The 143,140-nt window shown below is 44.5% G+C and overlaps 1 protein-coding gene across 1 annotated transcript; it reads left to right on the top strand.

Annotated features, from left to right (window-relative positions):
- The first annotated feature begins 43,701 nt into the window (after positions 1 to 43,701).
- On the top strand, positions 43,702 to 133,234 carry LOC117000306 (VWFA and cache domain-containing protein 1-like). The gene is made up of 27 exons (XM_033067849.2): positions 43,702 to 43,908; positions 72,328 to 72,390; positions 80,650 to 80,798; positions 90,591 to 90,697; positions 98,539 to 98,665; positions 100,637 to 100,781; positions 103,174 to 103,390; positions 106,722 to 106,871; positions 108,649 to 108,882; positions 110,507 to 110,656; positions 111,148 to 111,271; positions 111,765 to 111,882; positions 112,671 to 112,839; positions 116,114 to 116,256; positions 117,918 to 118,099; positions 119,250 to 119,360; positions 121,959 to 122,081; positions 123,910 to 124,009; positions 124,101 to 124,217; positions 125,317 to 125,477; positions 126,073 to 126,159; positions 126,324 to 126,440; positions 126,969 to 127,120; positions 128,155 to 128,316; positions 129,235 to 129,312; positions 130,117 to 130,218; positions 132,803 to 133,234. Exons 1-27 carry the CDS (start codon positions 43,702 to 43,704, stop codon positions 133,039 to 133,041), a joined length of 3,834 nt encoding a protein of 1,277 aa, XP_032923740.1. The 3' UTR covers positions 133,042 to 133,234.
- The last annotated feature ends 9,906 nt before the right edge of the window (positions 133,235 to 143,140 follow it).

Genomic DNA, 143,140 nt, shown 5'->3' with positions numbered 1-143,140 from the left:
GACAAGAGAGGGGAAAACCTGAAGAAAATGGTGAGGTAATGTGGAAAAGAAATGCTGCCAGAAATGAAGGAGTCTCTCCTCAGGTGGGAATGCAGACATGGGATGAAAGGTTTTGTGGCAAACAAAGGGAGAGGGAATATTCCAGATGCTAAATCATCATCCCTTCCCTCCTCAAGGAGAGAGCACAGCCAAGGCTGTTGGAAATGCAGCAGTCTTGGCTGGATGGAGAAACTCTGGAGGATTGGGAATAAAATTCTGGATAAACTGCATTTAGTGACCCTTCAGCCTGCACAATCTCATCCCCTCCAGGCTGCCTGTGCTGCTGTAAAAGAGAGCAAGAATTTGCTGATTTAAAGACCACTGAGGCAGAGCCTGAAATGGGGATTTGGATCCTTTTTTTTTCCCACAGAGGAGTGACTGGGCTGGAATTCTGCATTCTCTGGGTTGAGAGGAAAAGCTCAGAGCTGCCTGTGCAGAATGGGGGTGTAAAGCTCTGAACTCACCAGGATGTTTTATTCAGGAATTTCTTATTCCTGTATTTATTCAGGAATGGTCAGGAAGGAATCTGTGCCTTGCACAGAGGTTTTAAAGCAGAGCCAGCAAAAGGAGACATGTGAACACAGTTGCTCTAAAGGACATTTTTGTACAAAAAACACAGCATTTTTTCAAAACCACTAGAGAAAAAAAAAAATCAATTTTTCATTTGCAGGAAAACATGGCAGCATCTTTCTTGTGTGGTACAAGATTTTAACCAGTGTTTCTTTATGAATTCATGGTTCTGTGGGCAGGGGGTGGAAGGAGCAGCTGGTTCTGCTGCAGAACATCCATGGGGAAAAAAATAAAAAAGGAAAATTCCCTTTCCATGGGCCTGGAGCCTCTCAAAGATGTGATGTCTGTGGAATCCAAGCAGCAATTTTTATCTTGCTGTGGGCTCTCTTTTATAGGAGGAGAGAGAATATTGCCCCTGAGTTGGTCACTGTCCAGCCCATCGTATTTCTGCCTGTTTGATCTCCCCCAGATTAAAGTTCAGCCATTGCAGGACAGTTTATATTGCTGAGGTAATAGAAAATTATTAAAAACAGAGAGAGACACAATATTGGGGCTGCACATCAAAAGCTCCTAAAGACAAAGGAGGGAAAATTGACTCGAAACTGGAATTATTGGAAGCATCTGTGGTGTCTTTTATTTCCCATTTAACAGTGCAACACATTTGGGAATGGTGTTGGGCTGGTTCTGGGCCTTCATTTGCTGAGTTTTACCCTAAACCCTGAGGTTTTTCTGCTCCTGCAGAGGGAACAGCAGCTCTTGGTAAATTAATTTTGACCTTGAGACACAAAGGAAGATTCTGCAGTGCTGTCACCTTCAGCTGTGTGGAGAATTTGGGTTATTTTGATGGAATTTAAAAGCAGGAATCTCTGTTAGGTTTATAAGGAACACGTGGGTTTATGAACCATGAGCAGTGCTGGGAGCAGGATCTGCGTCTGTTGGAAATATCTGTGCAAGTCCAAAGGGTTTGTTGGGTATTTCCAGAGCTTCTCAAAAATCCAATCACATTTTGGAGCAGCCAAGATAATGATGCTTCCCAATCCCCCCCAATGAGGGGTCAGATCCAGGGAAACCAACTAGGGAGTGCAGGATAAATAAAAATAATAATGGTCTGGACACTGAATTATGATATAGCAGGAATCAATGGCAGAAATTGAATAATTTTTTCAGAATAGGGTGAAATAAACAATAACCTGAAAGAGGGGTATTTCCCCCAAATGCAGTTGGCATCAAATGGATGAGATATTGGATAAAAGTTAATTTTAACTTGTGTTGGGCAAAGTTATCTTCTGCTCACAACACCTCTGGTCCTAAGGAAACACTCCCTCAGCAGCCAGGCCGTGGGATTGCACAAGGAGCCATAAATCCAACATTTCCCAACCTCCCAATTCCTGAGAGCAGAAATGCTGCTCCTTCCCAGCTCTGCTGTGTGGCCAAGTCCTCAGGGACAGGATTTCTCTCTTTATTTCCTTATCTCCTCTGAGCCCTGAGAAGCCACAGATGGCTCAGCAGGGCAGGGTCAGCCCTGGGGGGCTCTGACCCTCCAAAAGCTGCTCTGGGGCAGGGCTGGCTCCCCCCAGGTTCTGCAGGGATTTGGGGAGAGCCTGCTGTGCTCCCCCTGAATGCAGACACGGGGACATGCAGGTGTTGGGCTGATCCTGCAGGGATTCCAAACACTCGGGTTGATGTTAACTCCAGGTGGAAATTATTAGGAGAGGCCAAATTGGCAAAAAAAATCAGGGAATTCCTGGGGTTGGAAAAGCCCTCCAGGGTCACTGAGTCCAGCTGCTCCCCCAGCACTGCCCAGTGTCCCCAAGTGCCACATCCACAGGGGTTTCAAATCCCTCCGGGGATTGGGATTGCTTTTCCATGAAGGAATTTCCCCAAATATCCACCCTGAGCCTCCCCAGCCCAGCCTGAGCTGTTCCCTCTCCTCCTGTCCCTGTTCCTGGAGCAGATCCCAAATCCCTCCTGTCAGGGAATTGTGCAGAACCCCCTCTGAGCTGGAACCTCAGAGAGGAATTTGTGAATTCCTGAAAAATCAAAGCAGAGAACGGGGCAGGAAAGAGCCATGGGAATAAGAAATCCTGGGAATAACAAATCTTGGGAATAAGAAATCCTGGGAATAACAAATCCTGGGAATAACAAATCCTGGGAATAACAAATCCTGGGAATAACCAATCCTGGCTGGTGCTGCTGTGTCTCCCTCCATGGGGCACCTTCCAGGTAGGATTTGCTCCATGTTCATTTTATCAGGGAATTTGTCACCAGCATTTGCTGAAATACAACAGGGAACTGCAGAGCTGTTGTTCCAACCTGGTTTGAAAAGTCCAAAAGTCTTGGATAAAGTGAGATAGGTTAACAGGTTAATTCTGCATAGAAAAATTGGAATTTATCTGGGAAACCAGGCAAACACCCCAGAGACAGAATGTTTGTTTAAAAATACAAGATATTCATAGCAAACAACCTCTGGTGCCTTCAGTGCCTGGTGACAAAGCTGATTTATCTCAGAGTTCCACTGGGGCTGATGTTTTCCCCTCATGCCATGGATCAGTTTGGGATTGACTTCCTCAGCAGCTCTGAGAAGCAGAAAAAAAAGAATATTTCATTTGTGACCAGGTGAGGAAACAGATGGAGATTTGTGTCTCTGAAAACACGAAGGTTTATTTTCTCTAGTGAATGTTAAAATCCCAACTCCTGAGCTGGGATGAGCAGGATCTGTGGCTGTGAATGTTAAAATCCCAACTCTGAGCTGGGATGAGCAGGATCTGTGGCTGTTGAGGAAATTTCCCCGTTCCCTCCTGCATCCCTGGCAGCTCCCAGGAGGGCAGGAGTGGCTGGGCTGGAGCTGTGGTCAGGATTCATTTGTAGATCCAGCAGGGAAGGGCTTGCTTTGATCCTTGGATTTCCACTCCATCCTCTCCTGCAGCTCACAGAGACCTTTAGGGCAGCTGATCATTTCATCATTTCACTTTTAAGTTTTCTGATCAGTCAGTCCTGATCAGGAGTGTGGGGATGAGTTTTAAGATGGGTGATGAAGTGTTTTATTTTTATTTTGCCACGTGGGTCTCTGTTATTTCCTGCTGGGTTTGGGGGGTTTTTAAGACAAATTAATCTGGATTTTTTTTTTTTTTGAGCAGTCTCAGCCTTTCTTTCTGTCCTCATTCCCACCACATGAAATGATCCCTCCATGTCTGCAGGATTTTCCCCAACAGCTTCATTTTAATGATGAGTGAAACAAATTGTGGAGCCTTGTGTCATTCCTGGCTCTTCCTGGGGAAATTAAAGGAGTGAGAAGATCATGGCCAGATCCAAATGAAGAGCTTGCTGTGATTATTGTGGGCAGAAAGCAGCACTTCAGAGTTGTGTAATTGTACTAATTAAGAATGAAATCAGGGCTTTGTGGAGCCTTGGGTGTTCTGGTTTCTCTAGGGGATGATTTCAAATACATTGGCAGAAAATACAGCAAATACACAGAGCAGAAAGGGGGGAAAAAACAACAAAACTTAATTTAGGGAAATGGTTTTGCAGTGTGTTTGAAAGAATCTGCACCAGGAGGTAACAACATCTCCTTTTAAATTGTTTATTTATTAATACAAATATTTTTAAATTATTTAAAATATTTTAAAGAAACAAAATCAACATGGATGGATGAATGGACGGATGGAGAGAAAGCAGGACACAACTCCCCTCACTTTGCTCAGCAGTGACAGCAGGAAGAGGGAAGCAGCAGGGATGGATCCCAGTTTTTTGGATCCCACAAAATATCTGGAGTCTGGTGATGTTGGGAGAGCCTGGAATGGTTTTCCCAAAAAATCTGGATCCATGGAAGTGTCCAAGGCCAGCTTGGAGCACCCTGGGAATGGGAGGTGTCCCCAGGGCAGGGATGGCACTGGGTGGGATTTAAAATCCCTCCCAACTTTTATGATTTTCTGAGAAAATTCAGTAATTTACCCAGGAGCTCTGACTCTGCCTTGGCCTGCAGAGAATATTTTTAATGTTTGTGTTTCCTACAGCTTTTATTTTTGCAGTGGGGGAAAACAATCCCTGGGTTTTTGGGATGCTCTGCTGGGAAAGGAGGAATTTGCAGCTGTGTGACAAAGTCAGCACAGCCCTCTGAGCAGGAGCTGGGTGAGAAATCCTTTAAAAGACCCTGAGGTGAGAAATCCTTTAAAAGACCCTGATTTCCATTGCAGGACTCCCTGGGATTGGGAAGGATGCTTTTTCTTCACTTTTTCTTCACCAGCCACTTGAAAGAACAAATCCCAACAAAATTTCTGCTCCCAGTGCCACCATTTCAGCCTAACTCCAGGAGCTTTGGGTCTGTGGACCAAGGAGAGCAATAATTTTCTTTTCCCTGCTAGTGAATATTCCCAATTATTTCGTTTCCTATGGAGATTTTTGGCAAGCAGTTCCCTCCCCTGCCCTGCCAGCAGCTCTTGTTCCTCAATGAAACAAGTTCTTGGTCTGGCAGGAGAAGCAAATTTCTCATTGTCAATATTTTAATTTGCCCCAATCAATGACATTTATTTCAGGCAATCCATATTCCATATTGTCATATTAATAAACAGGGTAAGCAGGGAATTCTCTCAGAGGAAAACAAAAACCTGGGTCATTTTTCTGGTGCATTTCTTTTTGTGTGTGTGGCTTCACTATGGAAATATTTTAAATTAACTTTCAAATGAGCAAACAGAGGCAGATTCCTTGTCCTGGTCCAGCTGCCTTTGGTCCCCTCTGGAATCTGGCAGTCCTTGGCCTGCTGACAATTTTCTTGAGGACAAGAAGTTCTCAGCCCTGGAAATCCAAGAGCAGTGGATTCCTAACCCAGACTATTTCCAGACTCAGAAAAGGGGATGTGGCTGAGATAAAAACCTGAGATAAAAACTGAGGATAAAACCCTGACCCTGCTGGAGTTAAATTCTAATTCCCACTGTTGAAATCAGGATTTTTGCCCAGGTAGAGAATCAGATTCCTTACAAACCCCCAATATCTGCAGTTTTTCCTCAAAACCTGGTTGCTCTGGTGTGGTTTTGATGCTCAGAGGTTTCATCACAAATTCCAAGTGTGGAAAGGAAGGAAGTGAAGGTCTGTGATGGAATTGTTTCCTTTCATGAGCACAGCTTTCATTTTACAAAAAGCAAAAGGCCTCTGGCAAACAGCTTGTGACATTTTGCAGGGCAGGGATGACAAGGCAGGTTGGGAGGATATCAAAGAGAACAAAATGTTGATCAGGGAGCTCAGGAGACCACGTTTGTTCTTCCTTTCTGAAGGATGGGACAGCAGTGGGATCACAGGGATTCCAGAACTCAGCCGGGGGGACTCAAGGATTTGTTATCTATAAAATAGAGCTGGCCCAAAATGTTTTGTTTTCACTTCAATCTGCCCCCCAGCCCAGGATTTTTCTGGGAATTGATGAGGAGGAGGCAGCAGAGCTCTGGCTGTCCCTGTGGAGATGAATCCCGTGGGACTTTGTGCTGGGGGTCAGCAAAGGCAAAATCCTGAATTTTCCTCCTTCCCACAAAAACCTCCTGCTGAAGGAATGTTCTGGATCCTGAGCTGTTCCAGAAATGTTCTCAGGTGGGATTGAGGAAGGTGGGGGGTCCAGCTGGGCTGAGATAATCCAGTGTGGCTCCTGTCAGAAAGGAGAATCCCAAAATTCCAGACTGGGACGGGTTGGGAGGATCCTTAAATCCCATCCAGTGCCACCCCTGCCATGGTGGGGACACTTCCACTGTCCCCAGAGTCCAACCCCAGAGTCCAGCCTGGGATCCAGGGGCAGCCACAGCAAACCTGGGAATTCCATCCCAGCCCCTCCCAGGGAACAATTCCTGCCCAAAATCCCATCCCAATCCCATCTCTCCATTTAAAACCATTCCCCCTTTTCCTGTCACTCTCTGCCTGTGTAAAAAAACATCTCCCCCCTTTCTGAATTCCTGCAAGGGGCTCTGAGATCTCCCTGGAACTTTCCCTTCCCCAGGGTTTTCCAGCCTGGAGAAGTTCTCAGCAGCAGCCCAAGCAAGGCTCCTTTATTATTTTATTTTATTTTATTTTATTTTATTTTATTTTATTTTATTTGTTTTTATTTTATTTGTTTTTATTTTATTTGTTTTTATTTTATTTGTTTTTATTTTATTTGTTTTTATTTTATTTGTTTTTATTTTGTTTGTTTTTATTTTGTTTGTTTTTATTTTGTTTTTATTTTATTTTTTTTATTTGCTTTTATTTTATTTTATTAGTTTTTATTTTATTTTATTTTATTTTATTTTTTATTTTTATTTTATTTTATTTTATTATTTTATTATTTTATTAATCTTTAATTTTTATTTTTTATTTTTAAATTTTTTTTTAATTTTTAAATTTTTTTAAATTTATTTTTATTTATTTTATTTTATTTTCTATTTTATTTATTTTTTTCTTTTTTTAATTTGGGTTTTTTTGGTTTTGGTTCCCTCAGTTCCCAGCAGGATCAGGTGGAGCTGGGAAGGATGGGAATGTGTGGATAAAACCAGGAGGGATGTGGGATCAGGAATTTCTTTACCCCAAGCTGTGTTTCCTCTCTTTTGGTTTAGTACAAGGTGACACAGGAATGGAGCAGATCCAAGGATCCAGGTGGGATGGGCTGAGCCACAAAGGAATCGAGGTGGAACAGAAACTTTTCTTCATTTATTTCCAAAGTTTGTGCAGCCACTTCCACAGCCAGGCAAAAAGCTCCTGCAAAAACACCAAATGGATCTCACAAAACTCGACCTCACGGCTAAAATATGTCATCCCTTGGCTCTGCTGGGCCTCATGAATGATTTTAAACAGAATTTTATTTTCCTTGGAGGAGGAGGGAAGGACAGAATATTAAAATAATCTTTGCTTGTGCTTTTCACAGCAGTAATGAACAGACAGAGCGAGTCCTTGTGGAAGTTCTTCCCCTTGGGCTCGGGGAGATTTGTGCTCTCTTTTCTTTCTGCCACCTTCCACCTCTTAATGATGTTCATATTTTATATTTCAATTATTTTTAATTAATATTCATATTTAAATTAAATATTAAATTAATACTACAATTAATATTTAATTTATTCAGGGGTTTAAATCACATTCATTGCTTGTTATCTATAGTGAAAATTACACAAGAGCTTGTGTTAAGAAATAAATTCTATAGTGGCCAGAAACTCCTCCCTCCAGCTGAGGATAAAGGTGAAAAAAATTTTTGAATTTTACTCCTGCAGCTTAGCAAGAGATAAAAAATAAGAAATCAGGGAATTTGCAAAGGCAGGAAGCTGCCTGGTGTCTCGGGGGGGCTGGAGTTTCCCTCCTCATTTTTTTTTGGAAATGTTAAAAAATTCCCTTTCCCTTCAGATCCCGTTTGTTTTCAGCACCAGTTGGGCAGGAAGGGACATTTCATTGACTCCCCAGGTAAAATTCAGGATATTTTTTTTTCCCTCTCCCAAGAAGCCCCCAGAACACAGAGCTAATTTCCCTTTAATTAAAAAATTTAAATTTAAATTTTTTCCTTTGTCTGATGCCTTTGGTGATGATTTCTCCGTGCATCCTTTGGGATGCTCCTTTTTGTGCCAGCAAAACCCGGACCTGCTTCCCCTGCCCTGGCAGGAATTATTTTCTCTGTCCCCTCTCAATCCACAAGAATCAGAGAGGAAATTGCGATTTTTCTGAATTTTGGAAGGTGCTGGGGAGCGGGAACATCCCGGTGCCACCTGGTGGCAGCAGCTCCTGGGATTTTGGAGCTTTTTGGGAAATTCCTGCTGGGGGATCAAAGGCGGGTCCGGGCACTCCCCAGCTTCAAACACCTTTATTTTTATTATTTTATTTTTATTTTTATTTTTATGTTTTATTTATTTTTTATTTTTATTTTTATTTTTTATTTTTATGTTTTTTTTTTATTTTTATTTTTATTTTTTATTTTTATTTTTATTTTTTAATTTTAATTTTTTTATTTTTATTTTTATTTTTATTTTTATTTTTATTTTTATTTTTTGTGTTGTTTTTGTTTCCTCAATTACAAACAGCTCCCAAAACTCTCTGGGCTTCAAAGCTCAGAACTCCTGGCACGGGATGAGAGAGCAGAGAGGCCAAAATTCCGCTGAAAAAGCAGCAATTTTCATTTCAGGGCTGCGAGGGGGTAAATGTTTTTACTCCAAACCTTTTCCTCGGGAAATAATCACCCTAAATTCCATTTCTGCAGGAACAGAGGTTTGAAATCTGTCCTGGTTTGGAGGGCAGGTGTCTGCTGAGAAAGGCAGGAATGAAATGGAGAATGCAAACCCCCTCCCTCCAAATTATTATAAATTTGAAATCAAGGGGCTTTCAGGCAAAGAGATGGGAATTAGGAATAACAGTTCTGTACTAGGGAAATTAAAATAGAAATATAGAATTACAAAAAAAACAAACCCCAAACACTTCATGTGTGAGTAACTGAACATGCTTCAATCCATCTAAAAAACTTTAATTCAATCTGATTTCTCTCTGAAAAATTCGGGGCTGGGATGGGATACTGGGGAGGAGCTGGAATAGAATTCCCAAAGATTTGGCTGCCCCTGGATTTTCCCTTTTTCCCCTGGGATCACCGGGATCCCCCTCCCTTCCCAGGTGGGATTTGTGGATTTTTGCGGGGTTTTATTCGGGTTTTTGTCGCATGTTCGAGGCTCTTTTGCCCTCTCGTGGCTGCCGAGGGAAGGGAGGGAGCGGCTCCATCCCGAGGATTCCCAGTTTTCCTCGGGGAAATTAAAAATCTAAAAGATTAAAAATCTTTTAATTAAAAATTAAAAATTCAAAACGTGGAATTCGCAGCAGCACCTTTGCCCTCCGCTGGAAAAATTTAATATTCCAGCAAGCAGGAAGATAAAAAATACCCTCAAAAACCCCCAGGCTCTGGAATTCCAGAATTTAAACTTTAAAATCATCCAGTGCCACCTCCCACTGTCCTGGGTTGTTCCAAGCCCCATCCAACCTCGGTTTGGAATTTCCAGCAGCATCAATCATATAAAATTATATCAATTATTATATCAAAGATATAAAATTGCCTGAAAGAAGTGTCTGCTACATGGATTTTATCCATCAAGCTGTTTTTTTTTTTACAGCTGCTGCCATTTTCCAGCACTGCCAGGGTTGGGAAATGGGAAAATCAGTTTTGTTATGAATCCATGTGCAGCTCCCCAACACGTTCCTGGTGCTCACAGGTTATTTTTTTACCTGTTCAGAAGGGTAAATGTGAACAATTTATGATTTTTTCTGCGGGGAGAATTGGCCTGCTCCAACCCAGGCACCACATCTTGGCTTGGCTGGGGTTGGTAACTTGGATTTTTTTCCTAATAACAAAAAAAAATCAAGATCAGCTAAAAAATGTAGAAGCTTTACCTAAACAGAAGTGATTTAAATGGAAGAATTGGGTTTTATATAAGTCAGAAGGTGATTTACACACTTTCATTATTTACTTTTGAATTTTGGAGAAGAAATAACAGATATAAAGTAATGCAGAGAAACTGTTGGGATACAACAGTTCCACATTGATTTCAAATATTTATTTCTTCAGGGGAGCTCTGTTAATGCTCCCCAAAATTCATCCTTGTCTCCTGAGAAGGGAATTCTGATATTCCTGGTGCCATTTCCTTTGATCCTTCTGTGAAGGATAAAATATAAACCCAAACAGCTCTGAATTGGTTTGTTTCAAATGATTCAATGTCTAAATCAGAGGGAGAAAATATTTTAAAAAGAGAATATTGGGAGTAGATTTTACTCTCAAGAGTCAGACCTGGAGGAGAATTGAACCCCAGCACAGTGAGGGGAAAATTTTGTCCTTTTTGTTGCCAGATCCAAGGAATCATCAGGAATTGGGATTTCTGAGGAGCCACTTGTGTGATCTCCTGAAAAAAAAAAAAGGGCTGCAAAGATGAAAAGTGAGAGATGCTGCCCAGGAAATCACTCCATGCCCTGGAACAGGAGCAGGAATTGGGGTGGCAGGAGAGGGAACCCACACCTGATTCCACCATCCCACCACTGCTCCTCTCCCTTAAAATCCTGATTTTCTCAGAGAACAGGTGACAGTGAAAAGGATTTTATCAATATCTTAAGGAGGAGATTGGATCTTTGAGGTCCCTACAGAGATCTCCCCAACCCCTTGGGCTGCTGTTTCATAACCTGAAGAATTTCAGCCACATGTGAAAAATATAAATTTCCTAAAGCCCTTTCTTTCCCCTCACTCTAGTACACAAAGCAGGAGTTTAGTGGTTTGGAGCATTGTGATTTTCTGACATTCAAGGTCCATGACATCACAAACTGGCTGCAAATTAGTCAGAAACCCCATTTAAAAATAACCCCCTTTTCTCAATAGATCTGGGCCTTGTTTGGATGGGAGCATCTGGGCTCCATTATCCCACAAAAACAAATTATGGCCCTGTTCACACAGCACAGCCCTGCAGCAAAGGGGGGCTGCTGACAGAATTGTTAATATTGATTCTGCTGGCAGGGAGATTTCACCTTTGTGCAGCACAGAAGGGTCAGAGCTCGACTTGGGGCAGAGGAATTTGGGAAAAGAGTTCAGGTTAATGGGCAGATTGGAGGCAGAGCTGTCAGACAGAAGAAAAATGGCTTTATTGCATTATTCTGCAACTTGTTAAATATTTCCCTGTTTATAGCCCATGTGAAGCTGTGTTTCATGGATGCAGTTTCATGGATTGGGACAGATTTGGGGCTGCATTTAAAATGAAAAAATGGTTTGGCTTGGTTTAGGATCATCCTCTGCCCTTTTTCCTGTTTTTTTCTCACTCACTGCTGATCTTCCTGGTTTCAAACCACCACTGGGATGTGCCTGAGATCTTCTTGGGAAGGCAAAGACCCCGTGAGGATCACTGTGGAAATGTTGCACAGTTTCTGAAGCAAGGCAGGAGCTCAGAATTTACCAATAAATTCACTTCCCTGAGAAAATTCCCACACTGGCCTTAGGAATATTGGAGGAGTTGTTACATTTTGTGTTTTCTCATCTCTGCTGGGATGGATTGGGTGAGGAGCAGGGGATGAGCTGAGCCTGGACACCTGGAAAAAAGAATGGACAGAGAAGAGTTAGGTCCCAACACCAGGATAAAGGAATGAACAGAGCAGGAGCCAGGTCCCAACACCTGGAAAAAGGAATGAGCAGAGCAGGAGTCAGGTCCAAACACCTGGAAAAAGGAATGAACAGAGCAGGAGCCAGCTCTGAGCTCTGCAGGAGGGAAGGAATCCTCAGATGGGGATCTCCAGGAAGAGTTCCCAACTGGGAATGCCAACAATCCTTGGCTGGGCTTTGTGCTCAGCCTGGAGCAGGTGAGATCCCTTTAATCCTTCCTATGGGAATCATCCCTGGCACCACCCCCTGCACCTTTTCCAGGGAAAATCCAGCTCCAGGATTTTCAGCTGCACAGAGGGAAGGGACACGGAGCTGAGGTTTAAATTCCATTTCTCTGAGCTCTTATCTGTGCCCTTTGCTCTGGGGAGCCCATCCCACCCCTGTCCCTGTGCTGGGAAGGGACACCTCTGTCCCACGGGGTGGCATTCAGGGACATCAGCCAACACCTGTGGAAACACCTCCAGCTGCAGCTTCCTCTGGAGCTGGCTCTGGGATTCCAGGAGAGAGCTGGAACCTCTCCAGGTGCTGCAGGTGCCACCAGGGCTGCCCAAGAATCAGAGAATTCCAACTCCTTCTCCTTCCTTTTCTTTCTCCTCCCTCTCCTCTAGATGGCCCTGTGACCCTGCCTGGGATGTGCTGCTGCTCCCAGCTGGAGGAATGGATGGATGATGGATGGATGGATGATGGATGGATGATGGATGGATGGATGGATGGATGGATGGATGATGGATGGATGGATGATGGATGGATGATGGATGGATGGATGGATGGATGATGGATGGATGATGGATGGATGGATGATGGATGGATGATGGATGGATGGATGATGGATGGATGGATGATGGATGGATGGATGGATGATGGATGGATGGATGGATGGATGATGGATGGATGGATGATGGATGATGGATGGATGGATGGATGATGGATGGATGATGGATGGATGATGGATGGATGGATGATGGATGGATGGATGGATGGATGGATGGATGGATGATGGATGGATGGATGGATGATGGATGGATGGATGGATGGATGGATGATGGATGGATGGATGGATGGATGGATGGATGATGGATGGATGGATGGATGGATGGATAGATGATGGATGGATGGATGATGGATGATGGATGATGGATGGATGGATGATGGATGGATGGATGGATGGATGATGGATGGATGATGGATGATGGATGGATGGATGGATGGATGATGGATGATGGATGGATGGATGATGGATGGATGGATGGATGATGGATGGATGATGGATGGATGGATGGGTGATGGATGGATGGATGGATGGATGGATGGATGGATGGATGGATGGATGGATGGATGGATGATGGATGGGTGATGGATGATGGATGATGGATGGATGGATTGATGGATGATGGATGATGGATGGATGGATGGATGATTGATGATGGACTCCCCCAGCACTACCCAGGCCACCCCTACCCCGTGTCCCCAAGTGTCACATCCACAGGGTTTTTAGACCCCTCCAGGGACTCCAGCTCTGCCCTGGGCTGTGCCAGCACTGGACAGCCCTGTCCATGACAAAATTTCCCCTAAAATCCAGTTTAAACCCTGATTAAAGCTCCCCTTAAGACATCTCCTGTGCTTTCCACCAGGTGATGTCTAGTGTCACCTGAGAAGAAGCCACATCAGAAGACAGCGACATTTCCCATGCAAGCCAGGCTGGAAATGCTTCAGAGGAGTTCATGAGGCAGAGGAGGCCTCGTTCCCAGGGAAACAGGCACCTGAGGTTTGTTACTCCTGGGAGCACAGAGTACCTGTAACCACAGCTGCTGCTCTGCTGTGTAACTCATTCACGAGATATTCACTCCTCACACATCCCTGCTTTTCCCAGCTCTGAGCATGACCTCTCCCAGAGCCTGCCCACCAGCTCAGGTGACTTCAAAGCGCTGCCTGAAAACCCAGGGGTGGCTCCTTTTCCCACCAGGGCTGTCCTGGGGCTCACATCCCACCGGGAGGGTGATCAAAGGGACCCAGCCAGCACCAACCTCCAGCAGGGCTGGGAGATCTCTTTTATCTCGGGCACGCTGTAAAATATGTTAATAATTCCGAGCATCCAAGGACAAAACGATAGCACTTGAAAGGGAGGTGAGACAAGGCAGGAGTTTTATGAGGGCTGTTTGCAGAGCAAGGAAATCAAACAAATCTTTCATTTGACTGAGCATAAGAAAGAGGTGTGAAGCAATTCTTAATGAGATTGAAGCCCAGGGCAAAGTGCTTTCTCTGGCTCTTTTGTGTTTGGCTTTTGGGGTTGTTTTTTTTTTTGGGAGGGGGTGTTGTTTTTTTGTTTTTTTTTTTAAAATACAAAGTTAAATACCCCAAAGGTTGGAAGGTTTGCCCTGAAGTGGAGCCTGGGCTGGATGGGCTCTGCCAGCACCACCGTGTGAAGGCAGAGCAGTTCCCCCTCAGTTTGGGATCTCCTGTGGCTCTGAGATAACCAGGAATTCTCCTTGGGTGCTCCACAGAACAGCTTATAAAGCCCCAGAATTTGGGGCACGACAGAGAAACACTCTGATGCTTTATTTTGTTTTCTTGAGATTAATTGTTCTCCTGACAGTAACAATTTACTGATATCCTCTATGGCACCCTGAATCAGTATTTTGGTCCCCCTCCCACCCCAAATACCTTCCTCAGGTGTGTCCCTTCTGCAGGAGATGCTCTGAGCCTTTAAACCTGGCCAGTTTGGCAGCTCTGAGCACAGAATGCAGAAGTACTTTGCTCTGCAGCGGTTGCTGTCCATGAAAATACCATTTTTTTGAGTGCTGGGTGAGTTCAGAGCAATTGCACAACTTTTTAAGCTTTTTATCTGTATTTAACCAGCCCCTGGGTGGGGATAATGTTGCGTTTTCAGAGTATTTGGGTGCAGTGTTTGAACAACCACACACTTCTCGTGGATAACAAAATAGGAGAGTCAGTAAATATTGTACAGACATTTTGTCCTGGAGTCAGGATAGTCCTGAGTGCCCTGGGGAGAGGGTGAGGAACCAACCCAAGCAGGGCAGAGGAGTCCCCCAGATCCCCTTGGAACCTTCCCAGCTCCTCTCCCAGCTTTGGTTTCCGTGTCCCTGCAGAGCCAGGGCAGCTGTGAGCTAAACCCACGCTGCAGGAATTGTTCAGTGTTCCATTGATGTGCCAGGAAATGTGCCTCAGTGCCACATCAAACCCCTGCTAATTCCTCACCATTAATTGCAGCAGGAATATCAAATGAATCCTGGGTTGGGCTCTCATTAGCACAACAGCTGGTGGTGGTTTGGGGAACTCTTCCCTTGTCATTCCTGGGCTAAAACTCCCTGCTGGATCATGAGCTGTGTTCCCAAAGGAGCAAATTCCCATTTTCCTGCTTGTGAGGAGGGGTTAAAGTTCAGAGGGGATGCAGGCTGGATAATTGTGCAGCATTTAATGTTGAGGATTGAGGAGTGAAACTGTCCTGGAAGCACAACCAGGATCCAACCACAGAGTCCTGGAATGGTTTGGGGTGGAAGGGAATCTAAAAATCATTCAGTGACACAGCAGGGACACTTTCCTCTGTCCCAGGGTGCTCCAACCTGGGATCCAGGAGCATCCTCAGCTGCTGCAGGATGGTCCTGAGTGCTGAGCTCACCTTTCCTTTGGTCTCCTCTTTCCTGTGGGGCCCAGCTGGGGATGTTCTAATGTGGAATTTGTGCTCACACCATTCCTGCCCTCTGGAATGAGGCACAACAGCCTCTCCTCCACTCACAGCCCAAGCCAAGCTTGGAGAAAGGTTTATTCCCCACCCAAAAGGCACCACCACCACTTTAATTTTGATTTGTAGCTCAATGCCAGCCTGAATTCCCCATTCCCAGCGCTCCTTGCCTGGCAGTCATTTCCTCTGGACACTTTTGGGATAACAAAAGGAATGGGATCTGTGGGGATTACCCAGCTCTGAGGGGCTGTGACCAATGGCAGTGACAGGGCAGAGCTGGATCCACTGCAGAGACAGAGGAGCACATTCCACAGCTGGGAGCCAGGGAGGAAAGGAAAAGAGAGAAAGAGGGAAAAAAAACACCCAGATCCCTCCACAGCCATTCCCATCCATCCCAGGAATTCCCCCAGTGCCAGGAGGAGCCAGGCTGGCAGAATGGCCATTGATTAATCAGGGAAATAAAAGGCAAAATGCAAATTTTGCCCTGAATCCAGCAAGGTTTGGTCTTGCCTGCCATTCTAAATTGATTTTAAGTGAAGTTTTATTAATTCCTGCAAGCCACAAATGAAAGGGAAATGTGGAATTTCCAATGGCAGCAAGCACTGGGCGCTTTGCTCTGGAAAATATCATCTCCAAATGAGGTGAGTTTATTTGTGGTGACTGGAAAAATAGAAACATTCCATAAATCCTGCAGGAATGGGCTGTGCCAGTGATGGTGCCAAAATTATCCTGGTAAAACACAAAAGGAGCCCTCAGGACACCAGAATTGCTTTTGGGGTAACAGAAAGTGGAGGGTGGGAGCTGCCAGGCTCCTAAAATGACAACAAATAAGATGTGGAGTAAACCAAGAGTAAACCAAGAGTAGAGACTGATCTGGGATGTTCCCCTTTCTCCAAGGAGTTCGTGTCTGGCAGGACAAAAGGAGCTCTGGAGCTGCTGCTGCCAGGAGGGGATCAGGGTTTAAAACCACCCAAAAATTCAATGTTATTCTAGGAGACAATGTCCTCACCTGCAGTGACAACAGAGGTGAAGGGAAATTCCAACAGAACCAATTTATCTGCTGGAAAATTCCATTCCAGCTTCACCCAGAGAGCTGGGAAATCTGCATTAAATGGGCTGAGAGCAGCCAGTTTGCTGCTCCAGGCTTGAGAGATTGCAGATAAATGGAATAAAATCCTCCTGCCCAGACCCTCCAGGGCTCTTGGTGGCAAATCCTCTCCACCCCACAGGTCCCACGTTTTTATTCCCCTTCTGCAGCCATCCAAGCCTGGCCTGGATGAAGTGTAAGGAAAATAATCCCCAAACTGACCTGAAACCCAAGGAGTGCCATGAATTTTAGAGTCAGAGGATGCTGGAAGGGAAGTGCTGGGGTTGGGGGAGGCTCTGGGAGCAGAGCTCAGGCTGACAAGAGAGACAAACCTGCTACCAACTCTGCTGCTCCCAGCACAAGTTGATTTTTATTAACCATTTAATTCCAAAATTTTGTTTCACCTTTAGCATTTAACTGTTTAATTCAGTGATTTCAGTGTACCTGGTTTTGATTTACCACGACAGATTAATTTGCTAAAGAAGTAAAGCTGAGTTTCCCTCCCTGTGTAAGGCTAAAAATGAGAAGGAAATCAAATATTTAAATTTTATCTTTTTGGTTTTTTTGCTGTGTGGTGATACTGAGAGCCAAACCCAGATTCTACCTCATGGTAGATATTTTAAAATGAATTTATGTTGCAGTAACTGGAGCCTAACCTGTGGTAATGCATCAGCTGATGGAGCAGTGCCAGCTCTGGGTCTGTTTTGGGAGATTCCCCTCTGGCTCTTGAGGACAACAGAATAAAATGGAATCCCAGGATGGGCTGGGCTGGAAGGGACCTTAAAGATCATTCAGCTCCACATCTCCCCATGCTCAGAAGTAAACAGAGCTTTTCTTCCTGCAATCAGCAGCTGAAGGAAACTGAAGTGAGAGGCAGATTGTGCCCAGATGTGGAGCTGGAATTGGAGCTGGGATTGGAGCAGGGATTGGAGCTGGAGCTGGAATTGGAGCTGGGATTGGAGCAGGGATAGGAGCTGGAATTGGGGTAGGGATTGGAGCAGGAGTTGGAGCAGGAGTTGGAGCAGGAGTTGGAGCAGGAGTTGGAGCAGGAGTTGGAGCTGGAATTGGAGCAGGTCTCCTCCTTCCCCTCCAGCAGGGCAGGGGGGCACCCCGGGAGCTGAACCCCAGGATTTTGGGGCAGCCACCCCTGGCTCCTGTGCAGCCCTTGGCTTTGTCCCCCAGCCTGGGGGATGCTCCATGGGGAAGGAGAGGCTCTGACTCCATCCAGCTCTGAGCTGTTTGTGCTGCCAGGGCTCTGCAGCTGCCTCGGTGCCTTTAATTGTCATTATCAGATGGGCTGGGAGGGACCTTAAATCCCAAATCCCATCCCAGGGACACCTTCCACTGTCCCAGGATGCTCCAAGCCCCATCCAGCCTGGCTTGGGCACTGCCAGGAACCAGGAGCTGCTCTGGGCAAGTCACAGCAAGCTGACAACTGCTGGGTGAAATTCAAACCTTTCACCCAGAGAATTATTTTGATTTCTTTGTATTCCTGCTTCTCACTCAGTGATTCTCTCCCAGCTTTGGGTGATGATTCCCTTCCTCTGGGTCCATCCCATCCCCAATTTTCACTGTCCAGGCTGCTCCCAGCCCCATCCAGCCTGGCCTTGGACACTTCCAGGGATCCAGGAGCAGCCACAGCAAATCTGGGAATTCCATCCCAGGCAGGAATTCCTCCCCAGTCCCCAATCCAAGCCTGCCCTGGGGCAGTTCCAATAAATATCGCTGGGTTTTGATGGAGTTTGCCTGGGTCTCTTGATTAAAGCCAGAGCTGCCACTGCCCCTCCCCAAGCAGGAATTTGGGAGCAATCAGGAGAATTCCCTGGTTTCCATCTGCCTGGGACCAAAGGAAACTTTTTGTCACAGTCCAGCGCCTGGCACTGCTCAGATCCCCCCGAGTTCTCCAGCTCCCATCACACACCTGGGAGTGTTTTGTGTCTGGGGAGGAGATTTAAAATCTGCTGTGAAAGCTGAGCTTTGGGTTGGCATCACAGAGATCCATGGGAAAATGCAATTTATCTTGTCCCAGCTAGGACTGGGTTTAACCAGGCTAATTGCAAAGCCACATTTAGAGAAATCTACATCCAATTTTATATATTTTCCTATGGTTTATTCTTAATTATTCATTAAAAAAATTAGAGATCTAATTTATTTTATTTAAAATATTTCATTTAAAGTAACTAAATTAATATATCGAGTTAAATTAGCTCATAAAAGGAGTTTAAAATTATCAATCCTGACACTGAAGCAGCTCTTTTGTAGCTGTGTCTTAGATATTACTGATTACACAGTGGATTTCTGTAAAGCAAACTGACTTCTGTGGGTTTTCTCAAATCCAAGTTTGTCATGATTAATAGTCAAATGTATTTTATATTATGAATATATAATAATAGATTTTATGTATTAATAGTCAAAAATAATTTGATAGCAACTAATGTAATGGTAAATTAGATTGTGGAATAATGGTTGGATCAAGTCAGGGTTAGCAGTTTGAGTTTTACTTTAGTTTAGTAGTTTTAATTTTACTGTTTTTAGCCTTTGCCCCAAGAGCAGCTATTCAAAATTTCATTAATTTTCAAAGTTTCCCTCTCTGTTCATTGCTATTCCTGAATGGATCTGTGTGGCAGGGAAATGAAGGATGTTTTGACTTTTTATTTGTCAAATAAATACAGAAATCCCCCCTTGGGGAAGCCCCTCCTGCGCTTGGGGGTGAGTTACTCAGACCCAGAGTTACCAAAACACCACCAGGAATATCTGAGGGCAGCTGGAGTTTTGTCCATGGATTCCTGCTGCCATTGTCTGTGTCAGGAATATCAGGGAAAAAAATGAAATTAAAAACTCTGATTATGCCTCTCATCTGGGAAGGAGTTTAAACAGATCATTCCAGGCTGAATATGTAATTTGGCATTAAAATCTCATAACAGGATTAGCCCATCACTCACAGGCCCTGCAAGAATCATTTTCGAGGAAGTTATTTATGTGGAGAAGCCAAGACACTTGTGCTTTTTACAGGCAGATAATGGGGGCTGCAGGATGATTGATGCCAAATGGAAGCAATTCCTCATAATTGCATCAAGTGCTTAATATTCCATCTCCGCCCCGTGAACAGGAAACTGTCTGGCTTTCAATCTCTGCTTAATTTGTAATAATCATCCCCTAAATCTATCATGTGCTCCTCTGCACTCTGGGATGAGATGAAGCCTTTTCCCCTGGGGGTCTCCTTCCCAAGCCTTGCTCTCAGCCCTGGCTGTCAGCAGCGTGATTTCCTCTCCTCACTTCCCCTAATCAGCCAGCAATGAAGCATTTCATTCAGCTGATTTAGGGAATAAAATCCTAAATAAAACCCTCTATCCCCATTTCCCCTAATCAGCCAGCAATGATGCATTTCATTCAGCTGATTTAGGGAATAAAATCCTAAATAAAATCATCTATCCCCATTTCCAGCAGATCGAGAATTCCTGGATATTCCACTTGCATCCCAGGAGGGGAAACACTGGGAATAGCAGCAGGGACAGAGCAGGGCAGGCTCACAGAATCTCACATAATCTCTGCCAGGGGGATTTTCTGGTTTTTTTTATTTTTTTCTTTTTTCTGGGGAGCAGGAGAGGCTGAACAGAAAGCACAAACTGCCTGGGGTGTCTCCCAGCCCTGCAAAGGTACAACCTGCCCAAAATCACTCGGGATTTCTGTATCCAGCACTGCTGGCAGAGGAATTTCCCCAGGAATTGGTTTAGGTTACAGTGGCATGTTCATTTTCTGAAGCTTAAGGATCTTGGCTTGGGCTCTGACTAAAATCCCACAAACTTGAATTTAGTGGGGACTGTGCCCTGGAGCAGCCCCTGACATCAACCAGCTTCCCCAACATTATAATTTCCACCTGAAATGCTGCCAGACAGGGCAAGGAGCTGATTTTGGAGGCTCTAGGAATGAAAATAGAAATAAATATCAGAGCTGGAAATGCACAGGTTGGGTTCTTCCTGAGGGGGGAAAATAAACCCCACAGGCTGGCAGTGAGGACTGTGAATTTATCCTGATTGTCACGAGTGGAGGAAGAAAACAAAAAGCAAAGATTCTTTCCATGAGAAGTGAGAATTCCAATCCTTGGGAGCTCTGCAGATGCTGAAACAATCCTGCTCTGACCCCAGGCTGCACATGTGGGATATCCCTGCAGCCTCCAGACAAAACCCTGGATGTTTATTCCAGGCAGAATGGAATTTTTTGACTTTTTCCCCCAAGTCTGGAAAAATCCACAGTGGATTTATCAGAACCCGAATCCCTCCCCGATTCCAGAGCGGGGCTGGCTCCCTGCACAAGGAGGATGAAAGGGTTAAAGGGGGAGAGAGGAGCAGGGCTGCTCTGGGGTGGATGGAGGGGTCAGGGGAAGGTCTGAGCAAACAAGAAATCCTTTGTTCATGGGCAGGAGAAACCCAAAGCTGCAGCAGGGCAGGTCGGGCTGCTCCCCTCTCCCCCAGCACCTGCGGATTATCCTGATGGGGTGATGATGATCCGTGGGCAGGAGTTGTGTTTTCCCCTTTTCACAGCTGCTGATAACATCCTGATCATTGGGAAGCCAAATAACCCAGCCACAGAGACTGAGGGATTTTTAAAAATCATTTTTCTTTTTTTTTTTTTTGTGAAGTTCTGCATAAATATCTATTTATGAATGATTCAACCAGAGCGTTCTGCTGCAAAGAGCAAATTTGTCAAGTCTCTGCTACACCTCGATTTTTCTAGGTCACAGAAACACAGCCTGGAATCTTAAAGGTCATTCCTGAATATCCATAGGAAGAGGCAGACAGAGAAAATGTGCTTGGCCACAGTCAGAGAAATGATTTGGATTTATCAGCGAGCTCTCTGAGTCCACAGATACCAAAAATGTCTGTATTATTTATAATCCCCGTGGAATCGAGCTAGGGTGAGGAATATTCTCCTGTCATCTTTTGATTCCTCCCCAGAAGACACTTCCCAGAGCCTTAAGCAGATTTTGAGATGACAGCCAGCTGCAATCCAGGAGTCACTGCTAATTTTGAGGCACTGCTTGATTTTAAAGAATATCTGAAGGAGCTGTTTAAAATCCAGGAAGTCTCCTTGCTTTCTCTTGCATTAATGAAATACCTGGGAAAATCCAGCACTGCAGCCCTGCCCTGTGGATTCCTGAAGCTTTCTCCAGGTTATTCCACAGCCAGCAGAGGAGCAGGATGTGTTTTATACTGGATTGCACTGGAATTAGCAAAGGGGAAAGAGCTGCAGCTGAATTATCTCCATTATTAGCTATGTCCACCTTGCAATTCCATTTGCAGGAATCTGGGAGGATCTTTCCCTCCAAGCAGAGATGCTGGAAGAGGATGGTTTGAGGAATAAAATCCCCAGCAGCTTCCTTTTATTCCTGAGCTCCTCTCCCACCCCCCAGGGCCAGGCCAGGGCTGGATCTGCAATATTGATTACCTGGGACTCGTTTGTAGAGCCTGGCTCCAGTAGGAATAAGCCAGGATTAATCAGAAGCTGCTCCTTTTCACTCTGGTGACTTTTCCAGCCTGCAGATCCCAGCTCCATCCATCTGCTAACACCATTTCCAGAGGCAGCCCTGGAAGGCTGTCCCTGCAAGGGGAGAGGCAGGATTCCAGCTGTTGTCAGCAGGCCACAGCTGTGATGGATGAAAATTTAACTTCTCCCAGATGTTCTGCCATCCTCCCCCATCTCCTGTGCTCCCCATCCATCAGCTCTTCCATCCTGTTCCTGGTGGAGGTGGTGCCCGTGGCCAGGAGAGCTCTGGCTCTCCGTGATGGATGTTGACAGGGAAGGGAAGAGCAAAGGGAGAGATCCAGCCCTCAGCCATGGCCAGAGCTGGAATTTTAATGGATCCAAGGCATCCAGACAGCCCCTGCACAAGGGGGAGCATCTGGAAGAAATAACAACCAAGAGGTTTAGGGGGCTGCTTGGCATCTGAGCAGGTTGGAGCAGTGGTGGGATGGGGAAATTGTCCTTTAATTTTGGGCTGTTCTTGGAGGTTTTTTGGTGGAACCTCGCTGGCCAAAGGTTCCCAAATCACTTGGGAAGCTGCTGTGGGGCTCAGCTCCTCGTGAGGGGGTAACAGGAAAGCTTGGAATGGCAGTCAATCCTATTATTTGTTGATTTATGTTTTTCCATAACATGTGCAGGAGCAGTTGCTACAACAAAGGGCTGTATTTATAAATTATGAAAATTGAATTATACAGGCACGCACATGTAGCTGCTCATGTAATACATCGGGTTTGGATTAATGGATTAGGGGATATTACAGGCCAGCATGTCTGTGGGTATTTCTAGGAAGGAATTCCTGGCTGGGAGGGTGGGGAGGCCCTGGCACGGGGTGCCCAGAGCAGCTGTGGGTGCTCCTGGATCCCTGGAAGTGTCCAAGGGCAGGCTGGACAGGGCTGGGAGCAGCCTGGTCTGTAACCAGTGACAGGATCCCAGGGAACAGCTGGAGCTGTGTCAGGAGGGGCTCAGGTTGGATTTTGGGATGTTTTCTTCCCCCAGAGGTTGCTGGGACTGCCCAGATCCCCAGGGAATGGTCCCAGCCCCGAGGCTGCCAGAGCAGCTCCAGGAGAGTTGGGACAGGGACACCCAGGGTGGGAATGTTGGGTGTCTGTGCAGGATCCGTGATCCTGGTGGATCCCTTCCCACTCAGCTCATCCTGTGATCCTAAAAGTGTTCCCTGAACCCCCCTGGTGATCCAGGTGCTGTCCTACCCCAGCAGAGCCTGTGTGGTCACAGCTCTGTCCCCTGGGAGAGGTTGGATCTCTCCACAGGCACTGCCTCACCTCGGAGCTGGGATCCTGGGCTGGAGCAAAACTTATTTCCATCCCATGGAGCAAAACTTGTTTCCATCTCCTGGAGCCATCCTCATTCCCTTTTCCTGGAGCAATCCTCATTCCCATTTTCTGGAGCAATCATCATTCCTATTTTCTGGAGCAATCCTCATTCCCATCTCCTGGAGCAATCCTCATTCCCATCTCCTGGAGCAATCCTCATTCCCATTTTCTGGAGCAATCCTTATATCAATCCCTTGAGGCCATCCTCATTCCCATTTTCTGGAGCAATCCTCATTCCCATCTCCTGGAGCAATCCTCATTCCCATTTTCTGGAGCAATCCTCATTCCTATCCCATGGAGCAATCCCTGTTCCCATTTTCTGGAGCAATCTTTATTCCCATTTTCTGGAGCAACCCTTATCTCAATCCCCTGGAACCATCCTCATTCCCATCTCCTGGAGCAATCCTCATTCCCATTTTCTGGAGCAATCCTGTTCCCCACAGGGAATCCTGGCTGCCCCCTGCTCTGCCCCAGCCCCACTCCCCAAGTGCAGCCATCCATCCCAGGGAGCTGTGTTGTGTTTTTTTTCCCTGCAGCTTTTCTGCAGACGCACCCAAACCCAAATGTGAGCTCCATTCTCTTTGTCATCCTCCCCGACAGTTGTGATTCATCATCCAGGGTTTTTTTCCTGCACATCATAACTCCTCTGGAGCAGAAAAACTCTTCAGCTGCACATCTGTCAGCAAAGCAGAGCTCCTCAGCCCAGCAAACAAAGGAGCTTCGCTTCTCCCTTCTAACAAAGACATTTCTGAAGGAGGCTGTGAATGTCCACAGTGGGTTCTGTCGCCCTGTGGGCTCCAAATATTCCTGTTGTGACCTGTGTTAGAGACTGGGCTGAAATGCCAGCTCAAAGTGTCATCAAAGTGTCACACAAGGGGCAAGCAAGAGCTCCCAAACTCTCAGTGGATGTAGAAAGTGATTCCTCTTAGCACAGTTTAAAATCCCAACAACTGCAGCTCGGCTGTGACTGCTGTGTATCTGCTTGGATAAATCATTTTAATGAGTGAAAAAATGACCTGAAACATCCCAGTGCATTGCCTGGGCTGTTTTATGGGGGCTGGAGTTTGTGAAGGTCTGGCTGGCCAAGCTCAGGTTGTTTCCAGGAGCTCCACATCCCTTTTCTCCATATCCTGAGTCCTGGGACAGGCTCAGCCACATCCCAGCTTTCCCCTTTTCCCTTTTTTAGCTCATCTTTGGGACAGGACATGGCACCCATGTGTTCTGGAAGATTTAATATTTGAGGACTGGGGGGAGAAAAACCCCAAAAGGTAATTGGGTTTAAATAGGGGGAGGAAAAAGCGTGAATATCCAAACCATGGGGAAGAAACAGGTTGAGAGTTTTCTTTTTAAGATGTTGAGGCTGGAATAATTTGGAGCAAAGCCAAGAAGGAGGCAGCAGTGAGGAAATGCTGGGCCAGGGGGGTTCTGTGTGGGTCACACCACTGACACCCCAGGGACATCAGTCTGGGAAATGAGATGTGGAGAGCAGAGTGGAATTTACTGTATGGCGTTTATAGAATTTGGGATTTTTTTTAACTTCACTTGGCCAAGTTGATAAATACACTTTCCAGTGGAAATTAGATTTTATACTTCTGTTGGATTACTAGGACAAGCAATTCAGCAAAACCTTTCATCCAATTTTAATTCTTAATCTTAAAAGCAAAATCAAAAATTTTGCTTTGAATTTCAATTGGAATGGGAAGGTTTTGTTAAGGAAACACTGCCTGGGAATTTCTTTCTTTTCCATGTCCATCCTTCTGTTGTGTTCTCCATCCCACACTGGTGGATTTTATGGGGGAGACTGGGGTATGTGCCAGCCTGACTAGAATTACCTTGTTTTTAATAAATACCTGACAGAAATCCCTCTTGCTGTGAATTGAACTGATTTTTTCTGCTTTTATTCTTCATGGACATGGATTTATGCAGAATAACCTGTGGGGATTGTTACTGTCTTTAATTAATCTTTCCAATTTTGTACACAGCAAAGCCAACACTTCCCAGCTTTCCTTGCTCTTATTTCAAGGATCTGTTTTTATTTCCCTGAACCTTTTTCCAGATTTCTGGTGTGGGTGCACAACAACCCCTGGACATTGCTCCAAGTGCTTGGCAGGCCAAGCTCTCCTGGAAAAGTTTCTTTGGGTGAATATTTGCACATCAGGAGCAGCCCAGCAGAGGGGGTGCAGATCACTTTCAAATCGGGTTAAGGGATGATTTGCATCGAAATGCAAATGAAATTTGCATTAATGGCTTGATTTTTTTTTTTTCTTTTTTTTTTTTTTTGTTCATTCACCTCCAAATTTTCACTTTCTAAACCAATGCTGGAGCTCTGCACGTCCCCAGGGGTTGGTGTCACCCTTGTGAGCATTGATTGAAGTTTTTGCCTTGCTGGTGCTGGGAACCAGAGGAGCAGAGGCTGCTCATCAATATTTAATATTTAATATTCCCTGTGACCTCGAGCCAGAGCTGCCAAGTGCAGCCTGATTTTGTGTCCCAGGCACTGCAGGGAGGGTTTGCATCCCCAGCCAGGCAATTCAGGAGATATTTCCATCTCCAAAAAGTGGATTTTTCCTTGCTGTTGGTCATGATTCCTCGTGGAATGGGCAGTTCAAGCTTTCTGCCAATTAGCAACAACATTCTGCATCTCTTATCAGATGATGTACAAAATTTTTTAAAACATTCAGGAATTACAACACAGCTGGCAGGGACACGAGGGGACAAAGCAGCAGCAGAATTCCCTGGCACTGGAACAGAGCCACGGTTTGGTCCCCAGGGAGGGAAGGAACAGAGGATGAGCAACAAAAATTCCTAAAGCTGGAGGTGAGAGCTGCATGGGATTGCCCCTCCCAAAATTCAGCTTTTGACCCAGCAGCCCTTCCCTTGTGGCTTTAGGAACAAACCCTGAACATCCAGGATTGGATTGCCTTGGCTTTGCAAAGCATTTCCCAAAGAAGGTGTTGGCCCAGCTGACAAAACCCCAAATCAGCAGCTGGGAGCTCCAAACCCAACCCCAAACACAGGCAGGGCAGAAATAAATAAATCCCATCTGCTCCCCCAGAAATAAATAAATCCCATCTGCTCCCCCAAAATCACAAACTGCTCCCAAAGCCACCCCAGGCCCAAAATTCTGCACAAAATCCTGCCCTGCATTGCCTTGGCGTGGTGTTTTTATTTGTGTGCATGGTTTTATTTCATTTTATTTGCATGTTTTTTTAAAATCTGTGTGATTTTTTTTAATGTGCATGATGTTATTTTATTTCTGTGTATGATTTAAAAATCTGTGATTTTTAACGAATTTGTATGATTTTATGTGTGTATAGTTTTTATATTTGTATGATTTTATTTTTTGTGTGTAATTTTTCACCTGTCGTTTTTTGTGTATGATTTTATTTATACGTGTAAGTTTTTATCTGTGTGATTTTTATGTGCATGATGTTATTTTATTTCTGTGTATGATTTTATCTGTGTGATTTTAAAAAAATTGTATGATTTTACTTTATGTGTGTATAATTTTTTTAATTGTATGATTTATTTGTGTGTGTAATTTTTCATCTGTCATTTTTTAATGTGCATGTTTTTATTTATACATGTACATTTTTATCTGCATGATTTTTCATGTGTATGATTTTATTTTATTTCTGTGTATGATTTAATCTGTGATTTTAAAAAAAATGCATGATTTTTATGTCTGTATTATTTATTTATTTGCATGATTTTATTTTTTGTGTGTGTAATTTTTATCTGTCATTTTTTGTGTATGATTTTATTTATATGTGTAAGTTTTTATCTGCATGATATTTAATGTGTATTATTTTATTTTCTTTCTGTGTATGATTTTGTGTGTGATTTTAAAAAAATTTGTATGATTTTATTTTATGCGTGTATAATTTTTTTATTTGTATGATTTTATTTTGTGTGTCTAATTTTTCATCTGTGTGATTTTTCAATGTGTTTGATTTTATTTGTAAGTTTTTATCTGTGTGATTTCTTATGTGTATGGTTTTATTTTATTTGTGTGTAGAATTTTTTTATTTGTATGATTTTATTTTATTTGTGTGTAGAATTTTTTCCTTGTGGTTTTTTGTGTGTGTGATTTTATTTATATGCATAATTTTTTACCAGTGTGATTTTTTTTGTGTATGATTTTATTTGTGTGTATAATATTTTCACCTGTGTGACTTTTTGGTATGATTCAATTTTATTTCTGTATCTAATTTTTCATCTGTGTGATCTTCTTTGTGTGTGTATGATTTTATTTTGTGTGTGTGATTTTTTAAAATTTTTATGAATAATTTTTATGTGTGATTTTTTGTGTTTATGATTTTCTGTTCTTTTGTGTTCTGTTCTTTGTGTGTGTAATTTTATTATATTTGTGCATTATTTTTTAAAATTTCTGTATATTTTTTTTTAATTTGTCCTACCATTTACTGCCAGGACCATGGAACCACAAGGACAAGGGGCTGAACCACAAGGGTTGAGATTCTCTCATGTTCTGGAAGGACCAGCTCATCCAGCTTTTCTCCAAAAGGGTAAATATTCCAAATATTCCAAATATTCCAATATATTCCAGACCCCCTGGCCCTGATGTCTTTGCCCAATTTTTCTGTGATTTTTGTGCCAGCCTTGTTCCCAAACACAAAAATTTCCTTGCTGCTCCCTCTCCCTTCCTGGGTCTCCTCCCTGTTTTTTTCTGCTTTCTCCCTGTATTTATTTTTCCAGGTAGAGCTGAGTGTTTTCAATGCATTTCCAGCACCTGCTCCAGATGTTTTGGGAATTTCTGTTTTTTTTTTTTTACCTGATCCTGATGGGAAGCACCATCTGCAGCTTTGCTGCCTTCCCATGGTTGCATCAGATTATTTCCATCATTTAAAGCTTTTTTTTTCCTAATTGAAAATGGAACAAATCAGTCTGAATATTGGGCAGATAAATTTAGAAGTGACAATTGTCACTGTCACCCTTGAAGCTTCAAGTGCAGAATTCATCTCAATTTTTGGTTTATTGAAATTATAGAATTTTCTGTGCCACATCCCTTTAAATGCTGGGATTAATTTTTTATGTATTTTTAAATTATTTTTTTCTCCCCTCCCATATTGGCTCCAGATGTCCAGAAATGTTGGTTGCAGGTTCTAAACATTTCAAAAACCTTCAAAAATCGAGGAATCAGTGCAAGGCAGCAGGCAGGAGAGCCCTGTGCCTGGAGCACCATCCCAGCTTTGCCATTTTGCATTTTGCCTTTTCCATCTGCATCAATATTCCTGATTTCCTCCAGATGGGCCACAGTGGTTTCCTATCTTCCTTCCTTTTTTTTTTTTTTAATCTTTTATTTTGATCCAAACAATTTCTCCCCCTCTTGCCAAGCTCTGTATTGTACCACATTCCTCACTGCTTCAGACACAATATCCTCCTTGAGCCAGCCTGGCACGTTTCCACCTGCCCTGTTGTGTCTGTTCCTCCCAAAATTCCTCCCAAAATTCCTCCAGAGGGATGGGATATCCTGCAGTGCATCATCCCAGTCAGACAAAGCATCCCTGGGATAAATTCCCCTTCCCTAAAGCTCTCCAGCTGCCCAGAAAGGCTGGATTTGGGGATTTTACCCCATTTTGGGGCTGGATTTGGGGATTTTACCCCACTCTGGGGATGTGGATTTGGGGATTTTACCCCATTTTGGGGCTGGATTTGGGGATTTTACCCCATTTTGGGGCTGGATTTGGGGATTTTACCCCGTTTTGGGGCTGGATTTGGGGATTTTACCCCATTTTGGGGCTGGATTTGGGGATTTTACCCCAATTTGGGGCTGGATTTGGGGATTTCACCCCAGTTTGGGGATGTGGATTTGGGGATTTTACCCCATTTTGGGGCTGGATTTGGGGATTTTACCCCACTTTGGGGCTGGATTTGGGGATTTTACCCCAGTTTGGGGCTGGATTTGGGGATTTCACCCCAGTCTGGGGCTGGATTTGGGGATTTTACCCCAATTTGGGAGATGTGGATTTGGGGATTTTACCCCACTTTGGGGCTGGATTTGGGGATTTCACCCAATTTTGGGGAACATGGATTTGGAGATTTCACCCCATTTGGGGAGATGTGGATTTGGGGATTTTGCCCCAAATTGGGGATGTGGATTTGGGGATTTCACCCCAATTTGGGAGATGTGGATTTGGGGATTTCACCCCAATTTGGGGCTGGATTTGGGGATCTCACCCCATTTTGAGGCTGGATTTGGGGATTTTACCCCACTCTGGGGATGTGGATTTGGGGATTTCACCCCACTTTGGGGACGTGGTTTTGGGAAGCATCCCTTCCAAGTGAATCATCTGTTTGCATGGCTGGCTCCTGTGCAGCTGCATGTGCCAAAAATCAAATTTTCAATTCCTAAATTGTTGCTGCTGAGCAAGTCAGGGCAGTGTTTAATGGTGTGGCTGCACCTCTGTCTCTCCTGACTGGCGCAAAAATTATTTCAATATTTGTGCCAGTTTGTATTTTCTCATCTTTAATGAGTGCAAAAACCCTACATTTTTAAGGCACTTTTGAGCATTTCTTTGCATTTCTTCAATTTTTTCCAAGGTCTTCTTTTTTGGGGTAAAACTAAGGGACAACCTGCTCATTTAAGGGTGAAAAATGTTCTTCTATAGAGCAAAAATTTTAGCTTGTGCAAAGTAAATGTATTTTTAATAATTGTATGAAAAAGAATAGTTTAAGTGTTTATCCTAAGGATTTGCCACAGAGATATCAAATTTCTTTTGCATTGGCCAAATATATATAAAATATATATATATATATACATATTTATTTATTTATTTATTTTACATTGGCCAAATTATACCTCTGATATTCTAATAAATCCACCAAAACATTAAAAAAAGAAACTGTTCTGCTAAGTTCAAGCTAATTTGACTCATAAGTCAAGGGTGATGGGAGCAAATCACAATTCTGGGGTGATTTAATCTAATTTAGAATAATTTCAAAGTGAGGCAAAGGTGCCTTGGAGCAGTTAATCTGATTGAGGGGTTTTTGAGATCAGTGATGTACAAGGAAGAAGATCCTGGCTCTATTTTTTATATACATATAAATATGAATGAGTTTCACTGGTATCATTTGGCCAACATAAAATAAATTTGGTATCTCTGTGGCAAATCCCTTAAGACAGAGATAAGCACTTAAACTATTCTTTTCCACACAATTATTTAAAATATATTTACTTTGCACAAGATAAATTTCTTCTCCTTTAGAAAACTTCTTTTTTTTGCCTGGGTTCATTGGGTCTGTTGAGAATTAAGGAAAATATTTTCACTTTGCTGTCTGAGCACCTTTGGCTCCAGGTTCTGTTTCACCAGCTGCTCTTCCCACAAGAGAAATGCAATCTCAATTTGCCTAATTGCTGAATAATTGATAAGAAAAATGAAAGAATGAATGCCCCCATGGGCCCAGGCTAAAGAAGAGGCAGCAGAAGTCCAGGCTGTGACCTGTGCCAAGGCTCTGATGGATCTGAGGCTGGGCTGCCTCTGCCCCATCTGAATTTGTCATTCCCACTGGAAAGCCACCAAAGGCTCTGCTGGGAGATTTTTCATTGCTGCTGTTCAAAAAAGGGAATTTTCCTTGCAAGCCATTTGTCTCTGCCTCGTTTCTGCCAGCAGGAGGGAGGGCTGGAAACTGGGGAGGACCATGGGGATGGGATGATCAAAGAGAAGCAAAATCCCTGAAAACCTCAGGTCCCAGGAGCTGCATCCATCCAGGACAGCACAGAGAGAATTCTGCTTTTCCCTCTTCTCAAATCCCACATCAGCACACAGAGAATTCTGCTTTTCCCTCTTCTCAAATCCCACATCAGCACACAGAGAATTCTGCTTTTCCCTCTTTCCAAATCCCACATCAGCAGACAGAGAATTCTGCTTTTCCCTCTTCTCAAATCCCACATCAGCACACAGAGAATTCTGCTTTTCCCTCTTTCCAAATCCCATGTCAGCACACAGAGAATTCTGCTTTTCCCTATTTCCAAATCCCATGTCAACACAGAGAATTCTGCTTTTCCCTCTTTTCACATCCCATTTCAGCAAAGAGAATTCTGCTTTTCCCTCTTTCCAAATCCCATGGCAGCACACAGAGAATTCTGCTTTTCCCTATTTCCAAATCCCACATCAGCACACAGAGAATTCTGCTTTTCCCTCTTCTCAAATCCCACATCAGCACACAGAGAATTCTGCTTTTCCCTCTTTCCAAATCCCATTTCAGCACACAGAGAATTCTGCTTTTCCTTCTTTCCAAATCCCATGGCAGCAAATAGAGAATTCTGCTTTTCCTTCTTTCCAAATCCCATGGCAGCACACAGAGAATTCTGCTTTCCCCTCTTTTCACATCCATTTCAGCACACAGAGAATTCTGCTTTTCCCTCTTTTCACATTCCATGTCAGCACACAGAGAATTCTGCTTTCCCCTCTTTTCACATCCCATTTCAGCACAGAGAGAATTCTGCTTTTCCCTCTTTCCAAATCCCACATCAGCACAGAGAGAATTCTGCTTTTCCCTCTTTCCAAATCCCACATCAGCACACAGAGAATTCTGCTTTTCCCTCTTTCCAAATCCCACATCAGCACAGAGAGAATTCTGCTTTTCCCTCTTTTCACATCCCATGTCAGCAAAGAGAATTCTGCTTTTCCCTCTTTCCAAATCCCACATCAGCACAGAGAGAATTCTGCTTTTCCCTCTTTTCACATCCCATCCTTTCTAATCAGGGCGATGGGTCCAGACAGACTCTGGCTGTTTGGGTGTTTCACTGATAAGGGTATCAGGAATGTTCCATCCACCCCACTTACTCCTCATTTCTTTGATGAATCATTAGCAGCCAATTTGCAGGAGGCTTTGGGGCAAGTCCTCACCAGTTCTCCCACTGCAGGAATATTTATTTGTTTTGTTTTGTTTTTTTTTTGGTAGGCAGAGGCAGGCCCTGGACGCTGCCCAAAGGCAGCAATCCCTATTTTTCTGTTTTGATTGGGATAAAAATCATCTCCAGGAAGGGATGGAGAGCACTGTGTCATTCAGCTCATCATTCCCAGCATGAAATCAGGGAATCTTCAGGTGGGGATTGAGACAAACCCTGGAACAGCTCTGGGGCTCCTCTGGAATCTCTGCAGCAGCTCCAGCTCCTCCCTGTGCTGAGGATCCCAGAACATGAGAATATTCCCAGGGAATCCTTCCCAGGAATGCTAGAGGTCCCCATACCCTGTGGATTTTGACCTCATTAGTCCATATTTATCCTTGTACAACTTCCCTTTAAACTTCCTGCTTCAACAAAGGCATGGAAAACTTTCAGGTGAGTTCAGTCAATTATTAATTCAGGATTCCTTAGAAAGGCTCAGTTTGTCCTTAATGCCATGGAGGATTCATCAGGGTTTTTTTTTTCTTTCCAACCTCCATGATGAATAACTAGGAAAAATTATTGACTGGGAAAAAGGAATGACTGGGATAAATAAATGGGAAAAAGGAATTACTGGGATGAATAACTGGGGGAAAAAATGAATTACTGGGATGAATAACTGGGAAAAATGAATTACTGGGATGAATAACTGGGAGAAAAAAAAGGAATGACTGGGATGAATAACTGGGAAAAGCTCTATTTCCATACCACATCCAGCTGTCTGTTAGGTGGTGGAGGAGAAATCTGTGATAAGAATCAGGAGGCAGAGCCAAACTGATAAATGCTGTAATCTTGCTGATGGAAAAGGAAAAGCAGCCGGGAGTTTTCTCTCTTTGTTTCTTTAATTAAGTCTAGACTGTACGTGCTGTGCTGCTCAGAAATAATCTGGAAATATTTACCAAATTGCATTTCTGATCATGATGTCAATAATCAAGTGAAATTTAGGAAAGAAATCTCTGATTTGCAGCTCATGGTGTTTAAACACAGAACTGTTCTTTGCTCCCAGTTCCTAAAATTTATTTTCACCAGCACTTGTGATGGCCATGGAACGAGGATTTCACATCCCAAACTCCAGAGAAGTGATGGGGATGAGGAGATTTCACTTTTTCCCCTTTTGGCTTCCTGTTTAAAATCCAGAACACCCATTGCAACCTTCCAAAGGATTTCTCCAGCAAATCTCAAGGAGTGCAGGTAAAAAAAAAGCAGCTGCAAAATTTTATGGTTTCTGTTCTGAGATTTAAGTCTTCATGGCTTGCACACAATTTCAGTTTATTCCTACAGATTTCCCCTTAAACTCTATCTTTAATAAAATAACTGAGGCTTCTCTTTACTCTTCTCTCTACTCCCTCATTAGCTGCAGTGCTTAAAACAACACCCAAATAATCAGGAATAATTTTGGAGGGGTGTGGCCATAGGTGCCATCAGCACTGACAGGGACGTTTGCTGTTTTTTCAGAGAAATCTTTGAAGAGCAGGGAAGGGACTGGATCCCCTGGGTTCATCCCAGACAATTTGGACTGTTATTAATCAGCCTGGAAATGAGCTGCTTAATTAGCAGGTAGGCCAAGCAATTTAGAATTGACAGTTATAGTTTGAGTACAGATGTAAAAACCACCTATGGCTGGATTTTTTTTTTTTTTTGCCAGTTCAGGGATATTTATTTGATCAGTCAAAAAAATGTTAAGTCTAAAGTGAGCATGTTGTTATCTCATATTTTCCATCAGACTGGAAAATCTCTTTTATTTACCTTTTAATATGACAAAAATCACTGATTCAGGTGCATCCCAACCTTTCCATTGGCAGATTTTGCTGTTATTGGTAATAAAATTAATAATTTTCCTTAAAAGTGGCCCTGATTCTATCGAGTTTGCAGTCCTGGCACAGGGTAATTGAGAGGGATAACACAGAACTAAAAGTTTGCAGGGAGAAATTAAACAAAGAAAAGTAGGTATCACATATAGACATAGAGTGGTGATGTTATAGGGAATAGTTTTTAGGGTTTACATGAGAGGAATACAAAAAAAATGCAGAAAATGCAGCAAAAGCTGTCACAAAACAAAAGAGCACTGTGGTCTTCAAAATAATGACCAAAAAAAGGACAAATATATTGATTTTTAAAAATTCTGGATACTTTTTTATAGCCTGGTTCATTCTGATAGCCTCCCCCAGAATAAGGCAAATCCTACATTTACACTCAGATCTTGCAAGACAGAGATATTCAAAACAATCTCTTTTTTTGGGTTTTATTTTATTTTCTTTACTTTTCTTGACTTCTGCAGGTCCTAATGAGTGGTGAAATTCCAAACCATGGAGCTGGATATATGGAAAAGCTAACTACCTGCAGATTGTGTCATTCAAGCATTTATTGAGGTGCACATTAAGCATTCTTAGAAAGGTCATAAAAGAAAATTCCCCTTCTTGGCTGCCTAATTTCAGAGGCCATAACCAGCTCAAGGTGTTCCCAGGCTCTGTGTGGATCCTGTTGCAGCCTGGCTGCTAAAGGAATTCCAGATGTGCTGGGAGAGGAGGAGGAGGAGGGTGGGGAGGAGGAAGAGGATGGGGAGGGTGTGATGCCAGCACAAAACTCTGGATTTTGGTCCTTAGTTTTTTTTGGGATTATATTTGAGGTGATATTCAATGGGAAATGCAGAGCTCAGTGTCCAGGTTGGAAATTTGACTGTCCACAGCCTGTGGACAAAGGTGTCTCCTGGGAAGATGATTGTTGGGACCCTGGGCACTGAGAATTTTAGATTTTCTGTGCTGCCAGGCACTGACCCCCAGGAGAACTCTGCATTTAACCTGAGGCTGTGGAGAAGCTTCCAAAATTGAGTGATAGAATTAGGATCACTGATGTGTAATCTGAATAGAAGTGTGTAATAGCACAGGGTGGAAAACTTGGAATTTGAGGTTTTAAAATATAGTAACAGGTATAAGATAAGATGGAGGTTTTAGGGCAGAGGTTTCTTTATTCTTCACCTTCTTCTTCTTCATGGGTCTGGGTGAGTTTTTTGTGGTTGGATGGAAAATGCTGCACTGCAGGTCATGGGTGTTTGGTTATTGGGTCAAAAGTAAAAATAATTCAGATGTTAGCTCTTAATTGGACAGTTTAGGTTTAAAAGACCTTGTAAAAAGTGAGATCACATGGTGGAAAATTTAGAATTTAAGGGTTTAGAATACAGTAATATACATAAAGCAAGATGGAAGTTTTAGGGTGGAGGTTTGTCCTTCTTCATGGGTCTAGGTAGTACTGAATGATTAGATAGAAAATTCCACTTTGTTCACCACAGGTGATTGTTTATTGGGTTAAAAGTAAAAATAATTTAGGTGTCATTTCTAAATTGGTCAGTTTATCCTTAAAAGGCCTTGCAGAGAGAGAGACACATCTTAATTTTTAATTTGTTAGCTTGAAGTGCCGTAGAACTCACTGTAACACAGATAAGGATTAATAAACATCTGAAATACAAGAAATGCATGCATTTAATCCTGAGCCTGGCAGAAAAGGAAGATAAAAGGTGATAGATGCTGAGGGGAGCTCCACCCTGCCATAACTTCAGGAAGGACTTCCCAGAACAGCAGGAGCCGGAGCCAGAGGTGGTGCTGAGCAGCCTGGAACTCTCCTGGCTCATCCCTCAGCCAGCCAGGCTGGTGGAACCTGTCAGACCACACAGCTCTCCCTGCTCCTGACAGCTCTTCCCAAGCTTTGTTTGTGTGCTGGAGCTGGCAGATTTGAGTTCCAAGTGCGTGGGGATGGCTCCCAGGGAACGCTGCCTCCTCCTCTGCCTAATTCCAGAGCTCTGCGAGACAAGGATGTGCCAGCCTCCTTCCAAGTGCTCCTCAAGCCATATCAGGAGGCCAGCAGGAGTTATTCCCTGTCCCCAGGGATATTTATAGCAGCAATATCGGGATTCAAGTGGCTGCTCAGCAAACAGGGACGTTGGGATGAGGGATCTCGAGGAATTCCCGTGCCAGGACAGCTGGGATGGATCCAGTTTCCCAGGAGAGGCATGGGTGGCTCTCACGTCCTCCCTGTCACCACAAATGCCTCCATCCAGCCTGTGCTGAGGTGACAGTGACCCTCGTGGTGCCCTCATGTCCTTACAAGGTTCTCACTGCTCTGTGTTCCATCCTCTGGCAGGACCTGGTCTCCCAACCAAGGAAAGGATAATTCCAGTTCATCCCAAACCCTGAGCCCAGGACAGCATGGAAAGCACACCAGGACATCATGGAGAACACACCATGCTTTACCCAAATCATAAAAATGAAGCTGTTCCAATTTCCAGCACGAAGTAAAAAGGAAAAAAAAATAAAAAAAAAAAATAAAAAAGGTGCCATGAATTCCAAGGCATCAACACAAAGATAAAAGCAGAGATGCAGCAGGAAGATAAAGAGATTAGAGTATCAGAATTATTACAAATCTTGCCCGTAGCAGTGCCTGTTCCCAAGGCTGCCTGCCATTTCCCAGTGATAAGATCCAGGTTTGTAGGCTGGGTAGTGTTTCTTTTCCCCCTGTTTGTGCTGGAAAGCTCCGAGCTATTTTTCACTTCAGGCTCCAAGATATTTGTGCTGAAAGGTTCAGCCCTTTCTCAACAAACAAAAAAACAAAGCTGTTTTGTTGAGGAAGGAGAGAAGCTGAGATTGGTTAAGTTTTGCCACACTGGCCAAGAATGTGTCCTTTGAAACACCTGTGAAAATCCAAATTTAGCCAAATTATGAGTCTCTGGAAAACTATTGCTCATCTATAACCACAGTTCATGTGTGGCTCTTGAGCATTGCTGCTGAGGGAAATGTCCTCAGCCCAGTGCAGGCTACAAAATGACACTGAAAGTGAAAACAAGTTTAAAAAGAGGGGAAAAATAAAGAGAAGGCATTTAATGCTCTTTTTAGAAACATTTCTTGGATTATCCTAAAATTTTAAAAGTAACCAGTGTTTTGATTTGAGCATTAATCTCACTGACAGCATCTTCCTAATCCTGTTTGCACTTTCCAGTACCTGGTTTTAGGTCTGTGTTTTTTATAAGTACCCATTATGTCTCCAAATGGGAAAAACTATGGAAGAATTAAGAAATCTAGAAATGGGAATTGGAAATTTGTATCCTTTGTTTCACCCATAACCAGGAAAAATGTTTAATAATCCATGTGGCCTTGATTGAGCACAGAACCAGGGGATTCAAAGAATTCCTTCAGCTTGTTTCAAGTGGACTTTGCTTCTCCTCCACAATTTTTTGGGGTCATTCCTGGTGAACCTCATCCATCTCTAGCAGAATTCCCACTAAACTGGGGCTGTGCTGCTCAAAGGGGTTATCCCAGGTATTTTATGGACAAGGGAGATGTGCTGAGCTAAGTGAAGAGATGGGATGAGATGGAATCCCAGTTTGGGGAAGCACAGCCCCAGCTCAGGTGTGGTGCAGTAAGAACAGGATGAACATTCTGAATGTGAACTGCTCACAGCCCAGCAGGCTCTCCCCCAGCTAATTATGGGATTACAGAAAGGTCATGACTCAGAAATTGCCAGGACTGCTGGACAGGTGGTTAAAAAATGCCATCTGCATTTCTGGTCATCAGAATCCCAAACTGCTGGGCTGCAGCTTTGGTGTGTGTTATGTGATTTTATCATTGTGCCATCCTATGGTTCTTTTTCCTCTACCATGAATTTTTGCTTTAATACCATGGTTAAACCACACTAAGTGATTTCTTTTTTTTTTTTTTTTTTCCCTAGGAGAAAGAGATGTTCTTGTGCCCAAATAACTGACAGGTAAGAAAATACCTGTAAAATCCTTCCTGGAATACCTGAAAGCTCCAAAGTTTCTGGTTTTGTTTTCCACTTTCTCTCTTTGGCACCTGCAGGAGCAGCAAACCAAGACCCTCAGGTCCTTCCATCAACTTCCAGCATCCACCCCAACCCCTTCACCTTCCTCCCTCTTCCTCATGGCCTCTGCTTCTCCCTGTGTTTTACACTCCCTTAAATATTTCAGCTCTGCAATGCTGAGAGTTTGAAGCCCCTGAGTTCGTTTTCTCCCTTCCATCATCCCTGGGATATTTAGGATAAAATGCAGTGTAAAATCAGAGCCCAGAGCAGCGATTCTGTGCTGCTCACATCAGGTTTTCCCAGTCCTGAGCTGTGCAGCTGGGCACAATGCTCACTTTGAAATCCCACACCACACACGTGATGGCTTTCATTAAATATATTAAATATATTATCTGGTGATGATGGTGCTGTGGAAAGAATGCTCTCACAGGCAAACTTGCTGCAGAGGGAGGAGACCAAGGAGTTTTTTCCATTTTCATTGCTGGTTGTAATCTGTAGGGGGATGACTGATTAAGTGGGCAGATGTTGCTCTAGGAGATAAAACTTGGATTTTTGAGTCCTGAAAGTCCCAGCACATGATACTTGTGCAAATGGGTGCAGACCTAAAAACAGAATTAATGAAACATATTCAAGGAACTGTTATTTCTGATGTATAACATGGTTTGTCATCCACACAGAAGAAAACAAGCTTCAGAGGAGCAGTTTCCAGATGCATAAATCAATTGCTACTCAAAAAAATTCCACCCTAAATCCAAGAATTAGAGTTGCTGCCCTCGGCTTAATCCAGTGTGCAACTTGTAACTCTCAGTGAGCAAAAATCAGCTTACTGGGGAAGCAAGAATTGCAGCCAAAACTAACACAAAACTGTAACTTCCAGAGGAAATATTTAGAGGCATAATGAGAGGGATGGGAAACTAAACATGAAAATCAACATGGGGAAAGGAAAGCCTCAGACTTGGCCAGTGTGCTGATGGCCACAATCAAATTAAGGCAAATTGAAAAGGGGTCAGATGAGAAAATAAAATAAAGCACATGAACTGGGAGATGATACAGGGCAAGAATGGTAGCAAAGCAAAAAGTAGCAGCCTCATGCAAACTTCCATTTTCTCTATTTTTATTCTGGATTTATACCAAAGGATTAAATTTAGCCTTTGCTTTGAGGTTAGAGATGAGAGCCACAAAGAGTTCCTCAGCTCCTTTCCTGGTGAGGAGCTGCTCCATCCCTGTGAGGGTTTTTGGATGTGCAGTTTGCACAAAACCAGTTAGGGAAAGGCCACAGACTGGGAGGAGGATTGGGTAGCAGCTATGAGGATTCCAAACTGTTTTATTATTCCAAACTATTTTATTATTCCAAACTATCTTATAACCACCTAATGACCTTCTGGAGTGTACATTGTGCTGCTTGCAGGCTTGAAGATGAGTGTCAGAAAAGAAGTGCCACTTTTAAGGGGATTTCCCAATGGTCAGACCACTTTTTTTACAACATGTGGTGCTCCCAGTTTGCTGGGAGAGCTCAGGGATGTGCCAGGGAGTGAAGGAAGCACAGCAGCCTGGGGAGAGGAGACCTCTGCATCCATGTGGATCTGCAGTTACAGTTACACCCCTGTTTTCAGAATAGAAATGAAATATTTATCTGCAGAGCAACTGGAGAAGATAGAGCAGCAATGGGCTGATCCCTGCAGAGGGGATGCACCACTCATAATCCAGGTTGAGTCATTCCCTACAGGAATAGTGTTTTCCTCCAGGGCCACTGCGTGCTCCAGCTATTCCAGAGCCATCCCACTTGCTCTGTTCCCTGACTGACCCCCTTGGCATCTGTCTGTGCTGCTGTCAGAGCGAGCTCACTCCCACCTTGGGGCTGGGATTTATATCTCACATGTGTTCCTCCCCTTCCCATACCCCAGCACTGACTCCAGCTCTCTTTCCATGCTCTCTAAAAGAGAAATGGATGGTTTTCAGTTTTGCAGATTTGAGTGGCTGCATTTTTGATGCTTTTAGCAGAGGAGAGCCTTCAGCTCTTCATCCTTTCCCTCTCCAGCCTGCAGCAGCACACACTGCAATTTTGGGATGCCACAAGCCAAGCAAGGGTGATCCTCCTCTTCTCCAGGGTTTATTCCAAAGCAAAATACCAGGACAAGAGGAAATGGCTTCATCTTGTAGCAGGGCAGGTTAGATTTGGTAGCAGCAGAAATTTCTTCATGGATAAGGCTTGGTCAGGGCAGTAGTGGAGTCACCATCTCTGGAGATGTCCAAAAACCATCTGGATGTGGCACTGGAGGACAAGGTTTAACGGTGAATGTGGAGGTGGTGCTGGACTTGGAGGTTTTCCCAAGCCTAACAATTCCCTGATTCTCTGATAGGAGGACACAGATTTAATCCACAGCCCTGAAAAACCAGGTTTGAGGAGGTGACAAACATCAGATTATCTGAATTGGCAGCTTTAACTCACATCCACAGATCACAGAATCTGAACTTTGGGATCTTTATCTCTTTTCATCTTGGCATTTTGCAGGGAGATTTTTCCTCTCTTTCCCTTTCATTGTCAGGTGACGCTGACTGAGCATGAGCCCAACTGATTTAGAAACTCCCCACTGGTGGATGGCTGGGTTGGAATTCCTGATTCCCACATCCTGGAACAACTCCTCTGTGCTGGAGGCAGAGAGGAGGCAGGAAAAGCACATGGCAGCCCCAGGAGGAGCCTGGGTTCACCCCCAGGGCTCTGCAGTCAATGAGTTTTGGTCCTACAGGAAAATGTGAAACCTGTTCAATCAGCTCCAGCAGCATCCCAGGGCTCTGGAAACCAAAGGACAATACCAATTCATTTCCTGGGGTTAGTTTATTAAAAAAAAATCTATTTGTAGTGTTAACCTTGTGCTGGGGTGCAGGAATGGGATGACTTGGAAATCCTTGGAGCTCCAAATGCAACTGGTACTGACTGAGCTGTGACCTTGATTTGATGATGAATTATGTAACAAAGTTCAGATATGAAGTTTTCAAGTATGCAGCTATATTAGAAATGAAATTTTAAAAATGTTTAAAAGTGTGGTTTAGCCAAGAGATTGAAAAACCACTCGGCTTCTCATGATAATTTAAAATATTTGTGTTTTACACTGGTGAATCTAATAATATAAAGTAAAATGTAATATGAAAATGATCACCACTAAGCGTGAATGTGGCTGAGTTTTGCCTCCCACTTGGGCCCAGGGAAGATTTTCCAAGATTTGTCCAGAAATCCAGAAACTTCAGCATGATGGAAAGAAAAAAATTCTTGAATTTCAGGTAGCAAAAGCTGCTTCAGCAATGGAAATCCAAGGGAACAATTAGGACAGCTTTGAGAGGCGTCCTTTGGATTTGAATTGCTTTGGCTAAACCAGTATAAACCAGTAAAAATACCTAAATATAAATATATAAATAATATTACAACAATTTTTTATGAACAAAAGCCAAGGATAAGCTAAGTGCAGATTTTTCATAGGAACAATTATATTTCATTTATTAAAACCAAATGAGAGTTTTGCTGATGTCCCTCAGAGATGCCAGCAGATGCTGCTGGGAGGAGCAAGTTCCAGCTCTGACCCAGCTCCCATCCTTGTCAAAGTGAGGAATTGCAGCTGGGAAAAGTCAAAAACTCAACCATTGAAGCAGATAGAAACCACATTTCAAGGAAATAGGGCATGATTATAGTAAATAATATGTTGTATGAATGCTTGGGTGGATTGTTAACTCCTGGAATTCACTGCTACAGGACACAAGTGGCTCTGGTAGGACTCTTAAAAATGTAGCTGTGGATGTGGGTAATTGAAGCCATTGTGTCTCTACAGGTCAGATTTATTAATTATCTACTCCTGCACAATTATAAAGGATTAATTAATGGAGAGTAAATCTAGAGGGTGTATGTTTAGTGTGGGCCTGGTGTTTGGCTTCTCGGGCTTGTTGATTGCTGGGCAGTGCCTGCAGGTGCTGGACAATGGAAGTTTGGCTTTCACTCCCAAAATTTAATTCTTGTTTTGAGTTTTCCTAATATGACCTGATGTTGTAGCTTGGTTTCTGATGGTCAGGAGGAAGGTGTAAGGAAGATCAGGAATCACCATCACTGGAAGTGTTCAAAAGGTTTGTAAAGGTGGCACCTGGGGACACGGATCAGTGCTTCTGGGTTGGATTTGATGGTCTTGGAGGTCTTTTCCAATTTACTGATTCTGTGATTCTAGGATTTCAGTGTGCTGCTACTGGATGCAGGGCTTGTGGCGTGCTTGGCACATGGCATTGTGAAAAACAAGGTTCACTTTCCTGTGAATTTTAAAAAGTTGAATAAAAAACAATAACAGACAAAAAATAAAGCAAAAAATTGTATCAGCCATTCAGCCAAGAAAACCTCTGCTGTTTTGGAGACCCATCATACATGTTCCAACTTTTCTACAATTTTCCATATTCCAAGAACTGTTTTACATGGCCACTCCATGAGTCTGCCTTTTTAGAGCATGGATTTTTCTTGGCTGTGGTTTTAATTCATTTTTCTTATCAGCCTTAATTTGGGCTGTGGTCTTCAATTCCTACAAACATGACTGGTAGCTGTGTATCAGCAGCAGGCGTCTTCACTGGGTGTTACCCAACCAAGCCGGCAGTTCACTTGTTACAAAGATACTTTATCAGTTCATGTTACTCATAAAGAAAACTGTATCTTAAAAACAATTTCAACCTGGTTTTGTTGAAAGTATGTACCCTAAGGTTTACGAAAAGCCAACACCACAATACGTATTTATAACAGCACCAACACAGCTTTTGGGCATAGTGATAGAACAAGGGGAAATGTCTTTAAACTGAAGGGGATTAGGTTTAGATTAGAAATTAGGAAGGGAGGGTGAACAGGGTGCCCAGAGAAGCTGTGGCTGCCCCTGCATCCCTGGAATGTCCAAGCCAGGCTGGACAGGGCTTGGAGCAGCTGGGACAGTGGAAGGTGTCCCTGCCATGGCACAGGCTGGATTTTAAGATCTTTAACCCACTGATAGTTTGATTTCCTGCCCACGGGGGGTGTTTATCGGGTATCTCATGTCCCAGCGCTGCTGCTCAGGGCTCGCAGCCGTGCCTGGGGTGGGCTCGGCTTTGCCCCCGTCCCTTCCATTCATTTATTTGCTCATTGCCCGTGTCGGTTGCACAAACATTTCCTCAAGGCTCGACACGAGGCCGTGCTGGGCGGCGCCGTGCCCGGGGACGGACGGCTCCGTGCTCGGGGTTGCGAAAGGAGACGTTGAACGCGGATTAAACAAAATAAATAAAATTAAGCGGGGGGAGTGGGGGAGAAACAAAAAGTTTTCAAACAGTTTACAAAGATTAAAAAAACAATAAAAGCAGGCAGAGCGGCCGCAGTTCGGGTGGGCCCAGCCGGGCCGGGCCGGGCTCCGGGGGCACCGCGGCCTGCGGGGCGGAGCTGGCGAGGGGGGCCCGGCCCGGCCCCCGCCCGCAGCGCGGCCGCCCCAGACGCCTCCCCCTGCCCGCGGCGCCTCCGCTCGGCCCCGCCGCTCCCGCTCCTCCTCCTCCGCGCCGCAGTTTGCGTCTCTCCATCTGTTCTCCAGCGCCGGGGCCCGCGGAGCGCCGTGAGCGGGGCAGCGCCCGCCGCCGTCCCCTGCATGGCGGGCGGCCCGCGGCGCTGAGGGGCCGGGCGCTGCCCGCGGCAGGCGCTGCCCGCGGCGCTGCCCCAGCATGGAGCGGGGCTCCGGGCGGCTGCAGCCCCCCGCTGCCGCTGCCGCTGCCCGGGGGGGCCGGGGGCCGCTCGGCCTCCTGTGCCTGGCGCTGCTGGGCGCGCTGGGCGCCGCCGAGGCGGAGTTCTCCATCCTGGACGAGGCGCAAGTGCTGGCCAGCCAGATGAGGAAACTCGCCACCGAGGAGCTGAGGGTCGTCACCATGCAGGTACGGCCCGGCCCGGCCGGCGCCTCGCCTGGTTTTCCCTCCTTCCTTCCCTCCCTCCCTCCTCCGCACGCTCTTCCCGATTCCTGCCTTGCCTTTTCTCTCTCTCCGTTCCTTTCTTTCTTGATTCCCTCTCCTTTCTTCGGTTCTTTTCTTCTTCGCAAACTTTCCCTACGCGGGCTGCCCGGCTTCCCCCAGCTCCGTTCAGCCCCCGCTCGCTCATCCCCGGCTCCGTTCGGCTCCTGCTTCCTTATCCCCGGCTCCCCTCATCCTCGGCTTCCCTCTGCCCCTGCTGCTTTCAGCCCCGGATTCCCTCCAGCTCCGTTCAACCCTGGCTCTCCCGGGTCCCGGCTCTCCCCAGCCCCGCTCATCCCCGGTTCTCCTCAGCCCCGCTCCCCCATTCCCGGTTCCCCCGGGCCCCGTTCATCCCCGGTTCCCCCCAGCCCCGCTCCCCCAGCCCCGGTTCTCCCCAGCCCCGTTCATCCCTGGTTCTCCCCAGCCCCGCTCCCCCATCCCCGGTTCTCGCCTGCCCCGTTCATCCCCGGTTCTCCCCAGCCCCATTCATCCCCGGTTCTCCCCGGCCCCGCTCCCCCATCTCCGGTTCTCCCCAGCCCCGCTCCCCGGTTCTCCCCAGCCCCGCTCATCCCCGGTTCTCCCCAGCCCCGCTTCCCCCGCAGTGCCGCCCGCCCGAAGGCGAGCGTGGCCGTAGCGGCGGGGCACGGGCAGTTTTTTGTTTTATTTGCCATTTACACAATAGGAGCAGCCCGAAGCGCCTCCCGCAGCCGCGGAGGGGCCGAGCCCGGCGCGGGGCTGAGCCCGCCGTGCCCCGGGGCAGCTCCGGGCTCGCTGCTGAGCCGCTCCCGGCCGAGCATCCCGCGGGCGATCGGGGGAAGCGATGCTTCCCGACTCCCGGAGGAGTTTATTCAGTGCTGGGGGGAAGGTTGTTCTCCTGGCCGGCAGTTCTGTGTGTCTGCGGGGTGTTGTGCCAGGGGCTGGTGGAAGCGCTGGTACCTGCGGTGCAGCCCGGAGCTGCCGGCCCTCCACGGGAGCGGGGGAAAAGTGAAATCGGATCCCAGGCGGCTTTCAGGGGAAGGTATGGTCAGTAGCAAATGCAGTTTTAAAAGCCTCCCAAATTGAAAAGGAGACACTTTCATAGGATCAGCGGGGGTCTCTACCCAAATGGCCTTTTATCTTCTCTAAACTGGCTGCATTCTCTCACCTCTGGACCATCATTGTGCTGGGCGGCCTCCTAGGGCTCGTTTTGTCCGGGCAAACACTGAGCTGTCTCTTGTCCTTGATGCTAAGGAGACGCGGATTTAAATGACTTCACTTAACAAGGTACATTATTGATGTACTGAATTCAAGGAAGTTCCTTTTTTTTTCCCCTTCTGCCGTGCATACGCATGTATGTATTTCCCCTCAAAAGACAGAAGCATAATCCTTTGCTTTGGTGGAGTCTCTGTTAATGCAAATTAAGTCGGTATTATTGCATTGCTAAATCCGTTTCTGGCGTTAAAAAAAAAAATTACAATGTGATCACCTCAACGTGTGTTGTATTTGAAAAAGTAGCTCATAAAAATATACATTGTTACAGGAATTAACCGGAGGATGGGCCAGGTTTTCTTTCCAAGAATTGTAGCGATGTTCCGAGCTCGGGAACAATCTGGATGCCAGTGCACGGAGATGCAAATCATGTTAAAATTCTGTTTACTATTAGTTGGATATTTAAGGCCCTGAAGTAATTTAATGTGGTGAAACTGGAAGTTAAACTGAAACCCTTTTCATACTGAGCTCTATTTTTATATGCTTCATATTCTGACTGTCTCAGCTCCCATCACGCTAATGCCCAGCCTGTCCTTTGCTCCCCCTTGGAACATTGTTACAGCTGTTTAAGATTAAAAACCGGTGGGAACAAACCTCCCCTGATTTTAGAAGCTTTTTTTGCTGACCTCCTACAGTAGAACGAAAAATGTTATGACATGTGTCACTGCAGCCCGTGCTTCTCACTTGATTTTTAGGGCTGAAGTTTCCAAAGCCTGCTCAGGCAGGGCTGGGTGTAGCTGGCACAGAATTCCCTTTTTTCTCTGCTTGTTCAGGGCTGGTGGTGAGCACCTGGCACCAGGTGAGGGCCAGCACAGTGGGGATGCTTGGGCTGATGCAAACAGGTTGTTGTCTGCAGAAAAGACAGAAAAGATTTTGTGGGATTTTGGAAGGAGAGCGACAACACTTCTGTGCTTAAGTGGATACAAATCCAAAGTGTTGTCCTGGTTTAGAGGGTGACAGTCCCCAAATCAGGACTGGTGGGGGGAAGCTGTGGTGGCAGGAGGAAGGGTTCAATCCCAGCCATTAGCGAGCTGCGGTTTTATTTCGCTTCATAAAGCAGAGAGGAGGAAGTGGCAGGATTTAATGCTTCCCTTGCGTGCTCTCCCCATGCTCTGGTCCTTGCCAGCTGTGGCTCCCACATCTGCACATCCTGCTAACAGGCAGGAGGTGGTGTCACCACGGGGCTCTGCAGGAAGGTGGGGAGGAAGCATCCAATGAGTGCAGGAGCAGGTGGGAATGCCTCAGAGGAGCGAAGGTGAGAGGTTGGTTGGGTGTGTTTTGAGGAAAGTGCAGACAGAGCCTCTGTAAGTGCAGGAAGGCAGGATGACGTGGAGTCTCCAGAGCAGACACCAGAGGAGCAAGTGGAAGAGGTAAGAGGAGAAGAATGGAATTTGTGAGCTTGAAATGCCTGTGGGGAGGGGCAGGGAGTGATGAACGGGGTAGCTGTGAGATATGAAATAAATCTGATTTTTGTGGGTGTGCTGACAGTGCTGTAACGAGCTCCTTCTCCTGTGTGCTGTCTCCTTCTTCTGGTACCTTCTCCTTCTACCTGTGCTTCATGCTCCAGCAGCAGTGAGGGCTGAGTGTTTCTCATAAAACCCTATTATTTTGCCTTGTGAGAGGAGTGAGGCTGGCAGAGAGGCTGAAGCTGCAGGCACACTGAGGATGAGAGACGTTTGACACTTGGTTTTGGCACTCACACCACTTCTATTTACAGAGCTTGCATGAGGGCAGTGGCTGACTGTTACCTTTGGGAAGGGCTTTGTTTCCTTGCCCATGCAAGTGCTCTGGTTTCATTTATAAATTTTTTTTTCCTTGAATGGCACTGCCTAGAGCAGCTGAGGATCATGTAGTGTAGGTGACAACTCGTGAGTTGCATCATTTGTTGAATGTGTTGAACAGCAGCTTAAGGGTTTCTTATTTAAATATTTCCAATTAGAATATACATATTTGTGCCAGATCAAGGATTCTCTCAGTGAGAACATGTGCTGGGCTCTGCAGTGTGTGGGGATTCCTGGGTGTCTGCTTCTGTGTTATTTCTCCAGGTGCAGTTAAATATTGAAAGTTCATCAATTGTCTGATTTCCTCTGTTGCTCTGATTAATTATTGTTCCCCCTCTGTTTGACAGTTCTGCCAAACCCCCAGTTAATGATGTTGCTGTGTCTTAATATTCTGTGTCTTCCCTTTCACATACTGGGGTGTGGGTGGTGTGTACACACACATCTTTACAGGGATTTCTGCCCTGAGCTGCAGAGGTGATCTGGTGATGTTCCTGCCCAGAGTGATTTCCACAAACAGCCTCATCTCAATCCCTTCCCTTTCCCTCCTGAGGGATGGAGGGTGCTGGAGAAGGAACCTGTAACTGTTCCCAGAGCACATTGACAGCATCCCTGTCATTGCAGGGAGCACTTCTGGCAGCAGCTGCATCCTTGGGAGGCAGTGTGCAATCCCAGCTCCTATTCCCTGTCATTGCAGGGAGCACTTCTGGCAGCAACTGCATCCTTGGGAGGCAGTGTCTAATCCCAGCTCCTATTCCCTGTCATTCCTCAGCAAATTGCATCCTAAATATCCCATGGCATCGCTGCCCAAGGGCTGCAGCTCGGTCAGTTAGTACTTGTGTGACAGTCCTGTAATGTATTCTCCTGGGCAGAGCTGACACTCAGCACTAATTCAAAGTTAAGAGCCTTTTTTTACTAAAATTAAAGCTAAATTGGTGGTTGTGGCATGACCTGATCTGTGGGTGGGGTTCACCATGGCTGTTACCTGGTTTGTCTGATCCCAGCTTCTCTGGCCTGGCTGAAATTACAGGGTGGCTTGGTGGTTGAAACAACTGAAATTCTTCAGTTGGGAGGTGAAGGCAGGAAAAGAATAAATCAGAACTTTTGTGAGTGGTTGGTTTGGTTTTGGCAAGGTTTAAACCTCTAAATCTGCTCTGGGTGAGGAATATTTTTTGATAGTGCGGGGCAAGGTAACATTTCCATCTCCAAAACAGGGATATAATACTTGCAGCCAGAGTTGAAAGGAGCAGAAATGCTTTGAAGATGAAAAGCATTAAATGCCTCTCTAACTCTCAAAATGCATGTTGATGTTTCCAGGCAGACAGTAACAAAAGTTGTAGGCCCAGAGGGCCTCGAATATTTGTGAAGGCAGCTCTGCCATCTTAATCCTGAACTCCTGCTCTGTGAAGGAAGCACAGCCCTTTCTCATGGTCTGTCACTGATCTTAGGGGCTGGAATTAAAAAATACATTTGGAATCCAAAAAAAAAAAAAAGGCAGTTTGCTGGTCACTTTTTTCTGGTTTATTTTTGATGCTAATACTGTGCAAGCAATAATATATTAATATATTAATCAGATGATGCAGTGATGTGTAAAATAACAGCTTTGCACAGGCATCTCCTGGTTGATTGGTGAGCATGTTATTTCTTTATTTATCTCCCTAATAGCTTGTCTGGCCATATGTTTTTCAAGAAGAACAGATTGTGCTCAGACAAGCACGACACAAGAGATGGAGACACGTCCAGGGGTTTATATGGGCTGAAAAATCCACATTCTTTGAGGATTTTTGAGTGATGGCAAAGAGTTGGAGTCACCACAACTGTCCATTTATTCAGTCCTTTTGAAAATGAGCACTGACAGAATGCAGCATTATTTATTTTTTTCTAATGGGATTGTCTTCTGGCTGATGGATTTACTACTTAGAAGAGATAACTCCCATTTTGAGCTGTCCTGCAGACCAGTTTAAATGCTAGAATGGTGCTTGTCCATCTCTGAAATCAGAGCTTTCTCACATTTCTCCACTTCTTTGGATGGATCTTTATAAATATCTCTGTGGTGTAAAACCCCACATCCTCCAGCTCTGAAACCTGGACCTTGCGCACCCTCAGCACAAAAAACTGCTTGCTTTTTTTTTTCCTTATTATTTTCAGCTTGTGAACCTGAAATACAAAAAAAAAAAAAGTATGGAAGGAAGGCTGTTAAGTGTTCAAATGTACCTTTTTGAGTTATTTAAATTTTATTTGGCAGTAGTGTGTGCTGTAGTAATAATTACAGAGTAGAAACCAGTGGAGCAAAACCTCATCTGTTTTCCATGATTATGCCTTAGTTTGAATCCAGCTACAGCAGCTTTATTCGAGGCCCTCTGACAGCCCAAGTTTTTTATCCTTTTCCACACACATTCCTTTTTTTTTTTTTCAAACATGAAACATTTCCAAAAGACAGCGAGAGGTCCTGGTGGAAGGGCAGAGTAAATCAGAATTTTTAATTAGGCTTTGAGTCCTCTCTTCAAAGGGTGGGGGCGTCCTTGGTGATGTGGCATCAACATTGCCCTTCAAACAGCGCCAACGCAGCTGGCCCGGCCAGATAAAAGTTGGGATGTGGAGCAGCAAGGTGGGCTGGCAGATAATGAGCTGTGCCCAAGGATCCTGCACTCCCTGGGACAGCAGCAATTCAAATATCCTGGGAAGGGATTGGCAATCTCTGCTGTGGCAGGGCTGATAATGCAAGGAAGGTTCACAAGGACGTGCGCTCATTTTTTTTTTTTTGGGTGGTTGGTGCTTGAGAAGCTGCTCTGCTGCTACAGCCTGGCCAGGCACTGGGGAGAAAAAAACTAATTTTTGTTGTCAAAAAACATAGAGAAAGTGTCTTCTTTCAGAGAGGCAAGATGTGTTTGAATTGAAAAAAAATGTTTTGTTGTGTGTGTGTGTGTTCTGTCTGTATATTAAAAGGGAGAACTAAGAATAAACAGATTTTTTTTTTGTTTGTTTGTCCAAAGTTCTTGGAGCTTTGTCAGTTCAGTACCCCCTGTGTGAGCTGGCCAGCTCTAAGGAAATTTTGTTTATTCCCATTATTAGGGCTCTCCATAGATGGAACTGGGATTTGGGGCCACCTGAGCCTGGAAATGGCAACGCTTCAAGGATCAGGGAACTTCACTAAGGGTTGGGTAATGGCCCAGGAATTTTTTTTTTTTTTTTTACAGTTGAATAGGAAAATGTTATTTTTTTTCTTTTTAATTTTTTTCAGTGGATGAATAATATAACTTAATAACTGCAATTTTAGTGCCTTATCTGATGCATTAATCTTTGTTTTGCATGTCAAAATTTTGCTGAGGTTTTGATTAATAGCTCTTGTATTGTAGGTTTAATGCAGAATAAAGTGTAAAAATGTAGAGAGCCTGCATTCCTCAATCATCATTTTCCTGTAGCTTGTTGTTGTTCAATACCATGCTGTGTTAATGAAATCTGAAAGGATATCCTTGTGTTCTCTTTTCCATGAAAAGAGTATAAAAACATCAGTGCTTATGCAATGTCTGTTGTGGAAATTTTCCTTTTCTGATATGAAACATAAGCCAAGTTATTGCTTGAATCCTGTGCTCTGCCTGTTCTTCCCCTGTGCAGAAATCTGGATGGAATTATGTGTCTGCTTTAGCAGTGAACATGTGAGCTGACTTTTGAAACAATCCTGGTGCCACAAATTAGGAACACTCATTCCCAATCCCAGGACAAGTGTTAATGGAGTCACTTTATCAACTGCCTCCATGCAGAGTCTCCCAAGTGATTTTGCAAAAGTATATTTGCACAATTACAATCATTAGTAAAAGCAAACCATTACATCTCCCTTCAGCAGCTCCCCAGCCAGGAGCAGCTGATAAAAACAGATTTTTGTGGTGCTCTTGGCCAATGAGCTCACAGATTTGAAGCCCCTTCCACCTTTTGGCTAAAAAACTGTAATTTTCCTTTCAGCATGTCTGCAGAACTGTCTAGTCAGTATTCCTGTCCAGTTCTGCCCTTCTTTTGCACATATCCCTGCGATGCTGTAGGAATTTCTGGCTGTACTTTGGGTTGTCACAGGTGGGAATGAGGCCAGGGGAACAAAACAACTTTAAAATAGACACATCTGGAAGTTGCCATAAAAGTTTGTAGGGGCTGGAACGCCTTAAGCAGGATTTCTGGTGTGTTCACCCTGGTAGGGTTATTTTTGTGCTGGTTTTTTGGGGAATTCACACCAATTCACACAGCTTGACAGAGATGATGGGGTGGTACCACACCAAAGGTGCTCCCATGACCTGCTCAGTCCCTGCTTCTCTCCCTTTCAGCAAAGGAAGGATTAGAAACGTTCTTTTTGGGCTGTGCTTTCACCTCAGGACTCAAACAAAACCTGGGGAGGTGTTTGTGGTGATGGGCTGAGGGAGAGGGGGCAGAATCCCAAAAATAGCTCTGGTGGGAGCCTGGAGCAGGAGCAGGCTCTGAGCCAAGGCTGGAAAGGCCACAGGGAGAGCCTGGAGATCCTTTTATTTGTTGGGAACTAAAGGAACCCCAAACTGTGTGGGGCACGAGTGTCAGAGCAGCATTTGGCCCTGCAGTGGATGGTGAGGTAGCACGAGGATTTATTTGGGGTTTATCCAAATCTCAGCCCTTTTTCCCAGAAGCTGTGTGAGCACAGGGATCAGCTGTGTGCTCCACCCTGCCAGTGATGATTCCCTGTCCTTCCCCTCTCCATGTGGCAGGGATGAGAAACTGGAAACTGCAGCATTACCTGAGCAGGAGAGCTGTGGGGGTGACAGCAGAACTGCTCCTGCCCAGGACCATTCCTGGAACTGTGGCAGGGGGGATTTAACAGTGAGAATCTGAGCTGACTTTTGAAAAAATCAAAAGGTGGGATTGCTCCAGCATGGGATGGCTCAGCTCCTGATGCTCCCCAAAGCCTGGGAACTGGGATCCCCAGTCCTCAGCACAAACTGGTTGTGTTTGACTTGCACTGGAAGAGAAAAATGCAGCTTTTTGGGCTGCTGAGGTGGTTGGATGTGCTGGAAGTCAGAGATTTTTGCAATGATTTCCTCAGTGTGCCTACAGAATTGTGCATTTTGTGGGAGCAGAAGTAAATTTTTTTAAAAGTAAGTTTTGTTTTCTGTTGTTGTCTGTCCATTGCAAAGCAGCGCAGGGGAGGTCACATCCAGGATATTTTTATTGCCTTGTTCGTGGTCAGTGGATTAGCAGATTTTTTTTCCTCTTTTCTCTAGTATTGAAATCATGTGGGATTTCTGACTTTTGACAAAGACTGTTGGGAGAACGAGAAAGAAACAGGATCTCCCATCATTGCAAGGAGTGTGAAATGAGGAGGAAAAGCCACTTCCACTCTGTGGATCCTAAATTGCAGTTCATATTTTGTTACTGGAAGCTGAACCTAAAAAAAAAAAAAAAAAAAAAAAAAAAAAAAAAAAAAAAAAAAAGCAAGCCATTTTTCCCCCCTCTTTTCCCCCTCTGTTTTATTTTCCAGTCTGGTCAAGCCCTCATGGACAGGTGTATTCCAGAGGGGCCAAGCCCACATTTTGGACACAAGATTTTTGTGTGGTATGGAAGGCATTGAAGGATAAAAATAGAAGTGTTTTTAATTTTAATTTGTTAAAACTTAGCAGTTTTAACAATGAAAGGATATTTAATATAAATAAGTACAGCTGTAGGTAGTTTGACTTCCTTGGGCACATTGTTTGCTCAAGGAATTGTCTGGAATATGAATTTCAGAATTGTCTTTCATTCCTGTTGCCAGTGGCTCTGCAGGACTGCCAGGTGTGATGTGGGATTTATTCCCTGGGTCTGTTTTGGGGGAGTTCAGCTGCATTTCCCAGGGAAAGCTGCAGGAATGAGCACTGAGGATGCTTGTTTGTCACATCAGGCAGCTGGTTTGAAACTTCTCAGTCTTTGATCTGTGTGATTAAAATTAGAAAATCTTATTCCTGGCTACACAGTCTCTGGTGTCCTCCTTGAAGGAGGTTCTGTTGAAGAAAAAGGAAGAAGTTAAAATTCACCTACATTGCAGGAGGAGGATGGAAATTGTGAACTTCTGAGAGTTAGATGAGCTTCAAATCCAAACCTAATGGCACTAAGTAGCTTCTCTTGTTGTTTACCACTCATTAGTGCAATTGGGGAAAGCAAGAAATCTTATTTTGAATTTTTTATTTTTGACTGAAGTGAAATTATAATTATAAATTACCATATTCTGGCTCTTCCTTTTGAATTCTGCTGCTGTTCCATTTTACAATCCCTAAATCATTTCAGTAGCTGCTTTGATGGATGTGCTTGATGGTCTTGAAGTTGTTGAATTCAGTTCAGTGATGATCCAGCTGTTCTTGGAACCTCTGCTGTGCTGAGCTCACCACTGGGAACACGGAATTTTGTTCCAAAAGTTGTGTTTGGTTTGTGAAATTTTAAATACTGACATACTCATGATGCTGTATTTCCATTAAAACTATTGGCTGCAAAGCCAAAATTAAAGCAACCCCAACATAGCCATGATAGGAGATAACTTGTTAAATAGAAATAGAAATGACCAGTTGTTTATTTTTATTTGGTGTGTAATTCAATCTCATGAATTTTAAAATATCGATTCACTGTGATGTCACATAAATAGAATTTTGCCTCCCCCTTCATATTTATGTATTTATTCAGCAAGTGGTTGGCTGAAAGTCTAGAAATACATTTAAAAAAAAAAAAAAAAAAAGTATGTTCTGGTAATTGCAACCTCAGACTTTGAAACACTGCTTTTTCCTACCTTTCCAAGAATAGAAGCTCTGCCTCCAAAAATAAATGAAACCCAACATCCATTGCCATGGTTTTCAGTGCTTGGGATGGTGGATTTCTCCTTGAGGAGCAAAGGTGCAGCAGCAATTTTGGGAAGGGAAGATGTGGGGATGAAATGAAAGCAGAGCTGCTCCTTGGAAATGTCAGGCTTGGTGTGTGTCATCCTGATGGCTTCACAGAGTCTGGAAAATCAGGATAAAGAGGAGGAAAAATAAGCAGCTCAAAGGGATAGCAGTGATTAAAATATCTGTAATTAAAATATTTGTAATATTGAATTGTAAAGAAAGCTGTTCTTGATGTACAGTGCAGGTGCTCACTGTGTAGATCAGGCTCATTCCAGGTTCTTCCTTGTTTTTTATTCATCCACATCTTCCTGCAACTTTGATACCAAAAATGTCCCTTCTTACCCAAGCCTTTGATCCCAACCCATGGCTCCTTGGGAAGTGCAGGGAGTTCCTGTGGAGTCTGTAAATCCAACTGCTGTGCAGGGGAGGGAGCAGAGCTGGATTCCTGCTGCCTTCCCGTGTCCCTGCACCCCTCCTGGCCTCTCTTGCTTTCCTTTCTGTCATTTTTGCCATTCCCTGGTTGCCATCCCCTGTTCCCTTGCTCCCCAGTGCCACTGGGTGAGCCCCTGGCCTCAGTCTGCACAGCTGAGCTGGCAGCTCTGCTCTGGCAGGGACCTCTCCAGTTGTATTCCAACAGGGAATAAATAACAGGATGGCAGCAGATCCCCTGGAGTTTTGGGATTGATGGAAAATATCCATGAGGGGTTTTTGGTGTGGGCATGGAGAGATAGGAGGAGGAGGAGGAATGGTTTGGAACTGAAACAGAGCAGGTTTAGATGGGATATTTGGTGGAAATTGTTCCTTGTGAGTCCTGGCACTGGACTGGATCCCTGGGAATGTCCAGGGCCAGGCTGGCCAGGGCTTGGAGCAGCCTGGGACAGTGGCAGGTGTCCCTGCCATGGCAGGGGTGGGATGAGTTATCTTGAAGGTTCCTCCCAACCCAAAGCAGTTTGGGGGTCTCTGTTCCAGCAGGGATGGGGTGGATGGAGCTCACAGCTGGTGCTGGTGTGCATGGCAAACCCAGCAGTTGTGCAGCCATCCCCTCTCCCTTGAGCAGCTGCACTGGAGCTGTGCTGCTGCTGCTGGCAGAGCACATTGCATTTTAATCCTGAAAATAGATTTTGGGATCCTTTTCGGGATCCTTGCTCAGAAATGAAGTTAGAGCCAGTGTCAGCATCGGGCCCTAAGTCTAAAAATATATTTAAAATATGGAAACCTTGCTCTAGCAAAGCTGTGGTTTGCACAGGCTGGAATGCAGAGCTGGCCCAAAGCCACACCCACACTGGGGAGGATTCTCAACTTCTGCCTTTGCTCTGATGATGCAGAAAGAAAAAAAAAATATTTTTTTTTGTTATTACTATTTTTTCAAAACAATTTTTTCCTTTTGGTGGACTGAAGATAACTTTCTCTCTCACAGAGCTGGCAGGAGTCTGTACCTACCTTAGTTATTCAAAATCTCAGATGATGCTGAGCCCCTGTGGGAAAAGGAAAGGGAGGCAAAATATGGATAAAGTGGCTGTTCACTGCTTTGGTGTGCAGCTCCCCAGTTCATCCTGACCCATGGTGTAACAGCAAGGTCTGATCTGTTATTTCTATTATTTTTATTTATTAACTTTCTATTTCCAACCTGCCAGAGCAGTGATTCCAGTGTCCTCAGAGCAGGATCACTGTTGGGGCTGAATCCTCTTTTCCATGCTTTCCTGAGCAGTGTGAGGTGCCTGAGTGTCACCAAATAAAGCAATGAAAGCCTGAAAACATAAAAAAAATCCACATTCAGCTGGGGTACCAGGCTCTGTGTGTTATCACAGGAGCTGTGCAGCATTCCCAGCTCCTCATTTCAAATCCCACTTTTCCAGTGATAGACTTAAAAATCTTATTGTGCAGTCGAGTTAGTGACTGAGCCTTCACTTTATAATCACTTTATAAAGCACATGCACATTAGCAGGACGTGTTTAATGGACACACGGCCCAGATGAAAGGGCTCTTTGTGGCAGGAGCCTTTTGTGCCTTCCTGGATCCCTCAGCAATTCCTGCCGAGCTTCCCAAGTCTGCCTGACACGGAGGGGCCGAGGAAAAGCCCTGGTGGCTTTCAGCTTGACTGGAGAATAATGGGGAGCAGGATGGGAGTGGGGGAGGGCTCTGAACTCTGCAGTTCCTGCTGCCCCAGCTGGGGCTTTGCATTCCCAATGACCTTCCCGGGATTGTGGCAGCAGTGGCCACACCTGGGGACGCTGGGACAGCTTTGCTCAATCCCTTCGTTTCCCAGGTTTGTCTGTGATGGCCACTTATCACAACAGCATTTGATTTATTTATCATTTTGGTATTTATTATTTTTGTAAGCAGATTTGGTGTTGTTTTTCATCTTCTCTTTAATCTCTCAGCTACATTTTGTTTCCTGTCTGTGGCTCTTAAAAAATCTTTTTTCTAACCTTACCTTTCATCCTCAAGGCTGCAAGGTCATGGATATGTTCAGCTTAACCTGGCAATAATCTTCATGAGAACAAAAATTTAGTGGACATATATTTAACTGTCCATTAACAAAAAGAGTGAAACTTCAGCAAAAAAAAGTGCTGGGTTGTCTGATAAAGATGTCTTCTTTTGTGTTGTTGCTAATTCATGTTGTGCTTTGTGGGGTCGTGAGCAGAGTGAGTTTCACTCCTGCAAAAACTTCAGGAAATCTATTCCAGTTTGGAAATTGCTGAGTAAAGATGAAGTGAGAGAAGATTGTTAACAAAAAAACCCAAACTCTGAGGGTGGGGGAGTGTACACAAGGAAATGCACATATTTAATTAAATCAGGAGTTGGATAGATGTGATGGGAATGGGGTTTCTAGTTTGGTCAGATCATTAAGGTTGGAAAAACCCTCCAGGAGCATCGAGTCCCAGCTGTGCCTGATCCCCACCTTGTCCCCAGCCCAGAGCACTCAGTGCCACCTCCAGCAATTCCTGGGACACCTGCAGGGATGGCCACTCCAAACCTCCCTGGGCACTTCCAATCCCTCCCTTTCTATGGTGAAATTCCTGCTGATGCCCAGCCCTGGTGGGAAGGGCTGGTGTGCAAACACTGCTCGTGCATTCCCAAGAGAACATCCCAGTGAGGGAGCTCTGGGGGTTCCTTGGGTGGCTCCAGGTGTGTGTAGATCCCAGCAGTGCCTGTGGGGAACCTCACCCTGCTCCTTGCCTTGGGCACCAGCTCCTGTCTCCATCTCATCCTTGGTTTTGCCCTTGGTTTTCCATGCTGGAGATTCCTGTCAGGAGATGGAATCCACTCCTGCCAGAGTTGTTCTGTCTGGCTGGAGTTGAACATCTCAGCTCCTCCAAGGGCAGAGCTGCTGGTTGTGTGCTGGCTGAGGTGGAACCAAGGGCTGGGCTGCACCAGGTGCCCCCAAAGGGCTTGGAAGGGAATTCAGCTGGAAAATGCCGCCGGGGGAACGCGCGTGGCCACGGCGAGTGGGAAGGGGGTGAAAGGCAGAGGGCTGGGCTCTGCTCTTGGAGGACATGAAAGCATTTCTTGTCTCAGCATCAGCCAGGCTGTTCTGCATTGATGTCACTGAGCTGAGGGAGAACTCATCTGAATAATTGGAAGCTTTAGGAGACGAAGCACTTGAGCTTTTTGAAGCACTCCAACGTCTGAAGAAGCTGCAGATGAAGCACTTGGCACTGTTTGCCGAGTGGACTTGTGGCATTTTCTGTACAAACCAAATGAGAACTTTCCCAGGTGTGCTCATACCTGCACGTGTGCCAGCTGTTCCTCAATCTCTCACCACAGAAAAACTCTCACAGAAATCAGATCCATGATTTCATTCCCCTCTCTGAGGGGTTTATTTGTGTTTCCCTGTTATCCCCTCACTTAACTCTGTGTTTAAGAAATCTGGGAATGTGTGTAAATTTATGGTATTTTTTTTTCTCTCCCTCTTTTTTTCATCAAAATAGAAGATAATCTGGCAAAGAACTGGGGTTTTCTTATTTCTTTTATTTTTAATTACTTCTATTTATAACTTAAGGCTTAACTATTTATAATCTTAAGGCTAAAAAGCTCCCTGGTTCATGAACTTTCCCTTTTTTTTTTTGTTTTAGTTTTCAGTACTGTCCTTAGCTCATTAGCTGGAATCTCCTATATAATTATCTATAATTATCTATCCCACTTGCACAGTGAAATATTTAGAGAAAAAAACACTCTGTGGTAGTACTGTGAGCTGGGCTTTTAATTTTAAATTCTTCATTAATTTCACTGCATATTTGCTGCAAGTTTTGTGTTCTGCACATGTGATCTTCAGGCTTTTTAAGACAGTGTTGAACATTGAATTGAAATCAGTTTCTTCTTTGTCAGGTGAAGATTTCTCATGAAAAATAATAAAATTAAATAATAAAAATAATAAAAATTTTCCTTTTCACACAACTACTGCTTTGCAGGCTGGCATAACAAATCCTCATTTTTTTTTTTTAATCAGCAAAAAAACCTTCTATTATTGTTATTTCAGTTTTATTTTTGGTGACTGAAAAACTGCAACAGGAAATGACCCCAGCCACAGTTTCCATGACACCCTCTCACTTGAATCCAGTTTTCAAGCAGATGAAAGGGCCAAGCAGCCTTTTGATAGTGAGCAGCTAATTGGGTGCCTGATAGAGGCAGGGTTTTTCTCTGGGAAAAAAAGAAAGGAGCCAAGAAGTGGAACAGCTGTGTTTTGGTACATGTGTGTAATCCCAGATAAAACTCTCCAAGGACAAGGAAATACAGTAATACCTCACTGAAAGGAAAATTAAGAATCTTTGAAAACCTAAATGTGGCTTTTTTGGGGGGGGGATAGCTCATATTTAAAATAAAAATTTGCTGGAAGGAATGTGGTAATAAAGTAGGGAGTTGTAAAATCTGAGACGTGGTGCTGGGTTTAGTTTCTGTCTGGGCAAGAAAATGACAATTTGGTTTTTCTTTTGTGTTTTTCCTTTGCTCAGTACATTTCTAGCCCAAAAAACGAGTGGCTGGAGGCTGTTTTCAGCTCTCCTGCTCTCAGATGAGCTCCATGGCTGTGGCTCCTCCTCTACCACTGTGTGCTAAAAATGCTAAAATTGGAGAAGGTAGAAATTCATCTTCTTGGTGGAGAAACTGAAATCTGAGCAGCCTCTTCTGGTGGCTGCTAACATCCATGGAACCTCTGTGGTGAACAAGGCGTGGCAAAGGGGATAAATAATTAAAATGGAAATAAAATCAGATTTTTCTGAGTTGGAAGGGACCCACAAGGATCATGGAGATTAATTTTTAAATGTGACTCATGCAGGGACCAAACCTTGGTGTAGCATTTTTTTTTTGATGAATGGTTTGAATCTCAGGGTTTTGACTGAAGGGATAAATCCTGATGGAATCCTGTGAGGTTGAGTTTCTCCTTGTTTTCTCCTCCTGGAGTTTCCATGCATCTTCTTACTACAAACTAAATGAAATAATCTGGTTTTATCTCCTGAATATCTTCCTGGTGGAAGCTGTCCCTGCCCATGGCATGGGGTGGAGCTGGATGAGCTTCAAGGTCTCTTCCACCCCAAACCAGTCTGGGATTCCATGAATATCAAAGAAAACTTTATTTATTTTTTTTTTTAATGCAGGGGTGTAAAATTAATATGAAATGAATCTTCAGAACAGGTGGAACAGCAGCTGATGAATAGGGAGGGTTTGTGTTTAATACAGCTTTTTTAAAACCAATATCTGTGTTTTCATTAGGGCTTGGTCAGCAGTTGAACCTGGCAGGTTGGGTGGTGTTGTTTTTGTGGGGGTTTGTTTTGGTTTTGTCTTTCAGGGCAGTTTTAATGCTTGATCAGGATATGCCAAACTCTCAAAACAAAACTAATTTTGCAACTTGTAAATTTAAAATGGCATTGACACTGTAGAAAGCACTTGTCTCGTTGTGTCCCCTCTCTCCACAAGGAACACATCTAAATTAATTCAGGAACTTTCTTTCCCCCAGTTTCTTCTACACTTTTTGTAGTTTTTGGCTTCATTGTGGAAGTCTCCTGCTCTTTTTTGATTATTTCAATGAGAGGATCCAATCACTTCAATAGAAATAGTAGCTTGTGGTTAATAATGGTGGAAATTGGATGCAAATACATGAAAAAAAATCCAATTAACTTAAGCAGTTAGTGATTGCTGTGTTTATCAATCAGAACACACTCCTAAACTGTCCTAAATTCTAGTAATTATCATTTATTAATCCCTGACTCAGTGTTTGGGGAGGATTTGGTTGGCCTTCCACATTTTTTAGGTTGCTGCACGGCTCACCTGCTCATAACTGAGCGTGTGGAGCAGAGTGAACCCAAACACACCGTGGGATAATTTCTATTTCCATCAGATAATGCTCAGAAAGGTTCTGTGGGTGAGAGTGGGAGGGAGCCAAGTCTGGACTGCAGAGCCAGGAAATGTGGAGGAGACTGGGAATTGGTGCTGGTGGTTACTTGGGATTTGGTGATGTTGTTACAATGGCCATGTTGTCATTTTTCCTTTAAATTTTGCCTGAATTCTTACCACTTTTACACAGTAAGATACAGGCAGCTGCTTCCTATTGCCACTTATTCTTCATTCATTTACAAGTGAGAACCAGAAGCACATCCCCTAATTTATAACCCTGATTTAATGTGCTGTGAGACACTGGAGAAAGGATTTGCCTCTGAGAATTTTCATAACTTACTAAGAAATTCAGTGTTTTTCAATTCATTCTGACCCTGATTTTGCACCCTTTCTTCATTTTCATCCTCTGTGTTTGAGGATGGACATCACTTTTTGGAATGTTTTGAACTTTTAGATTTTGTAGCCTTGTGTTTGTGTCCTTATTAGGAGTGAAAAACCAGAATAAAATTGCAGCTGGGGAGGTGAGGCAGGAGTTTTGAGCTGTTCCAGTCTCTGTCAGTTCCCAGAGCAAAAACTGCATTGTGAAAACACACATGGAGTCTGGAAATTAAAATACAGACTCCATGCTGAAACAGACCTAAGTTAATTCCTGGGTATCAGTGGTTTATTAAAATAGAAATTTATTCATTAATTTGTGAAGATAAATTATCACTATCAGCCTAATGAAAATTTTTCAGCCCATTAAGTCTTTTTTTTTTTTTTCTCCTCCTCCATTTCCTGACAGTGAGATCCTGCTGCCAGTGCAGGAGTAACTGTGAGACAACAGGAATATTCATTCCCTGAGCAGCATTAATCCACTTCCATTCCCATTCAAAGCAGTGCTAATGCCTTTATTTCTCCTTGGAGCCTGAACTCGCTAATCCCGATCCCAAAGTGGATTATGGTGTCGTTGCTGCGTGTTCAGACAGATGTGCAACACACAGATAATTGCACAGAAAGGCAAAAGAAAGGGAATTTCTTCACTTGCTGAGCTGGAGGTGGTCTCTAGCCAGCCTTAAATCCTTAATTCAATTTCAGGTTTGCCACTCAGTCCTGTTGGCCTCGTGCTCTGAACGATTTCTAATTGGAAAAGTGCTTGGCCTGATCCATATTTTATGTGCATTGAAGCATCCTCAGGAATTAAATATAAATGGATGTTAGGAAATGTTGAAATATTATGAAACATCTAATTTCAAGTGCAAATATCTGCCTAGGGATCCTTGATTATCTTTAATGAAGATGACATTACCCATGATCAACTCTCAAATAAGAGAGTTCATAGAAGGAAATCACAGCAGAGATTTGTTTGGAGTAAATGAGCTGCCTTTTCTCCAGAGATTCCAAAATATTTTTTATTTAGACAAAGTCAAACATGACTGGAGATTAAAAAAGAGGTCAAATCATCCTCTCCTGTTTTGAAAGAGAAATTGGTTTGTGTTCATTTAGCAGGAGCAGTGGATTTGCTTCATAGTTTGCAAACATTTTGTGAAAAAGCAGCTTGTGTGATAACATTTATAGAGGGAGTGAAAAATAATAACTGCCTCTGTCACTGCTTGAATTTTAACAATGTGTGTGCACTTGAGGCCTTTTTGATCTTTTTAATAGGTACAACCCAACTGGCAATGACATCACATCAGGAAAGGAATTAATGCTACCCCTGTCAACTTCCTGGATTGGTTTTTTTTTTCTGAAAAGCTGCTTCCCTCCAGTTTAAATCCCTTTTTACAGTAGAAATCTGCTCCCAAATTCTGTTGTCTGTCCAGAAATTACAAGACTGTGTGGATGGGCAGGGTCCCAGGACTGTGCTCACAGATTTGCAGCAAGACCTGGTGTGATTCAGGCTGCAAAACATGAATCTGATATCAATTTGAGATATTAATTCCATCCTCCACAGCTGGGATTGTGCAGTTCTCAGCCCAGGCTGTTCCTGGACTTGGAAGTTGGGGAGGTAAAAACAACTCAGAACAGAGGAAAAAACAAATCTTCCAAAAGAACCCAGGCTGTTTCTAAACATCCTGAGAGCTGGTTTCTTTTTTCTCTTTTCTCTTTGCTCTGCAGCTTTTTTGCATTGTGATTTTGGGGATTTCTCTCCCATGTTTTCCTCTGTGTTTGATCAGTAACACTCAGAAAAAGCCCTAAATGGGCAGTTTTTCCTCAAGCAGAGCTGAAGCTGCAGGTAGTGCATTTCTCCCTTGAAAAGCTGAGGATAAGCAGTGGGAAATCAGGGATAACCCAGCAAAACTCTCCTGCAGTGACTTCAGGGATGTGTGGCTTGGATTTGTGGGAGTCTGGAGCCAAGAAATAACTGCAAAAAGCTCCTCCCCTGGCTGAGGAGGAGATGCCTGAGAGGAAACAGAAAAAATCCTGTATAATAACAACCTGAGGGGTTGTGTTTGCAGTGAACCCCTTCAGGGGCATTTTTTGGGGGACAGTTCTTAAAAATTTCAGCTGCTAATTCGAGGCTCATTTCAGACACAGCAATAATTCAGGGTTGTTAATCACAGCTCCTCAGAAGAGGTTTTTTAAATTAGAGTTGAGTGCAACTTCTTGCTTTTAGTGTTTGAAAGGTAAATATATTTATAATCATTTCAGCACAGCTCCTTTTTAGAAGGCTGGGATCATTATTTAGGATAAACCATATTTGAAAAAACCTTCTCCATCCCTGCTGTGCTGGAACCATCCCATCCCCTGGGACCCAGACCTGGAACCCCCACCCTTGGCTGGTTTGGACAACAATGAGGAGGCAGGAATCAAATAAAATCCCTGCTTTGCACAACATCTGATGATTTTTTTGTTTCCCAAAGGGTGGATGTAGGAATTCCTGTGGGATGGCTTGGCAGGAGCACTGCAGAAAGCGAGTTCTGCTCCTCTGCAGCACCTTCCCTCATTAAATCTGGAGCTTTCTCTCCCTTTGCTGGATTGGAATCCACTCTGTGCTTGATTAACACTGGAGGTTTTGTTTGAGTTTTGTTTGTTGGGTCGTTTTTTGGTTTTTTTTACTCCCCCCTCTTTCATGTAAATGATGTCTTGCTATTTTGCTTGCTTTTTCCCTTTTTTAATTAGAAGAATAAATGCTTGCATTCATGCACAAATTGCTTTGAAGTGCTGTAAGAATTCAATTCATGAGCTTCCTCCAGTCTCAATCTTTAATTTTTTTTTTTTTTTTGGCAAACTGATAACATCTAATGGCTGTACTCTTTCCAGGAGATTACATTTATTTTCTGTGGGCTGCCCTGCCTCCTCCTGTGTCCCGAGATAACGAGTTCAACACGAGGGAGAAGTTCAGCAGCAGCTGCCAGCGAGATTCCCAAGGTTTTGGTTTTGTGCTGGGCCACAAGGAACTGAAAAAACGAGGGAAGAACAGTCCCAGGGACTGTGGGGACATGCTGTGGGACAGTTCAGCTCCTTGGAAAAGTGCTTGAGCACTTTCTTCCAGGAATTCTTTGCTGCTTTGCACCTGTGTGTTGTTTTTTGGGCTGCAGGATGCAGTTTGTTGGTGCTGTCAGTGTGTTTAGGGTGTTGGTGGTGATGCCTTTGGAATTTTTTTTTTGCTTTTCTATTTTTCATCTGTTTGTGATCCTGCAATCCTTTAGTGTAGAACTCTAAACTCCATACCCAGTGTGAGCTGCTGCTTCCCCATTTTGGTCAGACACAACAATTCCTCTCCAAGGGAATCAAGGACTCCTCACTGCCTCTGAGAAATGTAAATAAAAGTGAGTTTGGGCAGCAAACTTGGGGTAAATGGCTTCATTACCTGAAGCTGTGATTGCGAGTTTAACCCCCAATATGCAGATGGACCAAACTTATAAAAGTGTGAAAACTCGTGCCCCATTGTGCATTTTGGGTGGAGCCCCTTGGGGAGGCTTTGTGTGCCCAAAATGTCCCTGAAGGCCCCTCAATAAACAGAACCACTTTTTATTCTTGTAATTCTGTTGGCCTCTGTTTTTAGGTAAATCCAAAAGGCATCAGTGCTTCCAGGTGGAATTCTGGCTCATGGAATACCAAGCTGTCAGATCCATCACTGTGCTCAATGTCTGAGTTAATTTTACCCCTGGTTTGGGAGCAGAGGGGAAAATCCCCATTTCCAGCACTGGTGGATGAGTAATTCTCTTTTCATTAGCACTGGAGTGTGGCAAAATGGTGTTTCCTGAATCTCACAGAGCCTCCTCGGGGATTTCAAACCCTGAGGTCAGATGAGTGCAGCTTAAAGAGCCTCTGCTCTGCTTCTGGAAGAGTTTGGTGGCTGAATCCCCCCTTCAAATGTGGGGTCACAGCCCTGGGACTGCCCTGGTGTCCCCAGGGAGCTGTAGAACAGCTGGGTGGGACCTGCTGAGCTCCCCAGGCCCTGGTGTGTCTGGAGTCACTTGGGAATGTAACAGCTATTTGAAAATAACTTCACACCCACGGAGTGATTAATGTAATTAATGCAAAGTGTTTGTCTTGAGTTTTTAAAGTTCAAGTGAGAGACTCCACTTAAGAATTTAAAATTGCACAGATTTGCACCCCTTCCTTTCTGCTCAGGAAAGGAAGGATGGGGATCATATAAAATATAAATAATATACAAATCATCATATAAAAATGATGCAGATGCAGTATTTCAACAGGTGACCTTAAAATTTCTGTACTTATTAATTCATACTTATTAATACTTATTCATACTTAATTAATACTTATTAACAGTATAAATGAGAACAACCTTGTAGTTTTTATTTCAAACACTAACCCACAGGAAGGTAATTATGTCTTGCCAGTGTTTTTCAGGTTACTACTCAGCCAATATTTATCTCTTGACAAAATTGTGTTTTGGTGTGAGCACATGGACTGCAGTTTGTGTTAAAACTTTAAACGTGGGTGTCTCTCCAAGTGCAGGCACTGGGAGACAGCTCCTGTCCCAGAGAGGTTGTAGGGAAAGCTTTTGGGATATTTATCCTGAGGTTCCTGCTGAGAGATCCTGAAAAATTATACTCTTGGACATTTAAAGCAAACATTTCTGTAATTAGGTTGCCATCAGCCCATTCATTTCATGCACAGAAGTTCAGCACTGTGATTTATGATCTTTAAATCCTTGGGTTTAAGGTTGTCTGCTTGGTATTGTTTTCCTCTGATTCAAGTGAAGTTCCTGTGCTGCAGCATTTCTCCAAGCAAAACCCATCAGCCTCTGCCTTAATTATGTAAAACTGATCAGGGAACAATCACCTCTCTTGTGTCTCTGTCCCTTTGTGATTTGGGATTTTTTTTCATGACTTTACTGTAAAATCACACAGTCCTGGCTGGAATGTTTTTCTGCAGACTTGCTGTACATTGAATTCTTGAGCAAACTGGACAAGCACAGTAATTACACTAAAGTGGTAATTACACTTCTGCCTCTAGGATTACAACTATTTACCAATCTTGGGCTGCTGCTTAAATTTTTCCCAATTTTTGGTCATTTTGACACGAGTTTGAAAGCAAACCAGAAAACTGAAACCCAGAGTTCTCCCAACAGATTGAAGGCTCTGGTCAATTTTGCTCCTTTTAAATGCTCAATTTTAGATTCTCTTAAAAATAAAAGGACCAACAAAATGCAGTGAAAACAGTTCACTAATAAAAATGTTCTCAACCTGAAAAGAACATAGAAATATTGGAAGTTTTACATCCTAGAGGCTGGAATGAGGAATAAGTGTAGGGAGAAGAAATCCAATGCCATTGAGGAGCCCATCTGCTTTGTATTTTAAGGGCTGGGTAGCATGACTTTTCTTTTTTTCTGCCATACACATTGTCAGGAGAATAACCTTGGTCAAGTTACATTGGCTAAATGAATAATCTCTTGAACATGTGGAACTCATTTTCTTGGGGTATTTTCCCCTCTCACTCTTTTTCCCTTCCTCTTCTCTGGTCCCTTGAAAAAGAAGACAAAAAAACCTGCTGGTTCCTGATTGCATTTTTTGGCACTTACTCAGGTTTCCAGAGTTTTCTCTCCTTGCAAATGCAGGAGTTTTCCAAGAAAACAAATTTATAAAAATTGTGCTCTGCTTTGCTCCTTTCCAGTGTTGTGCCTATTCCCCATCTCCCCTCTGAGGCTGAAATGATCCCTGGGGATTTTACCTCCCACATTTGATATATAAATGGTAACTGAGATGCTTTTGACCATCAAAATTTAGATCAAATTTGAATCCCAGTTGTCCTGTGTTGCCTGGAGTATATTCCAGTGCTGCAGAAATGTGATGGGCACCTGGTGGAAGCTTGAATCTTAAATAGGGACTTGGTGAGCAATCTTCATGAAAAGAAAAAATGGAACCTTAAATATTGGGGAATGTGTTCACCCAAAAGGTGTGTTATGAACCTGCAATGTTAATTGGTTCTCACTTACATAATTCTCTTTATTAATTAGTATTCTTTCCTCTGCTGGTTATTGATTTCTCAGTTCTCATGCTAATTAATCCAAATTTTTCAGTCTTTTTCCCAGCACATGCTGATTGTCTTTGTGAGGCTCTTCTTTCTGTAGCATTCCCTTGGAGGGGTAGAAAATCTGCATTTTAGGTGTCCAGTTTTCAGCCCCACTGAAGTTCACAAGGGTTAGTTCAGCAAAACTTGAAATTTCAGCCATTATCCAATCAAACTCCAATAATATCAGTCTGAGAAGAAAGGTAAATCACACTGCTTATGATTAATTTAAACAATTGATTTAAAAAGTGAATTAGAGGCATTAATAGAAAACTGAATTAAGAAAATCCCAATTTTCAAGAGCCTGTGAAGGCACTGGCTGAGCTGAGCTCAGCATCACTTTTCTCTCTGATTCAGGTGTCTGTGGCTGCTCCCCAAATAAAGAGCATTAATTAGTTAAATTCCTTCTGAAAACATGTTTTTTTTTCCAAACCCACAGGAGGAGAAAGGCATTTGTAGGGTGGTGTTGGGATATTCCTTTCAGATGTGTGGTGCTGCCCTCAGGGCTCCCATCCCACTGGATTTGCCTTTCCCTGTTTTTAACTCCCAATTCACTTCAGCTTCTTCCATGTCTGACTGGAAACTCTGGGAGGAAAACACAGAGCATGTCCCTGATCTCCTGGGAAGTCTCTATTTAATGTTCCTTGGGTTTAGAAAATGGTAACAAAACAGAACACGAGATGGCTTCAGACACTGCAAAAACAAACTGCAGGCAGAAGCCGCAGGTTTCCCTGAAAACAACCTCCCTGGGTGAGTTCCACCACAAAAAGCATTTCTTGGATATTTGTTTGCTCACCACTTTTTAAAACATTAACCTTTCATGTAGGAACCAGCCCCTGGTTAGGGGCTGCTTGAAGTTTAAAAAGTATCACAGCCCTGCTGAGCTAATTCTGCTTGTGTTTTACACACCTACATTTTATTATTCTGTGTAACTTTGTTAATATTGCTGATTTTTGTCATTGAGTCCTTACCCAGTGTGACAGTTAACAGCAGTCCATGCCCTAAACCTGCTGAAAGATGGGTGGTTTTTTTCTTTTTTAAATGGCTTGTATGGATGGTGAGGCAGCTTCAATATATTTACAGCTCAGTGGCTATTTTACTAATCCTGTGTTTGTTTTCCCTCATTCTCTTTGTCTCAAAAAAATGTTATTTTTGTCGTCAGGGAGATGGATTCGAGTCTTGTCTGGCAGATAAAGTGATGTGCAAATGGTTGAGTGCTCTGAGAGCAGTTGGTGCTTGTGTTTGGTTGGGGACCTTGGAGATTTGGGGGTGGTGGCTTTTTCTGTTTGTTTTGATGCTGTGCTGACAGTCAGACTGGAGTTTTAGAAGTGTTTTCCTCTCTGCAGTGCATTTTAATCCTGAGGAACTGAGGGAATGAGCCAGTTAATATTTTACTTTTTGTGCTGTGCTTGTTTTAGAGTCTTCTCCCAGATTTAAAACTGAATTGCCTTCAGTTTAAGATAAATAAAAGTTTCTCAAGTGGAATTTTTGGGACACCACAAGCTAAACTCGAGCTTATCTCTGGCTTGGTGGGAAACCTGACTCCATCCTACCCTGAGATGTGCTTTGGGTGCTGGGCCATCCATCACTGTCAGACCCCACCTGTGCTGGTGGCCCAAATCTTCCCTGTCCCAGGCCCCTGCTCCTGAATCCTCTCCTTGCTTCCTGATTTCTCTCTCTTATCAAATATTTGTCCTGTTGTCCAAAGCTAAAAGCCAGGTAGTTAAAGGATATGGCATTAAAGGTTATATGGAGGTGCCACAGGAGAATTTCCTAGGAAGCTGCAAGGGCTTTGACCTGCCAGGTACTTGAAGAGCTTAGGAAAGCAAGGGTCTGATACTTTGGGAATGTGTGTTTGGAAAACAAACCTCAGCTTCCCCAGGACTCCATCCAGGGCATCCCCTCCTGGCTGTGCTGAGGAGCTGCTGTGGATCCCTGCAGGTTCCAGGGTTTTCTCACCTGGGCTTGTGTTTGTGCAGCCAAACTGGAGGGCTGGGGAGGGTGAGGAGCAGGAATGATGTGCCCAGGATTTGGGTGTTGCCAGGGATGGTTCTGGGCTTTGTACTCAGCCCCTGGCAGCAGCACTGAGCCTAAACCTGAGCTGAGATCTGCAGCCACAGCCAGGCAAGTGCTGCTGCTCTCCAGTGTCTGAATAACTCCAAAAGAATCCTTAGAAATATTATAATAAGCTTTGAAATGGTAGAATTAGAGAATGATCAGGGTTGGAAGGGACCTTTAACATCAAGTGCAGCTTGATGGCTCCCCACTGGAACCATTAAACCACATCTCCCAGCTCCAGGTCCAGAGCACCTCCAGGGATGGGGGCTCCACCATCTCCCTGAGCAACCTAACCCCAAAAACAGTGAAAAAAATTTCTAATATCTGACCCTAATCTCCTGTCTCAGCTTAAGGCTGTTTCTACTTGTCCTCTTGCTGCTGTGGAAAGTGTCAGGATAAATCAAACTCTCCAACATTATTTTTTTTGGTATTGGAAAGTAGACATTGCTTCAGTCACAGCACTGGCATAGCTCCACCTGGATGTAAAAACAAAGGGGTTTTCCCCAGTTCAGTGCTGCATACAAAGGCAAAGGAAGAAAAATAAAATAAAGGTGGCATTTGAGGGCTTGATGAGGATATGTGTGCTGAGATGTTGGGAGTGGTGGTGGGGATGGAGATATTCCATGTATGCTGGAGGAGCAGCTCAAGGGAAGAGGCTGAACCAGGAGAAGGGATGGATCCAGAGGAAAGGCTGGATGCTGATCCCAAGGAAGGGATGGATGCTGATCCCAGGGAAAGGCTGGATGCTGATCCCAGGGAAAGGCTGAATGGTGAGCCCAAGCAAAGGTTGGGTCCTGATCCCAAGGATGGGCTGGATGCTGATCCAGAGGAAAGGCTGGATGCTGATCCCAAGGATGGGGCTGGATGCTGATCCAGAGGAAAGGCTGGATGCTGATCCCAAGGAAAGGCTGGATCCTGATCCAGAGGAAAGGCTGGATGCTGATCCCAGGGAAAGGCTGAATCCTGATCCCAAGGATGGGCTGGATGCTGATCCCAGGGAAAGGCTGGATGCTGATCCCAAGGAAAGGCTGGATCCTGATCCAGAGGAAAGGCTGGATGCTGATCCCAGGGAAAGGCTGAATCCTGATCCCAGGGAAAGGCTGGATGCTGATCCCAAGGAAAGGCTGGATGCTGATCCCAGGGAAAGGCTGGATGCTGATCCCAGGGAAAGGCTGGATGCTGATCCCAGGGAAAGGCTGGATGCTGATCCCAGGGAAAGGCTGGATGCTGATCCCAAGGAAAGGCTGGATGCTGATCCCAAGGAAAGGCTGGATGCTGATCCAGCACAGCCTCCCCAGTTGGGAGGGCGAGTGGTGCTGGGCTGTGGCAAAGAACGCCGGGCAAGCATCGCATTCAACACGTGTGGGATTGTTCTGTGAGGGAGCTGAGCCTGCTGCCATCTGCTCCACAGAGCCAATTTAACAAGAGGGGTGGGAAGAATGAAGTACAGATGCTAATGGGCTGTGTAAACTGCAGGGCAAGTCCTCCTAAATATTTAGACTGTTTTCCTGAAGTTGTGTGTGGGGCTGATTTTCTCTCCCATGAAGTTCCCTCAATTTTATTTGAGGTTGCCACTTAGCTCTGATTTTCTGCTTAAAGTTAGGGCACTTTTAAGTCAGTGAAATTAGCTTAAATATTTTTTTTTATTATTTCCTGGGGTGGAATTGTGCCCAGGAATTCTTGAGTAGGGAGCAGATATCCCGAGCAGGGACTGGATCCAGGCAGGGGCTGAGCAGTTCATGTGTAGCCTCAGGGTTGGATTCTCAATCCTTACTCGATTTTTACTGTTGGTTTACTCATTATTTGTGCTCAGTTTGAGTAAGAAATCCCTGCTCCCCCCTCTCTGCCATGCACAGTGCTTTTAATTAAAACAACAGAATATACCAGAGCATTTTAAAGAAATCAGTTAATTCAAAATAGGTTAAAAGCCAAGCCAAATAAATTCCTGCTGTCATTGTGACTCTTACATAACCATGGATGATGTTCTCTGGCATTATTTTGCAAGTTCATAAACGGGCTACATGTGAAAAGGGTGGAAGAAGGGTCAGCTTTGTGCTAGGGACAGAAAGCTCCATTCTCAGGGGCTGACAGTCGATTTCCTCCACATTCCTTTTGATGTCTGCACACTAAACGCTGCATGGACAGAAAAATTCAATTCATTTAAAACATTTTGCATCAAAATGACATGCTTTAATGTATCTCCTTCTGATGTTTAAGTTATCTTTTCATCTCCTGAGGGAGGAAAAAAAAAAAAAGCCAATGTGTTTGTAGTTAAAGTACCCAAGCAGAACTTTAAACAAAGGTCTTGATGAAGAGGAAGTCTCCATGTACAGGCAGCTTTTAAGAGTAGATACCTTTCTTTTTTTCTCCCCTGCCCCCCCTTCTTGGATCTCTGAGCCTTGTAAGCCAAGGAGATTTATTGCTGCCCTTCCAAATGCTTCTTCAGAATGAAGAGTTCACATTTTTGAAATTCCTCAAGCCCTCAGCAGGGAGAGGGATGAGGGGAAGTGATGATGGTGAGCGCACCAAAGGATTTTCCAGGCTGGTTTTGCCAGTCCTGGCTGCCTGTAGCTGTGCTGGGAGGGAATCAGCTGAACCTGCATCAAAAAAACTCCTGGAGCTGTGGACTCCAGGAGTTGTCAGGGAGATGAATTTGGATGAAATTTAAACTTTTTGGTGATTGCAGTTGTTATTGCTGATAATACAACCCAGGGTGTTTGGGAATTCCTGTCCTTCGCCAGATGCAGTGTCACTGATAGGAGTGGGATCCATTCCCTCAGTGAAATCCCAAAATAGCCCCCATTTATTGCTCTTACAGCTCTTACTGTTGTTAAGAGACCTAAGGAGTATTTTAGGGATTTTGTGCATTTTCTAGTGGGGGTGGCCCCACTGTGCCCAGGGGGAAAGCTGCCCTTGGAAGTGAGGAATCAGGCAAGAGAAGCTTAAGTGATCAGGTAGACTTTTTAGGAGTGTTGTTGGTGTAACCCCAAATCTTTCCAGTCTTATTTTTCAGACTGGAAGCAGAATATAACAAATTGTTGAGTGTTTTTCCTTCTGTCTGTGAACAGGGATGGCAGCATGACTGTCACTGTCCCCCTGGGAACTGAGCTTCCCACAGGAGCACAGAGCTCTCACTTCCATCTTCTGATACATCTTTTTTATTTTTTTATTTTGGCTATTAATGAGATTGATCTGCTTGTCTCAAATTGGGTCTCACTTGTCTCTTTCCACATATTAAATTTATCTAAATTTGGCTCCCAGCCTCTCATGTTTTAGTTGGAAACAAATGCTTTTAAAAGTAGTTATACTGGGTTAAATGTTTAGCAAAAGAGGGGTCATAGTTTGCACGTGGAACTATTTTTAGCACATTGTGTCAGTTTGGTAAATAAACAGATGTTTGGGAAAAAAAGCCCTGTTCTTCTTTGCCTTCCAAATCAGCCTCTCCATGCAGATCCCACATGGAGACATGATTCCCTTTGGGAAGCCTGGCACTGGGAGAGCCCAGGTCCTGCTCTGACCCCATTCCCTCACCCATCCACCTTGGGAGCTGCTCTGCTGTGACATTTATGACAAAAAAACCTCTCACACATCCTTTCTGGTTTCTCTTGCAGAGGATATTCAACTCTTTCGTGTACACGGAGAAAATATCGAATGGAGAAAGCGAAGTTCAACAGGTGAGTCCCAAAATTCCCACCTCCACTGGCACAGTGAGCTCAGGGAATTCTTCCTGCCTGGGTTTGTGGCTCCTTTCAAACCTCAGTGGAATAGGATACAAATGGGGATGGGCTGCCTGTGCTGATGATGCTTTTGAGAATTTTGCATTTCCATCTGCTTGGTTTGGGGCTGCCCTTTGGGAACAAAAGAACCCTCATGAAGTGGCTCCCATTAATTTTCAGGCTTTCATGTTGGAACTGTCTCTTTTTCAATTTCAAATTCAAAGTAAACCCATTCATATTATTATGATGTGGAAATGGTGTTTTGTGGAAATCACAGGTGTGGTTGAGAGGTGCTTGTAATTTTGTGGGGTTTTACAGGAACACATTTCAACATTTAACTCTTCAATTTAACATTGAGATAATACATGGGCAGTTTGCATTTTAATACATGTGTGTAGATTTTTAAAATTCATTTTGGATCAGTTTTCAAACAGATCAAGTAGGTCATGTTTTATTCTGTCAGAAATTAAATACCAGTTATGTTTGTGGTAAAGGTTTTGGTTGAAGAAATGGAACAAAGAACCAGCTTTTCTTCCCAATTTAATCAAGAATCTTCAGGAGTAACCTGACCTTTCTAGACCCCTATCAAACCAGTTCTAATGTTCAGAAGCTCCTCAGAGTGGGGCTTTCCCTGGGGAAGGGAGAGCTGCTGCTCAGCCCCATTGTGGTTCCCAGAGCAGTCAGTGCATGGCATGTTTGTGTGGATTCAGAGTGCTCATGGAATTCAGAAACAATTACACTGCAAGTTGTGCTTCCTGGAAATGGTGACATTTCCAGTCTTCTTTGTTTTTTTTTTTTTTTTTTTACTGAGGAAGAAGTCAAAGCAGAGCTGGTTCAAATGGGATTGTAAGGAACTTTTTGGTTGGAAAAGACTTTTAAGACTATTGAGTGCAGCAGTGCCAAGGCCACCTGGTGTCCCCAAGTGCCACATCCACAGGGCTTTTAAATCCCTCCAGGGATGGGGACTCCTGGGCAGCTGTGCCAGGGCTGGAAAACCCAAATAATCCAATCTAAACCTCCCTTGGCAGAGCTTGGGGCTGTTCCCTCTGCTCCTGTCCCTGGTCCCAGATCCCAAACCCCCCGGTGTCCCCTCCTGGCAGGGACTTGTGCAGAGCCAGAAATTCCCCCTGAGCCTCCTTTTCTCCAGGCTGAGCCCCCCCAGCTCCCTCAGGGATTCTCCAGCCCCTTCCCAGCTCCCTCAGGGATTCTCCAGCCCCTTCCCCTTCCCCTCAGGGATTCTCCAGCCCCTTCCCAGCTCCCTCAGGGATTCTCCAGCCCCTTCCCAGCTCCCTCAGGGATTCTCCAGCCCCTTTCCAGCTCCCTCAGCCCCTCCTGATGCTCCAAATCCTTCCCAGCCCTTTGGAGGTTTTGGCTCCCCTGTAGCCATGCCCAGGTGGGTGCTTACAAGCATGGGAATATAATTGTCACCTGATTTTAACAGCTGAAATCCCAAAGCATCCCCACATCCCTCAGATGGGTTCTCTGGCTCTGTGCTGTGGAGGGCAGCATTTCCAGGAGTGTTTCTGGGTGGTCTGTGCTCCACAGAAGGGCCATGTGGGCTGGATCAGATGTATCAGATGGCTTTTGAAAGGCAAAAGTGTTTTTGGGAAACCAAGAAACTGGATTAAAACTTCTTTGAAGTCCTGACTATGGATTCTCCACTGAGGAAAAGACAGTCCTTATTTCCAGGGCAGATGTCTGTGTTCATCCCAAGTGGATTTAAAGAGCTGTCCAAACACTGGAGGTGGGGTGATGGATTGGGAGCTGTCAGGGGAGCACACAGGGCTCTGTAAAGTGTAATTACTGTGGTTAAAAGCTCTACAGTGAAGTGGAAGGAAGAATAATTGAGCACTTCTGGTTCATTAATAACCAGATCTTTTAGCCCTAATGAATCCCCAGCAACAGAACCTGAATTTTATAAGAGTGGGACATTGAATGGGATCATCTTGAGCAAAGGCAAACAAATGTAAGCAAATGAAATCCCCTGCCAGAGAAATCTCATTTCTGCTTTGGTCATTCATTAACATTTTTGTAGCAACTGATATCCAAAGGCAATTAATGACAGTTTTATGTCAGGAATTTTTTTTTTATTTTGGCAGAGTGCTGGATTGTTGTGGGGGTGGTGGGTTTTTTATACCAAACCATGTAAATAATGACTCTCAGTTTATTGAAAGAGTGAAAGATTCCAGCTGTTGGCCTTCAGGCCTAACTGTTCAATACCTTTGGCTTTCTTTGTGCCACACAAGGAGCAGTTTTAGCTCTCAGCATTGGACTGGTTGCACTTTGAAGGTCTGCAGCTATAGAATTACTGTTGTACCTCACAGACAAAACCTTTTCTGCTTTGAATAGGTTATTAAAAATGGCATGGCAATGGCCAAAAATAACTTGGATTCCTTCCCTGAGAGTCATTTCAGTATCACAGAACTCTCTTATGATATGAGAATGCAGTGGTGTGAGTTAGTGGTGTAAATAAAGTGGGAGAGGAGGAGTTTTATGAGGGGAAAATCAATATTAGCTGATTTCAAGGAAGTCAGTGTGTGTTCAGTGTCCTGCCAGACATCTGCTTTCTGTGATGTGGAGAGAGATCTCCACACAGGAGAGGGGGTGAAATGGTCTCCAGCAGGAGTAGATTTACCAGCTTTGAGGAGAAAAGGCTTGAAAAGCTCAGACCATGCTGCTGGTGGGTTGGATTTTTAGTTTGGTTGGTTTTGGACTGGGCAGAGAGGTCTTTGGGGAGGAAGTAGATCTGAAATGTGCTGAAAAAATTACATTTAGCTGTGGAGCACATCATGTTCCCTGGCTGTGAAAAGTGGTGTGTTCACACACACTTTAATGAATTGTGAGCCTCACAATAAAAGGCAATTATTGTGTGTTTAATGTACTTCCAGAATGATTCAGGCATTGTGGCCCTCTCTCTAGGTTTTGCTGTGCATCCTGTTTAACATCTTCCTTGGAATAAATCTTGGGAAGCTTTGCCAGAGGTACTGGCCAGTAGAAAACCTCAAATGAGTGCTGGTTTCCGTGACAAAATGCACATTGGGAAGTGGTTTCCTGCATCCTGGTTGCAATAATGGAATATATTTTCAGTGGCATCCAGAGAAGCAGGAACTGGGACTTTCCACGAGGGAGAATGGACTTTAGTTGAAGGAGGGGAGCTTTAAATGGGATTTTAGGGAGAAATTCTTCCAGGTGAGGGTGGGGAGGCCACAGAAGCCCTGGAAATGTCCAAGGCCAGGCTGGAGCACCATGGAAAGTGTCCCTGCCCATGGTGGGGTGGAACAAAATGATCCTTAAGGTGCCTCCCAACCCAAACCATTCCAGGATTCCATGAGTGGTTAGAATCCATTAGAACAGAGGTGTGGGATGAAGCTGGAGGTGATTCTGTGATCCTTCCCTGAGCCACACAGATGAAAAATAAACAGCATTAAAAGTTTCCTGGATGAGGAATCCATGGATGCACAGTTGGGATAGAGCAGCAGGATGAATGCCTGGTGGATGTTGGAGAGAGATGCTTTTTTCCAGATTTTTCTGGTTTATAGAGGGAATTTAAACCTCAGAATTCTAACTCAGCTCTTCCATGTGTAAGCAATCCTCTGCAAGGAACTTGACAGTGTTAAATCCCTGCCTGTGAGTCCGTCCTGGCATCCCTGCCTGTCAACTCCACTGATGCATATTTTATATACAGGCTTGGAAACATGAAAAATACCTTGGCTTTCAAGCTGCAGCCAGAAATAAAACCTCACCTTGGAGCTCTGCTTTCCCTCAGAGCTCCCTGCAAAGAGAAGACTTCAGAGCTGTGGAGCTTTGAGGGGGAAGAAGCTTTATAAAAAAAGCTCGAGGGAACGATGCAAATGAGGGAAATGTCTCTGGGAAAATTAGAGGAGCTCAGTGATGTTGTGATGAAAGGTTGTCAGTGGAGATGGTGACAATTGAAGTGCAGTACCCAGGGGTGCTGCAGTAATAGAAACAGGTGTTACAGTCCAACCTGTCTGCAAACCCAAGGGCTTTGGCTGCGTGTCAGCTGCCAGAGGAAATCCAGGGAAAGCAGAGCTAATGGCTGCATTGTTCCAGAGAGCACTCACTGCTTATTGTGCTGTTTATTAACATTGAGGGGAAAACACAGAAATCTGAAAAATGCCCAAGGAGGCTTCCCCTTGCTGTTGTTTTTGAGATGAGGCAAAAAGTGCTTTGTGTAGGATAATAATATTTTATGTCAATCCCAAGGTATCCAGATTCATTTCAGTCTCCATTAAAATGGGTGAATTGAAGCATTTCTGTGGGAGCAGGAAGTGTCTGTCACACTTGGTGTGACAGGTGTGGGACACCCCTGCCCCTTTTCTGTGCCTGACTGAGGGCACAATTTTCCATTTTGCCTTAAAAATGCTTCAACAGCTTTGTAAGCATGGTTTCATATTCAGGGTTCTGTCCTTTCATTATTTGTTATCTCTCTTTCTCTACTTTGGAGGTTTTGGAGCCAGTGTGGGTCTGGCATCCATCAGCATCCAGCAGCTCCTCAGCTCCAGGCAGGTTAAAAAAAGCAGGGTATGTGTTGGATAAAAACTTCAGGTTTTTATTTAGAAAGAGGAGAAGGTGATTTAAGCCTGCAGCTTTTACTGTGACAGCAGCTGAGTGCATCACCCTGAAAAGGGAATAAAGTTTGGGAGGGAGGTGAAGCCCAGCTATGGAATTAAAGTTTGTTTTATTAGGCTTCATCTGGGTGATACTTCTCGATTTGATGAATTAGAATATTTAATTCTCAGTTAAATTATCATGGTTTCTTATCACAGTTTATTCATTTGAAGAAATTTTCAATTATTTTTGGATCATCTTGCCCTTGGTGGCTTTATTGAGTTCGCTGGTTTTGAAGTGATTTGGATCATTGGGAGCTTTGTTATCAGAGGCAATATTTTTAGAGTTCTTTAGATCAGACAAAGTCAGTTCTTGCAGCCATGAGCAGGGAATGGTGTCTGGAGCTCTGGGAGGTTTCAGATCCCTCCTTGCTGACACGCACTTGACTCCTGCCCCGACCCAGGCGCTGGATCCCATTTCAGAAAAATAACGGGATGGCTTTGAGCCATCCAGAGGTTTTTCCATGGGAGACACAGATTGGGAACAAAGCATTTGCTTTTTGTCAGCTTCTGAAGTACAGGATCTTCTGAAAAACAGATTTGTCAGATCTTTAGTCTCAGCACAGCAGGGTGAAATTCAAAGGCTGTGGGGTGCTTTTATCGTTCAACCTAGAAGGTGAAAACTCATCAGCACCAAACCCTCAGCTAGAGCAGCATTCATTTATCAGAGAGCAGCTCTGATTCCAAACCAGAGGCCTTTTGTTCTGCAGCCCTGTGATGGTTTTGTGGCTGCTAATGATGCTCTGCAAACTTCAGCTCTCTCCCCTCTTCCTGATTCCAAGTAAAGAGGAATCTCAGATTCAGATATCTGGTTTACCTTGGCATTTCGTTTGCCCAGACTGAGAGGAGAACTTTGTACCCACCAAATCTAAGTGCTTTGATTTAGGAAACTTGGCTTGTGTTTGTTTGAGACCCTCCAGGAGAATCCACTTTTAAAGAGCACATTTGAAGGGTACAGCCAGACAAAAAGAAAGTTTACTGGAAACCAGAGAAGGATCTCCCCAACAGCTTATTATCTTAACAACTGGGAGCAATTTAATAGTGCTGGATGTGGAACATGGAGGAGCCCATTAGCAGGCCTCTGGTGCCTGGGCAATAAATCATTCCACAGAACTAATTAGGTGTAATTCTGCAAGTCATTTGAGCAGGGTCCTATTAAACCTGTGCTCCTTGGAGACCTGTCACGGAGCTGCAGCATTCCCTGGGAGCAGGGGAGGCAGAGCAGTGCTGTTATCAGCTCCTTCCCCACAGAACCGAGTAAATCATGACAAAATGGGCTGTTGGTAAGAGTTAGCACAGACATTTGTTAGTGCAGGGGATCTGGAAAATCCAGGGCTGTTCCCCAGCACACAAAAGCAGCAGCACTGTTAAATCATCCCTGTAGGGTTTGGGGTGTGCAGGGAGCAGGGGTGCTATGGGTTGAGGGGCTGATTTAGCTCTGGGGAAGTTTGCAGAAATGCAAAATAGTATTTCTGATTATTCAACACCTCTGTCTGTTGCTTAGAGATGATTCTTTCATTTGGGATGCGTGTGGCTGATTATTAAATATATAATTGGTTGGTGTGATAGGGATGCAGAATATGCAGAAGAAAAAAAAAAATAAAAGCCAGATCCATTTCATCAATTCCTGCCTTTGATGAAAGACCAGGAGTGAAAGTCTCAGGAAATATTCCTTGTAAAACCTGCTGCCTCCTGGTAACTGTGTTTACTGTCCTGTTTGCTCCAGGAGCAGCCACAGATCTTTCCTTTGCCTTTTCCCTGGCACTCATTAGCCAGGCTCGTTGTGAGGTGCCTAATGAGGGGACACAAAGGAGCTCTGATGTGACAGCACAGTCACTCCAGCCTGGGACATGTCCCAGCAGGCTCAGCCCTTCCCAGAGCCTGGAATCTGCCTGGCATGGAGAGGCAGAGCTGCCACCAGCCCTCAGGTCACACCAGCCTGCAAGTATTTGCTGGCAAAAAAATCATTAATTTTACTTCTATTTAATTTTTTCCCCAGAAGCATTTAAAAAAGAAGGGTTGAAGTACCCAATTTGCTATTTCCAAAGTGAGGCACCCTAATTATTTTTAATGGTCTGAGAATTGCATGGGAGGGGCCACAAGCTGTTTGTTTTCACTTTGTGAAGAGAGCAAAACTGGCTCTAACAAATCACAGTGTAACCTCTAAACCTTGTCCTGATTTATCAGGAGTCCCCTCGGACAACAAAAGGCTTCAGGAGGAATTTCACCGGTGTGACTTTTGTCATTATTTTCTTGCTGCTGTATTACATCATCAATTAGAGGTTTTACAGTTTGTATTGAAGCTGTGGATTGTGAGGAGGCACAGTGAGCTTTGGATCAATGAGGAAAATTATTGCAGTTTTTGTTTTGTTTTGGTTTGGTTTTTGTTTTTTTTTTTTTTGCTAGAGTTGGGATTATAAGCCTGAGAGACAGTATTTCTTGTTTGGATTCACGTATTTATTTTCAGGTATTTATTAATTCTTACTTACATTACAGTGAGTTCTACAGCACTTCTAGCTAGCAAGCTAAAAATGGTGATGGGTATTATTTTCTACAAGATCTTTTAAGGGCCAATCTGTCCAATTAAGAAATGCCACCTAAATTATTTTTACTTTTAACCTAGTAACTAATCACCCATGACCTGCAATGCAGATTTTTCTGTCCAATGACAAAAATACCACCCAGACTCATGAAGAAGAAGGTGAAGAAACCTCTGCCCTAAAACTTTCATCTTGCCCTCTATATATTACTTATTCTAAAACCTCAAATTCCAAGTTTTCCACCATGTGATATTACACATTTTTGTTGAAACTACACACCATGATCCCAGTTCTGTCATTCAATTTTGGAAGCTTTCTCCACAGCCTCAGGTCAAATTCAGAGTTCTCCTGGGGGTCAGTGCCTGTCAGCACAGAAAGTTTAAAATTCCCAGTTTCCAGGGATCCAACAGAAAACCACCCAGGCACTGCTCAGCCTCCCAGGAAGGCAGCAGGGAATGCAGCAGTAAAACAACATCTGGCATGGCTTATTTTGCCCAAATCTCCATGAAAGAAGTGCTGAAATATTTCTGCACAGATAGACCTGATGGGGAGGGTGCTGAGGAGCAGAGGAAGATTCATGGCTGGATTTGGGTTATTTGGGTTCCTGAGGTTGCTCCCATCAGCAGGAGATTTGCTGCTGGCTCTTTGCATTTCATTATTTGAGCTTTCCTGAGGTGTCCATGTATAGAACTTCAATAAATTGACTTGTGGCCTGTTTTATTCTCCATCACATCCTTGGAGCCAGCACCTCAATGTCACATCCAGCTGTCAGTTCTCAGTGCAAGTTTATCTAATGGAAATCACACTTTTCACACATGCTGAGCTCAGTTAAAGCACCCATTGGTGGCTGGTAAATGTGTTTTATTTTCTTGTATTTCCTTGCTGCAGCCCCAATGAATTACTTAACTTCTTGCTTCAGCCACAAAAATAAAAACACAACGAGCAAATCAGAAAACAGTTGTCTTTAACACAGGTTTTAATTGCTTGTTAAGGAATGGAGTAATACAGAGAAACTGGATTGATTTTAAACTTCCTGATTTTTTTTTCAGTTGGCAAAGAAAATCCGTGAGAAGTTCAACCGGTACTTGGACGTTGTGAATCGGAACAAGCAGGTGGTGGAAGCTTCCTACACTGCTCACCTCACCTCCCCCCTGACTGCCATCCAGGACTGCTGCACCATCCCACCATCCATGATGGAGTGAGTAGGAAATTCTGGGATCTGGGAAGAAAACAAGGGTTTCTTTGTGAAATAACCTGAGTTTTCTGCTCCTTTGGATAAAAACAGAGAAAGCACAGCTCCTTATCTTGTCCTCAGCTTCTTTTACATTTCTGCCACACCAGTGTTTAATGATGGGCTTTAAAGAAGAGCTGGGAATCAGCTGGAAGCAATAAAAGGAAGCAAGTTTGTTCATAGTGTTCTATACAAAAAGAGTCTGTCTAGGTCCAAGGCACTGTTTTTGCACTGAGACACTGCTTGCCCTCAATAACTCTCCTCAGGCTGGTCATGGGACTTCTGTGTCCTTTGAAGTAGCCAAAATCACGAGTTGGTCAGTGCATCACATGCTAACAGCACTGTGTTCCAGTTTAATCAGGCTGACATGCTGCTGTTTGATAGCAGAGGTTTAAGGAAATCGAGTCCATTGCTTGGAAACTGGATTTGTTCATGTCCCATCTGGTTTGGTTTTAAATGCAGGAGTTTTGAGCAGTAAATCCAGGCACTTGGTTGTCTTTAATAATTTCTGTTATCATTTCTTGAACCATTTCTGTTGTGCTGCATATTTGCAGAGATTTATTTGGGTTTTCTAACTGTAGGGATGTGTGATAGAAGCTCTGATTTTTCCAATAAAAGAGGAGTGATTTTCTTGAAATGCTGAACATATGAAACATTTACTTCCATGTGGGCTTGAAAAGAACAAGAGTAACTTTCTGTTTGTGCAAGCCTTGATTACAGGCTGATTTTTATTGTTTATATCTCAGTCTGATTTAAAAACATTTGAGAGGGAGGAAGGTAATTTGGGTCATCAGGTGACTCCAAGGTCACAGATTTGGAATTCTCTGAGCAGTTCCTGCTGGACAAGGTGGAAAATGCTGGCACATCCAGGCTGTTGGCAGTGTGGACAAAAGGGTCAGGAATTCTTGGAGGATGAAAACCTTTCAGCCCTCTGATCACAAAATCCATGCAGGAATCACCAGGCAGCAGGAACACCTTCCAAACCAGGGCTGAGGGGAAGGAGAAATGAGATTTAGCACCCCCTTGTCAGTGTGGCCTCATTTCTCATTAAAAAGAGAAATCTGCTTTTAGTCTGGAAATTCAGTGAATTCCTTTTCACTTTGTCCTCCCAAATTGCATAGCTTGGAAGTCCTGTAAAATTTCTTTACCTGTGGTGAACTTGCATAAGGATCATTGCCAGGATCATTTCAAACACAAACACTCTTTAAAGCAAAGCAGAGGGGTGAATTTGTTGTTTGCACTGCTCCTCATTCAGGCTGTACAATGAGATTCTCATTATTCAGTTACTTGGATCAATAATTAAGTGGTTCCCAGATCAGTTTATCAGCTGCAGGATGTTCTGGACCTTGGCAAGAGCTGCTTGAGGCTTATCTGACCATTGGGACCCAGTGCTGTCTGTAGGAATCATCTGCAAGGCAAAAAAAAAAAAAAAAGTAAAAATGTATTTTGTTTGAAAATTCCAAGTTTTTGTTAATTGCCTGATTTGTCTAAATGTTTCTGCCATAATTTCAGTTTTTCTCCCCTTTCTGCCTGTCCCATCTGCTGCTCTTCCCTTCCTTTTCCTTCCCTGTGGATCACCTTTCTGGGAGATTCCCCATTTTGGTTAAAATAGCAGGAAAGAAGCTGATTCACCTGGAGAGTGTGATTGTATTTTGAATTCTTCCATGTTTAATTGATGGACTAATTGGGCCTGCACTTGCAGGAAGTTAAATTGGGTGTGCTGCTGCTGGTAACAGCTTATCCTTGGTGTTAAAAATGTTCAATGTTGGTGTTAAAGCAACAATAATTATAATTTTCTAGTTAAAGTATTTATTAACTGTTGCTGCAGAAGAGGTCACCTGGAAAAAGAGCCAGATTTGTCTGTGAAAATTGCTTTTTCCATGAGATCCTTTGCCTTAGGTTGTGCCTTGGCCTTGGCTGAGTCCTGTGGTTTTTGTTCTGTGAAATGTTTGTGTCACAACTCCTGAACTCTGTGTGCTCTTTATCTGGATGTTTCCTTGTGTGGCCTCTTTATTTGAGCAAATATTTGGGGCAAGAACAGTGCCAGAGGTGCATTATCTTCTATTTTTGAGTAATTTGAAAGTTTCCCCACAGTGTTTAAAGCTGTTCATCATGTGGTGTTCAACCTCTTATTGTCCAACTTAGTGACCTTGAATTGGGAATGCAGCAAGTTTGGATTGGTTTGGGGAAAATTAACTTGGAAAGGATTTTTAAATTATTATTATTATTCATTTTTTTTTTTAATAGATTGCTGACTTCAGTTTGTATCTGTTGTTACCATTAACAAAATTTTCCAGGAGTTTGCTCGTATTGCTCCTGAAAATCCAAGCGTTAGTTTGTCATGTTGCTTGGGATAAACTGTGAGATTTCCACACCTGGTGACTATAAATAAATGATAGAAAACAGGACCTAACAAAGCACAAACTGGGCTAGAAAATGAGGCTGGCATTTAAATTGGCTGTTTAATGAGTAGTGAGATATGACAGGGAAAGCAATATTTATTTTATTGCCATTACATGGTGTTGGGTTAGATGAGAGAGTTTCTGTGTGATTCCAGTCTGGATTAAAATTCCCAGCCTGACTGTGCTTTCTGTATATTTGTATCATATTCTGGTTTCAGTGGTGTAAGACCAGCAGTTGTGTTTGTGCCCCCTCCAAGGCAGGGTTGTGCAATGGAACCACCTTGGTTTGGAAAGTGGTGGAAATAAATAAATTGGAATTTGCAAACCCAGCTGGATGAGGCAGCACAGTTGGTGGCTATCGAGTGGTTTTGGCAAGGCCTTAATTCAACAAATATTTCCTGATAAAATTACACTCAGCTGCTTTACCAAAGGCTCTGAATGTGCTTGGGCTCAGGGAAATAATCCCACACCTAAATCCATGTGCAGGGACTGCTGAGGAGGGGTGAGCAGGGCAGGGGTTTGGGTTCCCCTTTGGGTTTTGCTGATTGATCCTTGCTCCAGATATCTCTGTTGGCATTTTCAGCTCTACCTCACCAAGCTTTGGGAATGGCACAGGGGCAGGGCAGGGAGCAGAGCTTTCCATGGGGTGGGAATTGGTGCCTGCCCAACCCTCCAGCTGTGTTTGTGTCCCTGGGGTCAGACCCTGGGCACCAGGGACCAGCTCCTTGGGAAGAGGCTGCTCCAGGCAGATTTAATGTGGATAAAGTGCTCCAGGCTCTTAGCAAACTGATGGGAGATAAGGAAAATGGATGTCAAGTGAGATGCATCTTCTAATCCTGGAAGAAATCCCTGCTGGAAAAACAAACCTTTGTGTTTCCTCACCAGCACAGGCTGCTGAATAAGCCATGAGGAATGGATTTCATGCTGTCTCAGACATTCCCTGTCATGATGGAACTGGGTGGTGATTTACCAGACAATGTTTTAATTCAAGTGTCTTTCTCCTGGAGAGGTTAAATACCTTTGTGTACAAGTTGGAGTCTCCTGGTTTTGGTGCCTGAAAGCTCTCAGGAGGTGTTGAGGAAATCTTGGGTCTGGAATGGGCTGGTAGAGCAGCAAAAATAAAGAGAATTTGTTTATCAGGAGTGGGAACTCCTGAGATATGTGTCAGTTGTGAGAAGTGTCTACATAGGGGTTTAAGAAATTTTTGGGAAGCATTAGGGGGTTGGCTTGGGAGTGATGACTGGAATAACTTCATTCATAGAGATGTTACTGGTCTGGATGGCAGCAGGCAGATAAAGAGGTGGTTTATATTGAATATTGGCAGATGAAAAGAGAATAAACTCCTTCCACTCTAAGAATAAGTTGGATATGTGGGCAATGTTTCAGTATTTGTCTTTTGCCCATTACACAAAATGCCTTTTTCTGGAGAAGTTGTGATTGATGCTCTCTTGTGGGAGATTTCCAGAAGTGGATTTCTGTGGTTCCAGATTTCTGTGGTTCCAGTTTGCCAGGGAAGTTGGTTGTGTTAGGGGCCAGTGCTTTCTCAACACAGCAATCACTGCAGTAGGATCACCTTCCAGGAAAAAAAATAAATTATTCAGATGCATTGGTGAGGAAATGGAGCTGCTCCTGCAGCTTTTCCAACAAAATCTAGATGATGCTTTTAAAGTCTTCCCTGAACTAACCTTGATCCTCCTCTCTGCCCAGTTTTAGGACCCATCACTCTGATGTGCTTCAGCATTCCGTGTCCTGGGGCGTGGCAGGGAAGGGAAATGCAGTTCCTTGGGATGTGAGCAGGGAGAGGGTGCCCCTCACTGCCCCTCCTCCTTGGAGCTGCTGGAATCACCCCCCTTCTCCCCTGGAGCCCACAGATGAATTTCACTGCTGCCTTTCCATGGGAAGTTGCCCCAGGTCTCCAAAATCCATCTGTTCAGGGGCACTGGCATTCATTACTGCTCCCACTCTGGCTGCCTTGCAAGGCAGCTGGAAATCTGTTTTTGCTCTTTATTTAACTATGCTGATAAGAGCTTAGGGAATGCATTAATCCAAATTTGTGGAAGGAGCTGGAATGGAGAAATATTTGTTGGTAAAACACCCTACTTGGCAGTGGTGCATTGCAAACATTAATGGAGCTGTTTGAATAAGGGAGTTTACAAACCTCTATTTGAAAATCATTTACTCCCTGACTGTGATACTGCCTTCAGAAGTGGTCTGGTTTTTCCTTTTTTTTTTTTTTTTTTTTTTTTTTTAACAGATGGTTAAATATTTGCTAATGCAGTTCAATTTTATCACAGCTCTTTCTGTGTTTATCTTTCCTCTCTGGAGCAGTTAAGTGGAGATAACTGAATCCCATTCAGTTCCTTGGCTGCTGCAATATCTGAAGAGCTGCACTTCCAGAGCAGGAGTGGGGGGCCACAATAAATGAAATTTAAGATGTATTTGCTGTTCTGACAGAGTTTCAGGCTGCAGTTAAGCCCAGGATGTTTTAGGAAATGGAGAGACTCTGCACAGTCCTGCCCTTGGCAGCTTTTGTCCATCAAGTGTATTTAGGAAATTTCTCTCCTGGGCTCTTGTTTTTACTTCTAATGTGGGCAAATTCCTCATGAAAAAATGGGATTTGGAATAGAAATTCCTCATGAAAAAATGGGATTTGGAATAGAATTCCTCATGAAAACATGGGATTTGGAATAGAAATTCCTCATGAAAAAATGGAATTTGGAATAGAAATTCCTCATGAAAACATGGGATTTGGAATAGAATTCCTCATGAAAAAATGGGATTTGGAATAGAATTCCTCATGAAAACATGGGATTTGAAATAGAATTTCTCATTAAAAAAGTGAGACTGGGAATAATTTCTGTTCCTGGGTTGAATCCTCCTTCATGATACATTCTCCTTAAATCTGAGAGCAGCTATACACTTGGATTTTTCAAGAATACTTGAAATAATGGGAGCAACTTTGCTGCCTTGCCAGAAGAAATTGTGTAACTGAACCATCAGTAGCTTTTTTTTTTGGGTTGAATTTATTCACAAAAACATTGTTTTCCAGCATTCTGTTTAGATGCAGTGGGAACCCTATATTTAAGTATTTATGTAAAATACGAGTTAAAATCTTGCCTTGCAATCAAACCAACAAGGCCTAGTCGGGAATTTCAAAGGAAACACTGAATTTTGAGTGAACTTATGTAATTTCATTTGCATATTAATGTCAGCTTGAATTTGTATAAACTCAGAGAAAAGGCAAAAAAAAAGAGAATTAAAACAATACGAAGCCCTGAGCAGCTGCTCAAGTGCCATTTTTATCCACAGCTCCCTCATTTTCCCCTTAAACTCCAAACACACAAAAGAAGTTGATTTACACTGTAAATTCAGGCCGAGCAAAATCCAATTGGAGCTCACTCGAGCAGCGTTTTGATGTCGGATTCAAAGCTCCTGCAAATTCATTTTATCTCCTCCGCTCGCCCATCTCCCGCTCGTAAATCCTGTTGAAGGAGAATAAAAATGAGCGTGGCCTGATGGGAATTTGGTGTGTGAAGTTCAAAGCAGTTTGCACATCAGAGCCCACGTCAGTCAGGGGGAGGTGTGGGGAAGGCAGCAGGGACGTGGAGCTCCGTGGGGAGCGGATCAAAGTGGGCTCTGGTCGCTCCCAAGGGATGCAGCTTCCATCCCTTCTTCATTAAAGGGGATCCAGGAGGAGCACAGGGGGGGATGGGGTGCAGCAAAATGGCTTGGAAGTGAATCCAAATCTATTTTTTTATTTTATTGGCTTTAAATCTGTTTTTAAAAAAAATTAAAATTATATCTTGGCGTGAGGGTTCTGGATTTTCTGAGCATTGTCGCCTGGAATGTTTTGGGTGAAATGTCGAGAGAAGTTTTTGTGGTCGTGCTCAAAAAGTGGGAGGTGTGGTGAAAATCAAGGAGGCACTGGTAAAAATTAAGGGAGATAGTGGTAAGGATTTAGGGAGACACAGGGAAAAATTGAGGGAAACTTGGGTTAAAAGTGAGGGAGACACAGGTAAGAATTTAGGCACACATTGGTAAAAATTAAAGGAGATAGTGGTAAGGATTTAGGGAGACACTGGTAAGAATTAAGGGAGACACAGTAAAAAATTAAGAGAGACACTTGTAAATATTTAGGGAGTCAGTGGTAAAAATTAAGGGACACAGGTAAAAATAAAAAAAAAAAAAGAGGTAAGAATTTAGGAAGACACTGGTAAAAATTAAGGGAGACACTGGTAAAAATTAAGGGAAACTTGGGTTAAAACTGAGAGAGACACAGGTAAGAATTTAGGGGGACACTGAAAAATTGAGGGAGATACTGGTAAAGATTAAGGGACAGACACAGGAAAAAAATTGAAAAAAAATTAAGAGAGAAACAGGTAAAAATTTAGGAAGACACTGGTAAAAATTAAAGGAGATAGTGGTAAGGATTTAGGGAGACACAGGGAAAAAATGAGGGAAACTTGGGTTAAAACTGAGGGAGACACAGTAAAAAATTAAGGGAGACACTGGTAAAAATTTAGGGAGGCACTGGTAAAAATTAAGGGAAACTTTGGCTAAAGCTGAGGGAGACACAGGTAAGAATTTAGGGGGACATTGAAAAATTAAGGGGGATGCTGGTAAAAGTTAAGGGACACAGGTAAAAAAAAAATTTAAAAGAGACACAGGTAAGAATTTAGGGAAACACTGTGAAAAATTAAGGGAAATATTGGTAAAAATTAAGGAAGATGCTGGTAAAAATTAAGGGACACAGGTAAAAAAAATTTAAAAATTTGAGAGGTAAGAATTTAGGAAGACACTGGTAAAAATTAAGGGAGGCACTGGTAATAAAGGGACACACAGGTAAGAATTTAGAGAGACACTGGTAATAATTGTCTCCTGTCAGAGAAAAGGTGCTGATCAATGCTTGTGTTCAAATATTAAAATGCAATTTTTTTTTTTTGTGTTCTAACTTCTTCCAAAGTGAGTGATGGGAAGGTCTGTGCAGTTTGAAACTTGAGGAATGAACATGGTAGGAAAGATAAAACCAGTATTTACAGCTAAGGATACAAACATGGGTTGGAAAGTGCTGGGGCTTTGGTTTTAATTGTGCCTTTAATGGGGAAGATGTTTAAATATATTAATAATGCATTCTGAATTAAACTTAGAAGCACCTGGGAAATTCTGCAGTGTCATTGAAATGGTGACAAATATTGTAATGCAGGTTTGACACAGGGCTGCCTGTTCCTCATCCTGATTTTCAGTTCTCCAGGCCCTTGTGCCATGGAACCAAAACCACTCCATTGCAAGATGCAAAAAGTCAATTTTAAGGCAGACAGCACCTGGAAGGAGATTTGAGTCAGACATCCCACCTAGCCCAGTCTGGGGCAACCCTTGCTCAAGGCTGGCAGGTCTGGTCTTTAATTTGTGAGATTTCAAACAATTCTTCATCTTTTATTTATAATTTTTTCCCCATTAACTGTATTTCCTTTTTGCTGTGAGAAGGAGGGATGGGATTGGGCTGCAGGATTTTTTTTTGCTCCCTTCTCCAGCTCTGCTGCAGATAATTTAAACATCCACAAATTCATCTTCCTGTGGGTTACTAACAGTGGCTTCCTGAGAAGAGCTGAGGCCTTGGATGATTTTTGGAGCACGTTGAAGCATTTTAATGCAATAAATGAATAATGTTGGTTGCTAACAAGGCATCCTGTTGCCATCACTAATAGATTTTGATGGGAGCTCTGGGACAATCCGTTTACATCCTGAAAAGTCATTATTTTTCACTGTGGGGTTGTTCTTCAGCCTTGCACGGAAATATTTCTTTAGGATGGAGATGTTTCATGTGCAGTTTTTTGGGTTTGCCCCAAGACAAACACGATTTCTGTAGAACCCATGCGTTATCAATCAATCTTGGGCTGCAGATTCTCCAGCCAACAAAAAATCAACAGCAGTTTTGCTCTCTTGGAAAGAGCTGGGATTTTTTGAAGTGGTTGCATTGGAAGGGTGATAAGAAAAGCCACAGCCTTCATCCAAGAGCTGCATTCCTGGGAAGTGTCTTTTCCTCCATGGAGAGGCTTGGGAAGTTCTCTGGGAGGAGGATGCCAATAACTCAGCAAACAGCTCCAGCAGAGGGGATGAGCCCGTGCAGGGCTCAGCTTTGGCTGCTTTGGGTGGGGTTACCCCGGTGCTCTGCATGCACCCTTCATGCTGGGTTATCTCTAAATTATTGCAGTTGTTAAAAAGGTTATTTATTGTAAAAGTGCATCAGTCTCCAAAGGCACAGTCACAGACATTAAAGTCCAGGCTATTTTGGTATAAAGTCCCAAATAGAAGCAGGAGCTGTCCCCAAGGGTACCAGAGAGGCTGGTGACACTGCTGGAGCTCCGATCTTCTGCTGGGGTGATGGAGATGCTGCAGGCACAGCAAAGGGATAGGAAAAGCAATGGCAAAAAGCAATGGCAAAAGCAAAAAGCAAGAAACAATAGCAAAAGCAAAAAGTAAAAACACCAACTCTTCCCAATACATAATCTTATATAGAATTTTCCCAACAAGCTAACACCTAAATTCAAACCACTATTTCTCAACTTGTGAGAATTCTAATTTCTTATCATGCTAGGATACATATGAACCACGTGTACATCTGTCTTGTTCTATGTGAAAAATGTCAGCAATATTCTCACTGAAGTTCTGTTTTGTCTAAGTGGTGTCTAACAAGGAGCTCCTGGAGCCTCTCCTGAAAACATCAGTGTGCTTGATAACCTTCACTAGAACTTGTTCTTCTACTCTGGTGTCTGCACCTTTTATTTACTAAAACACTGCAGCTCTCACTGAAACTTACTGACTGACTGACTTATTTATCCTGAAACTCAAACTTACATCTAAATTTACACTCAAACTGATGCTTATTCTTTTACCTAAACTCCATTCTGTGTGTGGGTGATTTAACATGTCTCAGTCCATCCAAGGGCTTTAATTCAATCCCTGCACTCTGGCTTCTGCCTGAAGGATTGTCTCACTGACTGCAGCACTCTGAAACAAGCTGTGTTTCCATTGTAAATGCAGTTTTAATAAATAATGTTTAATTGATTGACCTCTTGTTGCTGTCCTTCCATATTGGATGGGAATTTCAACTCTGTGTTATAAACAATTATTTATATTGAAACATTAAAAAGCTGTGTTTTCATTGTAAATGCAGGTTTAATAAATAATGTTTGATTACTTATCCTATTGTTGTCTTTCCAGATTTGATGGGAATTTCAACACCAGTCTCATACTATTAATAATTATTTACACTGAAACATTAAAAAGCTGTGTTTCCACTGTAAATTCAGCTTTAATAAATAATGTTTGATTGCTAATCCTGTTGTTGCCTTTCCAGATTTGATGGGAATTTCAACACCAACGTTTCCAGAACCATCAGCTGTGACAGACTCTCCACCACTGTCAACAGCAGAGCCTTCAATCCTGGACGTGACTTAAATTCTGGTGAGCAGCACAGTTCTACTTTCCTCCTGTTGTAGGGTTTTTTTCCCATTAGACTCAAACATTTCCTTGGCACTGAGAATTTGCATTGATTGCCATAGCAACAAGCTTTTATTTCTCCTTGCAAGTGTCACACTGCTCTTAATTTGAGATTTCATGATTGAAAGCTGATAGCTAAAGTAATGCCCTTAGTCTAAGTACTTTATAAAAATGTCATGAAGATTTTATTCCAGCCTACCATGGATAATTCTGTTGTGGTTTCTGCACTTTTTATTTCTTCCTTTTAATTTTTTTTTCCCAAGGTTTTCTCCTTCCTAGGCCTGTCTGCTTTGGCATCAGCAGTGTCAGCTGCTGCAGGGGCCACACAGGGAAGTTTCTCTGATCTCCTCAGCTGAGCTCAGCTCATGTGAGGCTCCCTTTGCAGTCATATGCAAAAACCACCAAATATGAGGGCATCTTCAAATATCTCCTTTCTTTGTCTTGTCAGGCCATTTTCTTGACACATTTAAGGACTTAGAAATGTGCTTAGAACCAAAATACACACGGCTTATCCCTGAAAAATTCAGCTTTTGGGCTTCTGGTGCAGCAAGGTTTTTTTTTCTCTTTTTTGCATCCTAATCAGTGTGGATTAATACAGGAATTTCAGTTGGGTTTAGACAGACTTTGGTCCAACTGTGCCATCTGACTTTTCAACTTTTTGTGTTGTAAATCAGAGAACATGAATAGATTTTGGTTGTGGATTTCATTTTGGGGAGGTGTTGTTTGTTCATTCTTTTGGGGTATAATTTATTTTATTTTATTTTCATTTTCAGAGGTCTTTTGGAACAAAATGCTGATTTATTTTATTAACTTGACTGATGCAGTGACAGCTCTGCCATTCCACCCTCCCCATCTTGCAACAAACAGGGGGAGAGAGCCCCACATTTTTATAAACTCCTTTACTGCTTCTCTTCCTACAACTTTGCTTTCTGGATTCCTAATGAAATGTAAAAATGAGCAATCCCCACAGATCCTTTTCCATCCATTGTGTCCCACATCTTGGATGCAGGTGCTGGCCAGGCTGATTTCCTGACATGCCATGATTTGTGTGGTGTTTCCCATCCTAAAGCCAGGCACTCTTTGTTCACTCACTGTGATTTGCTGGGCTTTGTTTTACTCATCTCTTTATTAAAAAAACCAAACCCAAACAACTCATTAAAATAATGTTTCAATCACATGCAGTTGTTAATTAATCAGAATAATTTTGAAGGCAAGTTTAGAGTCACTGTTGTAAGAGCAAAGCATAGAATTAATCACTTCAAGGTTTTTAATTAAATTAAGTAAAAATATTTTTCTGCTGCAGAAGTTGGAGGTTAAATAAGTATTCTAGGAATATTTATTCCTTGTTTTTGAGTGATGAAAAGCAAATAAATTGTAGTTTCTTGTGCACATAATTTAAATTTCTGGTTTGAATTCTCAGAGAAGTGAAGTGAGTGGGTGTTCAGGGTTCCTGCTGCCCTGGCTCAGCACTGAGGCTCAAGTGCCTCCTCTTCCCTTGCCTCTGGCCTGAAAGATTCCTGATGAAAGGAGAACCTTCAAAACACAGCACTGGCAGGAAAGGGCAGCAGGGGAGCAGAGGGAATGAGGGAGAGTAAGAACAGGGATTTATTGACAGCAGACTCTGCTCTGGCTCTGCTGGTACAGAAACAGCCTTGGGGGGAGGTTCTGATTAGGGAGGAAATGTCTGGGAGAGAGAAATGGGATGGACAGAGTGCATTGAGGCAGGAAAACAGCATGAGAGTGGTTAATTTGAGAAACAGAAGTTGGTAGTGGGTGAAGAGAGGAGTTTTGTGTAGGTGAGGTCCAGGGAATATCCTTGGTTTGTGTTTGGGGGTCTGAGAGATCAGTCACAGGTGGGGTTGGCTTGGAAGGACCTGGGAGCCCATCCAGTCCCACCCTGCCCTGGCAGGGACAGCTCCCACTGTGCCAGGGCTGGAGAGGCTGCCTGGGACAGAGACTGGGCAGGAATAAAGCAGGGATTTATTAAAAACCCTTCCAAGGATTCACCTTGGGCAGTGCAAGAGCTGTGGCTACACCCAAGGCGGACCCAAGTCAGGAGTTTCACACTTTTATCAGTTCTGTTCCATTTCCATTTTGGGGTTCATTGTCCAATCCCAGCTCCAGGCTCTCAGTCCCACCCTCCCAGATTCTCTCCTCAATTCCCTGGTTGCATTTTTGGGGCTGGAGCTGCAGGGTGTCCTTGGTTCTGGGCTGGGAAAGGATTGTTCTGTGTGCCTGGGCTGGGAGGAGAGCCTGGAACACTTTATATGAAATGCAGAGTCACATATTAACACAGAACAGAATCTAAAAAACATGAAATGTAAAACTGAAGGCATCAGCAGGGTGCTCCAAGCCCTGTCCAGCCTGGCCTTGGACACTTCCAGGGGTGACACAGGCCCAGAAAATCCCAAAGGAGCTCAGAACTCATGGGCTGGGATTAGAATAGCCCAGAAAATCCCAAAGGAAATCATGGGCCATGGGGTAGGAAGGGAGTGGGAAGCAGTTTTGGTTAGAGGGATGGAATGCTCTCAGTGCTCAGCATCCTCCCAGCTGGGGAGATGCTCTCACCCTGTAAATGGGGTTTGAAAGTGCTAATTAGTGTATCTGTCTTAAAACTCTTTAATTTGAACTTCCTGTGGGACCACTTACCTTTGAGGGTACACTCAGGGCAGAGCCCTTGGTGTGCACAGGAGTCAGTTCTCAATAAATCCATCAACACTCACATTAAACTAAAACCACCTCTGAAAGAAGACAGTGATCAAATAAAAAAAAATTCCTCTAATCTCATAATTTTCCTTCTCTCATAAGTGTCCTCATGCAGAGCTGGGGAGGAATATCTGTGACACTTTGGGTTTAGGCTCTACCTCTGCCTCACTTATTTTTATGCTTTAAAAACTGTGGGTACATCTGGGTCTTCTTGCTGTGTCTTCCTGAATGAGTTTTTCATTTCATTCTGAGCATAAAAAGCAAAATTCCCATGAGTATCCCCCCTTTTCCCACGTGAGTTCTGCAGTTTAAATAATCCTGCCTATAAAAAGCTCCTGGCAAAACATAAATTTCAGCTCAGCTCTGCTCTGCTCGACCTCGAGCTCAGCTCTGGAAATGTTAATCTTGGCCCAGAGTAAAAAGTGGGATTGGAGTGGTGAGGTTGGAGGTGTTGGAGGGAGCGGAATTTGCACCGCAGGCTCTGGCAAAGCCACAGGAGCAGAGCCTGGGAGAGCCCTCAGGGACAGCATCCCCAAATTCCACCCTGAGCAGGGTGTTAAGAAGGGTGATGCAGCTCATGAAACTTTCAGATCTGTTTTTTTTTCCAGTATTTTTGGATTTTTTTTTGTTAAAATAAACGTTTAATCTTAGGGGAGGGAGAAAGAAATAGATGTGTCTCCTCTCAGCTTTAAAAAAAAATCACTTTTTCTACTGTTTTTTCTTGATAGTAGGTGGCTTTTTAAAATGTTTTTGAATGTCTTGAAAAGACTTTGTTTTATCTTGGTTGGAGTTTTGCATCTGGATTACTTTTAGCCATTAGTACAAAACAGATAAGGAGAAAGTCTTTATTCTCCAGATGGAGACACAGGCTTTGGGCAGTTAGATGAAGAGATCTGTCCTCACCACTCTGAATAGTCCTTTATTTATTAAATCTTCCCCAGAGCCAGTGCATTATGTTATCAGATTCCTTTGGAGGTTTTTTTGCCTTTTGAATAAACAGGGAACCAGTAAATCTTTCTCCTTCTCATCCTTCAAAGTGCTGAAATGTCTGTTCCAGGGCAGGCAGCTTTGGCAGAGTGCTCCTCCCCAGAAATATGCAGTGGTGGCACCAAATTGCCCAATAAATTTTGTCACTTTTATTGCAGGTGTTGATCATTTAAAATCTTAGAATCATAAAATATCTGGAGTTGGAAGGGATCATCGAGTCCAGGATGTGGAATGTTCCTTAAACCTCTGTATTTTAAACTGATTTTTGGCTGGGTTAAAATGGTTGGGAGTTATTTGAGCAGAAGAGTTCATACCCCTCTTTCCAAATCCTTTAAATGGAGGAATCTGCTCCCTTTCCTTAAAATGAAAGTTTTTTTACTTCTTTTCCCTTCAGAGTGCTAAGAATTGAGCAGGGCTCTGTCCTGGCTGATGCCACCAGCAGAATGTTAATTGTGGCTGAGCTGCAGAGCTTTTATTCCTGATGACAGCACAGGAGCTGGAATTGGGCTTGACTTGGAAAATCCTGCATCAGATCTGTCTGGAGAGTTAGAGGATGTCTTCACTCTACAATAAACACATTTCTTTGTGCTGTTTCTTCACCATGAGGGTTTGTCTTGGAGGGACTTGTCAGCAGAGAACTGAAAATTAAACTTGCCTGGTTTTTGTGGCATGAGATCCAGGGTCAGCAGCCCAGCAAATGTAATGCTAAAGAGGAGGGCTGGAAGAAACCCTTTTATAAGGAGCAATTATGTTCAGTAGTTCCTTTTTTTTCCCCCTGACTGTTTGTGCTGTTCTTTGAAGATTAATTAGTTAATGATTTGGCTGTGCTTTGAAGATGTAAAGTGGTATCTAGAAGTGCTAAGTGTTATCATCTTGCATTCCCTTTGAAGTTTTATAAACTCTATCACACAGGGCTTTCTTCCTAAAAGTCCTTTTTGCCTTGTGAGATATTTATAATGAGAGAGAATGAGCATTTCAAATGCTGTCATGTTAATTCTTCCCAACTTTTCCAGTCTGCAGCAGGATTTGGGGTCAGAGATTCCTGCAGGGGACAGAGGTTTTGGGATGGGATTTTGCAATGGCACCTCCTGGGAAGCTGGCCACTTTTATTCCCAGTCTGTGTCTAGAATTAAGCTTTTGATGGAATAACCTGTCCAGGGGCTGGTTTTCCTGGGAGGAGGAGGTGGGAATAAAATACAGGCACTACAAGAAAGTTTGGGGTAAGTGAGGTTTAGGTTAAAAAAAAAATCATCTACTGTGTGTCCTGGCAAGGAGCAAGAATTGAGGAAATATCTGCAGGGCATTCTTACAGCTTGAGTGGATGGAAAATTAAGAATGTGTTTAAAAAGTCTGGATTTTTCAGCCATGGCTTATCTGCAGGGAGATTGTCTGCTGTGGTCATAGGAAAAAGAAAAAAAATGGGGGGAAAAGCAGAGTTAGGATAAAATTGGTGGTCCCTGGAGAGGCTTTATTGAACTAACACTTGCTGGGGAAACATGAGCACAACTGTGTCAAAAGGAAGAACAGCAGAGCTTGAGTTTCAAAACCAATTGTTTTATGGGGAAAATGAACACTTTTAAATCCACATACTCTCTTGGGGAAATAAATACAGCTCATGGCCTTGCAGGAATGAGAAGTTTATCTTTAATACAGCAAGGATTAAAAAAAGCCAAAGCCTTTAAATTATAAACTCCTTTATTACTGTAATATTGTTGGTAAAATGAGACTGGACAGTTTATTTCATCCAGGCTTTTACTGAGTGTTCACATGTCAACTTTGAAATTACAGTTTTCAAGTTCTGTAACTCAAAACAAAAACTCCAACACCAGAAATTCAACCTCTTTATACAAAACAACTTCACCCCAGAACGATGAAATCCTGGTGGCTGGGCATGAAAAGAAGGATTTAAATGTTTTATAATCTCATGGCCCTTCTGCCTGCAGGAGAAAGCAGCACTTCAGAGAAAAACTTGATTTTGGGGAGGGGAGTGAGGATTCTCTGGTAGTCCTTGGTCCATCCAGGCAGTGAATTTTCTCATGTGAAGCTGCATTTTTGGACAGAACTCAGCAATCCCAGCCCAGGATCCCAGTGGGAGTTGTAGGCACTGTGGGAAGTGTAAAACACTGTGGCAGAGAGGAGTGGGGAAAGGCCAGGACAGCGGTTTTTGCAAGGTAATTACACTGAGCTGGATGTGGAGAGAACATCGTGGCCACAGCCAGTCTGGGAAACTTGAGTAAGTGCTAAAGTGTGGAGGATGTGGAGCTCACACTCCCCTCAGTGTGGGTATTTGGGTCTAGAGTGTCTGGCTGAGGGTTGAACGTGCCCTGCAGTCCTTTCCAACCCAAATATTGGCATATTTGATAATGGAGGAGATGCAGGAGATGAAACTGGCCTAATTTCAGTCCTGAGGGAATGCTGAGCTAAAGGTGAAGCACTGGAAATCAGAGCCCCCCTCTGCCAGTTCTTTGAGTTCTGCAATCAAAGAACATGAAAGGAGAAATGGAAGATAAATATTTTTTTTTCACACATTTTTAAGCTGGTGTGATCCACTTTATTTGCTAGGTAAAAACCAAAGGTTTCAAATATCCAGATTTTATTTTCAGGCTGCTGCAAGCAGAGAGGATGCTCTGCCCTGAGTGGAAAATAATCCTGTTCCTGAGGGGTTTGTGCCTCCCATGCTCATGATTTCCCATTCTGTCTCTTCTGGGAGCATTTTCCTTTTGTTTTAAAGGAAAAGAGCTGCCTGAGATCAGTGGTGTGGCAAATTGGTGATTCCATGGATGAACATCAATCCTTAGTCAATCCAGGTTCATGGGACATTCCCAATGCACTACGAGGCAGAAATCTCAATTTCCATGGGATTTGTTCCTTTCCCAATGCCAGTGGGATCTGTTCCCATCACAATGTCCATAGGATTTGTTCCCACTTTCCATAGGATTTGTTCCCATCACAGTGTCCATGAGATCTGTTCCTTCCTGATGTCCATGGGATCTGTTCCTTCCCAATGCCCATAGGATTTGTTCCCATCCCAAAGTCCATAGGATCTGTTCCCATAACAATGCCAATGGGATCTGTTCCTTCTCAGTGCCCATGGGATCTGTTCCTTTCCCAGTGTCAATGGGATCTGTTTCTTCTCAATGGCCATGGGATTTATTCCTTCCTAATGCCCTTGGGATCTGTCCTTCTCAATGTCCATAGGATCTGTTCACATCCCAATGCCAATGAGATCTGTTCCCATCACAATACCAATGGGATCTGTTCCTTCTCAGTGCCCATGGGATTTGTTCCCTTCTCAATGTCCATGGGATTTGTTCCTTCCCAATGTCCTTGGGATTTGTTCCTTCCCAATGCCAATGGGATCTGTTCCCATCACAATGCCAATGGGATTTGTTCCTTCCCAATGCCAATGGGATCTGTTCCCTTCTCAGTGTCCATGGGATTTGTTCCTTCCCAATGCCAATGGGATCTGTTCCTTCTCATTACCAATGGAATCTGTTCCCAATGTCCATAGGATCTGTTCCCTTCCCAATACCTGTAGGATCTATTCCCTTCCCAATGACAATGGAATCTCTTCCCAATGTCCATAGGATCTGTTCCTTTCTCAATGTCCATGGGATCTGTTCCCTCCCCAGTGCCAATGGGATCTGTTGCTTTCCCTACCACCCAAACCTGTTTAATATTTTGGAGTTATTCCACCAAAAAGAACAAGATTTTTTTACATGAGGGCTTTTTCCTCTATGGGAAGGATGTTGACAATGTATTTATTTTCCATGGAGATGTAGGGGTGTATATATTTTGTATATAATTGCCTTAATCTCTTCCTTCCTCACTCTGGCCTTCCCGGGACCTGGGTGTGCTTCAGAGATTCAGGAACTGTCATCACGTACTAAACAAAATCTGTCAAATCCAGTGTTGACTTTCCAAAAGGCTTGAACTGTTTGCAAATCAGTGAAGTTTTACCAGTGAGTTTTACCCATCCCAAGCAGAGCAGTTTGTGTTTCATGTTGGGCCCAGGTTGTTCTCCAGGCACCACCAGAGAGGCCCTGAGTAACAAAACCTCTGAGTCTGGGCTGCCTTTGTAACTCTGCTTCATTTTCCCTTTCCACCTGCAGTCCTTGCTGATAACCTGAAGTCTAACCCAGGAATTAAGTGGCAATATTTCAGCTCAGAAGAAGGGATTTTCACCGTGTTCCCAGCCCACAAGTTCCGCTGCAAAGGCAGCTACGAGCACCGCAGCAGGTAGGATTTGCCTCCTTCCAATTTCCTGGGAAAAGCATTAATATTGGATTCCTCAAGCCCTGATTTCATTCAGTGTTGTCCTTTGCCAAGCTGCCAACATTCATGAGGAACTTCTAATGGAGTCCCTTGGGTTTTTTTAGGGTTGTTTTTGAAAGCACTGCTCTTCACTTCTAAGAAACTAAAATCCCAAACAGGTTCCTCACCTCTCCCAAATTAAATCAGCTGTAAACAGCAGTGGCTTGGAAGTCACAGGTCAGCCTGCAGGCAAAATCTGACCTCTATTTGACTCATACTTGACCCCTGTTAATAAAGCAGTAACACACATTCTGCTGATGTGGCAGGTGCATCACTTTGGGGAGGGAGGGGAAGGATGAGGGATTGGGAGGGGCACATAGGTAGGAGCATTTTTCCCCAGGTTCAGACGGCACATCATGGATGGTAGGGAAACAGCAGTGAAAATTCCCTTCCACTCAAATAAAAAAGTAAAAATAAAGCATCAGCTGGTGGCAGGGTTTCCTGCACAGGGGTTTCTGTTCTCTAGACATGAAGCCAAGAATTGAGGTCCAGTATTTTTTCCTGCTTTTTGTGTCAGTACCATGGGATTGATGAAGGCTCAAGTGGCTTTAATATCTCTGGTCACACATTAATTACTGCACCAGTTAATCAGTCTGTACAGCACATCCAGGAGCCTTTTGGGGACACTAAAGAAGGTCTGGTTTCCTGTCAGGGTTGAGCAATCAAAAGTTCACTGATGGTATCTTCAGTGTGTCATCAAAGCACAAAGTTCTGAACTTGACTGAGTTTTCTGGGCCTTGGAAAGGTGTGGTCTGAAGAGGTGAGAGCTGGGGGTGCCCCAGTCCTGCTCACAACTTGGACACTAAAACCATCAGTGATTTTATCCAAATCACTTAGTCTGGGTCATAGTTCCTCCATGACTAAATAAGGGGTATCTTTTTGCTAATATTGACTTCAGAGGGTATTTTGGGTGAATTAATTAGTGAATGCTTCAGTGCTTTGAAGATCAAAGGCCCTGTTTCAGTTGCAGGTATTAAACCAGGGCAGAGCTGCAGGCTCTGATTTGTGCCAGTTGTTTACTGCAGTGCCTTGTCTCAAATCTTCTGCATTTCCTTTCCTCTTAATAAGATTTCTGTGTCTGCCTTTGATATAATAAAATTCAGATCCCAAAACTCTCACTTGGCTGTAACTAGTTTTGTGTCTGGACTAAAGAGGAAAGAGAAACTTGCCATTTTATTTTAATTCCTCTGTGCTGAGGATCTTCCTAATTTATTCCAGGTTGAACCCTTGGCGTGAGAGCTTGTGAACTCTTTCACACTTCTCTCAATATTGAGCTGGATCAGAAAACACTTCCATGAAAACAAGGGTTCTGGTGTTAGCACAGACACATGGCAGCACTGAGAGTCCTCACTGGGGATGTAAAACTGGGCACATCCAAGGCTTGTGGAGCATGACCTCAGTGAGAGTCATCCCAGGGCACCCTGCCTTGGCCAGGAGCCTTCTGACAGCAGCCCAAACAGCCTGGGCTGATCAGCTCCCTGCAGCCTCACAGGTTTTTACTTGCCATGGCCCCAGCACATCCCCATTATTGCACTCAGTTCACGTGTGGGTGAAGTTCCCAGCAGCCAGCATGTACCAGGAGGCTTTTCTTGCTTCATTCAAACCTTGGTGTGAACTGCAGTGATCCCAAATACTGCTGCTGTGTAAGCAACAGGGTTTATTCCTGAAGGCTCCTGCTGTGACAGAGAGAGAGAAGAATCTGGTTTAGGTTAAAAAATTCAGGAAGTGAGGGGCATTTCTGCACGTTCAGATTCTCAACTGGTACAAGTTTTCATAAGGGGAAAAAAATCCTGCTATAATTCATTGTTTCTTCCTGGTTGTTTGGATTGCTGCCTTTTCCCACTTTGTGAGCATTTCAGGGTTTGGTGATGGTGATTTGGCTTTGTCCCTCCTCAGGCCCGTCTACGTCTCGACCGTTCGCCCCCAGTCCAAGCACATCGTGGTCATCGTGGACCACGGGGCCTCTGTCACTGAGACACAGCTCCAGATTGCCAAGGATGCTGCCCAGGTCATCCTCAGCTCCATAGATGAGCACGACAAGGTGAGCTCTCTCCAGGCAAGGGGCAGCTTTAGCTTTCCCTGGGTTTTTGGTTCTCACCCAAAGTGGTGTTTGGGAGCTGCCTCCGAGGGGCGGCAGAGCATTGAGCTCACCCTTGGAACTTCTCTGCTGCAGGGGAAACATTTGGGAATCAATCTGCAGGCTGGGAAAAAATGGGAAATCCCACTGATCTGAGGCAAAATCTTGTACCTGAGATTTTTGTACCTAAAGATTTTTAAAGGCTCCTCAATCACAGCAGATATTTCAGTGTTGGTTTTCATATGTTCAGAAGAACCATGCTCCAAACATGTTCCTCCTCACATCCTAGACTGCTTTGAGCAGCTCATTTCACCTCTGAGCCTCTCTTTTTGTTTGTGAAAGTGGAAATTATTTATTCTCCTGCAGTTCTGGTGTGAGCTGAAGCATAATTAGTGTTTGGAAGATTCACAGATAATTGTGGTGCCAGCAAAGGGCTGAGGAATCTGGATTTGATTTCTTGCTCTGTCATTCATTTGACAGGGAGAAAGTCACTTAACCTGTAATACTTTTTCAGTACAGACAACCAGGGACCCATAAGATGCTTCTTTAAGAAGTGTCCAGTTTGGTCTTTACTTTTAGGAACTCTCTACTGGTGAGACCTTGATCAGTCTCCCTGCTTGGGTTTTATTTTGTGAGTAGCAAGAGTTTCAGTTAAATCAAATTGAAGAAAACTGATGATAATCTTTTCCTTAAGTCTTCTCATGAATAATGTGGGAAAACCACTTGGTGCTTTTAGAGAGATTTAATATGGTAAAGTAATCTTACAGTTCAGCAGGATTAATAGCACTTAAATGTAAATGTCAGAAGGGTTTGTGGTAATGCAGAGAATACATTTAGGACTCAGTCCTTGGTCAGTAGCTCAGTGGTTACAGAACCTGTTTCACAGGTATCTCATTACTGCTTCATTCTGTGCCTGTCTTGGCTCAGCCATGCTCCCTGATGAAGTTTGTCACTCACTTAATGAGCCTGGTGTGTTAGATGTCATTAAGGCACAGTGGTAACATTTGCATTAGCTTATTTACAGGAAAAGCTGCTGTCAGAGTCACCTTGCTTTGACTGAAATGTTGAAACAACAAAATGCTTAGCTGGGAGCAGTCCTTAGAGGGGTTGTTTGGGTCTTTTTTCATTTCTCTGTGCACTCCACTTTTCTCTGGGCTCTCCAGGCTTTCCTGAAAATGCTCTCTGCTGATTTCCTGTCAGCTCTCCCTGGCTCACCCAGGCTCTGCCCAGAGCAGTGCATTGACCTTTGTGAGGCAGCAGAGTGACAGAGGCGAAAATCTCTTTTCTTTGAACTCCCCATAATCCTTCTGAAATCTGATGGATTTATGCCTCAAGCATTTCTTTTCCAGCAATCCAATTTCGAACCCACAGAATCTCTTCAACTGGCTTCTCCCTGTGTTGTGTGTCTGGGTGTGTAGAGTTCCTTCCAGAGGAGGGGATCCCATGGAATCTCTTAAATTTGCTTCTCTCTGTATTGTGTGTGTCTGGGTTTTTGAAGTTCCAGGGGAGGTGGTCCCATGGAATCTCTTAAATTGGCTTTTCCCTGTGTTGTGTGTGTGTGGGTTTGTGAAGTTCCAGAGGAGCTGATCCCATGAATCTCTTCAGGTGCCTTTTCCCTGTGTTGTGTGTCTGGGAGTGTAGAGTCCTTCCAGAGGAGGAGATCCCATGGAATCTCTTAAATTGGCTTCTCTCTGTATTGTGTGTGTCTGGGTTTTTGAAGTTCCAGGGGAGGTGATCCCATGGAATCTCTTCAGGTGCCTTTTCCCTGTGTTGTGTGTCTGGGAGTGTAGAGTTCCTTCCAGAGGAGGGGATCCCATGGAATCTCTTCAATTGGCTTTTCCCTGTGTTATGTGTATCTGGGTTTGTGAAGTTCCAGAGGAGCTGATCCCATGGAATCTCTTCAATTGGCTTCTCTCTGTATTGTGTGTGTCTGGGTTTGTGAAGTTCCAGAGGAACTGATCCCATGGAATCTCCTCAGGTGCCTTTTCCCTGTGTTGTGTGTGTGTGGGTGTGTGAAGATCCCTTCAGGGGAGCTGATCCCATGGAATCTCTTCAGGCACCTTTTCCCTGTGTTGTGTGAGTGTGTAGAGTTCCTTCCAGAGGAGCAGATCCCATGGAATCTCTTCAATTGACTTCTCTCTATATTGTGTGTGTCTGGGTTTGTGAAGTTCCAGGGGAGCTGATCCCATGGAATCTCTTCAATTGGCTTCTCTCTATATTGTGTGTGTCTGGGTTTGTGAAGTTCCAGGGGAGCTGATCCCATGGAATCTCTTCAATTGGCTTCTCTCTGTATTGTGTGTGTCTGGGTTTGTGAAGTTGCAGAGGAGCTGATCCCATGGAATCTCTCCCCCGGCAGATCTCGGTGCTGACGGTGGCGGACGCGGTGCGGACGTGCTCCCTGGACCAGTGCTACAAAACCTTCCTGTCCCCTGCCACCAGTGAGACCAAGAGGAAGATGTCCAGCTTTGTGAGCAGCATCAAGGCATCTGACAGCTCCACACAGCACGCCCTGGGCTTCCAGAAGGCTTTCCAGCTCCTCCGGAACACCAACAACGGCACCCGGCTCCAAGGAAGTAAGGCAGCCTCTTGTGCAAGCCTGATGACTTCAGGGCCTTGCCAATGTTTTCTTCTTTCACATTCTCACTTTGGCAGAAGCCAAGGGAGTGGAGTGTGTTGAATGTTAACAGAAATGTGCTCCATTCCCTGTTTTTATTTATTTTCTTGGGCTACAGGCCACATGAGGGACTGTTGGATGTGTCCGTTCCCTTCTCGTTTGTGTCACTTGCTGCCTTGCCTTTCTTTTGAATTTATATAGGAAAATGATGTGTGTGATAGCTGAGTTATTTCCCCAGTCTGTATGGGGGGTGGGGCAGGAGGCCTTTCCAGGAAAATTGCAGCTTCTGCAGGTTCATTTAATGATTGCTGGCACATTTGCATATGGATGCTGTGCCTTACTGGAATCCTGGGGAAGTGGCCCTTGCTTCCCAGGGAAATGGGTTTTTGAGAATACCAATTATGGGTGATATTTTGTGGAACACAAAGCTGTCCTGGCTAAAATTTCCTTCATCTCAGAATACCCTCCCTGAACTCTGCATACTCATTGGGAGCTTTATCCTTCCCGAGATTGGGGCTTTTCTGCAAGGAGGATGTGGTGAAAGACATGGAAAAGATGGATGTGAAGCTGAGTGGCAGATTTGCTTGCCAGGAAGCTGTGGAAGGCAAATTCTGTGCTCTGAGTGTTCCTTGGATTTGAGGAACACTGGAACAGCCCATCTCCATCAGGATACTCAGATTATGTAACACAATTCCCACAGCCTGGCCCTGTGCCTGCTCTGTCAGAGCTGATCCTTCAGTGTCCCAAAGGACACCAGCCCAGAGGCTGTGCAGAAGCAGAGAGGGAGGAAAAGTCCAGGAATTGAAGTGCTTTGGAAAGAATGAGGAAATAGCCTCACATTCCTCACACTGCTTTTATGGAATGGTGCTTTTGGTACCCAAGGTTCAGCCAATTCCTGAGCTCCAGGCCACTGGCACAGTGTGACTTTGTGTGGCTGCCCATGGCAGGGGTGAGATGAGATGGGCTTTAAGGTTCCTCCCAACCCAATCCATTCCAGGATTCTATGATTTTATGTTTGGCCTTGTTTTATATCAGGATTAGAAGTTTTGGCATATTCATGCTTCACTAGGTTTCATATCAAACAACTATTTTGGGGCACAAGCACAGAAAGTTAAAATGCAAATGCTTTGGATTTAGGTTTTTTTCTACATGTGGATGATTGTGAAGATCTAAAGTGTTTATAACAAATTTCAGAGTTCCTGGGGTGAGACACAATAGGTTTGAGAAGAGGATGTTTATAAAACATGTCTCATTTTCTTGTAAATAATCTTTTCATCTTTTTAAAAAAGAAAAACAAACCCACCAAAAAAAAATCCATCATTTCACTGTTGATTTTCTAGCATCCTGTTGCAGAGAACAATGTGTGGGTGTGTCAGGGAAGCTGCTGAGATTCAGCCTCAATCCCAAATTCACACTGGCAAAGCCAGAAGTGAGCTGTTGGTGTGAGGTGGGAGAGCTGTGCTGTTAAACACATCTGGATTTTCTGCTTCAGTTCCTACTGCAGTTTGGGTGACAAATTCCCCAAAAGCTGCTTGCTCTGGTCCCTCCTGCAGATTTAGGACTGGCTCTTGTTGCTCCATTTAGGCTGCAGCACCATGCCTGGCTGCAGACAGAATATCTCTGCTGTAGCCTAGGAAACACAGCCACAATTTTCCTTAAACTCCACCCAAAGCTGCTTTAATACCTGCCTTTGCTTTTTTTCTCTACTTTTAGACCATACTAGGTCTAAAAAACTAGAGGTAGAAATTCCCCCAAATTAACAGCACCTCCTGTTTGTGTCAAAATCTGGTTCTGGCTGAAATTCTGGTCAAGTAAGGAGGACAAAATGTGCAAGTCAAAGCCCTGATATTTAATATCCCAGTACAGCAAATCAATTATACACAACACAAACCACTCTCAATACTGAGATAAATGTGATGGAACAGCTTGCACAGGGCTGTGAATTGTTGTGTTCAAAGGCTTTGGGGCAGGACTTTGGCCAGGAGCATCCTGAGCCTGAAAAACGTGTCCAAGGTAAGTGTGAGGGGCCAGGTCACACAGCCAGGCTTGGTGCTGTGCCCTGCTCCATCCTGTGCAGCTCATGCCTGAGGGTTGCAGGATGGAAGGAGAACACAGGAGATGGAAAGTGCAGGGTTTTACCTTGTGGGGCCTTTTCCATGGAATTGGAGCAGCTGCTCTGTTGGGTTTTGATCCAGAGATGGGGTAACTGAGAGGCATTTTAAAAAACCTTTTATTCTATATTCAGTCTCATATGAAGGGTGAGACAATACAGATGTTATAATTCACACCATTACAATCAGAAGCCAACTATTTCTTAATTACAATTCATTCTAAGTGTTTCTTGGCCTGTCAGCTTTTGTCACATCCTGCTGTAAAATGCCTTAAAGCCAATCATCTAAAATCACCCCTCATAACTTCTATTACAATGCATCTTTCACAATTCTGTTTCTCCAAAATATCTGGTCTGATTTCCAAGGCCATCCTTTGAAACTTTTTCCTAGCTCCATTTCTCTCTCTTAACAATATCTGTCCTATTCCATAGCATTTCTAAATCAGCATTTTTTATCTCCAAGTTTGCACCCAGATGCACACAGTGTGAGGCCCTGAGAACTCTACAGTTCCATTTCCCACATGCTCCAGGTGCTGGATCTGTGTGCTCCTGCCTGGAGGCAGCCAAGCTCCTCAGCCTGGGGAGGAAAAGGATCCAGGGAGACCTTGGTGCCTAAAGGGGCTCCAGGAGAGCTGAGAGGAGCTGGGGACAAGGGATGGAGGGACAGGACACAGGGAATGGCTTTCACATCCCAGGGATGGATGGGATTTGGGGATGGATTTGTTCCCTGGGAGGATGGGGAGGCCCTGGAATAGAATTCCCAGAGAATTGGGAATCCAGGATCCCTGGCAGTGCCCAAGACCAGGCTGGAGATTGGGGCTTGGAGCAACGTGGGACAGTGGAAGGTGTCCCTGCCATGGCACAGGGTGGCACTGGGTGGGATTTAAGGTCCCTTCCAATCCAAACCATTCCATGACTCCAAAGCCAGAAGGTGCCTGTGGGGTTTGCTCAGGCCCCAGAGCTCCTGGGTGGTCGATAAGGCTCCAAACCAAACAGAAGCCAGGAGCAAAACTTGAACAGCAAAGGCTGGAATCCACGTGGCTGCAGTGTGTTTATCCCCTGGAAATGCTCTGGATCCCTGGGTGAAGCTGCTGTGAGCAGATTGCAGGGCTCTCAGCACGAGGCTCACCCAAACTGAAAACCTGATGCACTTTGTGCTGTGTCTGTGATTGTGTTTTAGCTACTGACATGGTCATCATTTATCTCTCGGCTGGGATCACATCAAAAGATTCCTCAGAAGATGATAAAAAAGCCACTCTGCGTGTCATCAACGAAGAAAACAGCTTCCTCAATAACTCAGTGATGATCCTCACTTATGCCCTCATGAATGGTGAGAATGCCTGGGATTCCCAGGCCAGAAAATTCCCCTTCCTGGCACAACACAGCTCATTTATTAATCTCCTTCAGAGGTAATTCCAGGCCTTACTGGGAGCAGTTTGTTCATGGATTGTGGCACATTTAATCCAGAAGCTGCATCCAGATGTTGTTACTTTGGTGTTTATAACTGTGCCATTCTACCCCTGTGCATCCCAGTGCAGCTGCAGGGATGTAAAATATTGTGGCCTGGATTATCCAGACTGAGTTAAATTTGTTAATTATTGCAATGCAAACCTTCCTGGTTGCTTCCAGGGGCAGCAAACTGGGACTGGGTGTGATTTCATCAGCAGGGAGGGTGAATGGGAGATCAAACCAGGTCTGAAGTGCTTTGATAACCTGAGAACCAACCTGAGAGTGGAGTTAAACACGATCACCCACCCATTTTCCAAAACAGCATTTTCAGCATGAAGGCAGCTTGTTGTATTACTGGAAATAGCCAAGGAAATTGGTGCTTTACCTAATGTATGATTTGGCTGTAAATTTTAATGCTCATTTGAGACTGGGGCATGCTAAAGGTTTTGATTTGTGTGCAGGGGTTGAGCATGGGACTTGAGTGAAGTGTGAGACTGGAATGATTCAGCTGCAGAACAAAGACTGTTATCTCCCAGGGAGGAGATTCCTCCTGGTCCTGCCTGTGGGCGAGCCACGGAGGAGAACAAAGAGCTGTCCTGTGGATTGATGGGGCACACAACTCTTTGTTCCAAGGGCTTTGTTTAAAGTGGGGATGTGAACAGCATGGTGAATTTTTGCACTGTGCAGCACTAGGAGAGAGGCAGTCTCATTAAATTTGGTTTTAGGTAATTAATTTTCCCTCAAACCGATCTTGAAGCACTTGAATAAGAATACAGAATTTTCAGTGCTGCAATACAGAGTGAGGATTTGACAGGAAGGTCTCACAGGTATATATGTATTACAGAAAGATCTTGGAATGTAGAATCTGAAGAAGGAATAGAAATTATAGCAAGTTTTGATATAGAGGAAATGAATTGCTGAGCCTGGGTAGCCAAGAAGGCAAAGAGCAAGTGAGTTCAAAGGGGCTTTTATGACTCTGAGCAAAGGATAAATCCACCTCAAACAAAAGATGTTTTTACCAAGCAAAAGGATTTTCACAGACAAACAAGAAAGCCAATATTGCAAGTAGAGAAAAGATCTCAGAATTTTCCACTGCAAGAAAACTGAAAAACAACTTCTAGCTTAAACTGTGACACACTGACTTTTAGTGATTGGAAAATAGTAACAGGAATATGGTAATGTTGGTAGTTGTGATGGGCTGTAGGTAATAGCAAAGGGATTGATTGGCTGTCATGAATTAAGATGATCTACTATGAAAAGTAAATAATGAATTGTAACCAGAACTAGAGGAAGCTTTCAGGCAAACCCAGAGCTGAGGCTGTCAAGCTGTGGGCTGACATAATAATAATAATAATAATCAGCATTTAAATAATAAATAAATTGCTGCATCATTTGGATACAATAAACACAATTTAAATAATAAATAAATTCCTGCATGTTTGGATACAACAAACAGCATTTAAATAATAAATAAATTGCTGCATGTTGGGATACAACAAACACCATTTAAATAATAAAGAAGTTGCTGCATGTTTGGATACAATAAACAGCATTTAAATAATAAATTAAAAAAAAAAATTACAATGGACCATTCCTTTGGAGCAGGCTGCAGAAGGCTGGGTGGGAGTGAAGCTCTCTTGGCTGTTTGTGTTTTGCAGAGGGGGTGACAGGGCTGAAGGAGCTGGCCTTCCTGCGGGACCTGGCCGAGCAGAACTCAGCCAAGTACGGCGTGCCCGACCGCAGCGCCCTGCCCGTCACCAAGGGCAGCATGATGGTCCTCAACCAGCTCAGCAACCTGGAGACCACCGTGGGCAGGTTCTACACCAACCTGCCCAACAGGATGATCGACGAGGCCGTGTTCAGCCTGCCCTTCTCGGATGAGATGGGGGATGGTGAGTGCTGACCTTGGCAAACCAGCAGAGATCGGCTTCTCCTGGATTTCATGTCCCCAAGTACTGTGTAATCCTGCAAGGTTTTGGGTTTAGGTGTGTTTCCAGGTCTTATTGTCTGCAGGTTTAGTTTGGAAAAAACAAGACACAGAGTCAACAGGTTTAGTTTGGGTTTTTGTCTGTACCATTTTCATCTGCAGGTTTAGTTGGGAAAAACAAGACATGGAGTCAAAAAAATTAATTTTTTTTTTGGTCTGTAGTATTTTCATCTGCAGCAGGTTTAGCTGGGAAAAAACAAGACATCGAGCTGACAGATTTAGTTTGGGTTTTTGTCTGTACCATTTTCATCTGCAGGTTTAGTTGGGAAAAAAGTGGTAACAATACAAGAAGTCAGCAGGTTTAATTTGGTTTTTTGTCTGCAGCATTTTCATCTGCAGGTTTAGCTGGGAAAAAACAAGCCATGGGGTCAACAGATTTCGTTCAGGGTTTTGTCTGCAGCATTTTCATCTTCAGGAGGTTTAGTTGGGAAAAAAGTGGTAACAAGACATAGAGTTGACAGATTTAGTTTGGATTCTTGGGGTGAAATTTGTTCCTGTGTATGAGTACATGTACAACATCCATAAATTCATCTGTGGAGAGAAATTCTTTGTACTGGAGGGAAATAGGTTGGAATCCATGTCATCCCTGTGGAAGAACAAATGGCACAAGGAGAGATTGTTAATTATTGTTAATTATTGTTAATTATTGTTCCAAGCTGGACACTCTCAGCCCTTCTTTGGCTTCAGCCCACCTGGACTCTTCTGAGACCCAATTTAAAGCTGTTCCTGAGCAAATCTGAGTCTAAGCTTTTGCTCCTTCCTGCATTCCCTCCCTCAGTGATTAAACTCTGTTATTGCTCTCTCCCAAAGTCATATCCAGTGGAAAATGTCAGTAACAAAGGATTGGGAATGGTGCAGTGGAGAGGTTTGCCTTACATGGATTTCAGAGTACTTAAGGACTTGTAGATGCAAATGAATTTTATATTGAGGTGAGGGAAAAGCTGCTGAGTTTCCAAACAGTGGTGGAGAGAACAGGAGTGAGGAGGTGTTGCAGAGTTCTCACCTCAGGGATGAGATAAATCCCAAACTGTTGGGTAATTATGGTTAGGATTCCCAGCACAGTGGCAATACTGGGATTTTGAGCAGAGATTTAATATTTAGATTATGAATTAGATGAGCAACACCTCATCCCAACTGTTGCTTTACAGGGACAAAGTGATTTCCTTCCTCTTCCATCCTATTTTTTAATGGCCTTAAATTCTCTTAAAGGAAGAAAATACTCTGTTGGCTTTTCACACAAATTTATTTCTTATCTATAAGGAATCTACTTGGAGACTGACAACCCCCCAACCATGGTGTGTGTTCTAATAAATTGATTAATATCCTTCAGGTCACTATCAGAAACACAAAATTTACTAATTAGGGAGAGTGGCTGACAACAGAAACCCTGCTGAACTTCCTTGGCCATATTCCAGCATGGAATAGATATAAAATTTAATTGTGTAGCACCTCAAAATGCTCTGTTTCCTCTCAAAATAATCAACCAGGTGATATTTCTGATGGTTTTATGGTGTTTCTCTCCCTCCAAGGCCTGATAATGACTGTCAGTAAACCCTGTTACTTTGGGAACCTCCTGCTGGGAATTGTTGGAGTAGATGTCAATCTTGCCTACATCTTGGAGGATGTCACCTATTACCAGGACTCCTTGGGATCCTACACCTTCCTCATTGATAATAAAGGTAATTTGGACTCTGATCATCTCCCCCAGTCCCACTGAGCTCCTGAACCACCAGTTCTGAATCCTCAGGTCTCTGAGCAGTCTCTAAGTAATAACTGACAATATTTATTAAAAGTTTAATTATGTGTTGTTGGTTAGTTTTGCCTGGATGTTGCTGGAGATTTTAGGTGGATTCATGAAAACTTCTGTCCTGGAGTTCTGATCTGGAAACTCTTGCTGTGGGAATTTCCTTCACCTGTGACATCCAAAGTTTTCTGGGAAAGAGGGAAAATTACTGTTTATATGTGTGTCCAGCTCTTTTCCTCTGATCCAGCTTATTTTATTGCTGAACTTTTCAAGCTGATTTTCATTTGCATGAAAATGATGACGAGATTTTTTGGTCACTGCCATCTTTGCCAAAATTCTGTGTAATTACTGGATATTCTTTTTCCCTCTCCAACACCTATCCTAGGCTGATTTGTAACGTTTGGGGCTGTGTGTTTGATTTTTTAGGATACACTCTGATGCATCCCTCCCTGACCAGGCCCTACCTGCTGTCTGAGCCTCCTCTCCACACAGACATCATCCACTACGAGAACATTCCCAAATTCGAGCTGGTGCGCCAGAACATCCTCAGGTAAGGGTGGGATGCAACTCCCAAATGAGGAGCACTGGGAAAATTTCCACAGGAATTTTAAAAGAATGTTAGGTAAAATTCCTTTCTCTACAATATTTGGATTCTTGGATGGATTTTTTCCCCCCCATTAACAATTTTGGTTTGATTTTTCATCCAACTTTTTTCAGTTGTCATTTGTTACGTAGCGTTCCCCAACTGCTCTGGGGAATATTCCTTCTAATCTCTCTCCTCCCTGTCAGGAAGATTTCCCACTATTTGATCTGGATTTTTCTTTATCCTTTGCCTAATCTGAGAATTTTGAAGCTCAAAATGTGGGGGTACACAAGTGCATTTTCAGCACACACACTCTTCCCTTCACCAAGCACAAATAACAGTTAATTCCTTCAATTCTCATGATAATTATATAAACACACAACAGAAGGATTTTGCTGCAAGTCCCAACAGTTTTGCTCAGTGTTTAATAAACTGCTGGATGTTTTATCTGCCACTGCAGCATCCCCTTGGGCAGCCAGATCATCACAGTTCCTGTGAACTCCTCACTGTCCTGGCACGTCAACAAGCTGAGGGAGATTGGGAAAGAAGCTTACAATGTCAGCTATGCCTGGAAAATGGTGAGGAAAACAAGTGTGGGATGGCACAGAGGGAATTCAGGGCTCTGCTGCTGTCCTTCCTTCAGTCTGGCAATATCTGATCACTCATCTCAACCCAGGGATTAAAAAGGAATCTGAGGTTAAACATCATCCAGGTGAATTCGCTGATGCCAGCAATAATTGGTTGCTTTGTGCCAACAAATTCAAGAAGGTACTTGTGGATCATTTCACAGTATTGAGTTAAACCCAACCTAAAGGATTAAGCTGAGCAGTATTAAGAGATGAAATCTGTCATTGTTTAACAGAAATTCACACAGGAAGGTGTCTGGAGCTGATTTTCTAAGATTGTAATGCTGCATTTAATACCAAACTGCCTTTGCAGAGCAGCTGGGACACTCCAAGGTTTGCTGATCTGGTGTAATTTAGAGTCCTTAAAATATCCAAACCAGTAAAACATGTGGCACATGCAGCACACAGTTAAGAGTGAAAATAATAAAATCTTGCATTTGAGAGTTAATTTGTCTGTACTTTCCATAAAAGTAACACCAGTGTGTGTGTCCAGCAACTGGAAACCTGCAGCCTCTCCTCTGTTAATGACAAAAAATATCCATAAAACAGTGTTAGAATTAGAAATTATTCTAATTGAGCAACAAAGTGAAAGTTTTGTTTGGTTTTCAGGGGAAAAAAAATTACAGTATTTTTATTTTCTGTGTTAACTGTGGAAAAGTGTTTTTTGTAGAACTCCGTGGATGCAACACACACAAATTCTGTTCACCCCCCACATTTTGGTTCTGTTTGGTGTTTTGCAGGTGCAGGACACATCCTTCATCCTGTGTGTGGTGGTGATCCAGCCAGAAATCCCTGTGAAGCAGCTGAAGAACCTCAACACTGTCCCCAGCAGCAAACTGCTGTACCACAGGCTGGACCTGCTGGGCCAGCCCAACGCCTGCCTGCACTTCAAGCAGCTGGCCACGCTGGGTGAGGGCTCCTGCCAGCCTGTCCTGGCCACTCAGGGACACAGGAGAGCCAGCTTGGCAAAACCTCCAAGCTGTGCCCAATCCCCACCTTGTCCCCAGCACTGAGTGCCACCTCCAGCCTTCCTTGGGCACCTCCAGGGATGGGAGTTCCAAACCTCCCTGGGCATTTCCAGTGCCTGACCACCCTTCCCAGAAAGAAATTCCTGCTGCTGTCCAGCCTGAGCCTCCCCTGGCACCATCACACCTCCTGTGGAGTGTGGCAGCACAAAGTGGAGCTCTTCTCACCAAACATGGGAAATACTCTTCCCTTGAGCAGCTTTTATTCATTTCCAAGGCTGATTTTCTGATCAGCTTTTACCTTCTCACCTGCTCAGTGCTGAGCTCCTGCACAGAATCCCAGCAGAGCCTGAGCTGGATCCCACAGGGATCATCTGGAGTGAATCCATAGCTTTGTTACCATCAGCACTGGGGTTTAACCAACAAATTTACTTCTTGCAGGATGAATGAGTGGGGCTGCTCATCAGAGTAGGAGATAAATGCCCTGGAGTCCAGCAGGGTCCCTGCAGTGCAGTGGGAGGAGCAGAGGGGTCTCCCCAAGCTTAAACCTCTCCTGGCTCTAAAGCACCTCCCTGAGCAGTAACAGAGCAGGATGAAATCCCAGCCAGTTGTGCAGGGCTCTGCTGCTCTTCTGCTTTGGATTCATGGAAGTTTTTCACTGCCAGAAGCACTGAGTTCCTGCAGAGTCAGAAGTTGAGCCTGTTGGGGGGAATGAGAACTTCAGTGCTCTGGTGGTTTCCAGACCCTCCTCACCTGCTTCAGAATTCTCAGGTTTTGATAGGCTAAAGTGCTTCTGCTCTTCCAGAGTGATTCCAAACATTGCTGGGGAAAAGGGAGAATCTCCATGGCAGTTCCAGTGTCTTGGGAAGGATGGAGAACTTAAAACCCAGAAACATCCCAAGAACAGAGGGGTTTTACATAAACATCCCACACTGCAAGCTCTCATACTGAGGTGTCATCTTGAGAGGTCCCTAAAATCTGCACTGTAAGAAGTTCTGAATTAAACACTTCTGCTTGTAGCAGGGTTTGAAGGTCTCATGCTGGATTAGTGGCACAGTTGTGAGATTTTTCTTAGCTCTTTGTAGCCCTGCAAAATAACTCTGAGATCAGACAGGAGGAGGGACCTGACAAACCTGTAGAAATTGTTTTGTTTAAAACTCAGGGATTTTTTTTTCTTTAATGTGGTGCCTAATCTTGATTATCTAATATCCAGAAAGATTTAAATGGAGAATATCCCAAAAATGCAGTACTGAGCTGCAAGTGGAGAAACTTCATGTGAAGCAAGATGAGAATATTTGCTCTGGGAAGCAGATGAAGGACTGGAGATGAAGTTTGGAAGTGGGGACTGCAGCACACGTGTGGGGATGTGTTTGAGAGGAATGTGACTGAAAGCAGAACACTTCACTGCACTGCATTTTCCCTCTGGAGACCATTCCACACAGGGAATTTGTGTTCCATGGGTCACATCCTCAGAAAAGATCTTCTCAACCCTCAGCCCTGCATCATCATCATAATTTCTCTTTTTTAAAAAGGAAAAGCTGTCTGGTTTTTGCAGATTTTGCATGATGAAAGCTTACTTTTGAGTTTGTTCTGAAAATCACTCCAGCCAGCTGCACTTTTATTGGGCAGCTCCTCTTCTGCATTTGGGATTCTCCAGATGTTCCTTCTCTGGAACTGAAAAGGCTCATTTTCATTTTCCTCTGGGATATCTAACCTAAACAGGGATACTTAATTTCTTCTGTAGCCCATCATCTGTTCTTAAGGGAAAACAGCTTGTCTAATCTCCCAGAAAGTACTAATTCAGAAATTATTGAGGCTCTGGAAACAAGGGCATGAAGCACCAAATGACACATGGAGATAGATGAGGGAGCTGATGCTGTGACTTCTGTGTTTTGAGGCAAGAAGGGGAGAAATTCATGTGCAGCCTGAGTTGAGTTTAGGAGGAAACTGCTGGGAAGTGCTATGGGTTGGGTGGGAAAATGGATGTTTCCTGCCCTCCCTCCCAGTGCAGGAGCTGGGCACTTGTAGCAAGCTAATTTGAGTAATCTGTCAAGGTGCTGGGTTTTGTTCATCATATGGAGTAAGTTGGTTTGCTTTTCTTTTTAATTAAAAAAAAAAAAGAAAAAGCAAAACATCAATGAACTTTTAAACCAGTGACTTTCTCCTGGTTCTTAATTTCTCTGTCTGTCCAGAACTTCTGATTCTGTTCGATCTGAAAATGTGTGAAGGAGAAAAAGCCACAGTGAAAGCTAAGTGTTGTACTGGCAGGTGTATTGGATCAATGTGTGTACTTCTGCCTTTCAGGAAGCTTTTATTATATTTTTAACAACTTTCTAGTGGAGTGCTGAGGTGTGGGAGAGTGGGGAGAGCAGCAACGTCATTGCTGCCACGAGGACACCACGTCAGGGACCCTCCAGTGCAGTGTGCAGGGATCTGTGCAGGGATCCTCAGCCTGCACTGTGTCCTGCTGTCCTGGTTTGGAGGACAGGTGTCTGCTGAGAAAGGCAGGAGCTTCTCTTTGAAATGAAGAATGTAAACCCCCTCCCTCCAAATTATTGTAATTTTGAAATCAAGGGGCTCTCAGGCCAAGATATGGGAATTAGGAATAACAGTTCTGTACTAGGGAAATTAAAATAGAAATACAGCACTACAAAGAACAAACCCAAAATACAGAGTCAGAATCCAACCTGACACCCGTCAGGCAGGGTGTTGGCAGCAGTCCCATCCCATGGTGGCTGCATCCTCCTGCAGTGACAGATGTGGCTCAGCTGGAGCAGTGCTCCTGGACAAGGTGCAGTTTCCTCCCAAGGTCCAGGGATGATGTGGAAGGGTCTGGTTTTCCTGTGGGATCCAGTGGAAAAGGCTGCTCTGGTGTTCTAAAATTCAGATTTTATCTGGGTAGGAAATGCTTGGCTCCTCCCCTGGCTGGAGCATCTCCCCATGGGATGATGGAATTTTATCAGCCATGCACTGGAACTCACTGGCCATGAACAGGAGAGATCTCCTGGAGGGAGGATGGGTTGTGAAAAGATAAAGATCCCTGCCCCAGCTGGTTTTACACATGTCCCATTAACAGGAGATATCCCACAGAGATCAGGATCACTGCCCCACCTGGTTTAACAGCTGGTGGTAGAATACAAACCTTTGGTCACATCCTGTATTGCATCCTGAGCCAGCAGCTCATCGTGCTGACATTGCTGGTGTTGTGCTGTTTGCAGAGAGCCCCACAGTGATGCTGTCTGCAGGCAGCTTCTCCTCCCCCTACGAGCACCTGAGCCAGCCTGAGACCAAGAGGATGGTGGAGCACTACACAGCCTACCTGAGTGACAACACCCGGCTCATCGCCAACCCCGGCCTCAAGGTGAGCCCCAGCAACCCCAGAATCCCCAGTTTGCACTGGGAGGTGTTATTTTTTATTATTAGGTGTTATTTTTATAAAAATCTATTTTTTATATATTGCCTGTTTTTCTTTTTGCTGAGGTTGGGATTAAATGTACAAGACATAAACTTAGATTTTTTTTTAGTTTTTATTTCTATTACAGTCTCACTGTGAGCTCTACAGCACTTTAAGCTAACAAATTAAAAATGCAGCCATATTTCTTTTTCTACAAGGCTTTTTAAGGATGAACTGGCCAGTTAAGAAATTATTATTATTAAGAATTATTAATTAAATTATTTTCACTTTTAACCTAATAACCAACCACCTGTGGCTCACAATGTGGACTTTTTTATTCAATCACAGTTACATAATTATCTGTTTTTTATTCAATTACACAATACTACTCAAACCTATCAAGAAGAAGGTGAAGAAGGACTAGCCTTGCCTTAAAAGCATCTTGCTTTATAGATATTACTATAAAACCTTAAACTGTAAGTGTTTTGCTATGTGATGTTACACACTTTTATTTAAACTACATGCTTATTATTCTAGTTTTATTACTCAATTTTGGAAGTTTTTCCCACAGCCTTAGGTTAAATGCAGTGGTTTTTTGGGGGTCAGTGCCTGTCAGCACAGAAAGTCTGAAATTTTCAGTGACCAGGGTTCCAATAGGGAGGGACCTTAATGCCCATCTCATCCCACCCCTGCCACGGCCAGGACACCTTCCACTGTCCCAGGGTGCTCCTGGTGCCTTTGGATTTTTGCTTTTCTATTTTCCATCTATCTGTGATCCTGCAATCCTTTAGTGTAGAACTCTAAACTCCATACCCAGTGTGAGCTGCTGCTTCCCCATTTTGGTCAGACACAACAATTCCTCTCCAAGGGAATCAAGGACTCCTCACTGCCTCTGAGAAATGTAAATAAAAGTGAGTTTAGGGCAGCAAACTTGGGGTAAACGTCTTCATTACCTGAAGCTGTAATTGGGAGTTTAACCCCCAATATGCAGATGGACCAAACTTATAAAAGTGTGAAAACTCGTGCCCCATTGTGCATTTTGGGTGCAGCCCCTTGGGGAGGCTTTGTGTGCCCAAAATGTCCCTGAAGGCCCTTCAATCAACAGAACCACTTTTTATTCTCTTCATTCTGTTGGCCTCTGTTTTTAGGTAAATCCCAAAAAAGGCGTCACTCCAACGTGGCCTTGGACACTTCCAGGGGTCCAGGGGCAGCCACAGCTTCTCTGGACAACCTCACCCTCCCAGCCAGAAATTCCTTCCCAACATCTGATCTAAGAGTGGAGAGAAGAGGGGGGCAGAACTTTGTTGAAACAGCACTAGAAAAGTGAAATTCTTAGCAGAAACACCTTTGTTTTCTTAGGCATACAAATGAGAAATCTCTATTTTCTGTGCAAGAAGAATATTAGTTATATTTACTCCAAGTTAAAAAAAAAAAAAAGATAAAATCAGTAGAAAGCACAGAGATAACACCAACAATATTTCACACTAATAACCTCGGAATGTCTGGTGTGAGAAGCCTTGAACCAAGTAATTGAGCCGAGCTGATCCCCGATGGCTCTCGGGGAAGCTTTTATTACCTTACCATGCAAGTGCTGCAGGAACCCTGCCAGCTCTGCCTTTGTCTTGCAGTTCTCTGTCAGGAATGAAGTAATGGCAACCAGTCACGGCACGGATGAATGGATGACCCAGATGGAGATCAGTGGCCTCAACAGTTACATTGTCCGGCGTTACATAGCAACCCCCAACGGGGTGCTCCGCATCTACCCCGGCTCCCTCATGGACAAAGCATTTGATCCCACCAGGAGACAATGGTGAGGTTTGAGGGTCCCTTCAGCACAGCTTTGAATCATCTCCGAGGGCAGGAAGGGAAATATTTAGAGTTGGTTTTGGTTTTAGAGTTGATTTCTTTTTGGTTTTTTTTTAATTTACTTAAAAACGTTTTTGTCGTCTGAGTTTAAAGCAGCCACTCCAAATATTTATTGGTTCTCGTTTCTCTTTTTATTTGGTGGGTGGTTGGTGTTTTCATAGCCCAGCTATGGCAGATGGGGACATAAATATGCAGAAAATGAGCATCCCCTTCAGGGATTAGCTAATTCAGGAGTATTTGAGCTCCTTGGGCCCTTTTTGGTTGTCCTTGTTTGTTTACTCTGGGTTTCCTCGCTGCTTTCAAGGAGGGATTAATTATGCAGCAGCATCTGATTTGGGCAGAGAGCTGGGGACACTGCAGATGGGAGCAGGCTCTGAGAGGGCTCCAAAGGCTGGGATGTGTGGGAAGGAGGCAGCCAGGTGCTGGGAAAGGCACAGACCCCAACCCTGTGGCTCTGCAGCTCCCCTGCCCCACGTTTTCCCTGGAATTTTTGGTGTTCTGGGAAGAAGGTGCAAGTAAAACACTGGGAATAAAGCAGGAATGGGTTAAGCTGCTCATGGAATTAGGGAGAAGCAAAGTGATCACTTTGTGTTTGCAAAAGTTTGATCAGCTTTCCTGTGACAGTTTTATCAACTGTCCTATGACTGTGGCTTATTTTATGCTGATGGAAGTTTTAAGAGGCTGTAATTTATAATCCCTGTCTGATATTTCTGAATTTTCTTGCCTCAGTTCTGTCTTTCCTCCTCAGTTTGCAATGTAATTTTGCCAGGGTTTGCTTTCGGTTTGAGACTGGCACCAAGTCCTGCCTTGTTCTGGGGGAAAATGTCTGGAATTACATTAAATGTGTTCTGTGCAGAGTTAAACTGAGCTGGTTTAATGCAGCTGGATGTACTGGGGACCATTTATTGAGCCAGTCTGGGATGGTTTAGAGTCCCACTTGTGTTCAGGTACTTGTTTGATATTAAAAACCAATAATTTGGTACCTGTTGTTCACAATGTGCAGATTGCAGTGTTATTTTGGGAAAGTCAAGGATTCTGTCTTGAATTTACAGACTTTGGCATTAATTCTGAGCATTTCTTTTGGCTTCTCTCAGGTACCTGCATGCAGTGGCCAATCCAGGACTGATCACCTTTACTGGGCCCTACCTGGACGTGGGAGGGGCTGGGTATGTGGTGACCATCAGCCACACTGTCCACTCCTCCAGGTGAGGGGCTCTGGGGCTTTGGGGCAGGCCAGAAATCTCAGAGTGACCAGAGCTGGGTGACTCTGGGTGCTCAAGAGCTGAAAACCAAAGCTGGTCTTAAAGTGCTGGTGGTGAAATGTGATCTGACCTTGTGGAAATGGGGCATTGAAACACTGGGAGAAATCAATTTTGTAGGAATGTGGGAATTCTGTGGCTTTATTGGTAGAGGAGTAGTAACAGCATATTAAAAATAAAGGGTTGGTTGGTGGGAAAGTGCTCCTGGATGAACAGGAGTGGGATGTCCAAGGAATTGGGAGGAGGAGAGGGATTGTGTTCCTTCCCTCTCTGCTGGAAGTTAAATCCTTCTCCATCAGGACTGCCAAGCCCTACATTCTCTGAAGTTCCCACACCTCACTTGTGGGGTTTTAAGGAGCAGGGAGGTGTTTGGAAGGGAGCTGGAAGCTGATCCAAAGGCAGAGGGGCCAGGCCACAAAGGGGCTTGGACAGAGCTGTCCTTACTCCAGGAACTGGGGAGCTCCTCTCCTGTTTAAATCCAGCACTTCTGGGCTTCCAGGAGGAGAAAGATCTTGAGGCAAAGCTGTGAATGTCCAGGAGCCCTTCCAGGGCTGGGAACATTTTGGAGTGGGAGCAGCAGGGCCAGGAGTTGGCCTGGATGATCCCTGTGGGTCCCTTCCAACTCAGGACATTCCATGATTTTATGAAATGACTTTTTCCTGGAGGACCAGACTGTTGCTGTTCCAGCTCCCTGCTGGCCAGGCCCCAGCCTGAGTGAGGCCAGGATTTGGGATTCAGGATGCTTAAAGGAGCCCAGTTTATAAAACATGCACCAAACCTTGCTGTCACAAGCTCTCCCAAATTCCCAAACCAGCAGTTACCTGTCCTGGTTTTTACATGGAGTCTCCTCCAAGCTCCCTCCCCAGTACAAAGGTAACTTCCAGTGCTGGGTGGGAAACAGGGATCCCAAATCCAGCAGGGAGCAGGATGTGGCTCCTCCACTCTTCCCAGAGATTCCCCTGTGTGGGATTTCCCAGCACAGCACCTCTGCTGTGTGTTTGGGCAGGAGCATTTTCATCCCCAGCCCCTGTGTGGTGCTTCTCCCAGAGGAATTTACTCGGGGGAAACGAGCACTTCTGTAAGGAGAGAAATGCAATTAATCAAAATTCTGATTTTTATCTAGCAAGGGATGGTTTACTGAGCTCTAAGAACTTAAAGCTCCTGTGGGTTATTAGAACATGATTAAAGAACAGTTAAACAAAGTTTGGCAGATGTGAGTGTGATTCCTGGGTAAATATGACCTCTGAAGCTCATAGTCACATGTGGTTATAATCCCCAAAGAGGCCTGAGCTCAAAATGCAGAGGGGTGGGGAGGAATCCGTGGAGTTAACAGGAATTCTGGCATTAAGGACTGCTGGGAGGGTTTAAATACCCACATCAGGGCAGCCAGAGCTGACACCTCTCATTCCCATTTTATGTGTGTCTGATTTCTTTTTGTGGAGGCTGGGAAGAGAAGATTTATGCCTGATGTGGTTTAATGCAGTTGGCATCAGCAAAGCAGGAGGATTTAATGCTTAGAAATGAAGCTAAAATATTTACAACGTTCTAATGGCTTTATGTCTGTTAGGACACAGCAGAACTTCAGAGCTGGGTGCCTTGTCACACATGAAATGTGTCTGTGCTGCTTCAGTGCCATCCTTCCATTCCCCCTGCAGGAAATCTGAACAGTCAATTAAATGCAGGTTTTAAAAACTTGTATTTATCTGTCTACAAATGAGATTTGACTGCATCTCCAGTGCACCTCTTTGAAAAGCAAACAAACCTCAGCCCAGTAAACAGAGCTGGGTTTCCATGGAGCAGGGGTGGCCAGAGCTCTGTGCAGTCCAGCTGGGCCTTGCAGCATCTTTTTTTTTTTTTTTTTTTTCTTTTACTAAACGTTTTAATTCCTGCCTTCAGAGCTAAAATAGAGGAGAAAAGTGAGTTTTCAAGAGCAGCAAGTCAGAGGTGTAAGGTGTGGGTGCTCGAGCTCTGATCCTTTTGTGTCCTGCAGGGGTGAGAGGGGACTGGTCTGGCTTTGCCTTCTCTGTGTTACTGGGAGCAAACTGGGAGAACTGGGCTGTTAGGGATGGAGGAAGGACAAAATGCATCCTCAGGCTGCTGCACACCACCACATCACAGAATCCTTTTCATAACTCACCTTAAGAAATGTTATTTTCTTCTAATTTTCTGCCTGCCATTCAGAATCATTCCCACACTCCAGAGTTTTAGGGATTTAGCTCCAAGTCTGGCACCCTCAGATTTATTCCTCCTGCTGGGGCTGAGCAGAGCAGGGGTGCAGGTATCTCCTTCCAGCTGAGGGGATACAGGGGCTGCATCTTGTGTTTGTTTGTGTGGATGGGGAATGTTTAATCCCAATTTCTGTCACTCAGAATTACATGGGTGTAGGTAGTAGGGGTGTGTGTAGGGTGGGATCCACTCCTGGGCTGTCTCCTGTGCTGGCTGGACAAGAATAAAATAGAAATTATTATTAATATTAGTATTCCAGCCCTGAATAGTAATTTTTTATTATTTCTAATATTTCTTTTTCCCTTTCCCTCACTGCAGTGCTCAGATGTCCTCAGGACACTCCGTGGCCGTGATGGGCATCGACTTCACCCTCAGATATTTCTACAAAGTCCTCATGGACCTGCTGCCAGTTTGTAACCAAGATGGGGGGAACAAAATCAGGTAAAAGCTGCTCTTGTGAGGCATGAAATAAATAAAATATTTATTTTTTTTAACCAGATGACCCAGAGGTTGTTTCCAACTTCATTTCTCCAAGGATTCTGTTACTTTCATTGTGTGTTCTCTGATTTCCAGTAGACCTTGTGCTTGTCCTTCTCATAAAAAAAATAATGTTTTTGTTATTCCAGATCAAACTGCCATCAGCTAAATAAACAATCTGCAGGATTACAAAAGCAGAAGATAACAGATTTGATTTGATTTTTTTGGTTATATTTAGACTTCTTTGAAATTCTGGGTAAAAACAACATTCCTTATTAAATGACCACACTTCCCAGTTCTTCTGTTTGTTTTAATTTCACCTATTTAGTTCCTGTGAGCATGTAAGATTGATACAGGATCTCAGTTATTTTAACTCCAATTATTCAAATACACTTTTGGGATGTTTTTCTCAGAAATCCATAGCACAGCCTAGGCAGAAGAAGTCTGACTTCAACTGGAATATCCAATTTCAGTCAGACCCCTGGGTATCTTAATTGTTCCTTTTTTGAAAAATCCTGTGGGGGTGGGATAAATTCTGGTTTGGATCTGGAGTAACTTGATAACGTGGTTTGGGCATTGCTGTTGGTTCCTTGTTTGTTTTTAAATCTTAAATTTGGGAAGGGAAGTGGTTTTCTGTCATCCTCCCAGTTCTTTTCTGGTTTGGGTATTTTTCTATATATTTTATGGCACATACAAAAAAAAAAACAAATCAGGATTTTTGGTTTGGCATTGCTCCCTCCCAGTAAAAAAGTGCTGCTGATCAGCAAGGTCAGATGTTTTATTGTGATCCTGCATTCCCCAAATGAGGAATTTGGAGGATATTGTTCAGTGTTGGACCATTCTGATGCAGAACTTTGACCCAATGTTTCCAGTCTTGATATAAATGTTTGGAGGGTTTAGTGTATCTCTTCTAAGGATTTTAGGAATAAGAGCAAACACCACATCCCTATGTGTATTTCTAATGGAAACCCCCCCAAAAAATCCAGGTTTTCCTGCCTCCTTTGTCCCCCTAAAGAGCACAGAGGCTTCCCCTGCTCTCTGCTCCCCCCGTGGGTACCTGACCCATCCCATGGGAATCCCTTTGAAAGCTGCTCCAGCCCCGGATTCCCGCTGTGCCAGGGCTGTGGCTGCCACCCTGCTGAGCTTTTGGGAACATCAAGTGGGGTTTTAACCTCTCCCTGTCCCCTCTGTGGCCACCGAGTCCCTGATGTCGGTGCCACCCCGGCCAGGGCTCCTGCGCCTTCGTCTGTGGCCATGGAAACGGGAGAGGGGAAAAAAGGGATGGGAGGAACTGCCTGGGTTCTGGATTGGGACACAGATCCAACGTGGGAACAGCTGAAAAGGGAGGGGAGAGCTTGGGAAGGCTGGGAGTGATTTATCCCCCGCTAAAATTGAATTCTGAAGGGGGAGGGCACTAAGGGAGAGTGTGAAATCTCTCTTTAATTAGTCACACAGTAAATTAATAAACCATTAAAGCTTCCCAAGTTCATTAGGCTCTGTTCATTCCTGGCTCTTCCCCAATCAGACAATGCACTGATGGCTTTTTCTTTCTGCTTTTAATCAGCTCTGTTTTCAACTCCTTGCTGGCCCCAGCTCTCTGGAGCAGTAACAGATGGAAAAGCTTCGGGGAAATACCCAACACATTCTTTAAGGACATTTTGCAGGGAATTTGTTCCGTGGCCCTGTTGAATGGAAACCTTTAAAAGCCCTTTAGGACCATGTTTTATTTCACCCTGTTCCCCTGAAGCCCAAGGAGGTCTAACAGGAGAATCTTGCTGTGTTTTGGGGGCAGGTGCTTCATCATGGAGGACAGGGGGTACCTGGTGGCACATCCAACCCTCATCGACCCCAAGGGCCACGCTCCTGTGGAGCAGCAGCACATCACACACAAGGTCTGCCTGCTGTCCCTTGCCTTCTTCCACAGCTCTCATTCCTGTTTGGCTCTGATTCCAAAGGTGTCACATCCTGCCTTTCCCCCCTTAGGAGCCCCTGGTAGCAAATGACATCCTGAACCACCCCAACTTTGTGAAGAAAAACCTCTGCAACAGCTTCAGCGACAGGACCGTGCAGCGCTTCTACAAATTCAACACCAGCTTGGTGGTGAGCCTGCTTTTCTATCTGATTCTGGGTTTGGGTGTGCTTTGGTTGGGTTGGGTTTCTTCTGGTGGAAGCACAGAGCGCTGGGAGCCAGCTCTCCATGAGGATTGGCTTGTCCAGACACAGACCAGGCTGCACAAACAGAGTCCCCTGACATGCAGGGGCTGTGGGTGGGAGCCCTGGCCAAGTGTGACTGCTGTCTCAGCCAGCACCAGGGAAAGAAGGGCAGTTTGCTGTTGCTGGGTGAGGATTTTCCAGCTGTAGCTGGGATGTGTTGCTTTGGATCTGAGCTCTGACCCCAGTTCTGACCAATGCCACATCCTCCTGTGAGGTCTCTAATAACTTATCTTTGGATGTCCAAATAAATCCATTTATGGTGAACATTTCCAGGCTGTCATTTGTGAGGCTGAAATCTCTGAGGTCCTGCACACTCTGTGCTCTCCATGGATCCTGTGGGACCTTCCTCTTGTGAGGAGTCTAAACCAGGGCTGTCATCCCTCACAGAGCCTGGCAAAGTCCCTCCACAATGATTCCAAAGCTGTTACATCATGGGAGAAGATTTGAAAATATTTGCAAATTGTGTCAGAATACATTGATTTATGTTAGGTTGGCTTAAACATTTTCCCCACACTTGAAATGCCAAGTGGGAAGTGTGGTATTGAGGAGGAAATTGTGTAGGAGGAGCAGAAACCTGTAAAAAGGAATCAGGAAGGAGTCTGCAGGAGCTGGAGGGTTTTTTTAAGGCTCAGGAAGTTTCCAGCACATGGTGGTGGCTCCCATCAGAGCCTGGGCTGGCACGGTGGGGACAGGTCAGGAGTGAAATGTCACCTCTGCTGCCACATCTCATTTTCACAAGCTAAGCCAATTCCTTTCTATCTTCAGCAAAGTCTTTTCACCCAGAAGTGTCTGGAAAGCAAAACCCCCAACCTTCAATCAACCTCAGTTTTGTGAGAGCAACAAACCCCTGAGGTTTGTGAGGGGAGCCACCACCTCTGGAAGCAGAATTCCTGTTCCCACAGCTCAGTACGATCCTTTGGGAAGAGAAGAGTCTTCAGCTCCCTAAACCACCATTTTACCTCACTGACACCTTGTTTGTGCCCAGGGTGACCTGACCAACCTGGTGCACGGCAGTCACTGCTCCAAGTACAGGCTGACGAGGATCCCGGGCACCAACGCCTTCGTGGGCATCGTCAACGAGACGTGCGACTCGCTGGCCTTCTGTGCCTGCAGCATGGTGGACAGGCTGTGCCTCAACTGCCACAGGTGTGACAGCTGGGGAGGGCTGGGACACTCCTGCCCTCTCCCCTGCTTTGGGGTTTGTAGGAGCACAGTGAGTTCAGCACTTCATTCAGTGCAGAATCACGGAGGAGAGTTGTTCTGCCTGTGCTGCCTGTAAGAGGTGCAGGGGTTCAGGGTGTCTCTGCCAGGTTGTCAGAGAGTTTAACCCAGGGGAGTTGGGTAGATAATGCTAGAAAACACTGAGAAATTCAGTGGCTGAAGAGCAGGTACCTGTGAGTGAGCCCCTTTCTTCTGGCATAGAAATTCCCATGATTTTACCATGGATTGGAGGTTTTTCGTTGAGGGGATCCAGGAGGTTTTGCCCACGCCATCCTGAAGTGTTTGTGGCACTGCCAGGAAGGATCCTTACATCCAAATCTGAGGGACTGCCTGCTTTTGGAATTCCAGGGGTGGGTCACCCTCAGGCCTGGTGCAGGACAGAGCAGTCCCTGTTCCTGGGGAAGGAGCAGAGTCACTGGACAGCTTTTTCCATTGGAACTGCTGCTCCAGAGCTGCACCACCATGGGGTTAAAATCCCAGTTGTGTCTGATGGGTTTTCCCCATGTTTTCTGCCCTGCAGGATGGAACAGAACGAGTGTGAGTGTCCCTGTGAGTGCCCACTGGAGGTGAATGAGTGCACTGGGAACCTGACCAACGCTGAGAGCAGGTGAGAGCCAGGACACTGCAGGAACAAATTCCCTGTTTGTCCTGCTGAGATCCAACAGGCAGAATTCTCAGTACAATTAAGCAGATGCAATAGGTAAAGATTATTTTAATTGCTTGTGCTTTGAGTGCTCTTGTGACACAGGGAATTTCTTTGCTGCCATGCAGGAATCCAAGCTGTGAGGTGCATCAGGAGCCAATGACTTTCACAGCCATCGATCCCAGCCTGCAGGATGCACTCCCACAGTGCATCAACACCCAGTGCAACCAGAGGACAGAGAGTGGGTAAGGCCTTCCCCACCCCTGGGAATACTCTCTTGTGGAAATAACCCAAAGCAAATAGCTCTGAAGAAAAAGAATACAGGGGAAAAAAGCATGATGCCAGAATGAGGTTCTGCTCCTGGCATTGAGGGCTCAGTTTTGCTCCTTATGAGCTGTCTCCAGGAAGCTGAGATGGGTAAAACACACCATGCTCTGCCCAGCTGCCCAAATCCCTTCTGCCCAAAGGCTGGAACTGCAGCCAGACTTCACCACACTGGGAAATGTCTCATTGGAGGAGCTACAAGTAGGATTCTCCTTTTGCTCAGGCTGAGTGGTGCAGAAAAATACCAAAGCAGAGAGTTGGAAAAAGGATACTGGAAATGCAGCTTCCCTCTGTAACTTCCCTTGTGGTACTTCAGCACTTCCATGGAATTTTTTCTGGCTAAACTCATGTACTTGAGGGTGCTTTGGGCCTCCCTCTGTCTCATGGCTCTGAACCAGGTTGAGCTTTGCTTTTTTTTTAACTGGAAAGTAACTGAGTTTTACTTGCAGGGATTGCTTTGGAGTGCTGGACTGTGAGTGGTGCATGGTGGACAGCGATGGGAAGACCCACCTGGACAAGTCCTACTGTGCCCCTCAGAAGGAATGCTTTGGTGGCATTGTGGGAGCCAAGAGTCCCTATGTGGATGACCTGGGAGCAATAGGTAACTCTGCCTTTCTGAGCAGGTGCTGCCTCCAGCTGTTTGTGTTCCAGAACATGCAGCAGGTTCTGCACATAACACTCACCTCTTAAATCAGCATAAAGACTGGGAAGGGAAGTGGTTTTCTGTCATCCTCCCAGTTCTTTTCTGGTTTGGGTATTTTTCTATATATTTTATGGCACACACAAAAAAAAAATCAGGATTTTTGGTTTGGCATCACTCCCTCCCAGTAAAAAACTGTTGTTGATCAGCAAGACCAGATGCTGAGGCATCAAAGGCAACAAAGACATGGAGAATATCACTTTTTGGAAGATCCTGATGTGGAGCTGAGTGTAACTCAGCATTCCTGCCTTTAAGATGCACTCTCTATGAATTCCTTCTGCTATTCCAAGTGAGCAGTCAGGCACCCAGAAATCCCTGCAGAGCTTCTCTGAGTTCCTTCTGCTATTCCAAGTGAGCACAGTCAAGCATCCAGAAATCCTTGCAGAGTTTCTCCATGTTCCTTATTGCTGATTTAGCCCTTCCTGCACCGAGTTCCTTGTCCTATTCCAATAAGCACAGTCAGGCACCCAGAAATCCTTACAGAGCTTCTCTGAGTTCCTTCTCCTATTCCAAATGAGCTCAGTCAGGCACCCAGAAATCCTTGCAGAGTTTCTCCACGTTCCTTATTGCTGATTTAGCCCTTCCTGCACTGAGTTCCTTGTCCTATTCCAAATGAGCTCAGTCAGGCACCCAGAAATCCTTGCAGAGTTTCTCCACGTTCCTTATTGCTGATTTAACTCTTCCTGCATTCTCTCTCGAGTTCCTTCTATTCCAAGTGAGCACAGTCAAGCACCCAGAAATCCCTGCAGAGCTTCTTCATGTTCCATATTGTTGATTCAACCCTTCCTGAACTCTCTCTGAGTTCTTCCTCCTATTCCAAATGCACAGTCAAGCACTCAGAAATCCCTGCAGATCTTCTCCATGTTGTCAGTTTAACCCCTCCTGCAGATCATTTACGGTATCCTTCTCTCTCTGCTTTGTCCCTTTTGCTTCAGGAGATGAGGTGATCACCCTGAACATGATCAAGAGTGCCCCCGTGGGTCCGGTGGCTGGAGGCATCATGGGCTGCATCATGGTGCTGGTGCTGGCCGTGTACGCGTACCGGCACCAGATCCACCGCCGCAGCCACCAGCACATGTCCCCGCTGGCAGCACAGGGTGAGCTGGGGTCAGGGGCTGAGCAACAGCATGGGGATGGGAAAAAAAACCCAGCAGCACAGCAAAACCCAAAGGAAAAGCAGTCCCAGAGCTCTGCCCCTGGTTTTGTTGCGGTGTTTCAGCTGTAGGGAGCCGGGCTGGCGCAGAGCTGTGTCTTGCTGCCCTCTCCTGGGTACAGCCAGAGCTGCTGCTGCTGCTGCCCAGGGAGCCTGGCCAGACCCAAAGGGAGATAAGCTAAGCTTTGGCAGAGCTCAGACACTAATCCCAGCTTTCTGCAGCTCGGCCCAGCAGATCCCTCTCGTGTTTATTTTGTGCAGCTGCTGGGAGTGACACACTTTTCACCCCCTCGTGCCTTGGGTTTGGGGTGTGTCTTTTTTTCACTTGTGTTTCCTGGTTCTGGTCCATGTGACGTTCATGGAATGTCTGTGCATACAGAGATTAAACCACTGAAATCTGAGAGGCAAAATTGTGCTGGGAGAAGGGATACTGGTACACAAATAAAGATCCAGAGGTGAGAACACCTCCCTGGAAGTGTTGGACAGAGCTTGGAGCAGCCTGGGATAGTGGGAGGTGTTCCTGCCTGTGGCAGGGGGTGGAAAAAAATGGGGTTTTAAGGCCCTTTCCAACCCAAACCATTCTGAGAATTCGTGATCAGAGCTAATTATCTCTACATTTGATCATCCCCCAGCTCTGTTGTGAATCAGTTCCTTCAGAACTTTAAAGTCAGTCCCTGGCAGGGGGAGGTGGGGATGAGGCATTTCCCTGCTATCCCAGCCCCATCCATGTTGGAACAGCACCCCCAGCTCAGACCAGTAACACCAAGTGCTTCCACTCTTGTTACTGGGGTGACAGCTGGCAGTAAGATGATGCAGAAGTTTCCTCTCACCAGTTTTATTTTCTGTTTGTAACGCTGTGTAGAAATGTCAGTGCGCATGTCCAACCTGGAAAACGACAGGGACGAGAGGGACGATGACAGCCATGAAGACAGAGGAATCAGTAAGTACCAAAAAAAACCTGAAAAACTGTGAGATTAAATCAGCCAATTGTTTTTAATACTCTAGATTTGAATATCTGGGGAAGTCCTGTGCTGATAAGCAGTGGAAAATGACAGAGCAATGTTTTAATTCAAACATCCCATGCACCTTTAGTCTCTTGCTGCAAAATGACATTTTTCACTTATAAAAGCTAATTCTCCATTAGGTGTGGAGAGTTTTGTCCCTTACAACCCCTTGTCATGAGCACTTCCAGAAATAGCTCTGATCAGCTTAAAAATTGCCGCTGTGACAGCACAGGGTGTGGAAAACTCTTCCTCTTTTTTGGCCTTAGAAAGCAAAACCCAAGTCTGGCAAGCATGGTCAGCATACATGGCAGTAAATATTTTTTGCACTGATTTGGGGTGCCATCCAATAAAACGGCTTTTTGCATGATCCTGGTGTGCTGTAAGTTGAGCTGCTGCACCCAAACTCCAGGGGAGCTCCAGTGTCAGACTGGGTCCCTGGCTCTGGGCCCTCACTAAAACAATACTCAAGATTTGAAGCTGTGTCAGCACTCAAAGATGGAAAAATAAGAATATTTCAGCTTCATGGCTTGCATCTCCTGCTTCTCCAGTCCCTCTTTGTTTCCTTTGGGGTCAGCTCCCATTGTTGCCGTGGGATCAGCCCAGGTGAGGGAATGTGGCAGGATCTGAGCTGTTGCCCATGTAAAGCCCAGCTCTTTGCCCCTGTGTGTGGCTGGGCAGTGCAGAGGTGTGGGAGGTGCTGTCCATGCTCCCTGCTCTGAGCTGTTTTGTGTCTGTCGCAGTCAGCAACACGCGGTTCATCGCGGCGGTGATCGAGCGCCACGCGCACAGCCCCGAGCGCCGGCGCCGCTACTGGGGCCGCTCGGGCACCGAGAGCGACCACGGTGAGTGTGGGGCCAGCCCTCTGGGAATGGGGCTCGTTTTTCAGAAATGAATCCTGGGCCTCATCCCTCCAGGAATGGGGGCTTGTTTTCCTTTAGGGGTCCTAGGCCCAGCCCTCTGGGAATGGGGGCTTGTTTTCCTTCAGGGGTCCTGGGCCCAGCCCTTGGGGAATGGGGGCTTGTTCTCCCTCAGAAATGAATCCTGGGCCCCAGCCCTCTGGGAATGAGGGCTCACTTTCCTTCAGGAGTCCTGGGCCTTGCTCCCTCTGGGAATGGGGGCTCGTTTGCCTTCAGAAATGAATCCTGGGCCTCATCTGTCTGGGAGTGGGGGCTCATTTTCCTTCTGGGTCCTGGGCCCAGCCCTCGGGGAATGGGGGCTTGTTTTCCGTCAGAAATTAATCCTGGGTCCCAGCCCTCTGGGGATTGGGGGCTCATTTTCCTTCAGGGGTCCTGGGCCTCATCCCTCTGGGAATTGGGGAATTCATTCTCCTTCAGGAGTGAATCCTGAACCTCATCCCTCTGGGAATTGGGAATTCATTTTCCTTCAGGAGTGAGTTCTGGGCTTCATCCCTCTGAGAATGGGGGATTCATTTTCCTTCAGGAGTGGGTCCTGGGCCTCTCTCCCTGTGGGGTTTGGGGGCTCATTTTCCTTCGGGAGTCTGGCTCCTTGCAGATAAGACAGCCAGAACCAAAGGCAGACAAAAGCTTTGCTCCTCCTTGCTTTGCTGTTGGACAGTTCTGACTTGGTTTGTTTGAGGGGAGGCCTCACTGGGATGCTCAGCATCCTCCTGAGGGACAGCTCTGCTTCCTGGGACAGGGACAGGACCCAGGAATGGCTGCAGAGCAGGAAAAGGTTCTTACCCTGAGGAACTGGGGTGACAGGACAAGGGAGATGGCTTCACACTGAAAGGGAGTAGGGTTAGATTGGAGATTTGGAAGGAATTGTTCCCTGTGAGGGTGGGCAGGCCCTGGCACAGGGTGCCCAGAGAAGCTGTGGCTGCCCCTGGATCCCTGGAAGTGTCCAAGGCCAGGCTGGATGGGATTTGGAGCACCCTGGGATAGTGGAAGGTGTTTCTGCCATGGCAGGAGTGGGATGGGATCATCTTTAATGTCCCTTCCAACCCAAACCATTCTGGGATTCTGTGATCTTCAGGAAATGCTGGGCACCATCAGGTTCAGGGGGTTGGGATGCATCTCCCCTGCCCTGAGACTAAATCTCCTTAAATCTGGAAAGCTGCTAGAAGGGTGTAATGCTGTTGACTCATGAGGAGGCTTAATTTATTAGGAAGTGAAGAGGAGGAGGGCTAGACAAGGCAGTCTGCAATCTGTCAGCTCTGCAAGGCTGGGACCTTCCAGCAGACCTGGCCCAGCACTAAGACTCTGGTTGCACTAATGGAATTGGGACAGGAACCCAAAGGCCAACGTGGATGAACAGATGTCTCCTAGACAATCTTGCTCTAGGAGGAATTACCCTGGATTTGGGGTGAGATTACCTGTGCTGAGGCAGATTTGCCAGATTAATGCTCCCTTTGCTCCTTTTCTCACAGCCCCAGCAAATCCTTCCCATCTTTTAGTCATCCTGGGTTAGCAGGGGAGCTGTCTACCTCCATCTGGAATGTGCACTGCTATTTTTAGTTTCTGTAATTCCATCTTCTTCAAAGGGCTGCCCAGGCTTCTTCCCCAATTCCTCCACGCCAGCTCCAAGCCATGACTCAGGGCATGGGCAATGGGAGCCATGCAGCTTTGGGGACTCAGCTGCTATTTTTACCCTTTTAGGTGTCTCCAGCTGAAAACCTGAGCAAGATGCTCAGGACACCAATGCTTCCTTAGCCTTTAGTCTTTGTTTTCTGAGAAGGATTCATTTCCAATTAAAGCAAGATCCTTTTCCTTTTAAATTTCATTTGGTTTTGCGTTTGGAAATGCTGAGGGGGAGTTGTTTGCCCTGCAGCCTGGTCTGAGTGGGAACAGCTGGTTTGGATAAATCTTAACAGATTTTTTGGGGGTGGTATCTTTATGTTTTGGTTTGAAATCAGTGCCAGCAAAATTCTGTTGTTACAAACTGTTGAACACGTGGGTGCTGTTACTGTTTGGGGAGGCACAAACCACAGGTCCCCAAACCAAAGATGGTAGCAGGGAAAGGGATTCAGTGTGGACTTAGAGGACAGGATGAGTTTGTTTTGTTCTGTTAATTAAGTTAAATATTTTATTCCCTCTCTAAGCACTCTGTGTGTGATTCCCCAAAGGGTGCCCAGCCAGCTCTGGGAATTCTGAGTGGCAGGGAAATGGGTCTGTGCAAACTTAGACAGGATGAGTTTGTTGTGGTTTGTTCTGTTAATCAAGAGAATTGTTATACACCCTCTCTAAGCATTCTGTGATTCCATGAAGGTGCCCAGCCAGCCCTGGCAATTCTGAGTGACAGGGAAAGAGATCCATTATAGACTTTGAGGAGAGGATGAGTTTGTTGGGGTTAGTTCTAGTAAGAAACCAGTTTTATTCCCAGTGTGGATTCCATGAAGGGTGCCCAGCCAGCTCTGGGAATTCTGAGCATCCATCCTTGCTGCTCCTCACTGCTGCTGTTTATTGCCAGGCTACAGCACCATGAGCCCTCAGGAGGACAGCGAGAACCCCCCCTGCAATAACGACCCCCTCTCGGCCGGGGTGGACGTGGGGACCCACGACGAGGACCTGGAGCTGGACACGCCCCCGCAGACGGCAGCGCTGCTGAGCCACAAATTCCACCACTACCGGCTGCACCACCCCACCCTGCACCACAGCCACCACCTGCAGGCCGCTGTCACCGTGCACACCGTGGATGCTGAGTGCTGAGGACATCACAGCCACCTCCTGCAGGCTGCCACAGACACCTCCTGCAGGCCACTGTCACCGTGCACACCGTGGATGCTGAGTGCTGAGGACACCACAGCCACCTCCTGCAGGCTGGTGGCACTGGGGACACCACAGCCACCTCCTGCAGGCTGCCACAGCCACCATCTGCAGACTGTGGCACTGGGGACACCACAGCCACCACCTGCAGGCCGCTGTCACCGTGCACACCGTGGATGCTGAGTGCTGAGGACATCACAGCCACCTCCTGCAGGCTGCTGGCACTGGGGACAGCACAGCCACCTCCTGCAGGCCACTGTCACCTTGCACACTGTGGATGCTGAGTGCTGAGGACACCACAGGCACCTCCTGCAGGCTGCCACAGCCACCTCCTGCAGGCTGTGGCACTGGGGACAGCACAGCCACCTCCTGCAGGCTGTGGCACTGGGGACACCACAGCCACCTCCTGCAGGCTGCTACAGCCACCTCCTGCAGGCTGTGGCACTGGGGACAGCACAGCCATCTCCTGCAGGCTGTGGCACTGGGGACAGCACAGCCACCTCCTGCAGGCTGTGGCACTGGGGACAGCACAGCCATCTCCTGCAGGCTGTGGCACTGGGGACAGCACAGCCACCTCCTGCAGGCTGTGGCACTGGGGACAGCACAGCCATCTCCTGCAGGCTGTGCCACTGAGGACACCACAGCCACCTCCTGCAGGCTGTGGCACCGTGCACTGAGGACACCACAGATGCCACTCCAGCGCCATGGGGACTGTGCTGCTCCCCAGGGACAGCCTCACAGGCTTCCCCACCAAACTGAGGCATCAGAGCTTTGCATTTTTACAAATACAAGGTTGGCTCTGGCCTGGAAACGTGCTTGATGAATGGACCTGCCAAAACATGGAGACAGATGGAGCACGTTAGACCTCCAGGAACAGGGATGGGAGTTTATCCAGCAGCTGGAGTTTGTTGTGCTGAGCCAAGAGCAGAGAGGGAGCTTAAAGAGCCAGAGATGATTTGGTTTCCTTAACTGGAAGAGCAGGAATCTGCAGCTGGAGAGCCCAGAAGGGGCAGGCAGAGCAGGGAAGGCTGCTGGCTTCTCTGCAGGTGGAGAGATCCCTGTGCCCACATTGCTGTGCAGGACCTGGGACAATGCATCTCGAGATTTTTAAGTAAAGGATTATTTTTCTACTATTTATTGAACTTGAAACTTTGGGGGGAGGGAGGGGAGAAAACCTGTTAGGGATTCTCAACGAGTACCACGTGCATTCTGTGCTGGGGAAGGGGCTCTTCCCAGGAAAAGAGCTGTTCCTTAGGAGCTGACCTGCACCAGTGCCCCACTCTGCAAAGGGAAAATGAAGAAGCCCTCTCTGCCTCAGTGTTTACATTGGGATTGCTTTCTTTTCCACACTTGTTTCCTGTAAATATTACAGCTGATTTCTATTCCAGTATTGTCTTCCTATTTGCAGAGGAGAAATCCTGTACTCTCTTACTAAATCTGGAGAATTCTGCCCAGAAACTTCTCCATCTTTGTTCTCTTCGCTCATCCTTAAAGGATTCCTGTGTGGAAGTAATAAAGAATTTCTTTAGCATTAGTTACAGATAATCCCAGATGGAATCTGTGCCATTCTTCTGTTTCCTTAGACCACAAGTAGGGATAAACCAGTGTTTTGTAAAACTTGGGTTACTGTGGAAGAAACCTTGAAACCATAATGAGAAGCTGCTGCTGTTTGTCTGGAATTTTAACCTTGCTTGGTAATTCAAACAAAGATTAATCAATGTCTACAACACAGGGCATCATAATTATCAATTAGTTTTCAATCACAGTGTTGTATTTTAGATTCACAATTTGTGATTACAATGATATCAAGCCGTTCTTGCACTGTGCATATGATAAACATCCATTTATATGTAGGTTTTTTTTAAAAAATCATTTGTTTTAATTAATATGGTACTTAATACTGTATTATGTAAAAAATTGGTTCTTAAACAGTACAGTAAAATAACTCTATGTGTGATACCAGGATACCCCTTTATACTATGTATAAAATTAAAATCTCTAGTGAAATAAACTGTATATAAGTATAGATCTGTGGAGAAGTGGCTGCACTGAAATGATTCTGCCTCAGTTTCCTTCTCTGGCTGAACAAGACTGAAAATCCACTCCAGTTCCTCCAGTTCTATCAACAACCTTGAGAAATCTGAACTTTAAATATAAATGACAGCACTGATGGAAGTTTTAAAGCCTTTTTTTAGCTGGTTGGTCATTATTTGGGAAATGACCATTTCTGGAAGTGGTCAGCCACTGCTTAGAGTCACCAAAGCAAATAATGTAAGGGTTTTATTTTCCTGATCCTCTCCTGAAACCTCAGTGCCTCTGGATTTGCTGTTGTGCTGTGTTTGTGCAGGATTTGGTGGAGGCTTTTTGCTGAGCAGGCAGTGCAGGAATCCCCTGAGCCTCTGCTTTGTGCTCAGAGCCTGCAGCTGATGCCCTGGCTATCAACCAGGGATTCATTGCCAGTTTGGAATCCAGAGTCATGCTGGTGCTTGGATACTGTGGGACAAATCATTTTTGATAAACTCTATCAGAAATGCCATTAATAGCCTTGTACAGTGGAAAAAGTCCTGGTGTTCATTACTTAACTACAATATTTTTTCAGGGGTGAAGTTTTTTGTGGTTCCTCACCAGAAGGTGCTTGCAGGGTTCTCTTGCAGCTCTGCCAGGAGCACAGGAGCTTCCAGAACCTCTTGGAACAGCTCTTGGAAGTCCAACAATCAAACCTCTTTTGCTTTTGCCTTAAAAGCTTTTCAAGAGCTTCTCCTCCCTGCTTCATCTCTTTCCTTCTGGGACACACAAACTGTTCTTGCTTTGAGGGGTCTGCACAGCCCTGCTTTACTGGAAATGATGGGAAGGGCCTGAGCTCTTGCTGGTGGAAAGTAATTCCAGGGAAAACTCTGATTTCCAGCTGCCAGTGCTGACACTGACCTTGTCCCAGCAGGAATAAATGAGATGTTGGGAAAGATAGCCCTGCTGATAATGGATGTGATTGGGGTTTATATGGAGCTGCTTGAGAGCTCTTCATTTTTATTGCCTCAGTTCTGCCATGGCCTTCCCTCCCCAGCATTATCTGAGGAGCAAGATCATAAAAGGAGCAGTTAAACCCTGGATCCTCCTGCCCTAGAACTGATAAGACTTCATGGCCATTAATTTTCCACTTATTTTATATTGCCAACATGGTTGTGTTAATTTCCTGTAGGTTTTCTTTCATTCTCCCAACAAAAAAAAAGTTTATTTTAAAGTGAAAGTGAGCATTGCCTTTAGTTTGTGTTCATAAATGTTAAATTGACTTGATGCTGGGGGTATTTGAGATCTGCCAAGTGTATGGATTTTCCTGTATCCAAGGAACCATGGAGCAGCATTTCTATGGGCAGAATATATTGATTGAAAATGCATTAAGATTTTATTTATTTATTTATGCCATTGCCTGGCCAAGAATTGTGATTTGCAAAGCCTGGTACAATTTACCCATGAACATTTTATAAAGCCACTGAAGCCATGAAATATTATCTTTGTCCTTGCCCTTGGCAAGGGCAGGGAAGGGAGGATGGATGGGAATTCAGGAGATGTTCACATGCAGCAGGACTTGTGACTATAACTGGGCAAAGGGAGATCTCTCAAAGGCTTTATTCTGTCAAGTGACCCAGAAATGGGCAAGAGGACAGAAAGTGGATTTGTCAGAGGAAAAACTATGGGAGTAAGCTGGCAGCAAATATGGAAAAGGAGAAAAAACTAGGATGCAAAAGTCCTGGATCTAAGAGGGTGCAGGTAATCCAAAAGGCTCTTGGCGAGTTCCAGGATGAATTTGCAGAGTTCCCAGCTCTTGGCTGCCCATTTCAGTTGTTTGTAAAAGAGATTCCCAGCTATGGCTGGGATTTTCAAAGGAGCCTGCACTGGGCTGTCAGTGATGTTTGGAATATTAATTCCTGCAGCAGTTAACTCGGGAACCTTTGGATTGTTTTGCTGTACAAACCTCCCCCTTTGCCAGGGAGCCTAAGTGGGAAAAAGGAACATCAGTGCCATGGAATATTTCATATTCCTGCCTGACAGCCCTGGGGTTGGTGAGAGGTGATGATTTTGTGCTTTGTGCTCTGAGCTGAGCACGGAAGGACCTTGGCCCAGAAGAGCTGGTGTTCCTGGAGCCAAGGCTGCAGTGGAATTTGGACACTGCAGCCCAAGAGTGAAGTTCTCCAAGCCCTGCCTCGTTAGTGAGGTGCCAGACAGGGCTGGGGTGAGTGCCAGCCCTTGCTCAGAAGCACTGCTGGTTCCTCCTTGGGAGAGGATCCCTTGGGATCACTGATACCCCTCGGGAACAGGCACACTGTGAGCAGAGGAGCAGCAATGTCATGGCAGAGGCAGAACATGTCTTGGATCTGGGGGTTTTCTTCAGCTCACAGTGGCCTCTTCTAAATCCTGTGCAAAAAGTGATCCCTGGGCTCATTTCTGTGCTGGGAGCTGCCCTGGGAAGGAGCAATCCTGGTTTGTTGGAGGTTTTTGGAGCTGCCACTGGCAAATCCACCAGTTCAGCATTGCTGGGATTGCCTCTCCTGGGACAGCAGCACTGACAGCAGCAAGGGGAATCTGCTAGGGCACAGTGCAGAAGGAATCCTTCCACCCCACCTGCACCTGGCTCTGAGACAGCTCCATGGATAAAGGAACAGCCTCCAAAACTGCCCAGTCAGCACTTTTCACTTCGCTGGAAGGTCCTGACAAAACTTCTGCTCCTCCCTTAAATCCAGCTGAACCATCAGACCACCAAGGATTTCCAACACTGATGGATTTTTCCAATTTCAAACCTCTTCCATTGCACTCAAGTAATGAAATTGGGCTGGCAGCAGCAACAGGAACCTGGGAATGCAGTCAGAGGGTTTTTAATATCCTTCTCTGCACTTCTCCAACATTCTGACACTTCCACAAAGTTGCTCCCAAAATCCATTCTCTTGGCATAATTCATGCAAATCACATGCAGGATTAAAGGTTGAGTAATTAACGTGATCTAATTGCTGCAAAATAATAATAACAACCTCCTTAATAGTGGGTTTATTTCTGTAGCAGCTGGACTAAGGAAATCTCCATAAACAAGGCAAAAAACCTCAGCCAGGGAACCTGGAAAAAACAGGAAGGGGATGGATTTTTTTTCCCCTCTGAACATGGAGAAATCAGCACAGCACGTTGGGTGACAGTTCCTATGGAAACCTTTTAAAACTGAACAGCAGAACATTTGAAAGCCTCATAAATTTTTTGGGGGAATGTTTCTTGTGTTACCTCCTTCAGGCCAGTTCTCCATATTGAACAAGTTTTTTCCATGTGTGACAAGTTTTTAAGCACAAAATATTGTGGGGGTGCTGGAAATTCCAGGCTCTGCTGGCAGGGAGAAATCATGGACTGGTTTATCTTCTCCAAACAAACTGCTGGTCCCATGCCTGCTCCCTCCCAGTCCATCCCTCAGTTAATTACACTTAATTTCCTCCAGGTTTATAATTAGCCAGATCCAAGGAGCAGTAATGGAGGTGTATGGATTTACCCTGTGGAATGCTTTCACCCCCAGCATTATGATTTCCTGGTTTTTGGTGGTAAATGATTTTGTAATTCCCTGTGAATTGTCACTATTTAGTTTCCAGTTCCTAGAAAATTGGTGCTTGTAGGCAATTTGAGGCTGAATTATTTGGAATTCCCATTTGCAGCACATTCATGGGCTGGCCAATAAAAATATTCCTGGTAGGAATGTGGGGCTGGACCTGTTTTTGCCAGGAATCCAAGGAACATTTGGATTTTTTTTAATACTAAAATTGCCAAAAATGGACTTGGTGCCAAACACTAATGATAAATTTGAAGCTGAATGAGCAAAAAGAAAGAATGGGGATTTAAAGCAGGGAGGGCATTGATTCAGGAGAAAGTGCTGCAGAGGTTCCCCTGTGAGTATCTGGGCCATTTATTGAGGAGAATTGTATTTGTTTGATCTCATTTTCCCTTGTTCTCAGTTATTATTTAAGAACTTGGCTTTGCTTTGTGGTGTTTATTTTAATGTTTACTCTTTATTTTGCTGCCTTTAAACACAGCCACAGAGATCTGCTAATGATGCATGGTGCAACAAAGGTTTGAAATTCTGCTGCAGAGACCACAGGTCCCAAAATAGCCCATTACAGCAGAGCCCAGTAATGATTTCCTTGCAGGAGTTACTCACTTTGTTAAGTTACAGCTCTGAACTCTCCCACCTTTTTACTATTTATTTGTAGTAATAGAGTGGAAACAAGGAGAAGCTTCCCAAACTCAGGAGCAGCAAATTGACAGCCAGCAGGTTCCATTTTCAAATGTTTGGCAAAGAGTTTTTGTGCCTGGATGGAAGAACAGCAGCAAAGAAACATCCCAAGTTTGGGCATGTCATGGAATGGTGCACTGAGAATGCCAAAAATATTGGAATTTATAGGGGGGAAAAGGGTCAAGGAGCTCCTTTTGGCACCTCTGGTGGATTTTGGGTGCAGTGTGTATTGTGAGGTGATCTGGGTGATCATCACCAAACTAATTAGTGGTGTTGAAAATGAAATCTGCAGCTTTTGGATGCCAAATCTCAGCGTCTTAACAAAACAAAAGGAGCAGCTGGAGCAGGAAGAGGGGGAACAGCAGGGCAAAAGGGAATGTTTGTGCTGCTGACATGAAGGGGTAACCCATTGTTTTTATGGAATATGCAGCAGCTGATGGGTTCCACATTCCCCTGCAGAAAACATTTAATTGTTTAATTTCTCTCTCATTAAGCCATCACTTACCTGAAGAGCTCAGGTACATTCCCAGTACCTCCAAAACCTGGAATATCAGGTGGGTCTTGTATCCAACAGATGTTCTCAGTCTTGGCTTTCTCTTTGTGTGCACAGATCTGAATTTGTTTGCATTTTTGGATGTAGAATCCCAGAAAATGCCAGAATCCTGGGCTGGTTTGGGTTGGGAGGGACCTTAAATCCCATTTCATTCCATCCCTGCCATGGGCAGGGACAGCTTCCACCAGCCCAACCTGGACAATTATCACTGAGTGCACCTGTAATTCCAAAAGAATGGAATCACAATTCTAATTCACACTCATTCCATATATTTATAAAATATATATGGCAGGTATGACTTCAAAGCTGCAGAAGCACAGGGAAATTTATCTTTTTGGGAGAGCTGCTGGGGTTGGGTACATTGCTCTTGATTAGCAAGGAATTTAATGAACTAAATTAAATTATTACAAGGTGATTTATCAGTGTGACAGCATCAGGGCAGCAGCACAATTGAAGTTACCCTGGCCTGTTCTGGTTTTTAATAATGCTTTTTGCTTCTGCAGCAATATTGAAACCAAATGAAAGTGTTTGAGGAATGGGAAAGTGTTCAGATCAAAGCATGAACGTGGAGGGGTTTGGTTTGGTTTGGTTTGGTGTGGTTTGGTTTGGTTTGGTTTGGTTGGGTTTGGTTTGGTTTGGTTTGGTTTGGTTTGGTTTGGTTTGGTTTGGTTTGGTTTGGAAGCTCCAGAGAAGGAGTCAAAGTCACAAAAATATTTCATGGAAAACTGTGATCCACAGGAGGAAATTCCTGAAGGAAATACATGAATGCCTTGGCTCAGCATCCCCTTCCTCCTGGAACAGCTCTTTTTTTGGGAGGCTGATATCACCTGGACATGAACACTGGGGGGAAAAGATGAATACTCTGACCTACAAAATACAATATTTTAAATATCTATCCCTAACCAAGAAAAAAAAATGTATATTTCTCTGATAATTTACATTTTCTCTGAATATATTCCTATTTTCTGGAGTTTCTCTGGAACTGTTTACTGCAGGAATTTTGTTTGTGCCAGTAATATCAAACTCCTCATTTCTGAATTCTTTCAGTAATGCACTTTAAATTTGAATGACTTAAATTCAGGGACACCTGCAGCCCACCAAAAAAACAAAAAAAATTAATTTTTGAGGAGGTGATTGCTGTGGATAGAATGAATGAGCACTGGTTACAGGTGAAGCAGTGTCCACCTTCAAACTGGAAAATGAATGGTAAAATTAATTACTCTGCTTGAATTCCTTCATTAGCTTCACTAAATTTTATGATGTTTGAGCAGTTCCATAATTTCTGCTGTATTAGCTTGATCTGGTGATAATTTTTGAGGAGATATTACCTGTTTCAGTATTCCTAGGAGAAAAATGTTCCTTTTTCATGATCCCAGAATTATTTACATCCCATAATCGATGAACCCCTCATACCTTTCATTTCCAGTGATTTTATTTATTAAAAATAATGCAAATATTGAAAAAGGAGGAACATTACCTGTTTGAGAAAAATTTTGGGAAAAGGAAGCCCTTGAACAGAAAGTTGCCAGCTGTAAATTTTTAAATAATAAACCAAAAATCCCTTTGATTACTGTACTTTTAAAGTTTATTTTAGCAGTAATGAAAGTCCAAGATACTTTGTATTCTTAACTTGTTTCGGGCCAAAGCAATTTCTAAACTCATTTATTTGGTGGAGTTTTTAAATCTGTAACTGATTATTAAAATGGCACCTTGAACTTAGTCAAGAATTATCTGTCAGAATTAGATTTTCTTGATAAGAATTATCACATACAGCCAATTTAACTCCAAATATTCTTCCAGTTTCCTTTTTTAGGCTCTTTATGTTTCAGGACTGGATTCTCTTTTGCCTGTCCTTTGTGGTTGGCCTCGTGTCTAAAAATGGCTACAAATATTTAAATTATTCTTCACTCATTTATAGCAATGATGACAACGTTCAGAGCTAAATTTACTGTGCTGTAAATGACATTGCAAGGAACTATGCTAGAGGAAAAATTGATTTTTAAATTATTTTTTTGAAGTGGGTGCTGACTGAGTGAAATGTTTTTATGGACATAGATTTCATGAAAGGGGAGATTTATTTTATAGTGATTCTATGAAATATTTTCCTTCTGTTGTGATGCTGGGCTCTTTTTTATGGCAGGTCACAGCCCTGTGCCTGTCCCTTGTGTCACCAGTGCTGTTTTCCCCATTTTCATGGATTTTAATTAGTTTGCCACATTCCTGATGAGGAATAAAATTGGGATAAGATCACTCTGGGCCACTGTGCCTGCTGATCTCCAGTGGAGTTCTTGGGTTCACTTGGGATTATAGGTTGGACTCGATCTCAGAGGTCTTTTCCAGCCCAATTGCTTCTGTGGGAGCTGCTTTATTTCTGTATTTCAGGTCTCCAGGTGGATCTGTAGCTAAGGAAGGTGGCAGTGATGAGGATTTTTATTGATTCCTGCAGGGTGGGGAAGAGGGATGGTGCCCCAGCCTTGGCTTCCATCAGGATGGATCCTGGAGCAATTCCCCTCACAGCAGTCCCAGCTCTCCTCCAGAGCACTCAAATCCTTCCCAAAAATCTGTCTGGAGATGATTTACTGTGGGGATGGAGGGAGGAGAGCCTGAGGGTGCTGCTGAACAATGAATCCCTGAGCCAGCAGAGTGTCCTGGGGGACAAGGTGGGATCTTCAGGCAGAGCATTCCCAGCAGGTCAGGGAGTGATCCTGCCCTGTGCCAGCCCTGGAGGCCCCTCTGGGTGCTGTGTCCAGCCCTGGGGACACCTCTGGGTGCTGTGTCCAGCTCTGGGAACACCTCTGGGTGCTGTGTCCAGCCCTGGGAACACCTCTGGGTGCTGTGTCCAGCCCTGGGAACACCTCTGGGTGCTGTGTCCAGCCCTGGGAACACCTCTGGGTGCTGTGTCCAGCCCTGGGAAAACCTCTGGGTGCTGTGTCCAGCCCTGGGAACACCTCTGGGTGCTGTGTCCAGCCCTGGAGGCCCCTCTGGGTGCTGTGTCCAGCTCTGGAGGCCCCTCTCTGTGCTGTGTCCAGCCCTGGAAACACCTCTGGGTGCTGTGTCCAGCCCTGGAGGCCCCTCTGGGTGCTGTGTCCAGCTCTGGGGACACCTCTGGGTGCTGTGTCCAGCTCTGGAGGCCCCTCTGGGTGCTGTGTCCAGCTCTGGGGACACCTCTGGGTGCTGTGTCCAGCTCTGGGAACACCTCTGGGTGCTGTGTCCAGCTCTGGAGGCCCCTCTGG

The sequence above is a fragment of the Catharus ustulatus genome, chromosome 9 (assembly GCF_009819885.2).
Source record: "Catharus ustulatus isolate bCatUst1 chromosome 9, bCatUst1.pri.v2, whole genome shotgun sequence".
In the NCBI taxonomy this organism is placed as follows: Eukaryota; Metazoa; Chordata; class Aves; order Passeriformes; family Turdidae; genus Catharus; species Catharus ustulatus.
Note: the sequence above shows the minus strand (reverse complement) of the source record. Positions and strands in the feature narration are given on the sequence as shown.

Excerpts from the sequence above, each read along its gene's own strand:
- LOC117000306 (XM_033067849.2), top strand. The coding sequence starts at position 43,702 with ATGGAGCGGGGCTCCGGGCGGCTGCAGCCCCCCGCTGCCGCTGCCGCT. Across the intron at positions 110,657-111,147 it reads CTTCCTCATTGATAATAAAG|GATACACTCTGATGCATCCC; the intron begins GTAATTTGGACT and ends TTGATTTTTTAG. Across the intron at positions 126,441-126,968 it reads AACCAGAGGACAGAGAGTGG|GGATTGCTTTGGAGTGCTGG; the intron begins GTAAGGCCTTCC and ends TTTTACTTGCAG.